This window comes from Spermophilus citellus (genome assembly GCF_964194105.1).
Source record: "Spermophilus citellus genome assembly, chromosome: 12".
Lineage (NCBI taxonomy): Eukaryota > Metazoa > Chordata > Mammalia > Rodentia > Sciuridae > Spermophilus > Spermophilus citellus.
In genome coordinates, this window is record NC_138198.1 from 128,890,011 (window position 1) to 129,011,906 (window position 121,896).

Genomic DNA, 121,896 nt, shown 5'->3' on the forward strand with positions numbered 1-121,896 from the left:
ACGTGCAAGAGGCAAGCCATGTGATTCCAGGTAAACACCACAGTACCTTCTAGGTCTCAAGTTGTTTTTTGTGTTGTTTTTATGTTGTTAATGATATGAAATTTTATTCAGAATTTTGAGATTATATCTCTTCCTTCTTTAGCATTTTTTCAGGATTAAACCCATTATTTTAAATAGTTTAAGCAAGTGAAGACTGTATTTCTGCAGATGTTTAAGTCCTCTTTGTGTGAAGTGGTTGCACTGCATACTGTCCCCAACCCTGCTTCAGCATTCTTCACACTGCTCAGCTTCCTACTGGTCGGTAGGAGGCTGTGCAGGAGAGTCTGCCTCCTCTCAGCTGAGCACGGGTGGCTCCTGGCACAGAGAGGGTCAGGTGCTCATCAGCAGCCCGCAGTGACCTCACTCAGAGGATACCCAGGCCCTGGGGTCTGCTCAGGAGGGCACTGTGCTCACCTCCTGCCCACACTCCTGACACAGGACATCTGTCTGGTGTATCTGAGCAACTCTGCCACTGGATAATAAGATGACAAGCCAATGGAACCTGGCTGAGGGTTTGGATGGATCCTGCATCAAGGAGGATGCATAAATGGCAGGAAAGCAAACAAAAAGGTACTCAGAGAAAGATTGTTACCCGAGAAAGAAAAGCACACCTGCGGGAATGGCCAATGCAAAAGGCTAGGAGTTGGAGAGGCTGTGGAGTGGCTGTCACCCATCACTGGTGGAAATGCACAACACTTTCATGTCTTCTTGGAACCAAACATGCCTTCCACATGACTAGCCACTCTCCTAGGAACTTACCTAAGAGAAACAGAGCACCCGTCCCCACAGGGACTCAGCACAGGTGTTCACAGCAGCTTCATCTGTAGTCAGGGCTGGTGCCTGGCTGCGGCCAGAGGGTCATTGCACTTAGGAAGGTCTGAGGGTGAGGGCATACTTGAGTGGGCACTCGGGTGCCTCGTGGGCTCACCCTCTTCTGGGACCTATCTACAATTGCCGAAGCCTGAATACAGCCTGTGTTCATCAGCATGTGGGTGGATACGCAAATCACGGGGTGCACACACCTCTTCTGCAGCAACACGGAATGAGATATCGATTCACACAACAACATGGATGAGTCTGAAAATAATTTTTCAGGGTGAAAGAAATCAGACAAACAAGATATATAGTGTATCCTCCCACTTGTATAAAATGCTAGATGAAATCTAATCTGTGCTGACTGAAAGATGAGTGGTCTCTTGGACTGCAGAGCAGGGTGCAGGAGGGAGGAGGACAGCAGGAGGAGAGAATATCTGTGGGTGGCAGGAGACGTGCAGACCTTGGCAGGCGACGGTCTCACATCTGTATATGCGTGCTGACACCTGAAATGCCCTGGGTATGTGCGGATGAATGTAGGTCAATGACAGCTCATGGAAGCTGCTAAAAATAAAATAAGATTGAAAACAATTTAAAGAAGAAACCCTTCATGGATTCTTTTTTTTTTTTTAAAGAGAGAGTGAAAGAGGAGAGAGAGAGAGAGAATTTTTTAATATTTATTATTTTTTAGTTCTTGGCGGACACAACATCTTTGTTGGTATGTGGTGCTGAGGATCGAACCCGGGCCGCACACATGCCAGGCGAGCGCGCTACCGCTTGAGCTACATCCCCAGCCCCTTTCATGGATTCTAACTGGAAAAATGAGACATGGTAGAGACCATTGAAAAAACCAAATGTTGGCTAGATATTAATAATATTAGGAGTTTATGGTATGTTTTAAAGTAATAGTGTTGTAAAAGTGAAACAAAACTCCAGTGTTAGGAAATTCATACTGAAGGAGCATTGAAAGGCGAGTGACTCACCCGAGACAGAAATTCAACCAAGAGATTTTATTGGGGGGTGGGCGGGAGAGAGTAGAAAAGGAGAGGGAGAGAGCAGAAAGGAGAGGCAGAGAGTAGAAAAGGAGAGGGAGAGAGCAGAAAGGAGAGGCAGAGAGCAGAAAAGGAGAGGGAGAGAGCAGAAAGGAGAGGGAGAGAGCAGAGAGAGGGAGCCTGCAAGCCTCAGCTCAAGAAAGGTTGCTCAGGTGACATGGCAGGTGCTGATTGGCAGAGTGACTGGGAACGGCAAGCGGACATGTCTCCTGGGGATTGGTCGAGAAAACTTTTGACTTTGGCGCCCTTGGGCTTGGTGCCCTTCTGAGAGGAAGGGGAGGGGTAAAGGATTACGTGAGGTGATGTTCTTCTCATGAGATGGAAACTTAACTTCAGCGGGGCGAAACCTGATGGGGGAATAAAACCAAAAGGCAAGGTGTCCCACACACCCAACAAAGATGATATGATGTCTGGGATTTATTTTAAATAGTTCAACAAAATAATCCATAGAACAATGAGTAGATAAAGCAACTATGGCAAAAATATCAAGAACTGTTGGATCTAGGGGTCCACTATATTGTTTTTCTAACTTTTTTTGTATGTTTGATAATTTTAGAAATAGAAATCTAAAAAATTGATCAAGTATATTTGAAAAGAATCAGATTAAAAAATAAAAATATTTGAATTATCAAATTTAATGGATATATTTAACTAGTGAAAGGGTAAAGTTTCTAAGCTGCAAAGCCTGAATTAAAATGTAAAAGACCGAGCATCTTAAAATTCCTCTGCTACACCCAGCTACACCCAGAACCTGAAATTCCTGAGATAGTTAAGACAACGCCCTACTGGCCATTTAGCCTAGGGCCCTGTGCAGTTTGTCACGTAAGCATACAGGGCCCGAACCAATCAGTTTGAATGTGTACCCCGCTTAGGAGTGACCAATCACCCCCGCCCGACCTGTTCCCGCCAATGAATGTGCTAATCATGTATGAGAGTTATTGTTCAATTTTCCCGCGCCTCATGCTGATTTGTTCTGATGTATTCAAAGCCCCCCCCCCCCCGCCCTCCCCAAAAAGTGTACTTAAGCACTGCTTATCCTCTGCTCTGGGCTCTGGGCTGCTCTCGCTTCTTGCACTCAAGGCTCACTAGCCTAGAGCCTCAGCGCACTGAATTGGATCCTCAATAAATCCCCTTCTGCATTTGCATAAGTCAGTCTCTTGGTGGTCTCTTTCTCCAACTTTTCGCCGGACCCTTACACTAGATACTACAGAAGACAAAATTAATGAACACTTCTATAGAAACTTACCATAATGTAGAGAGAGAAAGAGAGAAATAAGAGGAGTATGGAGACTAAGGCGAAGGCCTATCCTATATGGGCCAATTCCAGAAGAAAGAGGGAGGAAGGTGCCAAGAGAGATGTGCAGAAACTATTTCTAAGAGGGATTCCTGAGAACGAATTCTGAGAACCGCCAAGGAATCCCTGAGAACAGGAGGGATCTAAGCCCCAGTCAGGCACTCCAGCAATCTGCTGGTCACCAAGGGCGGGAGGGAGGAGGTCTCCAAGGGAACAGACCTGATTGCTGACAACCATTTGCAGCAGGAGCCAAGTACAAGTAGGATGTCATCAGGGGTTGAAAGAAAAAGTCTGTAAACTTGAATACTAACGCCAGAAAAATACTTTAAGCCAAGTGAAGACACATTCAGGTAAACAAAAAAATTACAGGTCTGCCACCAGATAGCCTCTCCAAGAGAACTCCTCAGAAATGTTTAGGGCGTGGCAGGAAATGATCCCAGGCAGAGTCAGATCAATAGGAGTGGAGAACAAGCACCCAGCAAACCAGGAGTCCAACAGAATTCAATGAGGCTATGTAAAGCACTCCCTTCGGCAGTTCAGAGCCACAGGATTAAAACAGGACAGCAAGAGCCCAGCAAGACCCAGGAAGGGTAAAAGAGATGAATTAACACCAGACTCTCCAGAGCATGAAGAAGCTTTTCCATGAAGCTTGTAAGGTGCCCTTCAAACTAGTGAAGGGGGAAAAGCAAAATGACAAAACAAAGTCCAATCAAAAGAAGACAAGAATGTAAGGGAGAATAAATTTCTAATGTGGGACAAACAGAAATCATGAAATAACGTAATAGCTGTGATATTTTCACACTGTGCTTTTAAAATCAGAAGACAAGTATAATAAAACTTTGCATTATGTCATAATGAAAAAAAGTTGATGGATATAACCCATATGCCCATAAAAATAAATAAATTATGATATAGTCAACAATGAAAATAAACAAACCATGGCCACATGCTTCAGCATCAATGAATCTCATACGCACAACACTGAGCAAAGAAGCACAATACAAAAGAAATCATATGAACTTTAATGAAAGTTCTAAGTCAGGAGCAATGATGCATTGATTTAAGAATATCTGAATCAACTCTAAGCCACAGAGGAAAGGCCAGGAGAGCAGCACTCCAGAGGAGCAGCATGTGGGGAGGACTCCTGGAGACATGGAAGGTGGTCTGCGGAGGAGCATTTATGTGGCATACAAGATGTGGCCAAACACAATAGCATCTCTCCTGGTGGTGGTGCCAGGAAGGGCATGTTTTGAGCTGTCTTGCATTCATTAGCAATTCAATTTTAAAACAAAAAATAGCAATTAAGAAATGAAAGACAAAGCTGCTGTGCATGGTAGTGCACACCTGTAATTCCAGAAACTCAGGAGGCTGAGGCAAGATCGTGAATTCAAAGTCAACCTCACAACTTAGTGAGACCCCTGTCTCAAAATAAAAGGGCTGGGGAGGTGGCTCAGTGGTTAAGTCCCCCTGGGTTCAATCCCCAGCATAAAAATAATAATAAAAAAAAAGACAGAAAAGGCAGCCCTCCAATGAACCTCACGCCCTCCACTAAAGAGGGTCTAGAAAATCACCGAGGTACAGGTGAGGGCAGGAGGAGGGGCCCAGGAGCCAGGTTTCTGGGAGACTGGTCAGGAAGGAGTTAGGTGGTGTCTGGTCAGGAGAGCACTCAGGAAGTATCCCAGGCAGGGGTGACATGGGGCCTGGCTGTTGTTCAGGATTCCGGAAGGATCTACCTGAAGAGAATTTGGAATAGTGGTCCATTTTATGCTTTGAATATAGTAGCCCTTGCCTGCCACTGCAACTTATTTTTAAAATGGACATGTTTCTGTATTTTCCTCTTTCCCCCTCCTCCCTCATCTCAGGGATTACCTTTTTGCCCATCCTAGGCAGAGTTACCTGTCCTTGAGCACACACCCACCACAGGAACAAAGCAATCCAGACCTTGGGGACAGCACCAGAAGCTCTCAAAAATGTAATCTCCCAAATTAACAAGTGAAATTGCAACTCCAACAGAGAGCATGTGGAATGTAGCCTTTGAGTCACCTCTTTAAAAGCCCCTTGTTCCTGCTGATGGGCAGAATCACAGCCTCTGGGACAGGAGTCCCCGTGTTTCTCCTTTGCTAGTAAAGCAACAAACCTTCTTTCCTTCCTTATTAGATTGGCACTGGGGACAAGGACCAGCTGTCAGAAACAGATTTATGGAAGGGTCTGCTCACCAGGCTTTGGGCAGGGAGGTGACAGCAGTCATGCATTAAATATGAGGTACTTCCTCGGTGGGCCCAGAAGGACAGGCAGAGAAGGAAAGCGGAAGTCAGAACTGGGGGCTTTCGGAGACAAGGGGCCTCTGGCTCCGTGTTGATGAAACGTTTCTGAGCTGGTTCTACTGTCTTCAACCAGTATCTGAGAAAAGTTATGAAGGTGCTCTAGGTAAAGAGGGCGGGCACTCTGCTCGCGAGCAAGTGGGTGCAGCCGTGGGGACCAGGCTAGAGGACACAGGGGAGACCTTGCTGATCACCGGGTGCGACCCCCATCAGGCACCCCCCTCCTGCGGGTCGTTCCCACAGTCTCTGGAGAGGTGGGCTCTCGGCCCCGTGGGGAGGCTCCGACTGGGGTCTTGGGTTGTGGGGGGCTCTCCCGCAAAGGGGGATGCAGGGGTGGGAGGAATCTCCCGTGGGAGGGGGCCAAGGCTGGGGGCCTTCCCCTCCTGGAGTGGGCTCGGACTGTGGAGCCTCGCTCTAGGTCTCTCCCTCCCGAGGTGGACTGGGCTGCAGGGCTCTCCCTGGGCTGGGGTGGGCTGGGCCAGGGATCCTCTCCCTGAGAGGGGGTTGGGGCGGGGGCGGGCTCTACCTCTGGGGGTGGTGGGCGCGGGCTGGGGTCCTGGAGCCGGTGCTGGAGCAGAATGACCGCAGCTTTGGAATCAGTTGAGGCCAAGCCGCCCTAAGAGTGCCAGGTAATTGCTAAACCTCTGTGTAGGGTTTTATTGGGGGATGTCTATGAATCACGGAGATTAAACTGTAGGCACTTAATCTCAGAGGTCTTAACACCTAGACTCAGGTTCCAATATAAATCAAACCTTTCCTCCTTTCAGGTTCATTATCAAGAGCTTGAGAAATTTTAAGAACTCACCAAATACCTCCAAGGTATCCAGACACTAATAAATGGCAGTACTCATAAGGATCGTGACATAATTGCCAATGTAAAATAAGTGGCGTCTAGGAGGCTATTTCAATGAGGAAAGTATTTTTCTTTAAGGGAAACATCAATGAAAATTATATTCATAGCAAAAATGAGCCTCCAGACGCTTTGCAGTGTTGGGCATCAATTCCAGGGCCTCCCACATGCAAGGGAAGCACTCTCCATTGAGCTGCACCCCAACCCCAAATGAGCCCCTTCTACAAGATTCATTTAGAAAACGGTAGGTATAATTATTTATCACTTTTACACATAATAACCCTGTAGAAAGTTACTTTCTTTTTACTGAAATAAAATGCCAATTAAAATTGTCATTTAAATTGTTGGATACAAACCCAGAGTGCTAATTTTAAAATATTTTTTAAAACTCTTAACTGTATTTTAAATAATTTAACCTTTTCTTTGAGATTTGAAAAATATTATAAATTGAGGGAACAAAGATTTTAAATGCTTATTTTATTATTTGCCTTTACTGTAACCAAGTGAATATTATTGAATATTACTGAATGTCCAATATGGCTCTTGAATCTCATATTCTAAAAATGACATAAATTACAGATGCAGATTGGCCAAAATTGTCACATACCAGAACACAGTGGGGCTTTCTGAAGTGTCCTCCACCCCTCGGCTGTTGATGTGAGTTGTACATAGGACATGAGGATGAACTGGATCCTTATAAATGCACCTATGTGCAGCTATGCAGTATCATCACCATCCCTCAGCCGTGTTTCACTTTCAACATGAATTTTTAAATGAAAATGGAGAAAACGTTGTTAGCAGCAGCTTAAGTACGGTCAGGGGCTTGGAAGTTAATGCAACATGAAACATAGATGTCAAAGGACAGAGGGTGACATGGAAAGTACTACCACAAAAATGGGGAAATGGGGAAAAGCGGATCCTCGGAGAGAAGTGGCCTGCTGGGTACTGAGGAGTAGGGACAGGGTGAGGATCCAGCCAAGAGGCCACCTGCAGGACACAGGAAACTTCTGGGCAGCAGTGAGCCGTTTCACAGGCACACACTGTGATATGCTGTCACTGCATGCAGCTAAATTCCCACAGGGCTCCCCCTAGACCCTGAATCTCTTGGTTTACACTTGGTGGATTTTTTTTTAGGGTAAAACAGCTCAGTGCTTATTAATTAAATATGGATGTTTTATGCGTTTCCACTTTAAGTTCAGTAAGAGCAGGAAAACAGACCCTTATGCATTTGCACTTTTGTGCATATCAACTGCCGTTGAAATAAACCTGGACACGGCAGGCATGAGCCCCTCATGTAGTATTGTCTACCACCCCTATACACACTGCTGGCCTAAGAGGACTCCTGAGCACTGCTGTCTACCACCAGTCATGGGACATGGTGCTCATCCATACTCAAGAGTCAAGATCAGCTGAAAAATGTGTTTACACTTTTTTAAAAATTACTGTGATTTGAATTACTTTTTAGCCACTCAAAACCTATCATAGTATGTATTACAAGAAGATACGGAGCTACAATGAGGAGGTAGCTTCCAAGAACTGCAAAGGAAAAGGACCTGCCCCCCCCCCCCCCCCAGAACAACTTATATTAGGGGATTCAGTCCAAGTCCTTGCTTCCTTCCAGAAGCCTCCAGGGAGCAAGGAGGCAGGGAAAGGGCAGAGGCAGTGGAAAAATGCAAGAAGCCTCAGTATTTCTTACCCCCCTGTGATCCACAGGCTAATTAGAGCTCTGAATGCTCCTGCAGGACCCCAAGGCAATCTCGAGGTACACTTATCTGTACACTCCAGGGTTTATAGGCTACTGACTTGATTTTAAAGTTTGGGCAAGACCTAAGAAACCTTCTAGAAGACTCCTTAAGGCACTAGAACCCTTAGGTCTAGCTGCTCTCAACTCTGATGCAAAGCTCTGTGCTCATGATAAAAGGCTGAACTTTTACTGCCCACACTCCTCGAGAGCTCATTGTGCCACATGACACTGCTGCTCGGACCTCTCCCATTTTTGGAATTGCAGGACACAGCACCAAGAAGTTGTTTAGTATGTTTCTTTGAAAGCAGAGCAGAAAGAGAGTGGGAGAGCTGTGTGGGATGGAGGGTAGTCTTCTTACCACTGGGTGCTCTTCTCAGGAGAGAAAGGCACCAGAGAGTAACACTCCAGCTCTCTTCTGCAGTGTGGCAGGCCCAGGGCTGTCTAGGCAGACTTTGCTCTTATCCATAAACAAAGCATCATTACCTTTTTATAACAAACATTGTGGTAAGGTAGGCCAGGAAGACGGAGAGCAGACTCCTGGCTGCCAAATGTGGTAGTTGACTTCAGTGAGTTGAAGGTCCTTCCTGCAGGCTTTCCCCAGCAGCCACACTGCTCAGCACAGCCACAGGCACAGTGACATGCAGCACTGTCGGGCATCTTCAGGAGCATGCCTCTGGCCCACAGGTGCCTGCTGGCTTCTCCCACCTGGCCTGCTGGTGGCTCACACCCAGGCTCAGTCCATCTCTGGTTAGCTGGCCAGCCAGTGCTACTTCACCCCCTGACTGACAGATGGCTGCTCCAGGTAAAACAAGGATCTCATCCAGATTGTGGGCCTGCTGTGGGACTCCAGGAAGAGGAGTGGGAAACAGACCCATGCCCCTTCCACCCAAGGCAGGTTCTCTAGCAAACCTGGTGGCACCTGCTTGCAGCACCATGGAAAGGGTTTGGAAAGCCAGGCCAAACCCATTTAAGCAGGGTTATTTGCTACCAGGCTTTTCAAGCCTTCGACATACTAATAGATTTCTTTCCCCAAACAATTTCAGGATTTTATTTTGCCTGAACCCATCTTGTTCTCTTAACCAATCACTCCACAGAGCTCCTCAGTCACCTCCCTCAACATGGGGACCTGCTCATCTGTGGGGGCCGGCTACTTTACGCACTGTGGGATGTTTAACAGCATCTCTGGTCTCCCTCCACTTGCCAGCAGTACCTCCCTCCAGGCTGTGACCACCTGAAGTGTCTCTGGATGTGTGTCCCCTGAGAGGCAAAGGCCTTCTGAGTTAAGAACCACTGATACATTCGAGAAAAGCTGATCATGCCTCCCCGCTGTCTTAGCTGGCCAGTTCCCCAGGTTTGATGCCTCAGATTTTTGAACCGTGCCTTCCTTCTCTTTTGGCTCCTTATGTAAACACACACTTTAAAATTTCAACTTAATTTTTGGACAGGTGCCGGTATCTATCATTGACTAACACAACAGGCTGACTACATAAACCTCAAGTTAGTTGCTGCAGGTGGCCTCAGGAAGGTGCCACAGCTAGCTTCCCTGGAGCAGCGAGCTACCTCTGCCGGCCTCGGTCAGCCTCCGCAGGACTTTCAGGGGTGTCAGCTCCCTCTGGGTAGGTCTTTGCTAGTTTATCTCTCACACCCACTCCTACCCTCACTGCAGTGTGGTGCCACATGTCCTTCCTTGCTCACCCCCCTGTTCACATGTACTTGCGTAAAATGACAGTAAGGAGAGGCTAGGTCCAGGGCCTCCACTCACTGCATCAAACACTGTAGTCAGGGCTGGGTTTTGTTTGATGAAAAACTAAAAGGAAAAAATGCAAGGAAAATCCCATCACTTCAGAGGAGCTGGGGTAGAGGGAGGAGGTGCCGCTGGCACGGATGCCTGCTGGGGAGTGCAGAAGTAAAAGTGGGCCATCTCGGCAGGAGGACCCAGATCAACGTGGCTGAGGCTTTCAAAGTTGTAGCCTTGGCTCCTCAGGCAAACCTATTCCTTAAGCATTCAATTTAACACCAGGTATATTGGTACATGTCTGTAATCTCAGCAACTCAGGAGGTGGAGGCAGGAGGATGGCAAGTTCAAGGTCAACCTCAGCAATTTATTGAGACCCTGTCTAAAAATAAAAAATAAACAAGGACTCAGGATATAGCTTGGAGTACAGCACCCTGGGTTCAGGCCCCTAAACCGCCTACCCCCAATTCAATGTGACTTTCAGACAGATCTTGCAGGCTAGAGTATGCAAACTCAGTTATCTATAGGATACAAAGCTCAGTGCTGGATCTCGGGCGTTTTCCATACTTTTTTTCTATGGAAAATTGTTAAAATGGATTCCTCTCACCTCTGGAGGAGAGAGAGGTTGTCATGAAAGTTCTAGCTACTGAAGCAGAGCTTGAGGTTGGGTACTGAAAACATGTTAGGTTGAAATAGTAAACAATCTAAGATCTTTCGGGAACTTAGGCCAGCAGGCACAGGGATCCCACGCTGGCCTGAAAGGAGCAGGGCTAGCAGAGCAGCTAGGCCCTGGTGGAAGCGGAGACGCTATGTTCAGAATGAGCAGGCTGGTAGGTTTCCATGGACATGCGCCCTCGGCTGTCCACTGGCTCCAGGTGGGTTTGGCTGTGGTCTCTCTCACGAGTGCCCTACCCTAGCTGCCATTCGTTCTGTGCATCACTGTGGAGAAAATCAGTGACCCCAGGGTCCTGTCTGCTGTGGAGAGCAGAGACTCCTTCCAGTGCCGGCCAGCCTCCTCCTGTAGTCAGCCTCCAGGTGACTGAGAAACGCCAGAGTCTGTGACCAGGAGGAGGTGGGCTTTGAGAGTAATTTACCATGGCAGGCAGACCCTGAGCAGTCTTGGGGGTGCTGAATTTTGAAAACCTAAAAACATTTTTTTTCCTTAAAGCCCAGCATATTCCATTAATTTGACATCCTCAAAAAGCTACAGGAACAGAATTTCACTGAGGCATTTGGCCTGGACCTAGGAAGGAGGATCAGCTTATCTCTGCAGCTCCCAGTGTGTTGGCAGGTGGGCTCCTACCAGTCTCTGCAGGCCTTTATTTTCAAAACCATTATGCTTTAATCAGCCTTCTGCCCTGCCCTGGCTTATCCACCCTCCAGGCCCTTAGGACTGCCCAGGAACTGGCCCTCAGCTCACTTGCTTTCCTCTGGACGGCAGCATTTGTTTGCCACGTCGACCTTTCCACAAAAACTCCAAGTTTCTAAGATCAGATGGTTTCCATTAAAATCACAGAATATTCCATGGAACGCGTTAAATTAACCTCAACCAGACAGCCCTGCTGAGCCCTCACCGAGCGCAGTTTCAGTGGAAGTTTGTTAATGACGATTGAGTTATAGTGGTGAGGTGCCTGCCTAGCATGCACGAGGCCTGGAGTTCAACCCCAGTACCACACAGGAATGATATAATGGCTGAGTTCTGAGTTAAGAGGGAGAGTCAGCCTTATTTTCCACCTTTTTTCACTGAGGGCTTCCCGTTAGAGCTGAGCACTGACCCCAAGGATAGTCACTAGTGATGACCATGATTTTGATTTTCTCTGACCAAGCTCCACTCAGGCGCCTCTGAGCACATTTTCTCTTGGCACTGGAGCTGGAACCCAGGGGTGATCTACACTGAGCTATATCTCCCATACTTTTTGAGACAGGGTCTTGCTAAGCTGCTGAGGCTGGCCTTGATCTTACGATTTTCTTGCCTTAACCTCCCAAGTCACTGGGACTACAAGCATGTACCACCACACTCGGCACTGCGCACTTTTTCAACCAAGGCTTAATTGCCTCAGTCTGGCTGGACACAAATAACCAAGTTGCCACAAAGCCTTGTGGATTCAAACAGCAACCTTTATTCCCGAACTCTCACCGGCACTCTACACACACTTCCCGGGAACACACTGCCTCCACCCGGCCCCGCATGCCAATTCTCTCATAACCCCGAGAGAACTCAACGGGAACTCCAAAGTAGTGGGCCTCCGAGGCAGCAGGATCCGCCCTAATCCCTGAGCAGGGTCACCTTTCAACCATTCCCTCTGGCAAAAATGCCAGGCGTCATTCTGACTAAACTGTGGCTCTTAACACTTAATGTTTGGACTTCATATTGTTTCTGCTAATTCAGTTTATCCAGAATCCAGCCCCCTGCCCCATATCTGATTATCCTTATATTGAGCAGGTTCCTCATCCTCCATGTCTACCCGCTCCCCACTTGAGGTCTGATCACCTAGCCTGCCCCCAACAATTATCATTAGGTTGGTTTAGCCAAAGTCCCACCAGTTTGACATTCCTGTTAGTCCATCCACTGATCCCACCTTGCTTCCTGACTAGAAACCCACTTTCCTTGTATTTGGTGTTGAGCCCAATTTCTCTATTTTGCTGCAAAATCCCAAGGAATTAGTCCCTACATCTTGAAAGTTCATGCCCTGCCCCCAATAAAACTTTCTGTCTTTTAACAAGTTTCATTAATTTTTTTTTTTTTAAAGAATGAGAGAGGAGAGAGAGAGAGAATTTTTAATATTTTTATTTTTTAGTTCTCGGCGGACACAACATCTTTGTTGGTATGTGGTGCTGAGGATTGAACCTGGGACGCACGCATGCCAGGCGAGTGCGCTACCGCTTGAGCCACATCCCCAGCCCCCATTAATTTTCTTTTATAGCAAAAATAAGTCTGAGAAAGGAAAAATGAAAATGATGGTTTTTGTAGCTATCCTGAATTTCACGAAGATTACCATATTAAGTCCTTTGGAGCCCAAATGTACTTTCATTTTTCTCATACTGACATTGACCCTGTAAGGCAAGTATTATTCTACTTTTTGGACAAACAGGCTTAGTGTGCTCAGATAACATACTCAAACTCAGAACCTTGTATGTGGCATTTTTTATCTTAATCCTGTTTCAATGAGTCTCCACTGTGTAGTGCAAGTTTTCACTGGTGTCCCAGAAAATTATATTTCCGTGAGATTAATTACTAACATTTAAGTTTCTAGAAAAAAAATCTCTAGTGATGTTAGAAACTCTTTCATCTAGATCATTATTCTGTATTTTAGAAAAGACTTTTAGTATTGACAGCAAACTCAGCCAACTGTATTTTAAGAAAATTCATTATTATTCCTTGGAGGCTAGTGATATTTTTAATATTCATTTTTTTTAGTTGTAGTTGGGCACAATATCTTTATTGTATTTACTTATTTTTATGTGGTGCTGAGGATCGAACCCAGGGCCTTGCATGTGCTAGGCGAGTGCTCTACAGCTGAGCCACAACCCCAGCCCCAGTGATTTTTAACTTGACAGTTTTTGTCACCTGATAAACATCAAAAGGAAGCCTCACTCTCATGTCTGTCCATCACCAGTCACCTTACCCCACACCAGAGGGCCTGGAGAGGCTGCTGGCTTCCTCCCAGAGCCCAGCAGTGACAGTAGCACCCAGGAGTTAGCTGCAAGCTCAGTGACATCACTGCTGTTTGTTGTGACCTTGATCTAGCCCTGCAGCCCTCACACCAGCCTCCAGCTCTCCAACTGTGCCACTAACCCATGAGGTCCATCCACTGCCAGGGTTGCATTTCAGAGGCCTTTAGCATGTGTGGAAAGGAACAGGACCAATCAAGGAAAGCAGACTATTTTTCACATGCTGTAGAAGGGAGTCAGCCTCCACTGACACTTCCATTTTGGCAGACGGAAAGGCAGGCAGAGCAGCAGCTAGGAGAAGCTTCCCAGTGGAGAAAGGCCCTCTCGCTCTTCCTGGCTGATGAGCCAGTTTCTTGCTTGCCACAGGAGTCAGCCCGTTTAGCCAGCTCTCCTCCACGGAGGTGCTTGCTTCTCTCGGTGGGGTCCATTGCCTCCGCCCAGGCTCTTCAGCCCCTTCTCCAGCTATACTTTCTTGTTCTCCCACCTGCTTCTCAAGCTGGACCTGAAATCAGGCTTTGGGCTTCTGTCTAGAGGACAAGTCAGGCACTTGAACAGGTGACAATGCTGTGACATGACAAGTGAAATGGAATACCAAGTGGTTACTGACTCTCCATGCTCCACACTGCAGGGAAGGACCATCCATACACTGTCTGGAAACTGTCAGACAAGAACACGGCCAGACATTTCTGGGGGCCCTTCCTGTGCAGGGCCAGACATTCCAGGACTTACCCAATTTCAAGACATCTGCTTCTTTTGGGCCAGCCCCTTTAAAATTAGAAGCCCCAGCCTCCCCTATTTCCTGATAATTGTTTTCTGCAACTGAGTTTCCTCACACTGAGGCTGGAAACGGAGGAACTGGCCCCAGAGCTTGGGCAGGCCCCAAGGAGGACTGAAAAACTGGAATTGTTAAATCTCTGGCAGCAGGGTCTAGCTGCATATGCACATTTGTTTCCCGGATTTTGTTCCTATACACTGCACCATTATCATAGGATGGGCAGAGGTAGAGTAGCTGCCTTCCTGGTTTTGGCCTAACTGGGATAAAATTCACTTCCCTTTTTGTGTTGCTTTCTCTTATTTCTGATGTGGGTGGGTGACCAAATCTAGTTCATGGGCGCTCCAGCAGGGCCTCTGGCCTGGGGTGCCAGTAAGGTATTATTCTTTCTGTCTCCGTTGATAGAAATCAAAAGGCATAAAATTGACGGCAGTGCCAATAATTTTCATCCATAGATCTGAAAATGAATTTTGTTAACAGGAGAGCAAATTGATGTCTGCCCTCTAGTAAAAAAGACTTCAAACATTGACTTTATTTTTATTATTTTTAAAAATTATAGTAAAACCAACATAACACAAAATTCACCATTCTGACATTTTGAAGTCATTCACACTGCTGGACAGCTATCACCACGCCCATCTCCGGAGCTCTTGTCTGGTATGAAGGACTGTAAGGGCACCGGGCGAAGGCCCGATGTGCCACTGGTATGGAGCACTGGAAGGGCAACAGTACAGAGTGATCTTATCCCAGGATGAGCAAGTTGGTAAAATAATCATGATGCCCCCATGTTTGGAAGCTAAGGAATGTACTTCTGAAGAGCCCATGAGTCAGAGAAAAAAATGGCAAAACAAAGTGACATTCTGGATATGGCTGGTTCTGTGGTATCAATGTGTCCCCAAAGGTCACACACTGGAGAAGAGTCTGGCCCTGGTGCTCTGGCTCTCCCTTGCCCTCAGTCTCTGGCCCCGAATGACGCAGCACAAAGGCTCCATGGATGCCAGTACTGGTCTGTCAGCTTTCCCAACCTCCAGGACCACGAGTAATGTGAGTTTCTGTTCACTGTAAGTCACCCAGTCTCAGGTATTCTGTTACAGTAGTAGAAAAAGGACAAAGACAGATGGTAATAAAAAGACTCAACACAAACCCTGTGGGGTGTGGACAAAGCTGTGATTCGGATATTATAGCTTTAAACGCATAGTTCAGAGAAGAAGGAAGGCCAGAAAATGAAGCTAAGCTTCATTCCCTGTAATTTCAAAAGAATAAACAAGTCTAAACAAAGGAGAGAGGAAGGAATGGAAGGAGGAAGAGAAGAGAGGAAGAGAAGAGAGGGACGGAGAAAAAAGAGCAAAAATTAAAGAAATAAAAAAATGTTTTCAACAAATACTAAAACGGGTTATTCCAAAAGACTGATAAAATTGAGCCTCCTCCAAGACCTTTCAAGAAGAGACAAAAAGGTTGCATTAATCTGGGTTCTCCCAAGAGACGAAATGAATGGGACATCTATACATATAGGTACATACACACACGAGAGGGGACTTACGGCTCATGCCATTATAGTGCAGACCCTGGGGTGCTCACTGACTGCCTGGCTTGGTCAAGTCTGAAGGCCTCCAGACCAGGGGAGCCAACGGTCCTGGGAACTGGGGAAGGGCTGCTGGTGCCAGGCCTGGAGTCCAAGGACCAGGAAGCCAGGATATCTGATGTGTGGGGCAAGAGACCTGCATGTCCACCTCACTGGGCAAAGTACTGATTTGCCTTCTGTTTCTTTCTCTCCTGGGCCTTGGATGACTGGATAGTGCCCACCTAAACTGAGGGTGGTCTCCCCATGAGTCCACAAAGACTCAGATGCTGACCTCCTCTGCAGCACCCTCACAACACACCCCAAAGCATGTTTTTCCAGGTTTCTGGTGTTTCTAATCCAGTCAAGTTGACACCTGAAATCAGCTCTCACAAATGCACACACAAGGTCAGGATGGAAGGGGACGTTTCTACTTATCCCACAGGTCAAATGCGCTGAGCAAGGGCAGTGTCCGGAGTGCCACACTACTGCCCTTGAACACTCAGATGAAATGACACATCTAGAAAAGTACTGACACTAACATGTTAAAAAAACCCAAAACTGTCCATTAAATATTGTGAAATTGAATCTGTAATTAAAAATGTGCCCATGAAAAACCTCCAGTATCACATGACTTCAGAAGTGACTCAAAAAATAAAGAAGTACAATTCCAATCTTTGAGAACTCTTAGAGTAAAAGGTAATGGTACATTTTTTAGTTTGTTTTATGATGCTAGCATCATCCAGACAGCAGAACAAAGACACCAAGAAAAAGGAAAGTGAAAGCCAGTTTCATTTGTGATTACAACTGTACAAACTTTCAACAAAATTCTAGTCATATATCAGGATACTACATTATAACTGAATTGGGTTTATTCCAGGCACACAAAGAACACATCTGGGAATTCCTGCAGGGGGCAGTACATGTGGCTTGTGCACACAGGCAGAAGCCCTGTGCGGCTGGAGGCCACACTGACTGAAGCTAAGCAGGTGCCTGGCTGCAAGTCTGATCAGGCAGAGAGAAGACACACTATTGAGACAGACAGGATTTGGGTGAAGTGACTGAGGGCTGCAGTAAAGAAGGGTAAGCAAGAATGATTCCCAGACATTATCTAACTCATCTAGAATCATAAGCAACTGCTTGGGTGGTAGGAGGAAAGGTGGCAGAGGCAGGAGGGCCTTTCAGGGTGACAAATGTATTCTCTTCACATGGTGATGGTTAACCCTGTGCAGGTTAGGACTTATGAACCATACACTTGGAGTTTATGCAGTTTATTGAATGCTAGTTGTACTGCAGTAAACCAGCCAGGCAAGGGATCTCTCCTGGGTCTTGGGAGGTGGGATGGCAGCGTGTTAGTGGTACTCACATCCCCTTTCATAGGAGAACTTGAAGAACAAGGATGTGGTGGGCTAAATACACCTGTTTTATTCTGGTTCTGTTTGATGCAACATGCAATTGGGAATACTAAGAATGCCGTTAGAAGTACATCCGATATTTAGGAAAGAGGTCTTGGGCCACAACACAGAGAAACCCTTCCAACATTCTTCTACCAAGGGTTGCCACAAAGAAACAATCCTACAAAGCTGCGAAAGGGGTGTGGCTGACGATGGTGCACATTCTTCCAAAGCAATTTCACCAAAGTAACTTCAGTTAGGACTGGATGCCAAAGGCAGAGACCTTGATTTAATCTGGGTTTCCTTGAGTGCTCTCATTGGCTCACATAACTGAAAAGTACACAGACAGGATTGGGATCCACCTGGTTCAGGGCTCCAGTGGCGACAGACCCATATCTGAGCTGTGCGTTCTCTGGTTGTCTTCATTTCCAGGCCACTAATGCCTGTGGCTCCAGAATGACATTCTCATGCTGCAGAGGCTTAAGAAGCAAAGTGAAGAGCTCTCCCGCCCACACACATCTTCCTTTTCCCTCTGTGACTCTTGAGTGTCCTCTGGTGGTAGGTTAGGATATGATAGTGGCAACCACAGTAGGTAATGGGCCTACAAGTGGAGAAGGGAAAAGGCTCAGAGGAAACACTCAGTTGCCACTGGCAACAGTTATATTTTAAAGAGAGAGAGAGGGGCAGAGACAGAGGGAGAGAGAATTTTAATATTTATTTTTTAGTTATTGGCGGACACAACATCTTTGTTTGTACATGGTGCTGAGGATCGAACCCGGGCCGCATGCATGCCAGGCGAGCGCGCTACCGCTTGAGCTACATCCCCAGCCCCTCAGGGGTCAGTTTTTTTCTGGACATTGGTACAGCCAAATAAACCATGTGGGAGGTTCTTGCAATACTGCCTTTTTTTTCTGGTACTGGGGAATTGAATCCAGGGTGCTAACCCACTGAGCCACATCTCCAGCCGTTTTTGTTTTGAGATAGGGCTTTGCTAAGTTGTGTGGGACCTTGTTAAGCTGCTGAGGCTGGCCCTGAACTTGCAATCCTCCTGCCTCAGGCTCACTCTTTGCTGGGGTTACAGGCGTGGCTACTGTGGCCAGCAACACTATCTTTAAATGAGATGGTACCTGTGTTCTCACTGGAGAGCTGCCTATTCTGTCATGCTGAGCCTCTGCTTTTCCTTCACTCTGCTCTGACAGATCCAGGGTTCAGAATCTGCTTGCCTCTTCATTCCTTGCTATTTCTAATTGCATCAAAGCAGGAATCTTAGCCTGGTGCAGTAGCACATGCCTATAATCCCCACGGCTGCATTATATGTGTTTGAATTTAAATCTCATTTTGTTCTGTAAATTTGAAGCAATTTACAAAAGTATATGCCTATCAGGGTGAATAAATAGCTGAGGAAACTATATTGAAAGGAAAAAACAGAAAAACCAAAGGCAGAGGAAGTAGCGGAATGCATCCAACAAATCCTCTAGTTACAAAAGGTGAATTTAAAATTGGATTTCAAGCTCCTTAGCTGAAGAAGAGAGGAGAGCATAATTAGTTGCAAGATTCTGTTACCCAGAAAATCAGACAATTCTGTGGTTTGGATAATGTGTTTTCTTCCTAATGAGTGTTAAAAGCAGTGTCTTCAAATTTCTGTCAAGTTACCATTGTGTGTAGTTACTGAAGTTACTTTGGTAAAATTGCTTTGCAAGAATTTGCATTTTCTTCAGCCATACCCCTTTTGCAGGTTTGTAGGATTATTTCTTCATGGCAACCCTTAGTTGCCACATATAATACAAATTAATTTATATGTCCAAGTTTTTTTTTTTTTTTAAGAGAGAGAAAGAATTTTAAATATTTATTTTTTAGTTTTTGGTGAACACAACATCTTTGCTTGAATGTGGTGCTGAGGGTTGAAACCGGGCCGCACACATGCCAGGCGAGCGCGCTACCGCTTGAGCCACATCCCCAGCCCGTATGTCCAAGTTTTTATGATTTGCCTCTAACCTTTATTCTCAGCTTTACATGCTACTTGAGCCTTAATATGCATATGGAAATAATACTCAGATTTTGCCCAAACTTAAGATTCCTCTTTTTTTTTGCAGGGAGGTGGGTACCAGGGATTGAACTCAAGGGCACTTATCACTGAGCCACATCCCCACCCCTATTTTGTATTTTATTTAGAGACAGGGTCTCACTAGTTGCTTAGCACCACACTTTTGCTGAGGCTGGCTTTGATTTCTGGATCCTCCTGCCTCAGCCTCCCAGCTGTGGGGATTACAGGCATGTGCCACTGCACCTGGCTAAGATTCCTGCTTTGATGCAATTAGAAATAGCAAGGAATGAAGAGGCAAGCAGATTCTGAACCCTGGATTTGTCTTTAGAAAATTACTTAACCTCTTTCAACTTCAATTTCTTCATCTGTAAAAGGGCATCTTGCAGAACTGCTATAAGGATTAGAGATGTTTTATATAAAAGCACACAGCACTACTCAAAAACAGATGTTGATAACACAATCATCATTTGCCATTCACTGGCTGGCAGATCTTGGAAATAACCTCTGGTTTCTTGCTGTTTTTTTTTTTTTTTTTTTTTTAAAGTATGAGAAGCTTATCTGTCTAATTGAGGTTTTTCAGGAATTGTATGACTATATGGAAACATATATGGACATACATAAAGCAGCTGACACACAGCTTCCCTTCTTGACTGGTCTTCACCTGAAAAGATCTTTCCTAACCAACTCTGTTAAAATGCAAACCTTTTTCTAAGATATAGTTAAAACAGCATCCTTTCTATTTTTCTAGTGGCAATTAGTCCTGCTTTCTCAAAATTCTCTACTGAACTTTTAAAAACCTCGTTACAACTTATTACTGGTTTTGTCTTTTTTGCCCTTCCAAGTTTCAAGTTTCTGGCCAGTGGATTGTTCTTACTTCTGACTCCCCTGTAACACCCTGGTGTGCTCAGAGTAGTCATTGTCTATTGCTTTGAACTAACTTTGCTGAGCCTCTGACATCATGTTAGACTGCTTCTGACTTCCTTGAACAAATGGTTATTCTCTGGTCATTTATCATTTACTTTTTTTTTGAGGGGGGGTACTGGGTATTGAACTCAGGGGCACTTCCCAGCCCCATTTTGTATTTTTCAAATTTAAAGACAGGGGCTCACTGAATTGCTTAGCACCTCACTTTTGCAGAGCCTGGCTTTGAACTTGCTATCCTCCTGTCTCAGCCTCCCAAGCCGCTGGGATTTCAGGTGTAGGCCACAGCACCCAGCTTATCTTTAACTCTTAACCTGGCCTAATACTTTGTTGCCCTGCAGGCACATCACTTAGTGGAATGACTGGGCCACACCAAAAAATACAGGATGAACACACCTGAAACTCTTTTAAGTTTTAACATATTAACATTTAATGTATCAAGGAAACATCACTGACTTCTGGCTATGTCCTCCGAGGTCCAAGGTCCACCATCTGGATGCATTTAAGTTCCAAGGCTTTTGCCCTTGCAAGGATGGTTTGGCAATGACGCTGTCTGAGGCATCCAGAAATGCTGCAGGAAGATGAGGTGCTCAGCAGAGATTTTCCTGGAATCAAACCAATGTATGTAAACCCAAATGAATACAGGATAAAGGCCTGGAACGTAAACCACCCTTGGTTCAACCTGTGGTGACTCCATAGGGCTCCAATACCTTAGGGACAAGCTGCCAAAGGGCTGGGATGATGCCACTGGCGGGCCACACTTCGGAGCCTGATCAGGCCACGGGCCCTGATGCTTGAGAATGGGCTGAGCTGGGGCCCCCAATACCCACCGACAGGATGGTTCACCCCACGGACCCAATGCCAAGGATGGATAGGCCTCCCCACGGTCCCGGTGTTTCCGGAGTCACAGGCCGCTGTGGTCCTCGTGGCCGCTGAGGGTCCGGCTCCAAGGTCCCCCGTGCCCGCAGAGGAGACAGGCCTCGCAAGTTCCCTTGCCCGCGGAGGGACCGGCCTCCTAGGTCTACGTGCCCGCTGGGGGGACAGGCCTTCCTGGTCCCCGTGCCCACCGAGGGCCACCCCGAGGGCCCCGGGCCCGTGGACCCACAGGCCACGCGCGGACACCAGCCGCCCGCGGCCCGGCAGGTGACGCCGCCGCCCGCCGGGCCGCGCATGCGCGCCGCGCCGCCCCCGCCCCCACCGCGCCCGCGCCCAACGCCCCCGCCGCGGCCCGCGGGCCATGGAACCCGCCGAGGCCGGCGCGGTGCGAGCGCTGCCGCCCGCGCGTCCGGGCGCCGTCGCCCCGTGAGCCCGGCGGGCCGGTCCGGTCCGGCCGCCGCCCCGCCGGTGCCGCGCGTGCGCGCCGCCGCCGAGCGAGACGCCAGAGAGGGGTGGCCGCCGCGACGATGCCGCGGGGCCGCCCCCCGAAGCCCCGGGACGGCACGGCGCGCGGCGACTCCGGTAAGGCCCGCGGCCCGAGTGCCCGGATGGGCGCGGGGCGCGCCGGGAGCGGCGGCGGCGGCGCGATGGCCGGCGGCGCAGCGCGGGCGGACGGATACGGGCGCCGCGGCCGGCGCCTCCGCGCTGGGCCTACTTTCCGGGCGCCGCGGCGGCGGGGGCGGCGGCCCGCGCGGCCGCTCCGCGCGCCCGCCCCCCGCCCGCCGGGCCCGCGCCCGACCCCGGCCCCCGCCCCGCCGCCCCGCCGCTCCGCCCCGCCGCCGCGTGGGAGGCGGCCGTCCTCGGCCCGGGCCGCGGGGAGGCGGGCGGCGGCCGCGGGAGGCAGGACGGGGGCCGCGCGGCGGAGCGCCCCGCGGGCCGCAGCCGAGCCCCTGGGCGCCGGGAGCGCAGGGCGTGCGCGCAGCGGGCGCCGGGACTGTCGCAGCCGCCCGAGCTCAGGGAGCGCCGGGCTGACCCGAGCCCGCAGCCCTGCGCTCTGGAGCGCTGATCCCGCACTTAGTAGGTGCCGGGCTGGCCCGGGCCCGCAGCCCTGCGCTCTGGAGCGCTGATCCCGCACTTAGTAGGTGCCGGGCTGGCCCGGGCCCGAGCTTCCAGAATTCTTGGCAGGCACATAGTAGGTGTCAGGAGTATTTCTGTGGCCTGGAACCTGAGCTCCGAGAGCTTAGTGCGCACAGTGGGTCTCAGGAACTGTTCCTCAGCTTATGCTTGTGATATAACTCGGATTCTGGAAAGTGATGCAAATGTACCCTCCTCTCTGCTCTGCCATGGGGGTTTAATTTTCTCCTCATGGCAGCTTGGTTAGAACAATTGGATTTTACTGGGCAGGGACTCCACTTGTGGCATGGTGTTTTTGAGGTGCAAGGCTAATGGGTCTGGAGGCAAGGAGCTCTGCTTGAGTGCTGTGATTGTGATTTATTTCTATACTTGGGAAATACCTGCCAGTACTTAGTCCCAACCACTGTGGTACTGAAGTGCCCCAGGACAGTTTGCACATTCAGAGAGGCTCTTGGTCTGTGGAAAAGACCTTGCATAGGCCAGAGGGAGGATGCATGCCTGGAATTTGTACAGGAGCGGTGGATTGCACCAGGACTTCCATTGAGCTTCATATAGCTGGTTGCTTAGGGTAGTGACTCAGTGTCAGGCTTTTCTTGAGTTAATACAGGCTCAGGAGAGAACTTGAATTAGGAGCAAAAGTGCAGGAACCCAGAATAAGGTCAGATCTGAAGATGCAAAGGAATAGTGTAAGCTGGGCATGGTGGCACATGCCTATACTTCCAGTGACTTGGGAGGCTGAGATAGGAGGATCACAAGTTCAAAGCCAGGCTCAGCAACTTAATGAGACCCTGTGTCCTCTGAAGCTTTTATGGAGAAAGGTGATTGTTTGTATCAGTTCGTGAGCTTAGAAACAAGACATGGCAAACCAGAAGTTATTATTGCTGCTGCACTTGACATAGTTAACAGGCATGTAATTTAGGGAGTTGTTGTGGACCTGGTATCCATGAATTTCATTGAAGTTCATATACATTGTCGCCTTTTTGGATTGTGGGGAGTGATGCTGGCAGATGTAACAGGTATGTGTTGGGTAGCTGGTCAGAATTTGTATCAATGATTGGTGGTTTCTCATTCCTTTTGCTGCTTTGCTTTGACATTATCTTGTTCATTTTTTTTTTTTTTTTGGTTAATATGACTTATGCCAAGAATAAAGTGCAAGCTGGGCATGATGGTGCATGCCTATAACCCCAGAGACTCAGGAGGATTGCAAGTTCAAGGCCAGTTTTAGCAACTTAGACCCTGTCTCAGAATAAAAAACAAAAAGGGCTCTGGGTATGGCTCAGTGGTAAAGTGCCCCAGGTTCGAAGCCCTCACCCCTCAAAGCAAGAATAATTTAAGGTGCAGTGTCTCTGTTACAGGAAGGGCTTGGTGGAGAGACAGTGTGAACTCCCATTGACAAGAGCCTGCACGTCCCATCTCGCCAGGTGGCAGCACTGTCCAGGTTGGGTTTCCAGGCTCCCAAGCTAAGAGCAGTTGTTTCTCCTGTTCCCCACAGTACTTCCCACCCCAGCCTGGTAGCCGCTTTCTCAGAACTGTATTTCCAGTCTGCTCCGTCCTTCCGTCTCTAAGGTGGGGCTTCTTACTAATCTCCGTTGGTTGTCTCCTCCTTGAATCCATCACATGGCAGCCCGGATGATCTCTTCAGGTATACCTTGACAGCCACACCCTGTTTAAAGCTCTTGAGTGGGCTCCTTGTCCCCTTGATATAAACTCTGCACCCCCAATTGACCATACCCCTGTGGGATCATTAAGAAAGCACCAGGCTCAGCAGCATGCCGCTGGGCTATTGTCCAGAGGCCTGCTACTCTCGGGTGGGATCTAGAATTCCTTGTTCTAGCTGGAAGGCGAGATGTAGACATTGGCAGGTTTTGATTGGTTATGATTTAACATGCTGGGGTTTTGTTAAACTTGGATAATGTGTGTAGTACCTGAATATACATCTACCTGCATTTAAAGTTTTCCTGAGAAATCAAAATTCACTAGTAGGAAAGCAGGTATTTCAAAGGAGGTCACTGTATCTCTTGGTGAGAGGGAAGAGAGCAGCACGAGGCAGGAAAAGAGAATTCACACAGGTTCCAATTTGGCAAACATCCATGAACTGAGGGTGTGGTGCACCCCAAACTTCATGAAGACAGGGCTCAAGACCCTTCTAAATTTGGGGGCTACTCTTTCATCCAGCTGTTCATTTGTATCTTTTATAATAAACTTCAGTATACAAAAAAAAAAAAAAAAAGAAGAAATGCTGACAGGATGGGTGTCCACTGCCCGTCTGGGTTGCGGCCTGTAGTTCAGATCACAAGCTCCCCAGTACTGGGAGGACTGGTGGGTGAGTTTTCCAGTTGATTATCTTTGCTCTGGCTCATCATGACAGTAAACACTGGCGTTTTGGAAGATAGGTGTTTGTGTACATGCTGGAGCTTCTGACGAGGGCCCTCTGGCACTGCTTTTTGTGAGTCTTTTAGGCTGAAAGATCTGTGTGGCCTGGGGTTGCACCTTGAGGTACTGCAACCAGCAGGTAAAATCAGATTCGTCTCTGTCTATATACCTGGCATGGTGGAAACTGGGGTCTTCGGCTGTCAGCTCAAGAGGAGAGGGGACTGTACTTGATCAGGAGGGAGCCTGGAATAGTAATTGAAAATCAGTCCTCCTTCTGCCACTAGTTGGTTGCAAGATTTTGACCAAGTGGTTCAGTCTTTCTGGGGACTTAGTTTCTGAGCTATACAAGAGCAGGGAACATATGACTCACCCTATTTTGGGGGATTATTATTCTGTGTTGCATTTCATTTCCACATGAGTACCCACTTAGGAGCAGAGATGTTCAAAGACAAAACAGGTAACAAAGTTCAGGTGGTGCTTAGGCTGCAAACCTCTCAGTGTTTTGGCCTCTGAGGTTCTCATGGCAGCGGGTTTCACTTGGCTCCTGGAGAGAGTTAGCAGGAGAGGAAAGCAGGAAATGCTGTTCTAAGGGAATCCTGAGACAGAGGGCAGACCCTACTGCCTAAAATTAGGAGCTCTTAGAGGTATTGGTCTCGGGAGCTTCAGACACCCAATTCATTAGCTCTTCCCATCTCTAGATATTTCTCAGGCGTTGGGCACGTGCTGCGTGCCAGGTCTGTGAAGGTTTGGAGAAACAGCGCTGAGGAGCAAGGACTAACAGTCAACTTTACCTGATGATGTCCTGCCCTGGGGGGTGGGAGGAGATGACGACAATGCGGGACACTGAGGCACGGCTCAGCTTGTACAGAACCCTGGGCTCAAATCCCAGCACTACAAAAGTCAAGCAAAAGACTTGGGAAGCTGACCAGTCTGGGAGGAGGAGCAGACATGGAAAAAGAGAAAGTAGAAAGGAATTAAGAAGAGAAAGAATGGTAGAGCTCACCTGAAGGGACAGCGATCTCCAGTAGCAATGGTGACCCGCGACTCCTGGGCTTTCTTGGGGATGGAGAACACTCGGGTGAGCGGGTGGCAGCACACCGCAGGGTCAGGCTGGTGTCCTGGAGGAAGGATGGACTGTGGGACAGGGTAGGAGCCAGTGTAGTGCGTAGTGTCAGCAGAGAGAGGAAGGGAGCCGTGCTTTAGAAAACATGTTCAAAACAAAGTCAGCGTCAGCCAGTCTGGGGATTAGCTTGGTTGCTTAGAATTTGGAGCTGTTATTTCTCATTTTAACATTAAGAACATGTAAGGATCTGTGGATGACCGAGGTCTTAACTGCACAGAGTTTTTCTTGAGTTAAATCCCTGCTGTGCTCTGAATGTAGCAGGTTTGGTTGGAACGTGGCATCATATCACAAAGAGGCCAGTGTGGTGCCTTTAGGTTGGGGACAAGAGGCAGGGATTCAGCCTGGTGGCCTGGCATGGGGAGAAGAAGGAGTTGAAGGTAGCTTGCTAGACCCAGGACCCTAGGATGCTGCAGGAGGTGGCTGTGGCATTATGTGATTGAGGGTGGTCCTTGAGCAGCAAGTGAGCGTCTTGGAGATGGACACTTTCTAAGTTATTGGTAGGCTCAGGACCTGCTGCTTCAGGGAGCATCGTCTCACGGTTCTTCCCGACTCCAGGATACACTGTTTAAGGTCGGTATTTTCATAGAGTTAAATTAACTTTAAAAGTAGACTTTAAATTACTTTTAAAAAGTCAAAGTTACTTAAATCTTTCTGATGACTGTGTAGTTTTTGTTTAGTCTTGATGGTGAATATAGAGCCCATATTAGCAGAAAGGCAAATAATGAAAGCCACCAATGGTCATGTTTTTGTTTGCCAAATGAGTGTGTGGAAACACTGTCCAGGAATTGACATACCAGTCCCCAGCAGCGAAATCTTCAGTGGTCCCTTCTGTCTCGTGGCAGGGGCAGGAGCACAGACTGAACAGTGCTGCTCTGGAGGGACTCTCAGGTCGAACAGTGGCTCAGTGATTGTGTGTGTGTAAGGGGAGTGGCAGAGGTGCACATCTAGTGGCACGTTAGGACCCTCTGCCCCGAGGCTCCTATGGTAGCTGCTGTTTGAGAATGCAGCCTGCATAAGGGACGCACAGTTGATGTGCACAGTGGAGTGTGACTCGGCCATCGCGGAAAGCAGCCCTGGCATTTGCAGTTTAGACGCATGGCACTGGAGGACTCTGCTGAAGTGAAGTGAGCAGGTGCAGAGGACCGGCACCCAAGTCGACCTGGGGTAGAGTAGTGACCACCAGGGACAGGGTGGGTGGGGGAGGTTGGAGGAGGGTGGTCCCCTACGGGTGACGCACACTGAGTGTGTGGGAGCACAGTGGATCCCATCCTAGTTGTGATTAGAAGATGCAGTGGTCTTTAGGAGGGTGGGCCACAGTGAAACTGCCATTCATTTCTGCTGTCTTAGCTTATTGGTCCCTGAAAGGATCCGACAGCCTCCGTGGCTGCAGAGAACCCGGAACAAGGTCTCTAGGCACAACTTGTGTGCATGCCTTTCAGCAGGACACTGGGGTCTCCTGCAGCCCCCAGACCCTCCTCTGGGTTAAGACCCCATATCACACTGTAAGAGACATTAATAGACCTCTTTGTGGACCACAGATTCTTTGGGGACAGAAATTGGAATGGCCTTAAAGACAGGATGGAGGAAAGATGTTGCTAGGCCTAGAACACTGCCCAGGAAGGGTGGACTGAGCAGAAGGGAGTCAGGGCCACACAGATAGCAGATCTCAGCCCAGAGGAGGCCTGGGCTGAAAAGCCACCAGCAGAAGGACTGGCCACACTACTGAGGTGTGTCCCAGGCAGGCGGGTCCAGCGGGCTCTGGGTTTTAGTTTATGTTCAGGGTGCAAACTAAAGCATGCTTGCTTTTCTTCTTCTCCAGTCGTACTTTAATTTTAATTAAATCATTATTTTGTCTTTAAGCCAAATTAATGTTATATCATTACCATTTGAAAGAAGAGACTTGCTGAAGACACCATTTATTATGTCTTGAACTTTGTTAAAAAAGGGAAATCTTACTTCTTAAGATACTTTTTTTTCTGGAAATGTCTTAGTTTTTAAGTGAAGCATTTTCAAATTTAATGGATTGTTCCATGTCTCTTAGGTTTCTTATCTGTCAGATGCAATTAAATCCCTGATCATCTTTGGTAATACATTAAGAAGTTTCATCACAGTTATGAAAATTATTTTATTCTATATCTGGAGATAGCTTTTTAATTTTGCATTTTAGAAATTTAGTTGAGGGTCCCTTTTACTGCTGTATCTAGCTTTTAGGTTAAAATGCTACTGAATTTTTAAAACAAATTTAAACACATTTGTACTTCCCGCTTCTTAGTATTCTTAACGTCACTACAGACTTCTCTGAGGGGAATAACATCCATTGATGCAGTCCCCCAAATCCTTTTATTTGGGCCTGTGGATTCATAAACAGTTTAGTACAGACAATTTCAGTTTGTTCTATCTGGACATAGTTTAGAATAAATAGAGTCAAGTTTATGTAAAATCCTTCCTCAGTAGACTTTTTAATTTTTCTTTTTTTTTTTTGTGGTACTTTCTGGGAATTGAAACTAGGACCTCCCACGTGCACGTGTTCTACCACTGAGTCACACTCCAGCCCTTTCTAAATTTCATGTTGAGACCCTTAAGTTCCTGAGGCTGGCCTCGAACTTGTGAAGAGCTTGCCTTTGTCCTTTCTCAGTTTTCCTAGCAGCTGGGATTACTGGGCATGTGACAATCTACCCAGCAGTGGACCTTTTTTTTTTTTTTTTTAATGTATGAAATTTTGATCTTTTGAATCATTAATATTTCTTTTCTTAAATTTGTTCTAATTAGTTATACATGACAGTACATGATGTAGAATCATACTGGTTGTGTAGTCATATATGTACAGAGGGTAATAATGTCTGATTCATTCTGCTGTCCTTCCTACCCCTGTACCCCCCCACCTTTCATTCTCCTCTACCTAAAGTAACTCTATTTTTCCGTAGCCACCCGCCATCATTGTAAATTAGCATCTGCATATCAGAGAAAACATTCGGCCTTTGGTTTTTTGGGATTGGCTTATTTCGCTTAGCATGATATTCTCCAGCTCCATCCATTTACCAGCAAACACCATCATTTCATTCTACTTTAAAGCTGAGTAATATTCCATTGTGTATACACACCACATTTTCTTTATCCATTCGTCTGCTGAAGGACCCCTAGGCTGGTTTTATAGTTTAGCTATTGTGAGTTGAGCTGCTGTAAACATTGATGTGGCTGGATCACTGTAGTGTGCTGATTTTAAGTCCTTTGGATATAAACCGAGGAGTGGGATAACTGGGTCGAATGGTGGCTCCATTCCCAGTTTTCTGAGGATTCTCCTACTGCTTTACATAGTGTTTTCACCTGGAACATTAATATTTCTAAAAGCTTGACTTTGCCCTTTACCCTAAAGATCTGCAGAAGAGTTAGTTGCTGTTGTCCCCCCACCTGCCCCTGCCCACCTCCGCTGCACACACCTCCTATCCTTGCTAACAGGCAGGTTTCTGCCCAGGGCAGGAGGCTTGGCATCAGGGGACTTCGAGGTTGTCCTCTCCCCTAGGAGTGTGCAGGGCTGTGAGAAAGGTGTCATGCTTGTGCTGTCCCATCTCTGAAGGAGCAGAGCCCCTCCTGAACCCAAGTTTTCTCAGATCCCAATTTTTGGAATCAAAAATTTTTTTTTTTAAAGAGAGAGTGAGAGAGGAGAGAGAGACAGAGAGAGAGAGAGAGAGAGAGAGAGAGAGAATGAGAGAATTTTTAATATTTATTTTTTAGTTCTCGGCGGACACAACATCTTTGTTGGTATGTGGTGCTGAGGATTGAACCCGGGCCGCACGCATGCCAGGCGAGCGTGCTACCGCTGGAGCCACATCCCCAGCCCCTTTGGAATCAAATTTGATGCAGAGTTGCATGGGACGTATTTAGTCCCTATGCAGTTCAGGTGCTTTATGTATTTATATCCTAATTTTAAGACTTGGAGTATATTTACTTGTCTTAGAGAAGAGTAGTGGGGATTTGTGGCATTCTTGACAAATCTTGTGATTACTCTTGGATATTCTTTGCTGTATTTATTCTTGCTGGAGGCTACCTTAAAGTTTATAGCTTTACCTGAGCGACTCCATAGGAGGCTTGGTGAGAGCAGGATTGGCTAAGCTGCCGCTTCCCTTAACTCCCTGGACACTGGCCCCCTGAGAGGACAGAGCCTTTTCTTTTTGACTTAACCTTGCTTTGCAGCAGTTTTTAGAGATAGGTCAAATGGGAGAATTAGCATCTAAAGGCTTTATGCTTCTGCTGGAGTTTGGCTTACTGAGTGACTGAAAAAACAGTGTGGGTTATTGATGCCTCTCAAGGTGATTTAGAGGTGACTGCTTTATGGTCCCTAGGGATTAAAAGGAAATTAAGTGGGTCTGCGAAGTTTAAGAAGCTTCATTATGGCCTTTGTCCGCTTTTTCGTGCTGTGACTGAAAGACCTGACAGGAACAATTTTAGAGGAGGAAAAGTTTATTTGGGGGCTTATGGTTTCAGAGGTCTCAATCATTAGACAGCAGGCTCCATTCCTCGGGGCCTGAGGTGAGGCTGAACATCATGCAGAAGAGTGTGGTGGAAGAAAACAGCTCACATGGTGACCAGAAAGGGGACACACAGAGACAGACAAAACAGACACACAGAGACACTCCACTCACCAGAAACAAAATATATACCCAAGGACACATCCCCACTGCCCGCCTCCTTCAGCCACACTCTACCCACCTTCAGCTACCACCTAGGTAATCCCTGTTAGGGGATCCACTCGATGATTGAGTCAAGGCTGTTATAACCTAATCATTTCTCCTCTAAACCTGTCTCACACATGAACTTTTGGAGACACCTCACATCCAAACCATAGCAACCTTCGAGACCAGCATGCATGGTTTCAAGCCACAGGAAACTAGTTGCAGGTTTCTAGAAATCTTATGATAATTCTCTTATCTTGTATGTCAGCTATCTCAGATTGCTCATTTCTAACTTTAAAACAAGTTCATTGTAAAAAATTTGTGCATTATTGATTTCCTCTCAAATCTTTTGTAAATCTCTGGTATAGGTTGGTTTTTAAATAATAATCAAATGATTTAATTTTGTTTATGTAATGAGAATAATACCTGGTATTTATTGTCTGTATGTACACAATTGTGTAGATGGGATTTTACCACTGAACGCGGAGAACATTGATGATGACTGTCCAACTCCAAACTTCCACAAATGTGAGATCTGTCTGCTGTCCTTCCCAAGAGAGGCTCAGTTCCAGCGCCACATGAGGGATCATGAGCGGAATGACAAGGTATGTGGGCCTGAAGCTGGAGGGCTGGTGAGAATCGACATGTAAAGGAAGACTTCTTAAAATCAGGTTCCTAAGTCATAGAACATTTTATATTGTCTAAACATTTTGGCATCTTTTTAAGAGATTGTCATAGTGAATGAGTGTATCGAAGTTATTTATAAGTGAACAATTTAATTTATTAAATATGACGTTTTTCTGTAGTTTCAATATCTAATGTGACTAAGTGCAGATTTGGTGTATTTTAAATGTTTTTCTGCAGCAGGAAGTTTTACCCTTAGGTGCTTTTGAAAGGCATTCTAGATGTTTGATTGATTGATTGATTGATTTTTGCAATATTGAGGATTGAAACTAGGGCCTTGAACATGAGGTAAGCACGAGCCATATCCCAGTGCTTCTTTAAAAATTTGAGACAGGGTCTTTCTAAGTTGCCCAGGCTGGCTGTGCAACTGTGGTCCCCTGCCTCAGACTGAGTGGCTGGGGTTACGGTGTTCATTGTCAGGCCTGGTGGGTTGATTGGTTGGTTGGTTGGTTTTGGTGGGTGGGGTTGAGTCAGGGCCTATGCATGGTAAGCATGCCCTCTGCCACTGAGCTACAACCCAACCCCTGTACCATCCCCTTGTGGGTGTGCCAAGGATTCTGTGTAGTCATGGAAGGATTTGCCTGACGGTTGGAAAGGTAGTGATGCTCACAGCTAAAAAGTGGTTGCTGATTCTTTTGTGGTAGGGCAGTGTAAGCTGGTGAACTGTGGGGACCAGGATCCTGGGTCGTCCTGGGCCACGGGAGGGCTGCCTCAGGCTCTTCTGGCCGAGCTTGGTGTGGCACAGAGGGAAGTCGGGCTCTGTGACCCCTGGGGGAATTCTGTCCCTGGGAAGCAGCTCTGGCAGTCTGGAAAGGCAAGTGTGGGCTTTCTGTGCTAGAGGTGGCTCTGTTGGCAGCGTGAGTGCTCAGAAAGGAAGGGGAGGGTGCTGCCTGCTGGGCTGGAGCTTCTCCTTATCCAGTGCTGAGACTGTGACTGGCACATCTCCAGGCACTTCACCCCCAGTGCTGTCTGTGTATGCCATTGTTCTGCCATCCTTGCTGTCCTGCCAGTGGCTTTGCTGTGTCCCTCTGGATCTATTGACACAGGTCCCTGTGCAGCTGAGAAGTGTTTGGAAAAGGTCTGGATTGGTGCTGGCTGCTGTTTAGAAACACTAATTGAACACGTATTTGTGGAAAGGTTGGGTTTCAGTGGCTTCTTTACTTTTTTCTCCAAATAGCCACATCGATGTGACCAGTGTCCGCAGACGTTCAACGTTGAGTTCAACCTGACTCTCCATAAGTGCACCCACAATGGGGACGACCCCACCTGCCCCGTGTGCAACAAGAAGTTCTCCCGGGTGGCCAGCCTCAAGGCACATCTCATGCTGCACGAAAAGGAAGAGGTACTGTCCTGTCCTGAGCTCAGGGCCAAGTGCTCCTGCTGGTCAGCAGGGTTTTACCTGTGGACTGGGGTGTGTGTGTGTGTGTGTGTGTGTGTGTGTGTGCGCGCGCGCGTGTTGGGGATTGAACCCTGGGCACTTTAACACTGAGCCACATCCTCAGCTCTTTTATAATGTTTTGTTTTGAGACAGGGTCTTGCTGAGTTGCTTAGGGCCTCACTAATTTGCTGAGACTGGTCTTGAACTTGCCATCCTCCTGCCTCAGCCTCCTGAGTTGCTGGGATTACAGGCTTGTAACACTGCACCTGGCTACATATGAACCAGGTTTTTTAAAAAAAAAATTATTTATTTTTTCTAATTTGTTATATATGACAGCAGAATGCATTTCAATTAATAAGTAAGCCAATCCCCAAAACCCAAATGCCATATGTTTTCTTTGATATGCTACATTTTCAATTCATAGTACACATATAGAGCACAATTTTTCATGTCTCTGGTTGTACACAAAGTAGAGTCATTCCATTCGTGTCTTCATACGTGTACTTGGGGTAATGATGTCCATCTCATTCCACCATCTTTCCTATCCCCTGCCCACTCCCTTCTGCTCCCTCTGCTTTGCCCTATCTAAAGTCCCTCCATTCCTCACACCCTGCCCCCCCCCATATGGATTGGCATCCACATATCAAAGAAAACATTTGGCATTTGGTTTTTTGGGATTGGTTTACTTCACTTAGCATGATATTCTCCTACTCCATCTATTTACCTGCAAGTGCCATTATTTTTATTCTCCTTTAATGCTGAGTAATATTCCATGGTGTATATATACCACGGTTTCTTTATCCATTCAACTACTGAAGAACACCTAGGTTGGTTCCACAGTTCAGCTATTGTGAATTGTGCTGTTATAAACATCAATGTTGGGTAAAAACTGAGGACGGGGATAGCTGGGTCAAATGGTGTTTCCATTCCAAGTTTTCCAAGGTATCTCCATACCACTTTCCATATTGATTGCATCAATTTGCAGTCCTACCAGCAATGTATGAGTGTGCCTTTCTCCAACACTTTTTGATGTTTGTATTCTTAATAGCTGCCATTCTAACTGGAGTGAGATGAAAACTTAAAGTAGTTTTGATTTGCATCTCTCTTGAACATTTTTTCATGTATTTGTTGATTGATTATATATCATGTCTGTTTAGTTCCTTCGCCCATTTATTGATTGGGTTATTTGTTTTTTTTTTTGGTGTTAAGATTTTTGAGTTCTTTATATATCCTAGAGATTAGTGCTCTATCTGATGTGTGCAGTAAAAATTTGCTCCCCAAAAGTAGGCTCTCTCTTCACCTCACTGATTATTTCTTTTGCTGAGAAGAAGCTTTTTAGTTTGATTCATACCATTTATTGATTCTTGCTATTAACTCTAAAGCTATGTCTTATTATGGAAGTCAGGGCCTAATCTGACATAATGATATAATGACTTTTTTTTTTTCCTATTAGGAGCAGGATCTCTGGTTTAATTCCTAGGTCCTTAATCCAGTTTGAGTTGAATTTTGTGCATGGTGAGAGATAGGGGCTTAATTTCATTTTGTTGCATATGAATTTTCAGTTTTCCCAGAACAACTTGTTGAAGAGGCTGTCCTTTCTCCAATATGTTTTTGGTGCCTTAGTATAATATGAGATAACTGTATTTGTGTGGGTTTATCTCTGTGTCATCTATTCTGTACTCTCGGTCAACATGTCTATTTTGGTGCCAATACCATGCTGTTTTTTGTTACTATTGCTCTGTAGTATAGTTTGAGGTCTGGTATAGTGATGCCACCTGCTTCACTCTTTTTGCTAAAGATTGCTTTAGCTATATGGGTCCCTTATTTTTCCAGATGTATTTCATGACTGCTTTTTCTATTTCTATGAGGAGTGTCATTGGGAATTTGATTGGAATTGCACTAAATCTGTGTAATGCTTTTGGTAGTATGGTCATTTTGACAATATTAATTCTGCCTGTCCAAGAACAAGAGACATCTTTCCATCTTCTAAGGTGTTCTTTAATTTCTTTCTTTAGTGTGTTGTAGTTTTCATTGTAGAGGTCTTTCATCTCTTTCATTAAGTTGAATCCAAGTATTTTATTTATTTTTTTTTTTTTTGAGGCTATTATAAATGGGGTAGTTTTCCTAGTTTCTCTTTCAAAGGATTTGTCACTGATGTTCGGAAATGCCTCTGATTTATAGATATTGATTTTATATCCTCTACTTTGCTGAATTCATTTATTAGTTCGAGAAGTTTTCTGGTGGAATTTTTTGGGTGTTCTAGGCATAGAATCATATTGTTGGCAAATAATGATAACTTGAGTTCTTCTTTTCCTATCCATATCCCTTTAGTTTCTTTTGTCTAATTTCTCTGGCTAGAGTTTCAAGAACTATGTTAAATAGAAGTGATGAAAGAGGGCATCCCTGTCTTGTTCCAGTTTTTAGAGGGAATGCCTTCAAATTTTCTCCATTTAGAATGATGTTGGCCTGGGGCTTAGTATAGACGGCTTTTACAATGTTGAGATATGTTCCTGTTAGCCCTAGTTTTTCTAGTGTTTTGAACATGTCAGAGTGCTGTATTTGTCAGATGCTTTTTCTGCATCTGTTGAGATGATCATTTGATTCTTATCTTTAAGTCTATTGATGTGGTGAATTACATTTATTGATTTCCGTATGCTGAGATGACTTTGCGTCCCTGGGATGAACCCCACTTGATCGTGTTGCATGATCTTTTTGATATGTTTTTGTATTTGATTTGCCAGAATTTTATTGAGAATTTTTGCATCTATGTTCATTAGAGACATCCATCTGAAGTTTTCTTTCTTTGATGTGTCTTTGCCTGGTTTTGGAATCAGGGAGACATTGGCCTTATAGATTGAGTTTGGAAGTGCTGCCTCTTTTTGTATTTTGTGAAATAATTTGAGGAGTGTTAGTATTAGTTATTCTTTAAGGGTCTTATAGAACTCGGCTGTGTATCCATCAGGTCCTGGGCTTTTCTTGGTTGGTAGGCTTCTGATGGCATCTTCTGTTTCATTGCTTGAAATTGATCTGTTAACTTGTGTATATCTTCCTGATTCAGTCTGGGCAAATCATATGACTCTAGAAATTTGTCTGCCTTCAATATTTTTATTTTATTGGAGTACAAGTTTTCACAATGATTTCTAATTGTTGTCAATTTCTGTAGGTCATGTAGTTCCTTTTTCATCATGGATGTTAGTAATTTGAGTTTTCTCTCCTCTTCGTTAGCATGGCTAAGAGTTTATCAATTTTATTTATTTATTTTTTCCAAGAACCAACTTTTTTTTCCAAAATTTTCAATTGTTTCTTTTGTTTCAATTTCATTGATTTCAGCTCTGATTTTAATTAGTTCCTGTCTTCTACTGCTTTTGGTGTGGATTTGTTCTTCTTTTTCTAGGGCTTTGAGATGTAGTGTGAGGTCATTTGTTTGTTGACTTTTTCTCCTTGTAAGGATGAACTCCATGCAATGAACTTTCCTCTTAGTACTGCCTTCCCATGAACTAGAACTAGTGTCCCATGAACTAGAACTAGTTTTATACAGATTTCCAAATTCTAATAGTTATTTTTAAGTAATCTCAGTTAATCCGCAGGTCACTGAGAGTGTCTGCTTTTCTGATTCGGTCATTACTGTAGGTGGAGCCATCAACTCTTTTTGTGTGTGTGTGATGCTGGAGGTGGAACTGGAACCCAGGGCCTCTTATGTCCTAGGCAAGTGCTTTACCCCTGAGCTGCATCCCAGCCATGTGCAGGTGATGAGGCAGAGCTTGGGTGGGCAGCTGCACTTCTCTTAGCCCAGTGTGGCTGCACAGGCCAAGAGCAGGACTTTCATGCTCTGTGTTCTTTGGAGGTGCTTTTCAAAATTTGCTGTGATTTCATCCAAAGCGGGGCTTGCAGTCCTTCCTGTCCACTCCATTTTCTGGGGTTCCTTTTGATGTTGTCTGGGGGCTGTGCCTGGAAGCTCTGGGAGTGGTACTCTGAGTGCTTCCTGGGGTCAGCACAGACCACAGAAGGGATCCAGTGCAGCAGTGAAAGCTACTCATAAAAGGGGCAGGTTTTGCGTGTGGTCTCCCTCAGAAAGTTGACTTAAAATAGCTTTTCTTACTATACCTGAACATATGTTCTTAGGAACATGGTTCACCTTTTAGCTGTAGGTGCTACACTCTTAGAACACCATAGGCTGATGTTTCCATAGAGCTCTATTGAAAGGGGTAGTCTGGAATCCAGAGTGGTCAGTAGTCTATCAAAATAAATCTCAAACTCGAGAAGTCAGCCAAAAGAGTGAGCGCAGCTCCAGTCACTTAGGAATGATTTCCTGAAAGGCACTTTATTGTTGAGGTTCAGTGTTTACTGAGTCATCACTTCCTGTAAGGGGCTGCAGGGGGTGTGGGGAGCCACAGGCTCCTGCGCATAGCACACTCAGACACACCTGCTCCTGGGGGCTGTGCACACACCTGTGCTGTCTGGGCAGCACTGCAGTGAACAGTGACATGGAGAGGGCCCAGGATGCCACGAGGGCAGCTTTCTGTGTTCTGATCTCGGGTCTTGGGCTGCAGGTACCATCTGAAGTCCAGAGGTGGGTGCTTCTGGAGAGCGAGAATGGCTGCTGGGAAAGCTGGGCAGGGAAGGGCAGTGTGGCCCAGGGGCTTGCAGGGCAGCCTAGAAAGGGGAGGCCCTGGGGCTCAGGTGGGTGAAGGTGGCTGCCCAGCCAGGGGCCTGGGCGGCAGGGAGCGGGACCTGTTGCAGATTGCATGCTCTGGCTCCTTACAGATGCCCATCTTGAGCAGGCTGAGGTTGATTTGGATGCTGTACATTTGCCCTGGTGACCTGCTGGCCACTCAGCATCATCACTGTTACCTCGACAGTCTGTTTCTAGGGAGATTGGTAGTATCTCTAGTGCGGACAATATCTCGAAGTGAGGGCTGTGGTCCCTGGGCTGTGCATGCGTTTTGGTTCTCCTGCCTGGGACTTCCTCAGGTTGGCCCAAGTGCAGAGCTGGAGGAAGGTCCTGGATCCTCTGGAATGCTGGGTGGAGAACAAAGGGACAGTGGTGGCCCATCTTGGCTCTGACCCAGGGAAGCTCAGCCCTGCTTTCCAGCCCAGTGAATCGGGCACACGCCAGCATTTTCACAATACAGAATGGACTTGTGGTGTGTTTGCACGTACATAAAAACATGACTGGCTCTGTTGCCCTCCTCACTCTCCCTGTGCTCGCCTTCCTCCCCAGCACTGTCTGCTCTGCTCTGCTCTGTGGAGTCATCAGATGCTTCTGAGGAACATCTGACAGTATCCATGGAGACAGTCCCTGAGATATGTAACCTGGTCCTTTGGTACAGCAGCTAGTGAAGAGGACGGATGTGAGCAGAGCGTGAGAGAGTAAGGCCGGAGGGTAGATGTGAGGGTCAAGTTCAGCTTTGTACTTTGAAAGAGAGACGTGGGGCATCTTTGTTACGAGGACGAGCATTTCCTTCTGCCCAGCATGCAGGGATGAAGAGGGCAGGCCTTTTCTGTAGAGATGCAGTAAGGGAAGATACAGATAATTGCTTCCTTTTTGGCAGGATCCTAGAGTAAATTTTCTTTATTATCAGCACATCACTAACAACCTAGTATTTAATTATTTTCTTCAATTATTATATAATAATGCTAATTTAAAGTCATTTAAGTTTAAATCATTGTTGGACTGCTCAAAGTATTTTATTCATCCTTGTCATTTCCTGAAGCATAATTCTAGGTAGGATCAGTTACAATGGCCTGATTGTAACAAGGTTTGCATACATTTACAAAATGATATCCACAGTAATTAGAAGAAATTTGAATGGAGAGAAGTGCAATTTCAAAAAAATTTTTTTTGTAGTTGTAGATGGATGAAATGCCATTATTTTATTTGTATATGGTGCTAAGGATTGAACCCAGCGCCTCACACATTGCTGGGCAAGCACTCTGCCTCTGAGCTACAGCCTCAGCCCGAGAAATGCAATTTTTTTTTTCCTTTTAATTTGGAAGTAACCACTTATGTTCATTGACAGATTAAACTCACTTTTTCATGTTTGGACAGTTTGTTTGGAGGGACTATAAATACTAGCATAAATCATTTAAGGAAATGATATATTATGGAACTGCATGTGGGTACATGACTGGAGCCTGTGCCAGGCTGAGGGCCACTGGCGTGGCTGCCGAGCACTGGCTTTGTACCACAGTGCATTTTCTGCGATGATCCCAGCAGAGTGGGTTTTGTCATGGTCTCCCAGGCTACTGCAGCCTGTCCCCAGCACCCTGCAGGGAAGGTGGACTTACCTGCAGCTTGTGTGGGCCAGTGCCAGCTAGCTGCAATGGAGCAGCAGTAGCAATAGCACCAGCAATCCCCCAGCAGGTGAGGTGCATTACTAAAGATTACCCAAATACAGTTAACTCAGTGTTTTTCTTTTTGGTATGAGGGGTTGAACTCAGGAACATTCTACCTCTATGCCCCATACCCAGCCCTTTTAAAAAATGTTTTGAGCAAGGTCTTGCTAAATTGCCCAGACTGGCCTTGAACTTGTGATCTCCTGCCTCAGACTCCCCAGAAGCTGGATTACAGTGCACACCACTGTGCCTGGTGGTCAGTTCAGATCCTTAGTCTTTTTTTTTTTGCGGTGGGTTTGTGCTGTCCTGTATTTTAGCCCGTTTCCTGGCACACACGCAGGGCAATTCAAGATCAACTGTGCCCGTACATCACACTGAACAGAGGATGTAGTGTCTCCATTTGAAACTCCTGAGTCTTTGTTCGGTTTAAGTGGTATGCTAAAGCACAGTCTTTCCTTGAATTCTCTCATGGCCCTGTTGCAGGTTGAAGTCATTCTGTTCCTTTGAGGTTTAGGGAACAGGTGGCTCAAATGCTAGCTGTTGAAGCCACATGGGTATAGAGTTCATTTGTCTTAAAAATTGCATTGTTTCCCCATCCTTTTCTAGTCTTTCTCTTCCAATAAAGATGATTTTTATCCATTCAAATCTGGAAAGTGTTATTTTTTGAGATGTGAAAATAATGTTTGCTAGGAGGGAAGAATGTGTATCTATTGACTGTTCAGGTGCCAGGTCTTTTAGGGAGCAGTGGCTTGGCAGTGTCTGTCCCGCTCACAGCTGCATTTCTTCTTCCAGAACCTCATCTGCTCGGAGTGTGGGGATGAGTTCACGCTGCAGAGCCAGCTGGCCATCCACCTGGAAGAGCACCGGCGGGAGCTGGCGAACACCCGTAGCCACACCTGCAAGTCCTGCAAGGAGGAGTTCGAGACCTCAGCAGAGCTGAAGGACCATGTGAAGACGCACTATAAAGTTAGGTATGGACTGTCCTTTGAGCTTGGTAGAATTCTGAACCTGGCCTTCTTTGCCATGATGGATGAGAAGTACTGTGCCCCAAGTGAGACCACATGACGGTGTGGCACCAGACCACTGCTCCGCACACCTGGTTCAGGTCCATGGTAGTGCAGGTCACTGGGAAGGTCAGTGGGAGGTGCCAGCCATGGTGTAAAAGCTGTAGAACAGGTCCGGCTCTGCATTTGTGGGCTGATCTGCTGCTTTTACGATGCATTCGCTACTATTAGCGTGTTACTCAGATGAGGCTTAGCATTGGTGTTTTTGATGTTTCTTCTAAAGGTTTTGGAGGTGACTGGGGATGTCCAGGTGGTAATTACACTTAGGTAGCCCTAGCTTCTAGGTCTTTGCAGATTGAGGGATGAACCAGGCAGCTGAGGCTGTGTCCTCAGGGAGCTGTCCTTTAGTAGGACCACGTGAAGGGGTCAGTCAAGGTGAGCACCTGATCAGAGTGAGGCAGCTCTTTGACCCGGGTCTCCTAAGGAGGGTGTTTGAAGGAACGGGCAGGACCACACAAAGGGCAGAATCCTAGCCCGAGCTTCCTGGGTTGAGAGCAGGAAGGCGGCTAGGGTGGTGCGTGCCCCTGCAGAGGGCAGGCATGGGGGTGTGAGGGAGGCCACTGTCCCAGGAGTCAGGGTTCTCAGCCCTGAGGGTGGCCCTTAGAAGACTTTACCCACAGGCCAAGGCTGACCAGGCCACTGGGAAAGGACAGTGCTGTCCGTGATGAGAAGGTGGCTGGAAGTTGAGAGGGGTGTTTCATAATAAAGCCAGTGACTTGGAGAGGGTCTTGAAGGATCCATTGTGACTTCTGAGTTTCAAATCTGTGCACTTAGGAGCCTCTGGGTCCTGATGTGGAAAGGGGCAGGTTGGAAAGAATCAGAGTACTTTGTTGGATGGGTCAGGCTGGAGCTTCTGGCTAGCCAGTCAGGAGGCTAGGCCAACAGAGCCACCGTCCAGGGCTGGAGTTCAGAGGGGTGGCCAGGTTGTGGGAGTTCCAGGTGGAAATCATCAGAGTCCATACACTAGGAAAGCAAACAGACTGCAGGAGGTGGCGTGCAGTTAGTGTCCCCGTGGAAATCATACCTGCCAGTGTCTCCATATTTGACCATGGCAGGCAGAGCCCGTGCCTGCCAACTGTAGCGTCCGGACCTGCAAAAACCAAGTTTCTCTTTTCAATAGAAAATAGAAAAAATGAAGTTCATGATACTGAATTCACAAAACTAGGGTGTGTGTGGGCACGACTGACCTCTAGAACCTGTTTGCATGACCTGCCCGCTGGCCGCCTGGCAAGTGTTTTCACTGTGAACCTGTAATGTAAAGGAGATAATCTAATGAGCACCTTCCTCTGTCACACTAGGGTGTCTGGAACCAGGTCTTATAACCGGAATGTTGACAGGAGTGGATTCACATATTCATGTCCACACTGTGGAAAGACATTTCAAAAGCCAAGTCAGCTAACGCGACATATAAGGATACACACAGGTATGAGAAACACTTGTTTTGGGATGATGTATTATGTGGCTTGGAGGAAAGAAAATGCCCCTCAGAGATGGCTCAGCTTGTAATCTAACCCTGGCTCATCCATAGCCTGCTGTGTAATTTTGGTGAAATTACCTAATTTTTCTCTGACTTAATTTTCTTATGTGAAAAATGTGGACATAACATCTGTCATGTAATTTTCCTAACTTATAAATGGAAAAACTACCTGAAGTGCTCATAGAAAGTACTTGGTATATTGTGGCTGCCATTAGTTGGGAGTTGATGTTATTACTGTTATCTTTGGTGTGATATTTATTAACTTATTTAATTCAGGAATATCTGTTATGTGTCAGGTGTGACACTGGACCAATGGGGCGTAGCTCATTGTGGGAGTGCTTAGCATGCACAAGGTCCTGGGTTCAGTCCCCTGGACTGTAGGGTAAAAATAAAATATGAAAGATATCCGAGGAATGCTGTTAAGTGTGAATTAACCAAGAGCGTGCCGAGCGCTGGGTCTTCTTACTATGATAACTCTGCCTTTGCCAACCAGGCCATAAAATATCAGAGTAATGAAAACGTTTCTCTATGTCCTGCTCATTTGCTAGCTTTGCTTGAGCATTCAAACCTGAGCATAGCATTCACAGCCAAACACTCCACTATTGGGTGAGACAGAGTCAGTGGGGAGACAGAGACAGTGGGTAAGACACAGTCAGTGGGTAAGACAGAGACAGTGGGTAACACAGAGACAGTGGGTAAGACAGAGACAGTGGGTAAGACACAGTCAGTGGGTAAGACAGAGACAGTGGGTAAGACAGAGACAGTGGGTAAGACACAGTCAGTGGGTAAGACAGAGACAGTGGGTAAGACAGAGACAGTGGGTAAGACAGAGACAGTGGGAAGACACAGTCAGTGGGAAGACAGTCAGTGGGTGAGACGGAGTCAGTGGGTGAGACAGAGTCAGTGGGTGAGACAGAGTCAGTGGGTGAGACGGAGTCAGTGGGGAGACACAGTCAGTGGGTGAGACACAGTCAGTGGGTGAGACACAGTCAGTGGGTGAGACGGAGTCAGTGGGTGAGACGGAGTCAGTGGGAAGACCAGGACAAGCCTGTGGATACTTAACGTGAGTGGGCAGAGTAGCCCTTTGCTGTCCTGCTTGGAGCGCCCTTCACAGTGCCAGGGCACTGCCCTTACACCTGCCTAGGGGCTGTTGTTCAGGTTACTTTTTCCCTCCCCAGGGTTTTAGCGAGCGCCTGTTGTGTCTTGGAACGGTTCAGATGTCAGAGCTTGTTTATGTCAGGACCAAGTGGGTATTTTCAGAGTAGCAGCTTGTGTTTATCCTGTAGTGGAAGGGAGAGAGAAAGTAAGTCTTTGGAATGGTAGGTAGTGCATTTGTATTTGTAGAAATTAAATTTTATTTTATCTCTCTTAAAGTTTTAATTAACAAAAAATAGTTTGGAAGTGTTATATACCTTCCACAGAGTGGAGCCGGGTAGAATCCTCATACCACCCTCAGATGCCTTCAACAGTTCAGTGTCTGCCCCTTTCAGATTGCCTTCGTAGATACATGTCATAAGTATCCTCACACCAGAGGTCCACGCACATGCCTGTCCACACCTTCACCACACATATGCTCTTCCTGTCCTCTGGGCTGCCTGGAGGACTGGGGGACAACATGTCCATCCTCTGGCAGACTCAGGTCGGCCCGCTTCATCAGCTCACCCAGGCTGGCCCTGGAAGGAGGTGGTGGTGATCACTGCACTTGTGGTCTCAGGAAAGGACAAGATGGTCTGGGCTTGGTATCTCCAGTGGTGTGCCTCAGGGTGCCTGCGATGTGATACCGTGGCCTCCTGGTAGACTGCTCCTCGGGCCTGGGTGTCCCGCCCAGGTCCCATCCTGTGAAGGTGGGGAGCCTCTCAGCAGTTAGATCTGGAACAGGAAGGATGTCTTCACCAAGTTTGCCTGTGACCACCAGGTTCACCCGTGGCCAGCACCCGGTTCCTAGTTGCTGCCCCTTGTCCCCATCATGTCCCCGGGTGGGGGTAGGCTGCCTCCTGTCCCAGCCTTATCTCTAAGGTTGTGCTGTCTCATTTAGTTACCTAATTAACCCTGAGACTTGCTCAGAGTAGCAGAGTCTTCTGGTGTTATTTCTTCTTTGTGTGTGTATGTGTGTGTGTGCGCGCGCGCGCGCTCATGCGCGGGATTTAACCCAAGGTGCTTAGCCACTGACCCTACATTCCCAGCCCTTTTTTATTTTTTGTTTAGAGACAGGATCTTGTTAAGTTGCTTATGGGCCTCAGTAATTCATGTGGTTGGCTTTGAATTTGCAGTCCTCTTGCCTCAGCCTCCTGAGCAGCTGGAATTACAGGCGTGTGCCACTGCACACAGGTCTCTGATGTTATTTCTGAATTAGCTCTTCTATACTTACTAGGGAATGAGTCCTTAGTGAGATCTGAAATTAAACTAGTTTGCAACTGGGTTTTAACCTACCCCATTTTTCCTTTTCATTCATTCTTCAGAGAATGTTTGTTGAGTGTTAATCTGTGTCAGGTACTGTTCTAGGAACTGAAGGTGGAGTCCTGTGCAAAACAGACAAAGCCTGGGCTTTCCTGGAGCATGTATTCTAGCAAAGGAAGATGGTTAAGAATAGGATGTGAAGAGCCATGTGCTGGGGAGGATGGGGAAGGGGGAGGGATTCGGCATTCCCTGGACAGCGTCGTCCCAAGAAGCTGGAAAGCCATCCCTGAGAAGGTGATTTTGTACCAGGGCCAAAGAACATGAGGAAGTGAGCCTGTGAGTCCTGGGATGGATGCTCCAGGTCAAATCTCAGGTCAATACTGGAGCTGCCTGTTACGCTGGGGTATCAGCCAGAGGCTCGAGGGATTGAGGAGTGAGCGGCAGGCATTGGGCCCCAGCCAGTTAGCCCTGGCTCAGTTCTAGAAAGGGCTCCTCCATCTGCTGAGCTGAGGGCAGCCCCTGCAGGCCACGGAGCAGCAGTGCATCCATGGGGCTGTGCAGGGGGCAGAAGCAGAAGTTGCTGGCAGGGAGTGTGGGCCCAAGAGGATCCTCAGGCAGGATGCCAGGCCCCAGGAGGATGGCCTTGGTCGGAGGGTTGCCCTGGAGCCTTTGGGCGATGGTCAGAGGTTCCGTTTGGGACGTGTTACACTTTGATATATTGAAAAGACAGTTGTGTGTCTGAGTGTAGAATTTCGGGAAGCAGTTTTGGCTGGAGAGAGAGGTTTGGGGACTCGATTTTAGGTAGCTTGTGTGTGTCTCTTTGCAGTCCTAAGATGCTCACACAGTGGTCCTTTTCCTCCCCATCTAGGTGAAAGGCCATTTAAATGCAGCGAGTGTGGAAAAGCTTTCAACCAGAAGGGGGCATTGCAGACCCACATGATCAAGCATACGGGCGAGAAGCCCCATGCCTGTGCCTTTTGCCCTGCTGCCTTTTCTCAGAAGGGGAATCTCCAGTCCCACGTGCAGAGAGTTCACTCAGAGGTGAGCATGCATCTGGAGGTTGCACAGCCTGTGGGAGACACCTTGCCTTAAGGGTGAACCATTGTTTAGAAATGCAGAGTGAGTTTGTGCTGAGCAACCTGTTTTAGAAGAAATGTGTATTGGAACTTTTTGGATAAATAGGTAAAAATGTATGTGGAACCTTAGATGGATAAGTATCTGAAAATAATCATAACATCTTTGTTAGTTAAGATCTATTAGCCAAACAATGTCTGTCATCCCTTTAGTGAACTCGAAATACAGATACAGTAAGCTAAGGATCTGAAAGACAAAATATAAAAGTTGAGAGGAAGAAAGCAGTGTTCCTATTGCTGACATCCCTTAACGTGAGCATGGCCTGTGGCCTGCAGAGGCTCTCCAGCCTGTGCTGCTGGCTCTGCCTTTCTGCATGTTCCATCCACTGTGACTACGTCCCCCTTGTCTTTGGGTCCCAGTGATTTTCAGATTCTCTGGCATTACTTTTGTTAAGTAGGATAACCTTTGCTCTTATTAATTGTCATGATCTGGTCTCTTATTACTGTAGAATATAAAGAAATATTTAAGCAACACAAATACTTTTGTTATGGGTGAATTTAGTCCACGAAACATCTTGAACAATGAAAACGACTGTATTTTAAAAAGTAAATATTTATCTTTTTAATTTTTCCTTGGAGTTAAACCATAAGCACCTCTTAAATGACTAGGAAGTTAATAAAAACATAATAAAACAAAGGTAGAAATTGTCTTTGATTATAGAATAGCAGAATAAAATCTAAAATGAAGAAAATGGAATTTTAAGTTTAAAAACCCTATATACTTCACGTAGTTTTATAATCACATTAAAATATAATTTTATAATCACAAAAAATAATAACAAATTATTTTTAAAACATAATTTATTGAATTCCAAAATCAATACATTATTTTTAAAAAACCTTTGTTATCCAAGGCCTAGAGGCAGTAGAAGGGCGTGTGACGACGGCCTGGGTTGGCCCGGGAAGCCTGGCCTGGGAGTTTTCTGGGGCCTGGAGTCCTCCTCTTGTGTTGCTGGGGATCGCTGTTGTTTGTGGCTTGGGGGATGCCTCCCTGGAGCTCGGGACAGTGCTGAAGGATGCCCTGTGCCCTTCATATAGAGAGCCCTGCAGTGGGCAGGGACTGGCCTGTGCCTCTTGAGGATGCCCTGAGCTCTGTGCTGGGGTGGGCTGTTCCAGAGTGGCCTCTGCAGAGTGTGACTATTATCCAGTCCTTAAATTTGGTTCTTAGTGAGGTGCCAGAAATGGAGTGGGGGTTCTTCCGCACGTTCAGCTGGGCCAGTGAGTTTTCAAGCAAGCCTTCCTCACTAATGGTAGCTCACGGGGGTTTTAGTAACAGTGAATATTTTGGATGCTTTCTCTATTCACAGCATTCTTATTTTTATTACTCTCTATGGTCTGTTTCTAGCTTTACTGTTGTTCTAAACATTAGTCCTTGATAATAAATATCAAAATTGGTGATGAAAATGTACACATTGTGGTCCTTCTTCTCAACCTGCATCTAAGGCCCTCAAAAACTCGTTTTTCAGTCATGTTTCTCTCTGACCTTCATTATTGAACATTATGTTCAGCTGTTTAAGAAACTGAAAACATGTTAGATGTTTTATTTTTTATTAAATTACAATAAATGAAAAGTATGTTTCTTAACTTGAGCCATTTCTCATGTACAAAGACTACAATTTCAGTTAATCTCAATATTAAAGAGTTGGGTCATTGATTCTATAGCTGTCTACTTCAAAAGAAAGAATAATGTTGAAGGCTTGTTTTTTATCATTTTGAATGGAATAATAAATTATGACTTGCTATAATTTAAATATACTTTTCAAAACAACTTTTTCTCTTATTCTGTAAGGTCAAGAGTGGTCCTACCTACAACTGCACAGCATGTAGCTGTGTATTTAAGAGCCTCGGCAGCTTGAATACGCACATCAGTAAGATGCACATGGGGGGCCCCCCGAATCCCACAAGCTCTGCGGAGACTGCGCACGTCATTACGGTAAGTTTAGGGACTTGGTAATCAGGGGATTATTTATTTATTTATTTTTTTAACTAAAATCTGTCATTTTAAGTATAACCTTTAACATTGAACATTGAAATTTGTATTAGTACCAGAAAGGGTCTGTGGAGGTTTTTCTCTGGAGATAAGGTGTTGCTTTTTTTTGTTAATCAGTGAAAGTCAATCTTTTTAAACTTCAGAATAATAGTAGATGATGCCATCTGAACTCATTAGAGTGAGATAAAATGTCAGTTATTCATGGAATTACAACTCCTACCATCAGTGTGATTGATAATTATTGAATATTATTTATCTTTGCATTATAGTTTAAGAGTTGATTAGCATGCATAGACAGAATGTCTCTCTTTCTAACGTCAGGGTTCTACTAGATGTTAGTGCTCTTGAGGACAGTGTGTGTGACTGTTTCTTCTGTTGAAGTTGGAAAGCTGTGTTTCTCCTGACCGTATTGCTGCATTCCAGGCCACGCTGTTTCAGACCTTGCCTCTGCAGCAGACGGACACCCAGGCCTCCGCAGCCTCAAGCCAGCAGAACTCTCAGGCCGTGACGGATGTCATCCAGCAGCTTCTGGAACTCTCAGAGCCAGGGCCTGTGGAGTCCCACCAGTCCCCACAGCCCGGGCAGCAGCTGAGCATCACAGTGGGCATCAACCAGGACATTCTACAGGTGAAGCACGTTTGCCTGCCTGACTGAGGTTTCCACCTGAGTGCTGTCAGAAACTAGGGTCACGGTGCCAGGTGGGCAGGCAGGCTTGCCTGAGTGAAGGCACCTGGCTGCACGTGGGCACTGGAGGAGGAGACAGAAGTTCATGCTGTTTTGAGGCCCATGGACAGTGTAGAATTCCAGATGATCCACTCATTAATACATTAAAAACATTGAAAACCCTGTTTTTTGCTCTGAAAGAGTAAAAGTGGTCCTCCTCCTCCTCCTCTTCTGTTAAGCCAGCTTCTTCCCTGTACCTGGTGGGGAGAAGTGGGCCAAGGTGATAGGGAACCTTAGGATACCACCTGAGTGTCCTCATGCCCTGAGGTAGAGCCCCAGGCCTGCTCAGAGACCACCTGGGTTGTCTGAGGTAAGCTTCTGAAAGTCGATCGATTGATGATGTTATTTCTCTTTAATTAAGAGATGTGACTGCTGGTGGGTAGGGGTGAGGTGTCAGAAATCAAAAGGGACATTACAGTCTGTGAGAGTTGGAGGCCTCTGGTAACTAAGTGCTCGAGTTGTAGGATGAGTTCTCAGAGTGCAGTTAGACTCTGGGTGAGCTGTGTGGTACTGTGGGATTGAGTGGCGGCAGGTGTGGCTGCCGCCGTCTAACCTTCTAGTTCTCTTCTGTCCCAGCAAGCCTTAGAAAACAGTGGGCTGTCTTCACTTCCAGTTGCAGCTCCGCCCAGCGACTGCAGCCACACCAAGACGTCCACAGGGCCAACCGGGAGCCCCGATGCTGCCAGCGTGTCCCCCGGGCAAGCAGACCCCACGGACACGGGGCCAGAGAAAGGGCCAGAAAGCCCTGAGAAGTTGGATAAAAAAGAGAAAAAAGCTATAAAGAAGAAGTCTCCGTTTCTGCCTGGTAATTCTGTAGGCTTTTCTTTGAGGAGCGCGGGGGAGCATGTGCTTGCATTAGGAGAGTTGTACCCTTCCCCTCTGGAGGTGGCATGCTCGAGGCGTTTCAGATCTAGCTGTGGTCAGTCAGTACTGAAAATGGGAGAGGATGGAACCCAGGCGACCTCTTCTCCTGCCTTTGGTTTCCGGAGCTTGAGCTCAGGGCTGCCTGTTCTCTGCCGCCATAAGCTCCTGAGACTCAGACCCATTGCTCCCTGTGGCTCTGGCCTGCTGCTCCCTTGTCCTGAGCTCCTGACAGGCGCGTCCTCCTCATTGCCCCAGTGCTGTCCCGGACCTCGGTCGCCTGTCTCTGGGCCACAGGCTCCCTTCTACTGTTCTGGCTGCCACCTTTAGTGATGTGGGTTGCTGCTGTCTGCAGACACTCCTTCATTTCCCAAACACCCCGCTTCTGAGGTTTTTTTGACACTAGAATATCTTGCTCTTCGCCTTCCTTTTGTACCCTGATGGTCTCTCCAGGCCAGCCTCAGTGCTACCTCTCCACACGCCACCTCTGGAAGCCCTACACAATGCCTGCCCATCTTGCCTCGCTAAACACTGGTGGTGGCAATGCTTGCCTTCTCCCCGGGGGTCTCTGTAGAGGTGCAGCTGCGTGCCCCTTGTAGATGACCAGCCCTCTCTGTCCTGGAGTCAGTCTTTCGTCTCTGAATTCCCTGATGCTCAGTGCGCTGTTGCACAAGAGCAGGCACTTGTGGGAGAGTCCTGAACTGTGCAGACCTCGTCAATGCCCTGAGCAGTGCATGCTTTCTTGCTGCCAAGTGTGGGGCAACTGGGTGGCATTTCTTTTCCAGAGCACATTTCCTCATTGGTGACATGACTTGGAAGCCTTTTCTTGCCCCGCATGCCCCTTGATCTGGCCTACTGCTCGCAAGTGAAAAAGGGTTTCTTGGATTCAGAGGGGAAAGGTGGGGAGAGAGTGTTTCTGTGCACGGTGATCAGCTGAAGTGTAGCCCTACAGGTCACGGGTGTCTGTGCCAGAGAGCTATGCAAACACACAGCCTGTGTGGTACCTCTCATGAGGTACTGCTGACTCTTGTTGTTGTGCCAAATTAAAGAGGTTCTGTGGGAGAGATGGGGCACACCTGTAATCCCAGTGACTGGTGAGGCTGAGACAGGAGAATTGCAAGTTTGAGGAGAGCCTGGACAACTCAGCAAGACCATATCTCAAAATAAAAAAGGGCTGGGGACATGACAATGTGGCTCAGTGGAAAGGTACCCCTGGGTTAAATACCAATTACCCCCAAAAAGATGCTCTTGCCTGGATGTAGGCCACGGCCACTGAGTGGGGAGTAGTCTTTCCTGAAGGCCGGACTTTCCTTCCTACAAATGCCAAATAGCAGTGGCGCCACAGGTGCCAAGGTGCGCCTCACCAAGAGGCCCCTCTCGCCCACAGTGCTGGAGGCGGTTTTCTCTCCTGCACCTGTCTAACCCCGTTTCCAAAATGCTTCAGTAAGTTAAGTGCACAGAGTTCTAACAAGTGGGAGCTCTTCTATTAATTTACACATGATTCAAAACACGTTAAAAAAAAAAAAAGCCAGTCCTTCTGGTTTTAAATCTGATAACTGAGGTGAGATGACTGATGGTTTCCAGTTTCTACGTGAAGGTGTTCTTGTTTAAAACTTCCCAGGGATCAGTTCACCTTCAATATAGGAGTTTTGTCTGGAAATGCCTTGCCACGACGGAATGTGATCACCCAGGAGGACACGTGCAAGACTGTTCTTGTCTCTGAAGTTGTAGTGTTTTCTTAACAGCTTGTAATTATTCTTGATTACATTCCCAGATTGAATGGACTCTACTACATAAAGTCACTGTTTTTATATTTATTGTTTTGTCAGAACAATTTTCTCATAGAATTTCCTTGCTATATTAAGAGGTCTGTATATTATTTGAAAATTTAACAAATTTTAACTATAGGTAGCTCATGGTGAATAGGTAGCTCATGGTGAATTTTCAGTGACATTTGGAGTTTACTACAGAACAGTATTGACCATCTAGAAATCGCAGTATTGACCATCTAGGAATCATGGTGAGAGGGGTCTAGTGGGAAGCTGGTGATTATTCTTGCAAGTGTAAGAATGGTGTGTTGCAGCCATTCTATGTGGAAACTCATCAGAACATGGGTACTCTGGTCTTTTTAGATCAGCATGGTTTTACTCCATGTTTTTTGATGTCTTGGGGTCGTTGCTATGAGCTTTGGTCATTGTAGAGTGCTGTCACAGGCTGTTGACCTTGTAGCACATGGCCCCAGCATGCTGCCACTTTCAGGATCACCTGCTTTTAAAAGTACAGTCATCCTTGGCAATCTGGGGGTTCTGATTCCTTAGTCCCACAGGTACCAAAATCTAAGGGCGCCCAAATCCCTTATGTAGGACAGCCTAGTGTTTGCATATCACCTGTGTACGTCCTATTGTGCACTTAGGCCATCTTTAGGTTATTTATAATACCAACACAATGTAAATGTGGTGTAAATAGTTGTATACTGTATTATTTAGGGGATAATGACAAGAAAAATGTCTGTATGTGTTCAGTGCGGGTATAATTTTTCCCCAGAACATTTTTGCTCTTAGTTTAAAAGCCAGTTGTATGCTTACTATCCCCGAGGCAGCCCTTCCCTGCTAAGGTTGAGTCTTGTTCTGGCTCAGTTCTGTTCCACTTACCTGTTAGCTTAGGTTACTGTTAACAGCACACTACCCATCATTCTCTTAAAATCCGTATGACAGAGCTTATCTTTCATCCTCTTCAGGATTAACTTGGTCTTTATCCATGAATGTATTTTTCCTCCTGTTGATACTGTTGGGTTCCTTAAAGTCTTGTAAATCTTTCCTTACATTTGGCCTAATCTCTTCCATTGCTGTGAGTCATCTTCAGGTTGCATTTCCTGTCTTTATGGAAAGGTGATTGACTTTCATATACTGATTGTGAATTCAGAAACCTCTTGACTTCTGTTGATCGCGGCGATCTTCTGCAGGTTGTCGGGCTTTCCATGTGGACACTGGTGTTCTGGAGCCCGGTGATTTCTCCTCTTGCTGGACCAGCTGGCCTCTTGTGGAGGCAGTGCTGACAGGTCTGCTCCCTTCTGTGGGGGCCAGGAGGCCTCCGCGCTGCAAGCTTGCACCTGGCTTTCCGTGATGGGCTTCTCAGGTGCCTTCCGCTTCCGGAGATTCTCACCTTTGTCAGTTTGCCAGGAGGTCAGTTTTTTCTTCAAGACTGTGAATATTATCAAATACTTTCTTTTTCTCTGTTGCTTTCTCGTGTTGTTTTCATCTGTAATGTGTGAAGTATGGTAGTTAATTTATGAATGTAAAACAAACCACATGTTCCATCTGGGCTGTGATCTTTTTGCCTTCTTTCTCTTTTTGTCCTTTTTTTTTAAGGAATTATTGGATTTGCTCAGCTGTTTTTATTTATTTATTTATTTATTTATTTTAAAGAAAGAGTGAGAGAGAGGGAGAGAGAGGGAGAGAGAGAGAGAATTTTAATGTTTATTTTTTTTTTAGTATTTGGCGGACACAACATCTTTGTATGTGGTGCTGAGGATCGAACCCGGGCCGCACGCATGCCAGGCGAGCGCGCTACCGCTTGAGCCACATCCCCAGCCCAGCTGTTTTTTTTTTTTTTATTTTCAATTTTGCTATATAAAACTTTATGTACATTTTTGTAAAAATTGTATATTACCAGTACTCATTTTAATTAAATTTATTTCACACTGGCATTGAGACAATTTAGATAAATCTGATTGTAATTAGGTGTGTGATGCGTGCCTATAATTACAGGCACTTGGGAGGCTGAGGCAGGGAATCATAGTTTGAGCCCAGCTTGATGAGGCCCTACCTCAAAATAAAAAAATAAAAAGGACTGGAGATGTAGTTCAGTGAGTAGAGTGTCCCTACGTTCAATCCTCAGTACCCCATCCCCCCCCCCAAGAAAAAAATTGATATTTTTAGTTTTGATAGTTGTATTTTATCTAAAATTGTCCATATACATAAAAGAAAGTGAATCTTTCATGAAAAATATGTACAGTATTTTTGACTGATATGTCGTTATGAAGGACAAGACTTAAAGTTTCAGATAAAGTAATTAAGAGGGCAGGATGTCTGTGCTGTAGTGGTGCTAGGGATTTAACCCACCCCTTGGACATGCTAGACAAGTGCTCTGTGACTGAGCTGCACCTCACCCTTCATGACCTTTTTATGTACAACCTTTGAGTCATTAGGCAAGAAACTATTTTTTGTTGTCACCTATCTGTATTTAGGGGAAGTTATGCACATTTTATTGGAGATTCTCAATAAATCATTGCAATAACCTTGAAATAGTGTTAAAAAATTCCTGATTATAAATTAGGCACTCCTCAGATTTTCTCTCAGATATTCCCTGAGAGAATACTTTTAGTGACTTTCCGAAACTTTAGCCTGTCACGGCTGAAACACTTGAGAAATTCTGAGTTATGTGTATAGTGGTTTGCATAAAAGGACAGTGTCCTTGCTGATGGTGCCGGATGACTTCTGGGCACCATGGAGGGCCTGTGTCCTTGCTGATGGGTTGGATGACTTCTGGGCACCATGGAGGGCCTGTGTCCTTGCTGATGGTGCCGGATGACTTCTGGGCACCATGGAGGGCCTGTGTCCTTGCTGATGGGTTGGATGACTTCTGGGCACCATGGAGGGCCTGTGTCCTTGCTGATGGTGCCGGATGACTTCTGGGCACCATGGAGGGCCTGTGTCCTTGCTGATGGGTTGGATGACTTCTGGGCACCATGGAGGGCCTGTGTCCTTGCTGATGGTGCCGGATGACTTCTGGGCACCATGGAGGGCCTGTGTCCTTGCTGATGGTGCCGGATGACTTCTGGGCACCATGGAGGGCCTGTGTCCTTGCTGATGGGTTGGATGACTTCTGGGCACCATGGAGGGCCTGTGTCCTTGCTGATGGGTTGGATGACTTCTGGGCACCATGGAGGGCCTGTGTCCTTGCTGATGGTGCCGGATGACTTCTGGGCACCATGGAGGGCCTGTGTCCTTGCTGATGGGTTGGATGACTTCAGGGCCCCATGGAAGGCTTTTGTCCTTGCTGATGGGTTGGATGACTTCTGGGCACCATGGAAGGCTTTTGTCCTTGCTGATGGGTTGGATGACTTCAGGGCCCCATGGAAGGCTTTTGTCCTTGCTGATGGTGCTGGATGACTTCTGGGCACCATGGAGTGACTGTGTCCTTGCTGATGGTGCTGGATGCACCCTGGACCATGATTGTGGAGGCTTGTTCTTAGTACTCCTGCATAGCCAGGTGAACCAGCACCATTGCACATCTGCCAGGTAAGAGGTTCACTTTAAAGGTATCAGGTGATGTGCTTGTGAACAGATCCCCTTGGCTCTCTGTACTTCCTGAGAATCCTGCTGATTTTGAGGGACAAACACTTCTATGCCCTTGGATCTGCATGTCCCACTGCTCCTTGTGTGATGGCAACCAGCCCTGGTTCTATACTCTCTATTCCTAATATGCTGTGACTTGCTCCTTCCTGCAGACACGTGAAGAAACGTTGAAGTTGCTCCTCTGGAGAATCTGCTTCTCATGGCAGCCACTGTAGCTCTCCTCGTGAGTCCGAGCACATGCTGACCGTGTGAAGCAGAGGGCTGAGCATCCGTGGCCATGGGGTGCTTGTGGTTCAGACATGGCCTGGTCTGGCCAATGAGAGGAGTGACCTCCTGAGGACCTCCTTCATCTTGGAGCATGTGTCTAAGCAGGTGCTTCTTCTAGGCAGATAAACCTGCAAAGAGGGAATACATGAACTCCAGTTTGCTTCTGTAGGACACATTGAGGCTGGCGAGAATATCTGGAGCAGTCCAGAGGAACCTGGGGTGAGCTGCTCCAGGGGGCTGGCTGGCCTGCTCGGCCTACCCAGGGGCCAGGTTGAGAGCATCTGCTGAATGCCTGCCTTTTTTCACCTTGTGCCTACAAGCTCTTCTACAGAATTTTAGGCTTTTCCATTGCTGGATTCAGCAGTACCCTTAGGAATGCTTGTTTCCTTTCTGATGGGCATTTACTATCAGTAACTAGCACCCAACTCTGTGAAAGTGGAGTTTTTATTCAACAAGGACTGGGAGCTGTTCTCAGTGGATATAGCTCCGGAAGTCAGTGTTCCATCAGAAGATCCAACAAGGAGCATGTGTTCACTGGGGCCAGCAAATATAGACAGCAGGTCCATGCACTGACGTGCCTGCACAGAAGTGTTGCTGCCCTGGGTGCTTCTGTCTGACAGTTTTGAGCAACTGCAGCACCCTGATAGGAGCTGACTCCTGATGCTGGCAGAGTCTGAGCCATGCTCGCTGTCAAGCCATGTCTGGGGAAGGGGCTCCAGGAGGCACTCCAGGGTGTCGGCTCTGCACCCTGACGGACGTCACGCTGTCAGGTGTGTCAGTGCTGTGTGCGGAACTGAGAACTCTGTGCACGGCTGGGAGCCGCCAGCCGACACCATTCCTCAAACCCGCCTGCATCGCCACTGCTTCCCAAGGGTGCTTCTTCTCAGAAGTCAGGCTCTTCACAGCGGCCGACCTGCCATCCTCTGCCAGTGTTTGCTGATCGGAGAACACTGTACGCTATTTCAGCTTATAAAGATAATGACGGCAAAGCCCAACGTCAGACAGAAACTGTGGTCATGAATTAACTGCACTGTTGTGACCACTTTTGTTTCTGAAGCATTCTTGGTGTCCCCTTCTGAAGAAATTTAGTCCCTCTATCACTCAGTGACTGTCCTTTTATTTACCAGCCTGGACTATCAGGCCTTACCTTGGGTGGGAGCCAGATGAAGAGTTGGCTGCTGAAGAGTGAGGAGGGGACTCTGGACTCCCTCTCCCCTCTGGCCTGCCCTGGGTGGGACTGACTGAGCAGAGCACACGTGGGGCTTCCTCTCCTGCATGTGAGACTTGCCTTCTTCCAGTCTTGCCTGCATTCAGGGGCTTCGTCTTGGGATTCCACCCAGTGTCCCTTATCCTGGCCATCTTGATGCTTAGGTCTTGGAACGTGTGTCATTGCTGGCTTTTGCTGTTTTTATCTGGTGAATGTGCCTAGGCCAGGTCCTTCAGAGTGCAGCTGAGGGCCACCTTGTTGATGCAGGAGCTCCGTGGCATTCTCCCCTCCAGGAAACTCACCTACAGTGTCTTTGCACACTGTCGTTCTTGAGCATGAGCACCTGTCTCAGCACCTGTAGGGCTGTGCCACCCTTGTGTGGTCACATTGCCTGCCTGCCTGCCTTGAGACTGTAGTCAGTTCAGGGGCAGGGGATGACTTGAGCCTGGCTTGGTCCTTGGCACGTGGGAATGCTTTTCTTGGAGTAAAGCTGGGAGGTCAGACCTATGTGAGAAAGCACACTCGGGCTCTGGGACCACGCGGGCCCTTTGTGAACACTGGCTCCATGGCCCTGACCTCCCGGGCCAGTCCTTTGGTCTTTGGGTTGCCAGCTTTCCCATCTACAAATGAGGCCAATGAGGGAGCAGGCAGGAGAGAATTGAAAGGAAATCCACATAATAGTGCTTGGCACATAGGAAGCGCTTAGTGAATGCGTGTCTTTCCTGCAGTGACGGGGGCATCAGGGTGATGGCTTTCAGCAGGATGTGTGCATGTGTGTCTCTGTTCTCAGGTTCTTTTTTCACCTGATGTCTTATTTTTCAAGATTCCTGAATGGTGTTTCATTTTATAGATGTTTTGCAGCTTATTTATTAAATAGAGACATTCCACTTATTTGCAGTCTTTTACTTTCACAGTGCTGCTCTGATATGTGTGTAGCTTTGTCATTTCACACATAAATTTATCTGTGGGGTATGTTTCTAGAAGTGTCAAAGGTTTCGTTTCAAAGGATAAATTCTATAAAGATTGTTTTAAGATTTTAATTCTGAAATAATTTTGATTTTAATAGAAAGGTTTCAAAACAAATCAAAGAATTCTCTTATACCTTTCACCCAGAAACCCCTGAATGTTCCCATCTTACTGCATTTGCCTTCTCTACTTAGGGATTTGAATTTTCCCAGTGGCCTGCAGATGTAACACTGTTTTAACTGGGAGCGTTTCCCTAACAGTGTATTGCCTAAAACCAAGGACAGCTTCATGGAGCCATAGCACATCACCACCAGCAGGAGATTGCTACTGTGCAGTCTTTACACCTCTTACAAATTTCATTTTTTAAATCAGTGTTGTGTTTGCTAACAAAAGAAAAATTAACTTTGCTTTGACAATGTTTCTAGTTTTGTGTCCACTCCCAGTAACAGTGTCTTGGAGTGCCTGTTTCCTCAGGGGCCTTTTCAAGACAGAGTTATAAGATTTTTGGGTCCCCTATGCTCATCTGGTTACCCGGGTTAAAAACTGGTACCTTATTGTCACGTAAATTATATTCTCTTACAAGGCTTAGGTTGAGAGCTTTTCATATTAAAGAACACTTGTATTTTTCCGTTAGACTACTTCTTGATTTTCATTTTGTGGCTGTGATACATTAAAGATGGTGATATTTTGTTATCTATATTTGTGACACACATTCTTTTCTAATGTGCTTTTCCACTTGAGGGAAATGTTTGCCTTTATATTGCCAAGTTTGTCAATTATTTATGACTTTTGGGCTTGTATAACATTTAGACTTCAGCACCAACCTTATGGAAACATAACTTCTTCTTTCACCTGATGCTTTTGAATCTTAGATTCAATGAAATTTCTCTTTGGCTGGCTATCCAGGAGTCCAAACACCATTTGTTGAACAGGTTTGTGTCTCGATGCCTAGCTGAATGGCCACCTTTACATACACCACTCCATATCTGCCCAGGTCTTTTCCCTCCTGTACTTCACTAGTTTGCTAGTCGTTTTATTCAATAAGTTCTGGTACCTGTGCTTAGGCTTTATTGTGCATTTTAGTAACTAGGAAGCCTAGTTCTCTCTGGATGCTCTTTTGTTTTGAAGTGTGTACTTGATAATTTTCCCATATTTATTTTTTCAGATTCACTTTTGCTAATGTTTCTAAAACTAGTCTTAGTACGTATGTATGAATGATAAATTAAACCAGGAAGAATCAATGAGTTTATAAAGTTTTATATTTATATGATTTATTCATCTTTTTCTCATATTTCAGTTGTATTTAAAATTTTCCTTGTGGCTATTGTTTGTAAATAGAAAGAGTGTTGATTTTATTTTTTTTTTAGTGTTGTATTATGTTTTATTCACCTCTTTCTGTTTTTAGACTTAAAAATGTTTTAGAGTAGATGATCTTACAAATTCCTTTTCTATTAAATATGATTACATGTTTTTTTCTTTACAAATATGGGAGCATGTTTGAGGAGGGGCGCTGTTGCCCTGTGCTGGGAAACTTGCCTTGTGGGGTGTGGTCTGGTTTTCCGGACTTCCCGCTTGTTGCAGTACAACTCTGGATTCAGCCTTTCATTTTTGCACATGCAGGTCACATTTAGAGCCAGCTCAGGGCTGCCAGTTTGGAATTTTTGTTTCAGTTTGTTCCCAGAAATAATTAGAACTTGGTGACAGTTTTATACTGTGTGTTCTTCATAATTAAATGTATATTTTAATTAAAATTTATAATTTAATTAAAATTTGTAGTTAGACACAATATCTTTATTTTATTTATTTATTTTTATGTGGTGCTGAGGATAGAACCTAGCGCCTCACAAGTGTTAGGTGAACGCTTACCTCTAAGCCACAACCCCGCCTCTGTATTTTCATTTTTGTTTGGAAAAAAATTTGACTTTCAGAGATGAGTTTCTAATTTTAGCTAACAGAAGATATAGTTATATTTCTGATTTTCTTTTACCTAATAATTTTTCCATATGAATTTTTCTTGCAAAGACTGTTATCAGAGAAAAATTCACTTTCTCCTTTTACAGATTCCTTTGTATATGTGGAAAATTCCTTGTATTTGCTGATAACAAAGAGAAAGAAGAGATTTTCCTTTTCCCTAACAAAACTATGCCTGTACAGACACACTAAAATAAATAAGTTGAAATTTTCTGGTGGATTTCATCATCATGACCAAAATCTTTTAGAATTTACTTAAATTGAATCTACATAACTACTGTAGATATTTATTTCATTTCAGATAAATATATGTAGTCAAACTTTTAAAAATAAAAAGTGAGTGTGCTGAATTTTATTTAAAATATACATGTGTGTTAGAAATAATTTTGCTTATTTCCATAAATTTTTATTTGTGATCTTCTTCTGTTAGGAGTTTTAACTTTGATTCGGAGTTGAATAATAACCTTTGTAGTTGAAGAAGGCAGGATCTTTCACATCTGATCATGGACCCTCTAGTGTCATGTACTATTTCTTGGTCAACTGTTCCTAAATTTTCTTTTGAAGCGGAACAGTCTATCATTTGCTGATTATTTGCATTCATATTACTTTTTTTGGGTGGGGGGTGCTGGGGATTGAACTCAGGGCCTTGTGCATGCAGGGCTAGCATTCTATCGACTGAGCTGTATCCCCAGCCCCTCATATTACTTTTTATTTGTGGTGTGAGAGGCTCAGTAAATAGTTTTGCAGACTTCATTCCCATCTGCCGGTTCCTGGAGTCGGTGGGTCCCTGGATCACACTGGCCCTGGCTGTGGGGCAGCTGGTGCGGGTCTGTGCACTGGTTTCGGAGATGCTGTGTTCAGCTGCAGCCTCTTCCTGTCTGTCCTGGAGGCCTTGCCTCCTGTACTCAGGGAAAGTCAGGGTGTCTTCTAGATGAAACATCACAGTTGGTAACTTAGCCATGGGGTCAAGGTACCCAGGTCTTAGTAACTTAGGTCACTTAGTGATGGGGCCAAGGTTAAGCTGTTCGCTGGGTGATCCAGGGGTGGGGTTCAGGGTCAAGCTGTGGTAACTGCTGACGCTGCGCTTCCTGGGGCGGGCACACAAGTGCGGTGGTGCATCCATCCTTCATGCGCCCGCGTGGTTTCTGGGCCGCTGGACTGCCCTCCTCTCCTTGTCGCTCCAGGCTCCGTTCGGGAGGAGAATGGCGTGCGGTGGCACGTGTGTCCCTACTGCACCAAGGAGTTCCGGAAGCCCAGCGACTTGGTGCGCCACATCCGCATCCACACCCACGAGAAGCCCTTCAAGTGCCCGCAGTGCTTCCGCGCCTTCGCCGTGAAGAGCACGCTGACGGCGCACATCAAGACGCACACGGGCATCAAGGCCTTCAAGTGCCAGTACTGCATGAAGAGCTTCTCCACCTCAGGGAGCCTCAAGGTGCACATCCGCCTGCACACAGGTGCGCGGGCGGGTTCGGAGAAGAGCTGGGCGTGACCGGCCCCCACGCACAGCGCACAGCGCACGGCACATGGGATTGAGTGGGGGCTGAGCTGGGGCGGGAGGGGACCTGCTGCCTGCTGCTGTGGGAACCTTCTGCAGTCACTGGTAGGACATGAAGGGGTCGCACTTGAGCTCCACATCTTTTAAAATAACAGCCTTATTGAGATGTAAATCACATACCATAACATTTATAAGTGCAGGGTTCAGAATGGTGCAGCTTCCCCTCCCCCAATTGGAACATTTTTGTCACCCCTCCCAACTCACCACTCACTGGCAGGCCCCTTCCTGAACCCTCAGGCTCCCTGCCGGGGTGGTGCTGTGTGCCAGAGGTTAAAGACGTTGGAATTAGTGTTATGTCCTTCTGTGGAATCTGTATTTTTATTTGCCAAAAAAATTATAAAAGGAAACAAATTCGCTCAGAAAAGGGGAGAAAGGAGAGGATGTTAGGATGGTATTACTTGGTTGTTACTTATCACCCAGGAGCTACAGCTAACTGCTTGTCAAGAGCTGCTGACAGCTCTTCAGGCACTGGGGTATAGGACCCAGGAGTGGGTATTGCAATCAGCCAGCAGTGGGCGGCTTGAAGGGATGAGCACTCTGACGCAGTGGCTTGGACACCCGTAGTGTACAACTTAAGCCTTTGTCCAGGAAATAAGTGTTCTTTTTCGTGTAAAATGCTCTTATTATGTTTCCCACATTTGTCATTATGCACTGTATATAAACAAGAGAAGATTATTTATAAAATCCATGAAATTATAAGCATGGAATAACAAATGAATATTCAAATCAATACTGGAATTACTAACATTTTATGTTGGAGTTTTTTACTGAAATCTGATTCCTTGAACTAATTTTAAACTGTGCTCTCATTTTTGTTAGGAGTTAGACCTTTTGCTTGTCCTCACTGTGACAAAAAGTTTCGCACCTCAGGCCATAGGAAGACCCACATTGCTTCCCACTTCAAACACACGGAGTTACGGAAGATGAGGCACCAGCGCAAGCCTGCCAAGGTCCGTGTGGGCAGGACCAGCGCTCCAGTCCCCGACATCCCTTTGCAGGAACCGATCCTCATAACTGACTTAGGTAAGAGGCACCCGAGGAGTCGTCATGTCTTGTCAAGTGCTCTTTCCTTTGGCAGCACCAGGCTCTGGTGTGCAAGTTTAGTGTGTCAGCCACGGGCTGAAGACACCTTTGTTGAGCACCGTTTTGTCTATGAACTAGTATTTTTCACAGTCAAGGTAAAAATCATAAACTATTGCTCAAATTATGTTTTGGTTCAAAGAGAAGCACTGTGTATGTGGAGGTACGCCAGTCTTCATTAAATGTTCTGCCTTGCTGACACCATCAAGGTGACAAGGGGTCTTTAATGTAAAACATGTGGCATGTTTTGTGTTCATTTGTGAAGTCCCACAAGGTGTGTGACATAGTGAAGCAGTTTGGGCTGCTTTAATCTTTGCATTGAAAAGAAAAACCTGCCTGCTTTTAAGTTCTCTTTAGGCTCAGTATATTATATAATCAAGCCAAATCATGATTTTGTTAACTCGCCAGAAAGAGAACACTGCTTACCAGTATGCTTGGGAAAATGATTTTTCTAAGTACTAGAGCAAAATGTAAGAAACTCGTTTCAGTGAGGTTTGGTCTGCTGTAACAAAAATAGCGTAAACCGACCCCTCCTAAGTAACAGACATGTACTGCTCCCACTTGAGGCAGCACCTCTGGTTGGTGTGGTATGCGTGTGCACGTGGAGGAAGGAGGGGCAGGCAGCTACCCAGGGCTTTCCATAGAGGACCCTGATCCATCCATGAGGGCTCCCCCGCAAGGCCCCATCCTTCTTAAGGATCCCCTCGTTGGACTGTCTCACTGGGGGCTAGATTTCAAAATAGGGATGTTTTGAGGGGACACAAACATTTAGACTGTACCACTAATTCTGTGTATGAATTCAGATTTTTATGCAGTCCCTGTATAATTTCCTAGGTAAGCTAGTCTAGTCTATAAGCAAAATTAGTATCAGACAAAATATAATTTAGAATAAAAAAATTTAAATAGTATGTATAGATATATTTTAGATTGATATGAATTATAGACCTTCAATAGCTGATCAGTAGTCATGAACTCTATATATTTAACAGCATGGCATTAACATGTATTTACTAAAGCCATCAGAAGGAAAAAGTGTTCAAGTTGTCAAAAAAGTGTTTAAGTTGTTAAGTTTAATGAGAGATTCGCAACTACTAAAAAGATCAATTTTAGATAACACAGTGAGAAGATTTGAATACACACATTAAAAAGGATATTTTAATACTTTGTACAATCTTTTCCCTTATATTACACATTCTCAAATATGCATGAAATAGAAGTCCACATTGTAGGGTTCAGGAAAATTTCACTCAAAAGTGGATGCTGATTACAATTCCATGAAAACATGAATTAAAGAAATAGCTATCTAAAATTTAATTTTAAGGAAAAGAGAGACTCAAGATTGAAATCATGTTTATAAATGGGAGCAGTATATAAACAGATCAGAGAGACCAAAAGTGTTCTCAGAAAAATTAAGGCTTTTGAATATTTTCTATTAAAAAATAAGGATGAAAATAAATAATAGTTAACTCATCAGCTAGAAAAATGGGGGGGGGGTGAGTTGGGGGAAGGGAACAAAAGAATATAAAAGAATTTAAAACAAATTTGATAGTTTTACAAACTTAAAAAAGTGAGCCAGGTGCAGTGGTGTACACCTATAATCCCAGTGGCTCCGGAGGCTAAAACAGGAGGATTGTGAGTTCAAGGCCAGCCTCAGCAACAGTGAGGTGCTAAGCAACTCAGTGAGACCCTGTCTCTAAATAAAATACAAAATAGGGCTGGGGATGTGGCTCAGTGGTTGAGTGTCCCTGAGTTCAATCCCCAGTACCAAAAAAAAAAAAAAAAAAAAAAAGAATAGTGAAATAGATAACTTGTCATTGATAAACTAAAGGGAAAGTGAAATATTGGGAATGAAAAATTGTATCTATAAACAGAGATACAATTGAGATGAAAATTGTTTGCAAACATGTATAATTAGTTGCTAAAACATTTGAAAATTTGGATGTAGTGGCTCTTTTCCTGGATAATGTACTGGCCATAATTGACCTTAGAAGATACAAGAAACCTGCACCATAGGCAGATGGGCAGGTGGTGGTGGCTGAGGTGCTGCAGCTCCCAGCTCTGAGACCAGGAGGGTGTGCTTTGCTCACCTCCCGGGAGGCACAAGTATCAGGGTGCAGTTGTTTGATGTTGTGGAGTATGAGCCAGACTCCCTGGGTGTCTGGAGGAGGGACTTTCATATCCTCTTCTAGCTGGGTGGCTTACAGAAGAACAACCTCCTTTGGGGTCAGTATAAGTTGAATCAAGTGCCTGTGAGTTTGTGAACCCTTAATTGAATTCTATTACAGTTTTTATTCTACATTTTTTCTGGGTTAAGTGGAACCTCTGCTGGGTGCCTTCCTAGTGCTGCTCCTTGACCCATTATGGCAGCTGAACTCTGCTGCCTGGGCAGTGAGGAACACAGGAAGCCTTCCCCAGAGGTGGTGTCATGCTGCAGGGTGCTTTTGGAGGTTTACAGCAAAGACCTGACAGGGGTGGAGTTGAGGAGAACATGTAGGGAGGATGTTAGCATCAAGTACTCAGGTCTTTGACTTGATGTAGTTATTTACAGCACAACCGGATGTCTTACACCAATACTGTCATTTTAAAAAGCATTGGAACGCGTTACAAGTACCGTGGCCAGTGGTTTAGCCTCTGACATTAAGGAAGAGGGTTGGATGCATGGTGTCACATGGCACCTGTGTTTTAAAATGTGTACCACTGCCAGGGAACATAAACTGTCTTCCACAGCCGCCTACACTCGCTCTTCCTCATTGCTGTGGATGGAAACTCCTGTCTAGGCGGGTTTGCGACTTTGTTTGGGTCGTGCCGCTTGCTCATGCCCATGGGGGATCTAGAGCCGAGTCTTCTGGCTTCTGGGTTCATCTGAGACAGAGTCCTTTCCACATCCTCTGCCAGTGTGCTGCTGCTTTCGAGGCCAGGGAGGCGTGCACTGAACCTAGAGAGCATGACTCACAGCTCTGCAGGATGGCATCTGCTGCCCCTTCTGTGGCATCTGCACGGTTGCTTCTCACCGTGCGTGAAGTCTGTTGTAAGGTCAGTTATGAGGCCAAGCTTCCTAATGAGATAAAGCTCTTCTGGGTCTGTTAAGATAGAAGGACTTCTATGATAGTTCAAGGATGTTTCTAGTCTAGTTAGTTTTGTTACATTCATTAAATAAAGTCTAATCTTGCCTTTCTTTGAGGTAAGTTGTTTTCTTCTCAAGATCAAATATATTGAAGGACTGCTGGTCCAGTAGAGATGACTAACATAGTCAGCATCTTAGCACTTACATGTTTTATTTATTCTTGATCTGTTTCTTTAAAGGATGAAACCTCATAATTAGCCTAATTATTAATTTTACTAACTTTGTTTATTCAAATTAGCAAAAGTAAATTTTTTGAAAAATGACTGTTATTTTACTTAATGTATCAAATTAGGAATTTCTGCCCCAGAAGGGCGCAGAATCACATTGGGATCTGTTTAAAAAATGCATGTACCTGGGCACCATCCCAAAGATGAAAATCGCATGCTTGGAAGGAAAAACTAAAGCAGTGGTGTACCCAAGGGTTGTTGGTTGTGGTGGTGTTCACGCTAGTGGAAGTATCCCTCCTACGTGCGTTCAGTGCATCTGGCACCTCCATATAGCGCAACCTGTGCAGAGGACAGAGGACAGTGTGGAGCGGCCTGGAGCAGTGTCAGGTGTCGGTATGGAGTGTGGCCAGGTGATTACAGAACGGAGTGGGTGGAGATTTGCGCAGAACTCCACGTGACTGCCTGCTTGCTGCTGCCCTGCACCATTGGTGGTCCTCTGAGTAAGCATTGGAACTGTAAAGTTTGCCAAGCCCAATAGTGACCAAAGACATCACCTTAGTTGCATTTTGTTTTTTCTGTTTGTAGTTTTTTGGAGAATAGCCACATTAGTTTTTTTGTTCACCTTCTTGAACCTACTGTGGTTTCCTGAACCCAATGACTATCAAATAAATGTTGACCATAAGACCATTAATAAATGAGCCTGGTTTGAATTTGTACTTAACTGAATTTTCCTAATATCTTAGATGCTGAGAACAAGAGTTAGTTCATTCAGTTATATTTGTGTGTCCTCCTATTTGACAGTATTATGTGAACTCACATACTTGACTTAGGGTTGAAAACTCATGGCCTAGTGGGGTGGAGAAAAGATGTGATACCAAGTGTGAGTGAGAGGTGCTGAAGTAGGAATAAGTACAAATAAAGTGACCAGAGGAGTGGGGTTTGCTGAGGGAGTGGTGAGAACATAAAGGTACAGAGGATTTGGTAAGTTGTGTGGTGGGTCCGCAGATGATTGGATGGTTGTGTGAGTGGGTGAAGGAAGAGATGGTGGGTGGATGACTGGATGGATGGATGGGTGATAGTGGAAATGGAGGTGAAGAAGCAGGTTTAAGACACACTGGGACAGTGTGATCTCCGGGACTGCAAATGGCAAAGGCACATGCAGTCAGACAGGGAAGGGAGTTCTCAGAGGTTCTAAAAGCTAGCCTCGTGGACGGGGAGAAAGGTGTTCCACGCATTCACTTGGGAAAGTGGGGGAGCACTAGGTTCTAGGGAAAAGAAGTGGAACGACCTGTACTTCTGGGAGAGTCAGGAAACTATCGTAAGAGATGTGTCATTATCACATAGAAACTAGTGTTCCTGCTGGAAGAGGCGGAGGAGGGAAAGGGAGAGTTGGAGCCAAGGGCAGAGAGTGGGCAGGAGGAAGGACTGGCAAGAACCGAGTTAGGTGACTATGAAGTGACCCAAAAGTTGACATCTAAGTTTGTCCTGAATGACGGATATGATCTACAGGCTTCCTTGAATCCTATTTATAAATGAGCAAACCAAGAGAACCCTTTCTCGAATTAAAAGCATGTAAATTTGGAAATAATTCTTAGTAATTTTGCTATTTGCAGATTTTGTAGAAAGAAATTTCTGAGACAGTGCTGATGTTTTTAGAACAGAAGATCGTGTTAGAAGCAGTGGTGTTTTGAATTCATGGGCAGCATACATATTGAATAAATAAATACATATCCTAAATTTAGGATATAGCTATGTAAATTCCATGTCAGCCAATGCCTTTACAGCACATAAATAAAGGTATTCACAGGAAACTGGCCACAGACTCCAGTGAAAGAATTGTGACAACAGACAGACTCCTCATGTTGGTACAAAGCATGTCCATGTTTTCCTCTTTCTCCTAGGTATTTGCATAGTTTCTAACACATCACAGTAGCACTTGGCTGCAGCACTGGCTCTATAGCACATTCATGTTTTCACCTTCAGGGTAACAGGTGCCTTTTGACATTTAATTTTATTAGTGCCGACACTGAATGATTTCTGCTTTTTTTTTGGTTTGCAGGTCTTATCCAGCCCATTCCAAGAAACCAGTTTTTCCAAAGTTATTTTAATAATAATTTTGTAAATGAAGCAGATCGACCATACAAATGTTTTTATTGTCATCGAGCATATAAAAAGTCCTGCCATCTTAAACAACACATCAGGTAAGTTGTAGGTCTAGAGAGGGAGTTCACTGTAATCTGGGGATTTGGTGGTCTGGTGATCTCTAGAAGTAATTGGAATAGTATTGTTAGGTTTTAGTATTTAAAATGTCATATTTCACCCCCAAATGTTGCTAATTGATATTTTTATTCTTTAGTGTCTCAACTAAAATATTTTACTCAGAAATTACCACTGAATTTTATTTGTATTCCCATTATATTTTAGTATTTGCAGCTTTCAGGAAATATCCAAGAAGCATTTGTTTTATTTGATGAGATTGCAGTTAAGGTTTTCCAGCGCATTCAGTGGAGCTTTATTCTTGGTGCTAGCTGGAGCAGATAGACTTGGTCCTGCGAGGGATGGTGCTGGAGGAAGGCTGGAGCCCATGGAGACGGGCCCGCCGTCTCCGAGTGACAGCTGTATGCCTTGGGCTCCTCTGCCGCTTGGCCTGCAGCATGGTGAAGGGAATGCCGTCTTTCTTTTAGGTCACACACAGGTGAAAAGCCTTTCAAGTGCTCTCAGTGTGGAAGAGGCTTCGTGTCTGCAGGAGTGCTCAAGGCGCACGTGAGGACGCACACGGGCCTCAAGTCCTTCAAGTGTCTCATCTGTAATGGAGCCTTCACCACTGGGGGCAGCTTGCGCAGACACATGGGCATTCATAACGACCTCCGGCCCTATATGTGTCCCTATTGCCAAAAAACCTTTAAGACCTCGCTGAACTGCAAGAAGCACATGAAAACCCATAGGTAGGTATACTTCTGATTGTAATCCCCTGGTGGTGGGGTGTCTTTAATTTTGAATCCCGTACTGTTTGTTATTTCTCACCTTGAGTATGTGGGCTAAAGAAACTGAACTGTCAGTAACTGGGGACCTACTGAGTGCCACACGCACAGCGCCAGTGTTTTGAGGCAGTCTGTGTTGGGCTAAACCCCTAGTGGTTGGCTCCCTCTCAGAGATGACCTCTGGTACTTAGATGAGATCTTGGATCCTGCCTGTTACAGTCAGGAGGTGAAGTTCTGATCAGCGCTGTGCTTTCCAGGAGTGTGATTGGTGAATCTTGGAGGTGATTGTTCTGCATTTGCACTTGAACATGTATTTGGGGCAGCCTGTGGAACCTTCATTGAGTAGCCAGCTGCTCATCTCCGAGGAGTCATTTCTGGCTAGAGCTGGGCTTTCACACACCGGTTCCTGAGGAGTGTGGTGGTGTGTAGTCATGTCGAGCCATGAGGTGGCCGCCTCTGGCTGATGTGAAATTAAGTCCTCGGCACCCAGAGAGTGCTACGCTCTTTTGCCCGGGAACATTTACTTTAGGAGTCCCAGTAGTCTAGCCCAGATGCGTCTGCCTGGTGTCCCTGTGACCCAGACCCTGCTGTTAGAGTGCCTGGACTGTGCTGGTTTGGTGGTGTTCAGTGTCTTACGGGTCTGAGAGCCCGAGCTTGCTTGTCAGCTTGGCTTCCTCGAGGCAGCACCGTCGGTCTTAGCCTGCAAGCTCACCTCTGCTGGGGACTCTTGGGGAGCTCCGTATCGGTGGTGCCATGTAGTGGCCCTCACAGCAGCATGCACTGTCGTACTGCGCTGTGGGTCACGAGGACATTCTGTGATGTGCGTGTGTTGAGAACCGGATGTCTTGTTGGTGTGGACACTCGGGATGCCTGGCTCTGCTCGTGCAACAGGAAGATGGGTCCCATGTGGCTAGCGGGCTGTGCCATTAGAGAGGACAGGAGCTGAGTCCTTGTGTGCCCCAGCGGTGTGTTGAGTGCCATTTTCCCCCATCAGGAAGCCTGGCTTTGCCATGTTCCTCCTGGGATAGGGCTGGGAACATGGGGCCTGAGCCCTCGTTGGTGCGGTTATAGGGCCAGCTGTGTGACATGGAGCCTCGTGTAGACAGTGTTTGTCATGGTGACACTGAGGGCTGCCTACAGTGGGTCTTTGCAGCATTTGACTTTGTGGTGACAGTGTGCTGGCCGGTTGGCCTGCCGTGGTGCTTTCCCCTTTAGATCATGTGCTTTTGGATCTTCCCATAAGGAGGGTCCCTTTGACATATTGCAGAAAGTTCCCAGAGTACTACATGTTATATGAAAGATGGATGCACGTAGTTACAGTCGTCAGGTTGTCGGGAAGAACCCAGGCAGACGAGCATTAAGCGCCTCTCCCACCCACCATGTGAGACCCACGCCCTGGGAACCATGGTGGAGTCTGACGTCTCTGCGTCACTGCCCAGAACTGTGGTGGCAGAGTCCGGGTAGCATGCTTTCTTTTCTTTCTTTTTTATTTGTTCTTTTTTAGTTACATATGACAGTAGAGTATATTTTGACATATTACACATGCGTGGAGTTGAACTTCTGATCAGGATCCCATTCCTGCAGTAGTATATGATGTGGAGGTCACTGCTCCTGTATTCGTATGTGGACATAGAAAAGAGGTGTCCAGTTCCTTCTACTGTCTTTCCCATTTCCATCCCCGATACCTTCCCTTTATCTCCCTTTGTCTAACCCAGTGAACTTCTATTCTTCCTACCACCCACCCTTATTGTGGGTTACTATACACATGCTAGAGAGAAATTCAGCCTTTGGTTTTCTGGGATTGGCTTATTTCACTTAGCACGATGGTTTCCACTTCTGTGTTCACCGGCAAATGCCATAATCTCATTCTTCTTCGTGGCTGAGTAATACACCACTTTATCCATTCATCTTTTGAAGGGCATCTAGGTTGGTTCCCGAGCTTGGCTGTTGTGAGTTGAGCTGCTGTAAACTTCATGTGGCTGGATCACTGTAGTGTGCTGATTTTAAGTCCTTTGGGTATAAACCGAGGAGTGGGATAGCTGGGTCAAATGGTGGCTCCAATCCTAGTATTTTGAGGAATCTCCATACTGCTTTCCAGAGTAATGGCACTGATCTGCAGACCCACCAACAGTGTCCCAGTGTGCCTTTCCCTCCAAGTCCTCTCCAGCATTTACTGTTGCTTGTGTTCTTGATGATCGCCGTCTGCCTGGAGCAAGGTGGAATCTCAGTGTGGTTTTAATTTGCGTCTCTCTAATTGGTGATGTGCTTTCTGACTCCTGACCTAGATGATTGAGAATCGACTCCAGAAATGACTGGAGGCAGGGAGGAGCATCTGAGGAGACAGCCTGTGGTGGTGCTCGGTGGTCTGACTGCAGACGTAAGGAAGGGCGGAGCGGTAGCCCCTTGGTCAGGTGGCAGGTGTGCTGTGAGTTGGTCAGTCAGTCATTGTGGACCTTTCTCTTTGAAGAAGTACCATGATGAATACATACTGGATGTGTGTTGTGCGTGCCGATGTTGCTGTGAGCAGCATTAGCACCAGGCCATCTGGGAACATGACTCGTGACGGGTCCTGGACCACGGGCTGAAGTGCCCTTGCTTGTAATTCTCAGGTTGGTCTAGGGAGGCGCTGGCCAGGATGGTGGTGTTCTGAGAAGTCGAGCCCCCGGCAGAAGTGAGTCGGCAGTCCCAGTGTTAAGCATGATGCCTCTTTGAGTCTCTGGTGTGTCCTGGCCCCTCTCTAGGAGCCTCTGTGTCCTGTGGTCTTCGATGGCTCTAGAAGTAGTGCGACCCCCTTCAGAATGACCAGCAGCATGTGAATGTCAGCTGGGTCACTGTCATGATTCCAAAAGGAAGCCATTTAAGAATAAAGTGTTTTTTAATAAATCACGACTTTTGGGGTCAGATCCTCAGGCAAGTATGGCCAGGTGTCTGACTTTATGAATCTTCGTTGCTTTTTCTGAAGATATGAACTTGCCCAGCAGCTGCAGCAGCACCAGCAGGCCACCTCAGTGGACGACAGCACTGTGGACCAGCCGAGCCTGCAGGTGTCGGCTCCCATGCCAGTGGAGATGGAGGGTGCCGAGCTGCAGCAATCGGCCGAGCCTGTCTCCACTGACCCCGAGGCCATGCTGGACCTGGGGTCGCAGCACGTGGTGGGCACAGAAGAAGCAGCACTAGGGCAGCAGCTGACAGATCAGCCTTTGGAAGCGGATGAAGGTGAATTTTGGGAGTTTCAGCCCCCGCAGGGTTTTGCCGTGCTATTGAGTATTTTACATTTCTCCCTGTGCTCTCCAGTCACTCTTTGCCCTTCAACTTTACTAGGTTTTTAAGGGCAAGGGTTTTTGTTGGTTTTAAACACAAAGTAAACTCACTTCTTGGTAAGTGATTTTGAAAGCATTTGAAATCTTAGGGCTACAGCAAAGTCTACTGACCAGTTCTAGTGCAGTTCCTTTCAGTTTTTTCAAGTGAATGCACAGACACTCTGTTGAGTGTGCACCTGTAATCACACTCCACGGTCTTCCTGTGTGTGCTTTATGACCTACCTGTGTCCCTCCTATGTCCCGCACCTCCTTCCTCCTAGTGCGTGTCTGCACATCAGTTGATTTCTGTGACAGTTTCCAGGCATAGAATCATGCAGGCTGATGCAGCTCAGAGAAGGGTCCATTGCTGGTCTGCAGAGTGCCTGATTCCTGATATAAAGCAATACATGGCTTCCTTTGTCAATATAGTCTAGTGCAAAAAAAGTCACCTTGGCTGTGGCAGTGTGCACAGTGCTGTGACGGTTTGCTCTCTCACACAGCTCTTGCCTCCCACAGGCCTGTCAGCCTTCAGTTTGCCGACCTCAGGGATGTCTCCGTGTTCCTGTAGTCTCTGGGCAGGATTACACACTGTTTGCCCACTGTGATGCCTGGAGTCATGGGTACCCAGCAGGGTTGCAAGTGGTTCTGGGGGCAATTGCTTTATAGAAGTATCACAGAGCAATGTCCACAGCCTCCCTATTGCTTTTTCAAAATAAAGAGGCTAACTTTTGAAAACGCAGTGAAGTACACCTTTGAACAAATGTATGTGTCCAAAAGTGAGTGGCCTCGGCGTATAAACTGCCCTTTTCTTTGTGTTCTTATACTTAGATGGGTTTACAGCCGCCCAGGACCCTCTCCCAGGGCACATGGACCAGTTTGAAGAGCCGACTCCCACACAGCAGTCCTTTGAGCCATCAGGGCTATCTCAAGGTCAGTGGGGAGGGTGAACTGGAGAAACCAGCTGACCTACATGGGGTTCACTTTCACGAACCACATTTCTATGTTTCTCTGAAGTCCCTTCTAGAATTTATGATTTCAAACCAAATAACTTTAGCATATATTATGTAATATTTTAAAATTGATAATATACCATGTTGTGGTGTGGTCAGATCTGCAAAATGACTTTCACAACCATTCCACGAATGTTCTAGCCAGAGAAGGCGATGAGTGGGAGTCAGGACGTGGTTGTAGGTGAAGTTGGTGACTGGTTCCCAAAGCCTGCACCAAAGTGATTTGGGGGGATACAGACCATCGTAGAGCCGCTGGCACAAGTGGATTCTGATTCTCAGAAAGTAGAAATGTACCTTTAGACGTTTTTTTGTTTATAACTCAATTTAAAAATTTTTTGTGTAAAAAGTGTCCTATTTTCTGTAGAGTTCTCTTTCTAATGCATTTCAGGCTTCACAGTGACCGACACGTACAATCAACAGGCTCAGTTTCCACCTGTGCAACAACTACAAGATTCCAGTACTCTCGAGTCCCAAGCCCTGTCCACGAGTTTCCACCAGCAGAACCTGCTGCAGGTTCCAAGCTCTGACACAATGAACGTAGTGAGTGTTTGCAGAGGATGGTGCCAGTCGTTACCTAGTGGATGCTGGTCTGTCTTCTCTGTGGTCAGAGTTTGCCTACTGACAAGGGCATGCCCACTTCTGGTACTTCTAAGACTAGTGCATCACCTGGGGAACCTCAGTGTGTAGTGCAAGCTTTCTCCTTAAAACGTCTCCACTGGCTTAATGAGTTCAGCACCATGAGGTGGCTTTACCTTTTTAGCTAAAAGTGAGGAAGTCAGTAAGAGTGCAATAAAATTTGAAGGATATGGCTTTTGCACAAAACCTAAGTATTTTTGTTTGTGGAATCTTAAAAGAAATAAGTTAGATGGATAAGTAATATGAATGCTAACATATTGAAATCAAGTATTACGTAATTAAAATTTTTAATATCTTATTCAAATTGGAGATGTTTAAATTTGATTTTTCTGTTATTGGAAATTTTTTAATAGTGATGAAAATAATTGACCAATCAATCGTTGTCTTCTTTCCTAAAATCTCCTAGTAGCTTTGCCCAGTGGTAGGCCTGAAGATGGCAGAGTGCTTTCTCATGGGCAGACACCGTGTGGCTGGCGCAGGTGCTCACCCTGGTGGAGAGCATGCTGCTCAGGAGCTTCTTCTCAACCAGTGCCCTCTTAGGAAGCTGCCCACACGGGCCTGGGCGGTAGCAGAGGGCATTGTCCCATGTGGTCATGGACGTCAGGCAAAAATCAGAAACAGCCCTTACTTCCAGCACCACTGGTGGGCTCCACTGTTTACACGCTGCCCTTGCTGTCCAGGTGTCCAAGGCCTAGCTCACCCTCTAGGATCCGGAGTGGCCAGCGAGCCTTGGCCAAGCTGAGCTGTGACCCTGTGTTGGAGGAGGGGTTACCGTGACTATTCCCTGTGTGTGTGACTATTTCTGGGGTGGATGGTGGGTCCTTTTTCTTCCCTTGTGGCCTTTGTGACAGTAGAAACAATCTTTTCAGAAAGTGGGATTTTCATTCGCTGCCAGTGTGTCAGTCATCCCTCCATCACTGTGACAAAATAGCTGAAAGAAATCGCCCGAAAGGCTCCTGGTTTCAGGGGTTCAGTCCCTGGTGGGTGGCCTGTCATTCAGGCCTTTGCTGAGGCACAGCATGGGGTGGAGCGTGGTGGGGCCATGCCACTCACCTCCTGGTGGCCAGCAGGCCGAGGGCTGGGGAGGGGCTGGATCCAGTGTCCCTGCCAGGGCGCACTCCCAGTGGCCTCATTCTGCCACCAGGCCCACTTCCCAGTGGCAGCACAGGCTGGAGACCATGCCTTTAGCACGTGGCCTTTGGAGGGACATCTGCAGTCTAGACTGCAGCAGCCAATGAGAGTCCAGCTGACTCGAGTGTCTCTCCTCAGATAAGTCAGTCTGGGCATCAAGGAGACCGTGCCTTACCACGGGCCAGAGAAAGCCAGCACTGCTGCTCAGGGCTGTCCGTGTCTTGTGGCCGCTGCAGCCCAGCTTCTGCAGGGGGCTGTGCATCCTGTCCACGCTGCTGGCCGCTGCGTCCCTTTCATGTTCACAGATTGCTAAGCAATCTCCTCCTGCCTCTGTTCACTTCAGACTGCTCGCTTGATTCAGGAGTCGTCCCAAGAGGAGTTGCACCTGCCGACACAACGCCCCCAGTTCCTGGAGGAGGGCGAGGACCAGAGCCGGCGCTCTTACAGGTAGAGCCACCCAGCGGGCTTCTAAATGCAGTGTTGGTCACCTGCGGGCTTGGCTCCCTTGGACCCTGTGAAACAGGGTTGGTTGTCACCCCGCTTCCTCTGGGATCTGGGACAGCAGAGGTGACCTTGACACCACACTGCTAGTGAGGGCCAGGGCAGTCTTTCTTCAGCATGTGCACACTTAGAACCCTTTGCCACAGCTTCCTGTCACCATTGTAATCCTTGTTACACGGTAGCACGTTTGTGCTTAAGACTGTGCATTCTAGGAACAGCTGTGCCAGGCACGGGGTTGATCTGTCTCCAGGTCGTTGGCCCTGTGGAACACCATGTGCCCACTGTACCATGGAGGGTCCTGGCAAAGGTCCGACAGGGAATAAAACAGCTATCTTACAAAATCAAAGATGAATAAAACTGAAAAAACTGAAATGAGCATCGTCTATAGAGATAGCCTTGGTTTTATGATATTTTAATAATTTTCTTAAAGTACTTTTTTAAACTCTTAATCCTTATTTTCAGAGTCATTTAACAACAACAACAACAACAACAACAAAAAGAGGACATTTAATAACAACAGCAACAAAAAAACACCAGGTCATTTAATAAAAAGCCCCTCTTTTCACCTGAGCACCTGCCAGGCCGAGACTCTTGTCCCTTGGAGAGGGGCAGGTTTGGGTCTTTGTTGCTGGGATTGACTGTTGGGAAGAATGGCATGCAGGTGGTCCTCTCCACCAGGCTGGCATGGGGGTGTTCAGGCGAGAAGTCCACATTTGAGAGTTATCAGTACAGAGACTAGTACTTCATGCCCCAAACAGAAGGGGTTCAGGCTTGTGCCCTGGCCACTCACAAGGAGGTGAGAGGGAGAGGAGCAGCTAGGGGTGGGTGGGCTGCCCGAGGGTGAGTGGCGGGAACTTGGGTAGTGCCGAGGTGCAGAGTCTTTCTCTAAGATGCTGCAGAACCTAGAACACGTAGCTGTCCTTTCCTGTAGTGGGACCAGTGTAGGCAGCAGCACGCCTCCCTGGGGATGGGGTCCCAGGCAGACTTGCTCCAGGTGGGCTGGGCCCCACTCTGCACCTGGTTTCACGGGGAGACTCCTCAGAGTCATGTCATGGTGAGTTGACAGGCAGCTGCTGGATGGTAGATCTAGGCAGTTGGTTAGACACGTTAGAGAAACAGTAATTTTAATCTCTTTAGTAACTACTGAGAGGGAAATAATACTGCATAGTTAGACTCAGAATAACTCTGGTACAATCCGTTTCCTTAAAGTTTAACCAAAAACGTATGTGGATTGGCATTTCTGGAAATCTCGTCTTGGGAGTAGGAAGCACCAACTTTGTGAAAGCAGCAGCTCACAGTGACTGTGCTACTGTTGGGTTTGGGAGAGTTTCTGATGAATCGGGTATTTTGTCTGTCGGGGAGTCATTGGAGGAGTTGTTAATTTGGAAAGAATAAAGCACGTTAAGACCCCGATACCCCTGCAGAACCTGATGTGGCAGGTTGTCCCACCACTGGTGCTGTCTGTCGTGTTGTCCAGGTGGGCAGTAAGCCTGACCTCAGTGCCCTGCGGCTCCCTCTGCAGCGGGGCCTGGTGACCGTGCTCTGAACTCTCTGTTTGGTTGCAGATGTGACTACTGCAACAAGGGCTTCAAGAAGTCCAGCCACTTGAAGCAGCACGTGCGGTCGCACACGGGAGAGAAGCCCTACAAGTGCAAGCTCTGCGGGCGCGGCTTCGTCTCCGCCGGGGTCCTCAAGTCCCATGAGAAGACACACACAGGTCACTGTCTGCTTGGCACGCAGGGACGAGGCTACCTCGTCTTTGGCACGACAGCTCTGCTGAGAGGGGACCCTCGTGCCGCCATCACACCAGCTCCTGGTTGCTGTTGTGGGGTTCGGTTTGTCCAGAACCCTGCAGCCCCCCGTTTCAGTTTAGAACTTCTTTGTCTCTGACCCTGGAGGTCCACGCTTTCTCCCCTTGACCTGCCTTTGTCTTCACGGACTGGTCTGTGTGAGCATTCCGTGTAAGTGGCTCGTGCCACCTGTGGTCTCTCATGACTGGCTTCTTTCACTTGGCCAGCACGTCCAGGGTCATCCATATTGTGGCACGTTTCAGTACCGCTGTCCTTTGTATGGCCAGCGTATCCCTTTCTGTGGCCACTTTTCATGCATATGTACCACCTGTCGTCAGGGGACATCTGGATCGTTTCCATTTTTTGACTGAAGAATCGTGCTCTTGACCTCAGTGACCTCTGTTTCTATGTGGCCACGTGTCTCTACCTGGGAAAGGAATCTCTAGGATGTAGGATGGTGCTTTTTAAGCTTTTGAGCATATTCAGCTCTTTCCCAAAGTGGCTGCACGTTTTGCATGTCCACCAGCAAGCGCGTGTGGGCCTGGCCTGCTCCACGTGGACACCAGGCTCACTGCCAGTGCCTTTTACTGTGACCATGCGGGGCAGGTGCAGCGCCGGCTCCTTGTGGTTTTGATGTGCATCTTCCGTGGCTCATGTGCTAATTGAGAAATGTCTATGCTAATCCTATGTCTACTTCAAAGATTGCTTGTCTTAATAGTTACTGAGTTGTAAGAGGTTTTTTTAATATATTTTGGTCACTGGACCTTTATCAGATATATGGTTTACGATTATATCTCTTGAGTGCATTACATTTACCGTTGAGCACATCCAGCATACTTAGTCAACTTCAGTAGTGTACACGTTTAATATAGGCATGGATTCTGTAGAGGGCTTTGTTTGAGAATGAAGGTGTGTCCTTAGACATATCCCCGCAAGCAAAGAGGAGAATTCTCAGGAGTGCCTCCATAATGTAGAGGCTGGGGTGTGGCATCAAGGCTGCTGGGAACACTGGTGTAGCAGAGGCCCAGGAGCCGCCAAGGGCCAGGGCTGGGGTGGCCACGCTCCTTTCTGGATCCTTCCTTGAGTTGCTGGAAAGGAGGGAGGGACTGGGGTCGGCCTTCCCAAAGGTGAAGCCACAGATGCCCAGTAGACTCTTCCTAGGGCCTGAGGCATTTGCTGTGGCAGTGAGGTGAAGACGGACTCCAGGAAAGGTCACTTGGGTCAAACTGTACACACCATGTCAGCTTCGGTGAAAATGCTGACGATGCAGAACACTAGGTGTTTTTGTGTGCTGGGGATTGAACCCAGTGGTGCAGTACCACAGAGCCACATCCACAGCCCTTTTTGTTTCTTTATTTTGAGACAGGGTCTCGCTAAGTTGCCGAGGCTGGCCTCGAACTTGCGATCCTCCTGCCTCAGCCTCCTGAGTAGCTGGGATCATACTGCGCCCGGTGACTTGGTTTGTTTTGAGAAACGTCTTCTCAGAGGCTGTTAATGTCAGTAGAGAATATGGTAAGATGTGGTCAGTTTCCATGTTCCTAACACAGTCCAGTTCCTAAAGCTCGGAAACCACAGCACACACACAGTCTGAGTTGTAGCTTACTGAACATGTCTACGCTTTGCGTGCGTATGGCCTGAGGCGATCGGATTCTCCCCAACGGCTGCTGTCTCCTCTGTCGTCACAGGGGTGAAGGCGTTCAGCTGCAGCGTCTGTAACGCCTCGTTCACCACCAATGGCAGCCTCACGCGGCACATGGCCACACACATGAGCATGCGGCCGTACAAGTGTCCCTTCTGTGACGAGGGCTTCCGCACCGCGGTTCACTGTAAGAAGCACATGAAGAGGCACCAGACGGTCCCCTCTGCTGCATCGGCAGCTGCAGAGACTGAGGGAGGAGGTATTTTCCATTTGTTGCTTCAGGGTTTATTAGCCGAATGCTGATTTAGTAACAAAGTCACATACGAATCTCCTGGAATGTTTAAACCTGTATATAGATTAAGCTTGGGAGCACCCTCAACTTTTAAAAAATAACTGTTTTCTGAGTATGAAACCCTCCATGCCTTTGGAAGGAGTTGAGAAAGGCCCTGGGCCGCCACGGGAGGCTCTGGCACGCGTGAGCTCAGGCACACGTTGACGCGTCTACTCCAGCCGTGTGACGTCTGTGCGTGCTGTTGGAGTCCACCTGGGCTTCTTTCCCAAAGCCTGCCGCGCAGGCGCGATTAGGTGGCCCAGGCAGTGCCAGGCGAGGTGGCTGCGTGGGGCAGCCAGCCTCCACCTCCCCCAAAGTCCTCGTCAGCTGTCACGGCCTCTTCTCTGGTTGGCCCAGGACCTGTGCAGTGAGGGCGGCTGTGCCATGAGACTTCGCCCTCCCTCCCCCAGGGCCGCCCTCCCGAGGCCCTGGCCTCCCAGCTCCCGCCTTCCAAGCTTGCCAGGGTCTGACCTCAGCAGGTCCCACTAGCGCACGCTGGCAGCACGGAGAACGGCTCCCTGGTGCTGCCTCGTGGGTGCCTGCAGGCTCCACTGAGGTTCCCCCTCGCTGTGCATCCCATAGGCCTGCTGCATCCTGTGGCCATGAGCGCTGCGCTTACTGCGCTGCTCTGTGCTTGCTGAGGGCGTGTTGTGCTGATGAGGGCGCCAGGTCATTTGGTCAGTGTCTGGGGACCAGGTCTGCTAAGGACGTGGACCCCCGCCCCAGGGTACTGGTCCTTCCATCTGCTTGTAGCCAGCTAGCTGCTCACGAGGTCTCAGACCCTGACGGCCCCTGCATGTTCCCTTGAAGTGAGAGCAGCGTGGTTTTCTTCAGAATCCACCTTGCTTGCCTTCAAGAGGAAAAATCTGTGACCTCCATGCAGTGCAGCGGCCGCTCTGGGTTCCAGCTTCTGACCTCTGAACCTGGTGGAGTGGTCATGTGCTCGGGTTCAGTGCTTAGTAGAGCCTCTATTTCCCTAGGTTAAATTCTGCCATGAGGTTTAGTAAGGTGTAAAAAGCAACAGAGGTTTGCTTCAGATGAATAAAGAACACAGGACATGCAGGCATTCCATGTGGCTTGGAGGGTGCTCACTGGTCAGCCCGTGGGTAAAAGCCCTTGATCCTGTTGTGGACACTCAGCATGCTGACGAGTTGGTGCCTTGGGATTGGCGTGGGTTCTGGAAGGCTTTGTGCCACTGCCTAAGTGCTGACGAACACCAGGACAGACCTGTTGCTGTCTCCTCCCATCTTGTGTGTGAGAAGCCACCTGTTGTCTTCCCGCACAGCTGGACTCCTGGGACAAGGCCTGACCCTTGGTTTCCTTTGGCAGTTGCGCTGTCAGCCTGTGCCGTCGATGCTCTTTTGCTTACCATGCTGAATCTCCTCGCACTTCTCTCCTTCCGTGGCTGGTGCTGTGTCGACATGTTCTTTTGATCCCTTAAAGTCCTCAGTCGTCCTCACTTGCATTGCCAGCCTCACAGGACCGTGTCATCCTGAGCTCAGCTGCCGGCCTTCTCCTCCCCGAGCCCCTGCTGCCAGCTCTGAGGACCACCAGTTGGTCTTCACTGGCTCTCTGGGGTTGGCACTGGCCTGCTGTTCATGTTTCCGTTGAGTTCTGAGTGTCAGTCATGCATGCCGCTGTGGTCTCCCCTCCTGTCACACGTTTTCCTGTTACGTTTCGTCACGGCTTATTCTTACTTTACACTTCACTCAGGCTGCCCAGACATACACGTATGGCTGTATGTATTCCGTTTCACCTTGTTCTTTGCAGTGAGTTTCTAAACTGGGGCTCTGCTGCTTTATCAGCTAGGTCTCCTGTTTGGGGGATTCTGGTTTCCCTGCTGATGGCAGTTTGCTCTTGGCCTGTCCCTAAGTGACTGCATTTGTGAGCACTGCAGGCTCGTGCGGTTCCAAGCCGCCGGCTGGCCTTGTGTTGGGGTCAGTCCCAGCATCCTTGGGGTCAGCAGGCCCTCCCCAAGGCATATCCTTCACATGCCATTTTCTTCCATGGTCTTGCCTGACTTTTCAGCAGGATCGTGGTGGGAAGGGCAGCCCTTACGTCCTTCAGCACAGCTCAGGTGGACTGTCCTGAACGTTACAGGCACAGCCAGTTGTCATTGACTTGTTCTGTGGAAACCTGGGCTTTGGTGAGGTTTTGATCCGTCTTCCTGTGTTTGGGTAGACATGTGCCTGGAGGAAGAGGAGGAAAATTCTGACAGAAGCGCATCCAGAAAGTCCCGTCCTGAGGTCATCACCTTCACCGAGGAGGAGACGGCCCAGCTGGCCAAGATTCGGCCCCAGGAGAGTGCCACTGTGTCTGAGAAGGTCCTGGTGCAGTCGGCCGCAGAGAAAGACCGCATCAGCGAGATGAAGGACAAGCAGGCGGAGCTGGAGGCTGAGCCTAAGCATGCCAACTGTTGCAGCTACTGCCCTAAAAGCTTCAAGAAGCCCAGCGACCTGGTGAGGTGAGGCACCTTCAGCCTTGTGGGCGGCTCTCAGAGACTTGAAAATACCCTCTGGGATTCCTGTGGCACTCCTCACTGCAGTGAGGGAGGTTGGCCTCTGCACCGTTGCCCTGTGTGCGGGAGTTACAGTAGTGTTCCCTGCTGGAGTGGCGGGTTCCAGCCATGTTAACTCAGTAGTGACCTCATTCAGGATAGTAGCGGGAGGCCTGTTTCTCCATGGTTTGCTTGTGCATATTTCTGTGTGACTGTGGTCATAGCAGGAAATAAAAATAGTTTTATATCGAGGAAGACAGAGTGCCAGGCTTTGAGGGTGTGCAGACGAGCAGCAGAAGCCCTCCTGCCTGGGGTTGCTGGTCTGTGTGAGGAGCACACCTCCAGCTAGAGACCAAGGAGTACTCAGGCCAGCAGCCAGAGATGGGCAGTGGATGCAAGAGATAGAGCATGGCGGGTGGTAAGGAGGCCAGAAAAGGCGGAGTGAAGTTAGGAGGAGCTAAGGACTGTGCACCTGGGGAGGTCTAAGTCTAGACACTCTCCCCAGGTTCTGGAAGTTTCTGTTTGAAGCAGGGCTGCTTAGTTGTACCTCCTAGAGGAAAAACTAGACAGATAGGCATAGAGCAGCTTGGTAAGTCCAGGTGCTGAGTGTGCAGACTGCTCCAGAACATAGATGGGGCATTTTCCACGTGCTCTGGACCCTCAGTGTGCTCTGCAGGGCTGTGGGAGCAAGGTGGGGAGGGGGCGTGGGTGTGGGTGGCACTGGGGACATGTGTACCCTGAGAGAAGGGGACGTGTGTTCAGCCAGAGTGACGACAACTGTGCAGGTGGAGAAAGCCCAGAGCTGGCTCGTGTGGGCAGAAGGGCCTTGTGTGGTGAGCTCCTCGGGCCTTGAGCTGCAGCTCAGGATGGGCATCCAGGTGGTGTGCTCTGAGGTTGGGGGACACGGCAGGAGAAAGTCAAGCCATGGAGGGAGTAGCCAGGAGAGTCTAGGTTTTAGGACTGGGACTGCAGCCTGGGCAGCAGTGTGGGGGGCCGGGAAGCTAAGGAACTGGCTGGCAGGGACAGTTGTGTCACCGTGGGAGTGGGCTGTGGGATCATGGATGAGACGGTTGACCTGGCACCTGTGTGTGGGTGTTGTTGAGATGGTGTCCAAGTCTGCACTCCACTCAGAAGTCCCCAGGCCTGTAGGGAGGAGGTAGATGGAAACTGGGCCCTCCCTGGGACTGCGGGTCCATCATAAAGACCAACAGGACAGGAGCCAGTTCTGACAATAAGAGTGCATGGTGGACGGGGGCCCGTCCTTCCCTCAGCAAACCTCCAGGCTCAGCCTCCCCTCCTGCGTCGGAGTCGGGGTCACCATGAGGCAAACCAGGCAGGAGGAGGGCTGTGCTGTTCCCCAGAGATGGCCGCTGTCCTGTCTCCTGTGCTTTCAGAAATGTGCCTGCACTTTGCCTTCAGTTCTGTGGTCTGCTCCCCGCTGGCCGCCTTCCGTGTCCCCACGGGTCTGAGGTGTCTTTCTGTCAGCCCCGATCTGCCCTCCTTCCCTGTAGTGTTGACCTCGTGTTCCGCCGCACAGCATCCTGGGCCCTGGCACCCCGTGCTGAAGGCCACGTGCTCCTGCAGGCCTTAGGACCTGTGTCCCCTGAGCACCTGCTCACTGCTGGTGTGGTGAGAGTGTGTCCCCCGGGCCCCAGGCTACACTGCCTCCAGCAGGAGGGCAGGCTTTGGCTCTGGGTGTGGCCGCCACTTAGCCTGGGTCTTGGGCTTGCTTTATTCTTTTTTGGAACCAAGGATTGAACGCAGGGGCACTGACCACTGAGCATCATCCCCAGCCCTATTTTGTATTTTGTTTAGAGAGAGGGTCTCACTGAGTTGCTTAGTGCCTCGCCATCGCTGAGGCTGGCTTTAGACTCATGAGGCCTTAGCCTCCTGGGTCACAGGTGTGTGCTTCCGCGCCCGGCTGCTTGGTCATTTCTTGTGTGAAATTCACCTTGTCCACTTCTCTATGCTGATGTGGGCTGTCTTCTTGCTGATTGACAAGAGTTCTTTGTTGTTTCTAAGAAATCAGCCTTGTTTCCATTTGTCTTGCAAATATTTTTATTGTTATTTACATTTTAATGGTATTTTTCATGTGTAGAGTGAACCTCAAAATTTTTATTTGGCAGGGCTGGGGTGGTGGCTCAGTGGTAGAGCACTTGCCTAGCATGGGTGAGGCACTGGGTTCAATTCTCAGCATCACATATAAATGAATGAATAAAATAAAGGTCCTTAAAAATCTAAAAAAAAGAAAATATTTTAAAAAATCTGTTTGGTCAAACTTAATCAGAACATAGGAATATATGGTTTTTATTTATGTGGTTATAAATTTCAACTATGCGGCTATTTTGTAAGTGTATGTATATTTAAAAACAAAACCCCTGAACTACAAGTGTCTTTGTCAGGCATGTTCGAATCCACACTGGAGAAAAGCCATACAAGTGTGAGGAGTGTGGCAAGAGCTTCACTGTGAAGTCCACTCTCGATTGCCACGTGAAGACCCACACAGGTAGGTCAGCCTGGGCAAGGCCTTTGTGCTCGGGTTTTATTCCCATGTTTTTCCCACACTTTGATACTTTCAGCATCGTCGAAAGCTTAGAAATCAGGAACCAGGAGAAAGTAGACATAAAAGATGATTTTTTTTCTAATCCTGACATAAATGATCTAAAAAAGAGGATTAGATCTCAGAATTGAAGTCACAGGTTGTCTGGATTCTTCATGTGACCTAAATGGCTGTTGAAAAGATGACCTCTGGGTCTCGTTTGGCTATCGGAGTCGCCTGCAGCTTGTTGAGGCTTTTTTAAAACTGGGACTGTCAAGTCCTACCGAAGTGTCCAGGTCGGCATACGTTCTATGTGAGGAGGGGACAGTTAGTGTCCAGCTTGCCTGGCCTTTTTCTTACTTTTGTCTGGATTGAGGCCTGAAAGTCGGTGGTCCCCTTGCATCCCTAGCTGTGCCTGCCTGACTTCTGCACTGTGGGCCCTCCTCCTGCCCAGGGTGGGCTCCTGCTCCTCTGAGCTGCAGGTTCCTGCGTGTGCAGCAGGCACGGGGTGGCACCTCCCTCCCAGACAGTTGAAGAGCGTTGGCTGCGTGGGAAGTGCTGGGTGGACCTTGGAGGTGCCTGCCCTTACTGTGACGCTCAGGGTTGTGACTGCCACACCCTAATGTGCTCTTCATGTTGGTTGTGAGCAGAATTGAACAGTGTGCGGCGTCCTGTGGTTTTTTTCTGATGGCGTCACATTTAGAGCTAAGTAGACACGTGAACTCGTGTGCAGTTTTCCTTTTGTGTCCTGGGGGTCTTGTGGTTTTCTTTTGTGTCACTCTGTGAACTTGGTGGGGTGAGGAGAAATTGGCGCTGCCTGCCTTGGCACCCCAGGGCTGGTGCACTGTCTTCAGCATGCTGGGTGCTGGGAGGGGCTCAGGGTCCTCAGCACCTGCTTGGTGGACTTCCTGCAGCTCACGTGGACCGGAAGTAGAGAGGCGTCTCTGAAAATGCTTCCGGTGCACCTTTCTCCATGTGAAAGACCCCAAACAGTGTAAAATCTCATCTTCCCATGGTCCTTGCCTGCACATCCCTGGTGAAGCCCGGGGCCTGGGCAGCAGAGGGAAAGAGGGGGCAGGAAGCTTTTCTTTCCAGGCTCTTCCAGGGCAGAGCCTCTGCTGTGACACTTTGCCCTTGTGGCCTTTGTTACATGGGTGATGGTAAGAAGGGTAAGGAAGGAAAGAAGTGGGGCCATGATACCAGCCACATGGCCCTGTGGACGTTTCCCCATGTGTGGCATTACCCTATGCCAGCCACATTTGTTGTCCCTGTTTATGCTAAGATGCTAAAGCACCCTTTGTAAATGAAAGAGAAGCACATACAACAGCCTTGAGCTTCCAGTGGAGGCCGTGGCTCAAGGACTAATCCTGGGGGAGCGGGTGAGGAGCCTCGCAGTTCACACGGTGACAGCATGCACCAAGGCTCTACACCTGTCGGCCAGGTCTGCAGGGTCTGGGGAAGGTTCCCTGTGGAGCGCTCGGGTGGGCTGCCTTGCTGCTCAGCAGGGTCCGGGAGCCCCGCTGACACTCGGCTGGCTCTCTGTAGGCCAGAAGCTCTTCAGCTGCCACGTGTGCAGCAACGCCTTCTCCACCAAGGGGAGCCTGAAGGTGCACATGCGCCTGCACACGGGAGCCAAGCCCTTCAAGTGCCCACACTGTGAGCTCCGCTTCCGCACCTCGGGGCGCAGGAAGACGCACATGCAGTTCCACTACAAACCAGACCCAAAGAAAGTCAGAAAGCCTGTGGCACGCAGCTCACCAGAAGGCCTGCAGCCGGCGAGCCTGCTCAGCCCCTCCTCCACGGACCCCAGCGTGTTCATCATGAACAACTCTGTGCTGACAGGACAGTTTGATCAGAACCTGCAGAATCTGCAAGGACTGGTGGGCCAAGCTATTCTTCCTGCCGCCGTGTCAGGTAAGAGTCGAGCTGGGGAGCGGCCCAGTCCTGGCACACTGGGCGTCCCCTCGTGCCCGGGTAGGAGGACTGCCGTTTCTGTAGCAGGATGCCCTTCCTGGAGCCCCTCCCTCCGAGGCCAGAGGGATAGAGAGTTCACCTCCCTCCCCTGCTGTTAGGTCGCTTCCCAGCGCCTCAGCCCTTTGGTTGCTTTCATTTTTAATGGGCTGAGCCTTGCTTCTCGCTGCTTGGCACCCTTTTAGATTCAGTGTGAGGGTTGGCTCAGGAGCACTCGTTGACATAGTTTCTGGTACAGTGGCGTAACCATGTTGCTGGGCCACAGTCCGTGGAAGGCGTCCAGGTCTGACCCACTGGGCTGTGAGTTCTTCCTGCCGCAGACATGCTGACGCCTGGCAGCAATCCACGCTGGCCTGGCACTTCTTGGGCACTGCTGTTCCGACCTGGTCTTACCTGAGGACTCTCTTTGAGCCAGTTTGGTATGTTCAAAATGGATAGTACTATTATTTATCTCACAGGATTTGTTCTTTGGTGATTAAATTAGGTCGTGTATGGTGTGGTGAAAATACAGACAGGATTACTGTAGTGTGTCGTGACATTTATAAAACCTGCCTATTTAGAAATCCCTATGTAAACATCAGCTCCTTCAGATTTGAAGATCATTTATGGTGTTTGACTGTCCCTTCATTCTTTTCTTGGGCAGCTGGTGGTGACCTGACCGTGTCTTTGACAGACGGGAGCCTGGCCACCCTGGAAGGCATCCAGTTACAGCTGGCTGCCAACTTGGTTGGGCCAAATGTTCAGATTTCTGGAATCGATGCCTCTAGCATCAACAACATCACGTTGCAGGTGCGGTGACTGTGTGGTTCCTGTGCTTTCATGTTGTCTACATCACGGGACGGCACGAAATTTCCCTGATGGGCGTCTGTTACTTTTCAGATCGATCCCAGTGTTTTGCAGCAAACACTGCAGCAGGGCAACCTGCTCACCCAGCCACTCTCAGGAGAGCCCGGCACCGCCCCTCAGAACAGCTCCCTGCAGACCCCTGACAGCACCGTCCCAGCCAGCGTCGTCATTCAGCCCATCTCAGGCCTGTCCTTGCAGCCCACAGTGACATCTGCCAATCTGACCATCAGCCCACTGTCTGAGCAGGATTCCGTGCTGACCACCAGCAGCAGTGGTGAGAGTCGTGCTTGTGTCATGGTCATTTCCTTCCCTGGGCAAACCCACCACGTGAGCCAGACATCCTGGGGATGGAGGGAACCTGTCTGTGTCCTCAGCCCTGCTTGCTCTGTGCGTCCATGAGGCACTCGTTCTGGCTGACACTTGGCTCATGCCGCATCAGGTTCCCTTGCAAGGCTGTGGCACATGTGCACGTATGTTGTATCTCTGTGGTACTGTGGATCAGACCCAGGGCCTTGCAGGTGCTGGGGCACGGCTTATCTTAGAGGAACTAACTAGAGGTGACGGATAGGTCATTTTGAATCTTTGTCTTGTTGAAATAACAGTTTAATTAAATTATTTTTAATATATATGAGGATAAATGTGCAGTTTTAGATCTCAGCTGTGCTTTGCTTTTGTACTGATGAGCAGGGACCCAGGACCTCACTCAAGTGATGACTTCTCAAGGCCTTGTGTCCACATCCACGGGCCCGCACGAGATCACCCTGACCATCAACAACTCCAGTCTCAGCCAGGTCTTGGCCCAGGCAGCGGGTCCCACTGCCACGTCCTCCTCAGGGTCCCCACAGGAGATCACGCTGACTATCTCTGGTTAGTAAGTGGGTTTCCTCCTCCTCGCCCTGCAGCTCAGGTCCACGCTGTTGTGGTTCCTCTCCCAGGACAGCTTGCCGTAGCACCAGGGTTAGGTGTGAAGAACACGAGCCTGGGAGCTCCTGCCAGAAATCAGGATGTGGTTTCTCCTGTCACTTCCTGCACGCGGAGTCGACTGTGTGATGCACTGATTGGTCTTGAGAGAGCCTGTGATTTTGCAGTGTTGTGTTCAGTGAAGAGCAGAACAGATAGCTTTGTGATTCTTCTCATGCTCTGTAAACTGAAGGCAGTCATGGGGTGAATTGTGTCAACAAGGACATCTTGGAGACCCGTTGTGTTCACCTGCTCTTTGTCTTCAGAAGGCTACTCAGATTATATAGAAAGAATTAAAATATGGTAGAACATTGTAAAGCAGGTAAACAGGCCAAAAATGTCGCTGGGCAGTGTAGCTCACATAGGTGTACAAGTTAGTCATAGCCCAGATCAGTTGGTGAGCAAGCACCCATCTCCGAGTGCGCGCCTGCCTGGGTCCTGGCATGGCCGCAGTCCTCACAGTGTGCTCTGGCCTATGCTAGCGTCACGTGTGTCTGGCACGCTTCATCCCGGGGATTTTCAGCCCTGAGCCCTTCTTCATGTGAACTAGGAGTCACTTTTAACGTGAAGATTTTTATAGCCCCGTCCACGTGCCAGGTGTTATTCTAGTAACTTGTTGAATATTGATGCGTTTGTATTAGTTCACTTAATCCTCGTAACTACCACATGAAGTTGTCCTTGGAAATAACAGAGCCATTTTACTGATAATAAAAATTCCTTCTGTGGAGATCTGGTGTGAGGGCGGGAAACACCCTGTTTCCCCTTAAGCAAGTAAAGGGGAGCACAGCAGACCAAGTTCCCGCCAACTCGGCCATGAGGCCACCCGGGGTGTTTCACTTTTATTTCAGTGAGATCTTTGCAGAAATTAGCAATGGGATTAAAAGAAAGGCTATGTTGTGAGGACAGAAACCTTTGTTTTCCACTATGGTGTCTTTATTCCTTTGTTTGTTTTAATTTTGTGGCACCAGGGATTGACCTCAGGGGCACTCAACCACTGGGCCACATCCCCAGCCCTGTTGTGTATTTTATTTAGAGACAGGATCTCACTGAGTTGTTTAGTGCCTTGCTTTTGCTGAGGATGGCTTTGAACTCGTGCTCCTCCTGCCTCAGCCTCCTGAGCTGTGGGATGACAGGGTGTGCGCCACCACGCCCAGCCTTATTCCTTTTTTTTTTAATGTGAGAATTTTAGATGCTCTTAACATTGACTTTTCCTGATGTATAGCTGACTTTTAATATTGGAACCGTAGATAGTTATTTAAAGAAAGCTGTTTTGTTGATGAGATTGACTTTGAGGACCCCAGTATGGGTGGCATTGAGCGAGGCCCCATCAGAAACACTTGATGCATGATTCTCACTTTCAGTTCAAAAGATGTCTTCTTGGCCGCTGTCTTCCACGGCACTTCTTAATATAGGCAAGAACAGTCCTTTGCTTCCCCAGCCCAGCCCAGTTGTTAATAAAAGTGGCTCACCTTCCCCTGGAGCCTGCTCTGCAGTCAGAGAGCAGATCCCAGCCTCTGTGGTCCTCCTGCTCTGAGCGCTCCAGGCTGTTTAGCACAGGGAGGGCTCCACAGTGTGGGTCTTAAGGACTTCGTGTTTGCAGAAGGCAGCTATAGGCGAGAGCTGGCTTTGCTGTTGGCTGTGGCTCCAGGGCAGGCTCCTGGCCGATGCGACCTCGCCTCACAGGTGTTGGCAGAGGGTTTTGTTGTTTTTCTCCATAATTGGGGTGTAGCTTTTTGAGCTTTGGTTGCCATCTTGGGATGCTCATGGCACCCATTGAAGGATGAGTGGGAAGTTGAGGACGGAGCCTGGGTGCCACCTGTGCCCGCGTGCCACTTGTGCCTGTGCCTGCGTGCTTGCGCTCACCAGTAGCACTGTACCAGCCTCTGCGTGCTCTCATAGGTCGGGCAATCCCTCTGAGACCATCCTGCTTGCCAGGAGGAGCATGGCATCTGCTGTGTCCAAGAAAGGCCTGACATTACCGGTTCTGTCCCAGACGGCTTCGTTCTCCTAGCACTGACTGTAAGGGAAAGCATCTAAAAGTTCTGTTACCTTTTGCTGGAGAAACTTAAGGAAGAGTCAGCTAATGTTGAAGGACTGCATGGGGTTCCTCTGACTCCGTGTTTCAGAGCAGGAGGCACTGAGGTGAGGAGCCTGAGCGGAGCAGCCGTGGGAGTCGGTTTCTCTTGCTGCGCTGTGGACCAGCTGCACTCAGTGGGTCCTGTCTGGTGGCTTTCTTCAGTGGTCCCTCTTCCCGGAAGTCCTCACCTGAGTTTTCTCTCTACAGTGGCCGCAGGGACTGGGCTGTGGGTCTCATTTTCACTTTTCTTTTACTCACGTTTTTTAGTACTATAGTAAGCAGCAGAGCATCCTCACCTTAGATATATAGAAACTAAGAAGAACCTTCTCAAAAAATTGAGTTAAAGGCTCTGCCTTTCCTTTGTGAACTTCGGGACCAGCACCCTTCCCGCCTGCTTTGCACTGACCTCTTTCTCTTGCCCACCTCGCAGAGCTTAATCCTACGAGTGGGAGCCTGCCTTCCACAACACCCATGTCACCATCGGCCATCTCCACGCAGAACCTGGTCATGTCTTCGTCAGGCGTGGGGGGCGATGCCAGCGTCACGCTGACCCTGGCCGACACTCAGGGCGTGCTGTCAGGAGGCCTGGACACGGTTACACTGAATATCACCTCTCAGGTGAGCATCATGGGGGAGGTGGGTCCTTCTCAGAGGGTGACTGTGGAGCTTCATGAACTTGCTCTTTCCCAAATGTATAATGTTTCTGAATGTTTTCTTTCAAAATTAAAATTTGGCCAAATAAAGTAATTATGTTAGACCCAAAATGGGGGGAAAATTCAGGCAACACAGGAAAGCATAAAAAATAAATTTAAAAAAGTCTTTGATCAATACCTAAGTGGAATTATCGTGAACATTTTCATTTACTTGTCCTTCTAAATCTTCGTAGTCCCACATACAGATACATATTTTAAAAATTTTTACAGAAATAGGGTCTATAATGTACTGTGTGGTGTAAACTCGTATCGTAGATGTCTTCTCTTATAGTTTCAATACTGCAAAACCTGATAAGAGGCCTTGCAGCATTCACTTTTGCAGGCAAGCCTTGCTGAGGGGTATTGTGCTGTTGGCAGGGGGACGGGGAGTGGTAGGACCTTGGTGCCCTTATCACTGAGGTTCCTGGCGCATGGCTGGATCCAAGGCCTATGCGTTTTCACAGGATGCTGGAAAACTGCCTGGCAGTACCTAAATCGTTACAGTTATTTACTGTCGTAAAAATATGACCTGAAACTCAATAGGTGGTCATAGAATTAGAAGTTTGTGATGGTGATGGAGAGACCGGTGATAGGAGTCAGTCTAGACTTGAGCATTGGGGGTTTATGTCGGTCCTGGAATCTCATGTGCTCCTTGGGTTTGGTGTTTTTGTTCTTTTGTTTTAATGTGGTGCTGGGGTCACTCCACCACGAACCATAACCCAGCCCTCCTCAGGTTTAGCGAGGAGATGGAAGAAGAGCACCAAGAGGGGTCAGAAGTGAGGAATCTGTTTTGCGCAGTTGGAGGAAACTAGGGTCCCAGGGACTAAGGGGAAGCAACAACTAAACGTGTAATTATTATAAGTGTTTGTAGGTTTTGAGAGTCTCAGATACTTATTATATATTAATGTTTTTGTTTCTTTTTATAGTTCATGAAAGAAAATGGTTTTAAAAGCAAAAGCACTCTTAAGTAATTTACTTAAATAATATTCTTATGTACTTTTGTCCATCAGGCAAAGTTGAATCTGTAATAGCAAAACATTTGGAAAAAAATTTTTATAAATCCATGGTTAACCCTGATTTAAAATATAGTTTTGTCATAGTTGAAAGATAGCGATGTGCAACATCCTTCAGTGTAGAGCAACCTTGTGGAGAAGCCCTAGAACGCTCCCGAGGCAAACGTGGGAAGGGAGACTCTGGGCCACGGGCTTCAGAGGAGCAGAAAGGTGCGCCAGACGTCTGCTCAGAGAGCGGAGGTACTCAGTGCATACTCTGAAGAGGTCACTTATTTCTGAAGAGAAGTGTGTTATACATGAATTCTTCTCAGTTTATATAACTCTGTTATTCCAGGCAGTTGTTGGGTGCAAAACATCTGAAGCTCAATTGTTCAGGCATGTAATTATGATTTTTTGAGTCCTAATTAAGTATCAGACTTTGGCCTTGGAATGAGTTGGAAGTGGGGCAGTCCCATGAAAGACCTATGTGTGGAAAGGGGCCTTTCTCTCAGTGTAGTGCTGGCCTTGGCCGCCCCTGCTGCCGGGAGCTCCCAGAACTTCCACCTCTCTCCACTTTCTTCTCCTCCACCTCACTCCTGGGGCCCTCTCGGGTGCTAACCCCTGTGATGTCTCTATGGAGGCGGTATTTATTTAGGACCGTTGAGGGCAGTAAAGTTATATGCGCTGCTGAGAAGAATGTTTCTGATGAAGTTTTAGTACCTATAATTAGTGAACTAGATTGGCTCTCAGGGGCCTGGTGGTGATCTGGGAAATTTGCTGTCACGTCACGCGTTGATCACTAGTGTCAACTCTTGGTCATTTCTCAGCTGGGTTCACTACTGGCATTCCTGGGTCTCGCCAGCCCCTAGTGGGTTCGGTGGCCTCCTCTGGCTCAGGTGCAGCAGCCAGGCTGTCCAGCACCGAGCCTCCCTGCAACTATTGTGGGCGAAGGTATTGGGCTTGCATGCGCCTGTGGGAAGTTCCTGTGCACGTGGGGAGCGCAGAGTCCTGTCGTTTCTCCCTAAGTAGAGACTAAGTATAGCAAAGAAATAAGTAGAGTGTAAGTAACAGTATCCACCAACAGGACTTTTGGGTGATACCATCTAAGTGGGTTCACGTGAGACATGTGGGCTCTCAAGTGTAGAATTTACCGGACTCTAGATTTTTTATTTGGGGCATTTGTGTTAAAAATAGTTAGTATTTGCAGTTAAAACACAAATAAGCAGCCAGTAAATGACATTGTGTTTCTTTGTAAAAGCTTCTGTTTTTAGGGGATCGTGGGCTCTCCCGCATTGTAGTAACTAGGAAGGAGGGTCTCTGTGCCCTTTCCTCCTCCTCCCCGCGTGGTGGTATCTTGGAAAGACAGCAAAATGCAGGCACGTGCTGCAGCCTGGTGTCATCACCACGGAGTGCGGCAGACGGTCCACTCCGGACCCCTCATGCTGCCCTTTTATAGCTACTCACCCTTCTTTATCCCTGAACTACTGCTAATGTGTGTTTTATGTCTACGATTCTGTCATTCCAATCCAAAAGGAATTGTGACTTTTCCCCTCTGAATGCTGGGGGCCTCAGCTTCAGGCTGGGAGTATTTCAGTTTATGACCCAACAGTGATTCCAGTGTATACCAGAACTTCTGCCGAGCAGGTTTTCATTTTTTATCTTGCCTTTGATTAAAGAACCTGAATTAACAAGTCCAGTTTGACACCATTTTTCAAATACGATAGGCAGGTGGTAGCTGCAGTGAGCCACAAATACCAAGGGAAGTGCCATTGCTGTGGGCCACGTGAGAGCAGCACCGCTCAGCGCATGCCCCTGCAGGGCGGTGAACACAAGACGTAGTCCATGTCCACGTACCAGCCAGACTGACTGTGGAGATAGCCCAGACGCCTCCATTGGCTTTGTAAAAAGACACCTGTGGGAAAGGACCCCCGATCCATTTAGGAAGCCTTCTCTTTCTGGAATCACTGAAGAGCCTTTGCAGGAGTCGGTCTGTTCTGGTACCTGCTGTAGGCAGTGTCTTTCCTGTGAGAAGAGAACCTAGTCCTCCACAGATGGAGTATTTAAACGCCAGCTGAGGCCGGCTCTCTTCCCTTTGCACTTTCCCCACTTGCTGTTACCGCAGCTGAGAGGCTCAGCTACTAAACACAGGGAGCAAGGACTTACCTGAGTGGCAGGAGCCAGAGACCTCCCTGGGTGCTTTACCACTTCACCCTGTTAAAATTCATAGATGTATAGAGGGAGTTTATTTATTTATTTATTTTTGGAGTAGGAATTGACCCAGAGGCAATTAACCATTGAGCTACATCAAAGCCTTTTTTTTTTTTTTTAATGACAACAGGGTGTCCTGAGTTACTTAGATCCCCACTAAGATGCTGAAGCTTGCTATGAACTTGTGATACTCCTGCCTCAGTGACCAAGCTGCTAGCAATATGGGCATGCACCCATGGCGTCTAGACTGAGATTGATGTCAGCCATTCAGGCTCCCTGGGTTACTGTGTCAGTTAGTCATGGGCAGTGTGTGAGGCCATTGAAGCGGCCCTGGGTTACTGTGTCAGTCAGACATGTGCAGTGTGTGAGGACATTCAGGCTCCCTGGGTTACTGTGTCAGTCAGACATGTGCAGTGTGTGAGGACATTCAGGCACCCTGGGTTACTGTGTCAGTCAGACATGTGCAGTGTGTGAGGACATTCAGGCTGCCCTGGGTTACTGTGTCAGTCAGACATGTGCAGTGTGTGAGGACATTCAGGCTGCCCTGGGTTACTGTGTCAGTCAGACATGTGCAGTGTGTGAGGACATTCAGGCTGCCCTGGGTTACTGTGTCAGTCAGACATGTGCAGTGTGTGAGGCCATTGAAGCGGCCCTGGGTTACTGTGTCAGTCAGACATGTGCAGTGTGTGAGGACATTCAGGCTCCCTGGGTTACTGTGTCAGTCAGACATGTGCAGTGTGTGAGGACATTCAGGCTGCCCTGGGTTACTGTGTCCGTCAGACATGTGCAGTGTGTGAGGCCATTCAGGCTCCCTGGGTTACTGTGTCAGTCAGACATGTGCAGTGTGAGGACATTCAGGCTCCCTGGGTTACTGTGTCAGTCATGTGCAGTGTGTGAGGCCCTTCAGGCTGCCCTGGGTTACTGTGTCAGTCACACATGTGCAGTGTGTGAGGACATTCAGGCTCCCTGGGTTACTGTGTCAGTCAGACATGTGCAGTGTGTGAGGACATTCAGGCTCCCTGGGTTAGTGTGTCAGTCAGTCATGTTCAGTGTGTGAGGACATTCAGGCTGCCCTCGGTTACTGTGTCAGTCAGACATGTGCAGTGTGTGAGGCCATTCAGGCTCCCTGGGTTACTGTGTCAGTCATGTGCAGTGTGTGAGGCCCTTCAGGCTGCCCTGGGTTACTGTGTCAGTCAGACATGTGCAGTGTGTGAGGACATTCAGGCTCCCTGGGTTACTGTGTTAGTCAGTCATGTGCAGTGTGTGAGGACATTCAGGCTCCCTGGGTTACTGTGACAGTAACACATGTGCAGTATGTGAGGCCATTGAGGCGGCCCTGGGTTACTGTGTCAGTCAGACATGTGCAGTGTGTGAGGACATTCAGGCACCCTGGGTTACTGTGTCAGTCAGACATGTGCAGTGTGTGAGGACATTCAGGCTCCCTGGGTTACTGTGTCAGTCACACATGTGCAGTATGTGAGGCCATTCAGGCTTCCCTGGGTTTCTGTGTCAGTCAGACATATGCAGTGTGTGAGGACATTTGGGCTTCCCTGGGTTACTGTGTCAGTCAGACATGTGCAGTATGTGAGGCCATTCAGGCTCCCTGGGTTAGTGTGTCACTCAGTCATGTGCAGTGTGTGAGGACATTCAGGCTCCCTGGGTTACTGTGTTAGTCAGTCATGTGCAGTGTGTGAGGACATTCAGGCTCCCTGGGTTACTGTGACAGTAACACATGTGCAGTATGTGAGGCCATTGAGGCGGCCCTGGGTTACTGTGTCAGTCAGACATGTGCAGTGTGTGAGGACATTCAGGCACCCTGGGTTACTGTGTCAGTCAGACATGTGCAGTGTGTGAGGACATTCAGGCTCCCTGGGTTACTGTGTCAGTCACACATGTGCAGTATGTGAGGCCATTCAGGCTTCCCTGGGTTTCTGTGTCAGTCAGACATATGCAGTGTGTGAGGACATTTGGGCTTCCCTGGGTTACTGTGTCAGTCAGACATGTGCAGTATGTGAGGCCATTCAGGCTCCCTGGGTTAGTGTGTCACTCAGTCATGTGCAGTGTGTGAGGACATTCAGGCTTCCCTGGGTTACTGTGTCAGTCAGGCATGTGCAGTATGTGAGGCCCTTCATTCTGCCCTGGGTTACTGTGTCAGTCAGACATGTGCAGTGTGTGAGGCCATTCAGGCACCCTGGGTTACTGTGTCAGTCACACATGTGCAGTGTGTGAGGACATTCAGGCTTCCTGGGTTAGTGTGTCAGTCAGTCATGTGCAGTGTGTGAGGACATTCAGGCTCCCTGGGTTACTGTGTCAGTCAGACATGTGCAGTGTGTGAGGACATTCAGGCTCCCTGGGTTACTGTGTCAGTCAGGCATGTGCAGTATGTGAGGCCCTTCATTCTGCCCTGGGTTACTGTCAGTCAGACATGTGCAGTGTGTGAGGCCTTGCAGGCTCCCTGGGTTACTGTGTCAGTCAGGCATGTGTAGTATGTGAGGCCCTTCATTCTGCCCTGGGTTACTGTCAGTCAGACATGTGCAGTGTGTGAGGCCATTCAGGCACCCTGGGTTACTGTGTCAGTCACACATGTGCAGTGTGTGAGGACATTCAGGCTTCCTGGGTTAGTGTGTCAGTCAGTCATGTGCAGTGTGTGAGGACATTCAGGCTCCCTGGGTTACTGTGTCAGTCAGACATGTGCAGTGTGTGAGGACATTCAGGCTCCCTGGGTTACTGTGTCAGTCAGACATGTGCAGTGTGTGAGGCCCTTCAGGCTCCCTGGGTTACTGTGTCAGTCAGACATGTGCAGTGTGTGAGGACATTCAGGCTCCCTGGGTTACTGTGTCAGTCAGGCATGTGCAGTATGTGAGGCCCTTCATTCTGCCCTGGGTTACTGTCAGTCAAACATGTGCAGTGTGTGAGGCCATTCAGTCTCCCTGGGTTACTGTGTCAGTCATGTGCAGTGTGTGAGGACATTCAGGCTCCCTGGGTTACTGTGTCAGTCAGACATGTGCAGTGTGTGAGGCCTTGCAGGCTCCCTGGTTTACTGTGTCAGTCAAACATGTGCAGTGTGTGAGGCCATTCAGGGTGCCCTGGGTTAGTGTGTCAGTTAGACATGTGCAGTGTTTGAGGCCCTTCAGGCTCCCTGGGTTACTGTGTCAGTCAGACATGTGCAGTATGTGAGGCCATTGATGCGGCCCTGGGTTACTGTGTCCGTCAGACATGTGCAGTGTGTGAGGACATTCAGGCTGGCTGGGTTACTTTGTCATTCAGTCATGTGCGGTGTGTGAGGCCATTCAGGCTCCCTGGGTTAGTGTGTCAGTCAGTCATGTGCAGTGTGTGAGGCCATTCAGGCTCCCTGGGTTAGTGTGTCAGTCAGTCATGTGCAGTGTGTGAGGACATTCAGGCTGCCCTGGGTTAGTGTGTCAGTCAGTCATGTGCAGTGTGTGAGGCCATTGAAGCGGCCCTGGGTTAGTGTGTCAGTCAGTCATGTGCAGTGTGTGAGGCCATTCAGGCTCCCTGGGTTAGTGTGTCAGTCAGTCATGTGCAGTATGTGAGGCCATTCAGGCTCCCTGGGTTAGTGTGTCAGTCAGTCATGTGCAGTATGTGAGGCCATTGAAGCGGCCCTGGGTTACTGTGTCAGTCAGTCATGTGCAGTGTGTGAGGCCATTCAGGCTCCCTGGGTTAGTGTGTCAGTCAGTCATGTGCAGTGTGTGAGGACATTCAGGCTGCCCTGGGTTACTGTGTCAGTCAGACATGTGCAGTGTGTGAGGACATTCAGGCTGCCCTGGGTTACTGTGTTAGTCAGGCATGTGCAGTGTGTGAGGACATTTAGGCTGCCTGGGTTAGTGTGTCAGTCAGTCATGTTCAGTGTGTGAGTCCATTCAGGCTGCCCTGGGTTATTGTGTTAGTCAGGCATGTGCAGTGTGTGAGGCCATTGAGGCTGCCTTGGGTTACTGTGTCAGTCAGACATGTGCAGTGTGTCAGGACATTCAGGCTGCCCTCGGTTACTGTGTCAGTCAGACATGTGCAGTGTGTGAGGCCATTCAGGCTCCCTGGGTTAGTGTGTTAGTCAGACATGTGCAGTGTGTGAGGACATTCAGGCTGCCCTGGGTTACTGTGTTAGTCAGTCATGTGCAGTGTGTGAGGCCATTCAGGCTCCCTGGGTTAGTGTGTCAGTCAGTCATGTGCAGTGTGTGAGTCCATTCAGGCTGCCCTGGGTTACTGTGTTAGTCAGGCATGTGCAGTGTGTGAGGCCATTCAGGCTGCCCTGGGTTACTGTGTTAGTCAGGCATGTGCGGTGTGTGAGGCCATTCAGGCTCCCTGGGTTACTGTGTTAGTCAGTCATGTGCAGTGTGTGAGGCCATTCAGGCTGCCTTGGGTTACTGTGTCAGTCAGACATGTGCAGTGTGTCAGGACATTCAGGCTGCCCTCGGTTACTGTGTCAGTCAGACATGTGCAGTGTGTCAGGACATTCAGGCTGCCCTCGGTTACTGTGTCAGTCAGACATGTGCAGTGTGTCAGGACATTCAGGCTGCCCTCGGTTACTGTGTCAGTCAGACATGTGCAGTGTGTGAGGCCATTCAGGCTCCCTGGGTTACTGTGTCAGTCATGTGCAGTGTGTGAGGCCCTTCAGGCTCCCTGGGTTACTGTGTTAGTCAGTCATGTGCAGTGTGTGAGGCCCTTCAGGCTCCCTGGGTTACTGTGTCAGTCAGACATGTGCAGTGTGTGAGGACATTCAGGCTCCCTGGGTTACTGTGTCAGTCAGGCATGTGCAGTATGTGAGGCCCTTCATTCTGCCCTGGGTTACTGTCAGTCAAACATGTGCAGTGTGTGAGGCCATTCAGTCTCCCTGGGTTACTGTGTCAGTCATGTGCAGTGTGTGAGGACATTCAGGCTCCCTGGGTTACTGTGTCAGTCAGACATGTGCAGTGTGTGAGGCCTTGCAGGCTCCCTGGTTTACTGTGTCAGTCAAACATGTGCAGTGTGTGAGGCCATTCAGGGTGCCCTGGGTTAGTGTGTCAGTTAGACATGTGCAGTGTTTGAGGCCCTTCAGGCTCCCTGGGTTACTGTGTCAGTCAGACATGTGCAGTATGTGAGGCCATTGATGCGGCCCTGGGTTACTGTGTCCGTCAGACATGTGCAGTGTGTGAGGACATTCAGGCTGGCTGGGTTACTTTGTCATTCAGTCATGTGCGGTGTGTGAGGCCATTCAGGCTCCCTGGGTTAGTGTGTCAGTCAGTCATGTGCAGTGTGTGAGGCCATTCAGGCTCCCTGGGTTAGTGTGTCAGTCAGTCATGTGCAGTGTGTGAGGACATTCAGGCTGCCCTGGGTTAGTGTGTCAGTCAGTCATGTGCAGTGTGTGAGGCCATTGAAGCGGCCCTGGGTTAGTGTGTCAGTCAGTCATGTGCAGTGTGTGAGGCCATTCAGGCTCCCTGGGTTAGTGTGTCAGTCAGTCATGTGCAGTATGTGAGGCCATTCAGGCTCCCTGGGTTAGTGTGTCAGTCAGTCATGTGCAGTATGTGAGGCCATTGAAGCGGCCCTGGGTTACTGTGTCAGTCAGTCATGTGCAGTGTGTGAGGCCATTCAGGCTCCCTGGGTTAGTGTGTCAGTCAGTCATGTGCAGTGTGTGAGGACATTCAGGCTGCCCTGGGTTACTGTGTCAGTCAGACATGTGCAGTGTGTGAGGACATTCAGGCTGCCCTGGGTTACTGTGTTAGTCAGGCATGTGCAGTGTGTGAGGACATTTAGGCTGCCTGGGTTAGTGTGTCAGTCAGTCATGTTCAGTGTGTGAGTCCATTCAGGCTGCCCTGGGTTATTGTGTTAGTCAGGCATGTGCAGTGTGTGAGGCCATTGAGGCTGCCTTGGGTTACTGTGTCAGTCAGACATGTGCAGTGTGTCAGGACATTCAGGCTGCCCTCGGTTACTGTGTCAGTCAGACATGTGCAGTGTGTGAGGCCATTCAGGCTCCCTGGGTTAGTGTGTTAGTCAGACATGTGCAGTGTGTGAGGACATTCAGGCTGCCCTGGGTTACTGTGTTAGTCAGTCATGTGCAGTGTGTGAGGCCATTCAGGCTCCCTGGGTTAGTGTGTCAGTCAGTCATGTGCAGTGTGTGAGTCCATTCAGGCTGCCCTGGGTTACTGTGTTAGTCAGGCATGTGCAGTGTGTGAGGCCATTCAGGCTGCCCTGGGTTACTGTGTTAGTCAGGCATGTGCGGTGTGTGAGGCCATTCAGGCTCCCTGGGTTACTGTGTTAGTCAGTCATGTGCAGTGTGTGAGGCCATTCAGGCTGCCTTGGGTTACTGTGTCAGTCAGACATGTGCAGTGTGTCAGGACATTCAGGCTGCCCTCGGTTACTGTGTCAGTCAGACATGTGCAGTGTGTCAGGACATTCAGGCTGCCCTCGGTTACTGTGTCAGTCAGACATGTGCAGTGTGTCAGGACATTCAGGCTGCCCTCGGTTACTGTGTCAGTCAGACATGTGCAGTGTGTGAGGCCATTCAGGCTCCCTGGGTTACTGTGTCAGTCATGTGCAGTGTGTGAGGCCCTTCAGGCTCCCTGGGTTACTGTGTTAGTCAGTCATGTGCAGTGTGTGAGGACATTCAGGCTGCCCTGGGTTACTGTGTTAGTCAGGCATGTGCAGTGTGTGAGGCCCTTCAGGCTCCCTGGGTTACTGTGTTAGTCAGTCATGTGCAGTGTGTGAGGCCATTCAGGCTCCCTGGGTTACTGTGTCAGTCAGACATGTGCAGTGTGTGAGGACATTCAGGCTGCCCTCGGTTACTGTGTCAGTCATGTGCAGTGTGTGAGGCCATTCAGGCTCCCTGGGTTACTGTGTCAGTCAGACATGTGCAGTGTGTGAGGACATTCAGGCTGCCCTCGGTTACTGTGTCAGTCAGACATGTGCAGTGTGTGAGGCCATTCAGGCTGCCCTCGGTTACTGTGTCAGTCATGTGCAGTGTGTGAGGCCCTTCAGGCTCCCTGGGTTACTGTGTCAGTCATGTGCAGTGTGTGAGGCCCTTCAGGCTCCCTGGGTTACTGTGCCAGTCAGACATGTGCAGTGTGTGAGGACATTCAGGCTGCCCTCGGTTACTGTGTCAGTCAGACATGTGCAGTGTGTCAGGCCATTCAGGCTCCCTCGGTTACTGTGTCAGTCATGTGCAGTGTGTGAGGCCATTCAGGCTCCCTGGGTTACTGTGTCAGTCATGTGCAGTGTGTGAGGCCCTTCAGGCTCCCTGGGTTACTGTGCCAGTCAGACATGTGCAGTGTGTGAGGACATTCAGGCTGCCCTGGGTTAGTGTGTCAGTCAGTCATGTGCAGTGTGTGAGGACATTCAGGCTGTCCTCGGTTACTGTGTCAGTCAGACATGTGCAGTGTGTGAGGACATTCAGGCTGCCCTCGGTTACTGTGTCAGTCAGACATGTGCAGTGTGTGAGGCCATTCAGGCTCCCTGGGTTACTGTGTCAGTCATGTGCAGTGTGTGAGGCCCTTCAGGCTCCCTGGGTTACTGTGCCAGTCAGACATGTGCAGTGTGAGGACATTCAGGCTACACTGGGTTACTGTGTCAGTCAGGCATTTATTACTTGGGGCCATTTTAGCTGCCTGGCCGTTTTTGTGTTCTTTCCCACAACTATCTCTACTCTCATAGCTCAAGGTGCTGGTTTCACCGAGACTCAGCCATGTTGTGTATGATAGCCAAATTGAATCTTTTTCTTAAAACAAATGAACATCCATTTTTTTGCAGGTTGTTAGTCAACACTTAAATTGCAGTATTACTGGCATTCCACTGGGTCTACGCACTTATATAAGTGGCAGCTGTTGCCTAGCTGAATTTCACCGTGTAACCAGGAAAAAGAACACCCTGTGTCACCTGAGGTGACATGTGGGCCTGGGTCATCAAGCACTGGGAGAGGGGAATTCTAGGATTCTCAGGAGGAGGAAACATGATGTCTCCCCTTGATCATTGCACATTCTGTTCTCATAGCCCTGTGTCACACTGTACCCCGTCAACTCGTAGTTACGAAGACCTGGTTTAGAAGAAGAAATCTGCCCAGGTTGCAAAGATATAGGTGCCGGGATGCTCACTGCTCATCTGTGTGTTGTAGATCCTCTCGGCAACCAGTTGGGATGCCCCTCGACAGGGAGCAGCACACGTGGGCATCGTCACTGGTCCCAGCAGCCTGATGCACTGTCCCTCACGCCCTGCTCTCCCTGCCAGTCTGCCCAGCCCTCTCCTATCCCTCTCCCCTGGTAGCCATCTGGCTCCTCCGTTTCTACCTGTTGGTCACTTGTGGAATCCTAGGGCAGGCAGGCTTGTGTGACGCTGTTCTTCAGTTAGCATGGTTTCCAGGTACTTCCATGTTGCTCCATGTCTTTTTACTGCCCAGTGACGTTCCGTTCTGTGGAGAGACCCCTGTGTTACGCTCCGTCACTTCAACAAAACACCTGAGAAAGCCACTCACAGGAGGCAGATTTCTTTTGGCTTTCAGGTCGCCGTGCTGGTGATGGACATTGTGGGAAGGGCAAAGCACAGCTGCTCACCACATCCCAGCTGGGAAACAGAGTGAGACGCAGGGGCAGCAGTGTCCACCACCTCTCAGGAGCCCATCTGCTGAAGAATCCATCCCTCAGTGGAGAGAGAGGAGATCCCTGTGATCCAGCTGCTCCCTAAGCTCTATCTTGGAACGTTGCTGCATTGGGGACCAAGCCCTTATGCAGTCCATGAGCCTCTGGGGAACATTGTGACCCAAAACTGTCACCATCACATATATGCCTTTACGTGTCTGTGCGTTCCTCAGTTGGTGGCGTCTGCACTGTGTTCCCTCTTTGGCTGTCCCAGTGCTGCCCTGACCTCTGTCCACAGGAGTCCAGTGGACTGGGTTTCTTTCTTTGCGATGGCTGTGTTGTCTGGTGAGTCTTCTTTCCACAGTGGCTGCACCGTGAAAGGTCTTTTGAATTTCTGCTTACTTGGTAATGATCTGAATGAGTAATAAAATAATAGCAATTCTTCTAAAGTTAACACAATTCTTTGCCAGGGTCAGCAGTTCCCGGCGCTACTCACGGATCCATCTCTCTCGGGCCAAGGTGGAGCGGGCTCACCGCAAGTCATACTGGTGAGCCACACCCCACAGTCTTCATCAGGCACATGTGAAGAGATTGCCTACCAGGTATGCATGTCCTTTTATCCACATGCACGGACCTCGGGGTGGCCCATGTGGTTGGGCTGACCTTGAGGGGGCATGCGTCCGTGAGTCCCGGGTCTGTGTGCGAGTCGCCTGGTGGAGGCCAGTTCTATCCTTGGGGCTGTTTGTAAGACTGGTTTGGCACCTCCAGCCTGGATGTGTCCTGGGGGACAAGTGGCCCTCTGCAGCCCGCCCCTGCAGCCTGCCCACTGAGGAGCTCAGGCAGCACGGGCTTGCCTTAGGGCTTGCAGGGGCTGTTTCTGCTCCTTCACTCCACTTTCCTGAGAACTGGCGCTGGTGAGTCTAGGGCTTCATCCAGCAGGAGCCTCTGCTTTCGCACCTGGGCACCGGTCCCCTGCTCCCGCCTGAAGGCCCGTCGCCCTGGGTCCACATTGCTGCTTGTGGACATTTGCTGCCCATACTGGGGCTGGCCCTTCCTGGTGCTTGGCCTGTGTGACCGGTGTCCTCACCTCAAGCCTGTGCAGTGCCCAGCCCCCTGCCACGTTGCACCCGCAGGATCAGGGGTAAGACGCAGGAAGGCTTTGGGTGGCGTCGGTGCCCTGGTGGATCTGGAGCTTCCTTGCTCCGCACCGTGACCGAGTGCAGGAGTGAGGCTCTGGGCATTTGTGCCAGGCTGCTGGCCCTGAGCTCCGCTGGTCCAGGGGGAGTGTTAGGTAGGGAGTGAGGTTGGTGGAGACCTAGGGTCAGCAGATGGGTGCTGTGCCTTGGGTGCGCGTGGTGGCCTTCAGCTCCACTCACCTGGCTCCTGCTGGCCTCTCCTCTTGAGGGCCAAGCACCTGGCGCCTCTGCCTTAGGCCTCCACTCCCAACACAGGCACATCCCACACATACGCCACACATACACACACCACACACACACCAGACATGACACACACATACACACACCACACACACACCAGACATCACACACACATACACACACCACACACACACCAGACATGACACACACATACACACACCACACCCACACACACCACACACACACCAGACATCACACACACATACACACACCACACACACACCAGACATCACACACACACACCACACCCACACACCACACACATACCAGACATCACACACACCCACACACACCACACACACAGCAGACATCACACACATACACACACCACACCCACACACCACACACATACCAGACATCACACACACATACACACGCCACACACACACCAGACATCACACACACATACACACACCACACACACACCAGACATCACACACACATACACACACCACACACACACCAGACATCACACACATACACACACCACACCCACACACACCACACACATACCAGACATGACACACACATACACACACCACACACACACCAGACATCACACACACATACACACACCAGACATCACACAAACCCCCACACACCACACACACACACCACTCATACCAGACATCACACACACACACCACACACATACCAGACATCACACACATACACACACCACACCCACACACCACACACATACCAGACATCACACACACATACACACGCCACACACACACCAGACATCACACACACATACACACACCACACACACACCAGACATGACACACACATACACACACCACACACACACCAGACATCACACACACCCCCACACACCACACACACACACCACTCATACCAGACATCACACACACACACCACACACATACCAGACATCACACACATACACACACCACACCCACACACCACACACATACCAGACATCACACACACATACACACGCCACACACACAGCAGACATCACACACAAATACACACACCACACACACACCAGACATCACACACACACACCACACCCACACACCACACACATACCAGACATCACACACACCCACACCAGACATCACACACACATACACACACCACACCCACGCACACCACACACATACCAGACATCACACACATACCAGACATCACACACACCCACACACACCACACACACACACTACTCATACCAGACATCACACACACACACCACACACATACCAGACATCACATACACACCACACCCACACACACCACACACATACCAGACATCACACACACACACCACACACATACCAGACATCACATACACACCACACCCACACACACCACACACATACCAGACATCACACACACACACACCACACACACACATATACCAGATATCACACACCACACCCACACACACCACACACATACCAGACACCACACACACACACCACACACATACCAGACATCACATACACATACACACACCACACACATACCAGACATCACACGTACACACACCACACCCACACACACCACACACATACCAGACATCACACACACACACCACACACACACATATACCAGATATCACACACCACACCCACACACACCACACACATACCAGACACCACACACACACACCACACACATACCAGACATCACATACACATACACACACCACACACATACCAGACATCACATGTACACACACCACACCCACACACACCACACACATACCAGACACCACACACACACACCACACACATACCAGACATCACACATACACACACCACACCCACACATACCACACACACATATACACACCACACACATACCAGATATCACACACACATACACACACCACAAACACACACACCACACACACACCAGACATCACACATACACACACCACACCCACACATACCACACACATACCAGACATCACACACACCACACCCACACACACCACACACACACCAGACATCACACACACATACACACACCACACCCACACACACCACACCACACACACACACACCACACACATATCAGACATCATACATAAACACACCACACCCACACACATCACACACATACCAGACATCACACACACCACACCGACACACACCACACACACACCAGACATCACACACACATACACACACCACACCCACACACACCACACCACACACACACACACCACACACATATCAGACATCATACATAAACACACCACACCCACACACATCACACACATACCAGACATCACACACATATACACACATCACACCCACACATACCACCACATACCAGACATCACACATATACACACACATATATATATACACATATATACACACACACCACGTGCCCGCACACATACCTCACACACACACCACGTGCCCACACACATTCCCCCCCCACACACATACTACACACATACTAGACATCACACACACATACCAGACACACCCCACACATCCCACACACATACTAGACACACACACACACACACACCCACATATACCAGACATACTAGGTACCACACACATACTAGACACCACACACATACTAGACACCACACACATACTAGACACACACACACACACACACACCCACACATACCAGACATACTAGGTACCACACACATACTAGACACCACACACCCACACACACCAGACATACTAGATACCACACACATACTAGACACCAGACATACTAGACAACTACACACATACTAGATACCACACACACCACATACATACCAGACACACCCCACACACACCACACACATACTAGACACCACACACACACACACACCCACACACCGGACATACTAGATACTACACACGTACTAGACACCACACACACACACACACACACACCACACACCACATACGTGCCAGACACATACATCAGACATACATCACACACACACACCACATATACATACCAGACACCCCCCAACACACACACCACACGTACTATATACCACACACACACACTCCCCACACACACACCATACTAGATACCACACACATACTAGACACCACACACACACACACCCCACACACACACCAGACATACTAGACACCACACACATACTAGACACCACACACACACACCAGACATACTAGATACCACACACACACACCACATACATACCAGACACACCCAACACACACACCCCACACACACACACCACACATACTAGACACCACACACACACACACACCATACATCACACACACACCACATACACATACCAGACACCCCCCACACACACACCACACACATACTAGATACCACACACACATATACCACACACACATACCCCACACACACACCACGTGCCCACACACATACCCCACACACACACCACGTGCCCACACACATTCCACCCACACACACCACGTGCCGCCACACATTCCCCCCACACGCACCACGTGCCCCCACACATACCCCCCCACGCACCACGTGCCCCCACACATTCCCCCCACACGCACCACGTGCCCCCACACATACCCCCCCACGCACCACGTGCCCCCACACATACCCCCCCACGCACCACGTGCCCCCACACACACCCCCCCCACGCACCAGGTGCCCACACACACTCCCCCCCCACGCACCACGTGCCCCCACACATACCCCCCCACGCACCACGTGCCCACACACATACCCCCCCACGCACCACGTGCCCCCACACATACCCCCCCACGCACCACGTGCCCACAAACATTCCCCCCACACGCACCACGTGCCCACACACATACCCCCCACGCACCACGTGCCACCACACATTCCCCCCAAACACACCACGTGCCCACACACATTCCCCCCACACACACCACGTGCCCACACACATACCCCTCACACGCACCACGTGCCCACACACACACCCCCCCCACGCACCACGTGCCCACACACACTCCCCACACGCACCACGTGCCCACACACATTCCCCCCACACGCACCACGTGCCCACACACATACCCCCCCACGCACCACGTGCCCACACACATTCCCCCCACACGCACCACGTGCCCACACACATTACCCCCACACGCACCACGTGCCCACACACATTCCCCCCACACGCACCACGTGCCCACACACATTCCCCCCCACACGCACCACGTGCCCACACACATTCCCCCCACACGCACCACGTGCCCACACACATTCCCCCCACACGCACCACGTGCCCACACACATTCCCCCCACACGCACCACGTGCCCACACACATTCCCCCCCCACGCACCACGTGCCCACACACATTCCCCCCCCACGCACCACGTGCCCACACACATTCCCCCCACACGCACCACGTGCCCACACACATTCCCCCCACACGCACCACGTGCCCACACACATACCCCCCACACGCACCACGTGCCCACACACATTCCCCCCACACGCACCACGTGCCCGCACACATTCCCCCCACACGCACCACGTGCCCGCACACATTCCCCCCACGCACCACGTGCCCGCACACATTCCCCCCCACACACGCACCACGTGCCCACACACATTCCCCCACACGCACCACGTGCCCGCACACATTCCCCCCACACGCACCACGTGCCCACACACATTCCCCCCACACGCACCACGTGCCCACACACATACCCCCCACACGCACCACGTGCCCACACACATACCCCCCCACGCACCACGTGCCCCCACACATACCCCCCACACGCACCACGTGCCCGCACACATACCCCCACACGCACCACGTGCCCGCACACATTCCCCCCACACGCACCACGTGCCCGCACACATTCCCCCCACACGCACCACGTGCCCCCACACATACTCCCCACACACACACCACGTGCCCCCACACATTCCCCCCACACGCACCACGTGGCCACACACTTCCCCCCCACGCACCACGTGCCCACACACATTCCCCCCACACGCACCACGTGGCCACACACTTCCCCCCACACGCACCACGTGCCCGCACACATACCCCCCCACGCACCACGTGCCCGCACACATTCCCCCCACACGCACCACGTGCCCACACACATTCCCCCCACATGCACCACGTGCCCCCACACATACCCCCCACACACACACCACGTGCCCCCACACATTCCCCCCACACGCACCACGTGGCCACACACTTCCCCCCCACGCACCACGTGCCCACACACATTCCCCCCACACGCACCACGTGCCCACACACATACCCCCCACACGCACCACGTGCCCACACACATACCCCCCACACGCACCACGTGCCCACACACATACCCCCCACACGCACCACGTGCCCACACACATTCCCCCCACACGCACCACGTGCCCACACACATTCCCCCCACACGCACCACGTGCCCACACACATTCCCCCCACACGCACCACGTGCCCACACACATCCCCCCACAAGCACCACGTGGCCACACACATCCCCCCCCACGCACCACGTGCCCACACACATTCCCCCCACACGCACCACGTGCCCACACACATTCCCCCCACACGCACCACGTGCCCACACACATTCCCCCCACACGCACCACGTGCCCACACACATTCCCCCCACACGCACCACGTGCCCCTACACATTCCCCCCACACGCACCACGTGCCCACACACATTCCCCCCACACGCACCACGTGCCCACACACATTCCCCCCACACGCACCACGTGCCCACACACATTCCCCACACACGCACCACGTGCCCCCACACATTCCCCCCACACGCACCACGTGCCCCCACACATTCCCCCCACACGCACCACGTGCCCCCACACATTACCCCCACACGCACCACGTGCCCCCACACATTACCCCCACACGCACCACGTGCCCACACACATACCCCCACACGCACCACGTGCCCACACACATACCCCCCACACGCACCACGTGCCCACACACATACCCCCCACACGCACCACGTGCCCACACACACTCCCCACACGCACCACGTGCCCACACACATTCCCCCCACACGCACCACGTGCCCACACACATTCCCCCCACACGCACCACGTGCCCACACACATTCCCCCCACACGCACCACGTGCCCGCACACATACCCCCCACACGCACCACGTGCCCCCACACATACCCCCCACACGCACCACGTGCCCCCACACATACCCCCCCACGCACCACGTGCCCGCACACATACCCCCCCACGCACCACGTGCCCGCACACATTCCCCCCACACGCACCACGTGCCCGCACACATTCCCCCCACACGCACCACGTGCCCGCACACATTCCCCCCACACGCACCACGTGCCCGCACACCTACCCCCCCACGCACCACGTGCCCGCACACATTCCCTCACACGCACCACGTGCCCCCACACATACCCCCCCACACGCACCACGTGCCCGCACACATTCCCCCCCCACGCACCACGTGCCCCCACACATTCCCCCCACACGCACCACGTGCCCGCACACATTCCCCCCACACGCACCACGTGCCCGCACACATTCCCCCCACACCACCACGTGCCCGCACACATTCCCCCCCACACGCACCACGTGCCCGCACACATTCCCCCCACACGCAGCACGTGCCCGCACACATTCCCCCCACACGCACCACGTGCCCGCACACATTCCCCCCACACGCACCACGTGCCCGCACACATTCCCCCCCACAGGCACCACGTGCCCGCACACATTCCCCCCACACGCACCACGTGCCCACACACATTCCCCCTCACACGCACCACGTGCCCGCACACATTCCCCCCACACGCACCACGTGCCCGCACACATTCCCCCCACACGCACCACGTGCCCACACACATTCCCCCCACAGATTGGAAGTGCACGAGGCCTGGCTCCAGTGGCATGTGTCTCTGTGACGTGGAGATCTCGTCACACTTGCTGTGTCCCGTATGTCCTTCCCCTCCTGGCAAGGGGGTTTCAGCAGATGTCTCCCAAGCCCACTGCGCTGTCGGGCACCCTGCTCTCCCTGTGAAGTCGTTCAAGCTCTGCGGAGGTGCCTCCGAGGCCATCGGGCACCTGTGGCCCAAGGTGCAGTGAGGACCTGGGGTGCTTGTGCCCTGGTGGCCTGCTGCCTCTTGGTGTGGGGCAGGGCTGGTGTGGAAGCTGTTTTACAGTCTCTGTTTTCCCCAGTCCTGGGGCTTTACCCTGGGGCTTCCAGCCTTTTCTAGTTTTTATTCTGAGACAAGGTCTTTCTCAATGACACACCTGGCCTTGAACTGAGGTCCTCCTGCCTCAGCCTCCGGATGAGCTGGGGCCACAGGCGTGCGCCACTGCGCTGGCGGTTTCTCCTGGAGTGGGTCAGGTGCTGGCGTCTCCCTCTACACGCCAGGCACTCCGCCCGCTCTGGGTTCTGTGCAGTGCTCAGCGCTGGGTGCCGATTCTGCCAACCACGTGGCGGGTTTTTGTCTGCAGTTATAGAGTAGCAGCTTGGAGATCATTTTTCACAGGGGTCTTTAGCTTCTGTGCAGCCTTTTTGTTGGTTTCTTCACAGACAGGTAGACCAGGCCTGGCTTGCCATGCATTTGCGGTGTCTCTGTTTGGCTCCCTGCTCCCTCCGTCTGTTTTTTAATAGCACAAATTAACCACCTCAGAGCACCTTTGAGCCCTTTGCTGCTGTGGAGCGTGTTTCTTTAATGAGGGTCCGTTTCCCTGTGTCCCATGTCTGTGAACCAGTGTGGGTGAACCAGGACGGTGCGCTGACAGCCCTTCGTCCCTGCCAGCTCCGTGTCTGTCGGGGTGTGGCAGTGGGCCTCCTCTGCACTCACTGGTCTTCACCCAGGGAGGTGCCCGGGACCCCTGTTTGGGGGAAATGTCTTATTTCACCACAGGCTGGAAGCCTTCCTGAGGGCTGTCAGGCTGTCTGCTGAAGCAGTCGTGCTGCGAAGCCGTGAGGCTGGCCTGTGGCCAGGCCACGGCTCTCCCTGCAGGCAGCATGTCTGCCTGCCCGTGCCTGTGCCCAGGTGGGGTCCCGGGATCCCTGCATCGCTCAGCCGGTCTTCACCTGCGCTGCGTCAGGCGCCTTACTGCTCATCGCTAGGCTGAGGAAGGGGCTTGTGTGGTGGCTGCCTGGCCCAGGTGGCCAGAGAGGACGGCGGGGCTGATCTGCCCTTGGCTGGGGATTCGAGTGTGCCAGGCAGCCGTGCGGAGGCAGGCGGGAGCTGGCTGCGGTGCACGGCCGCTGTGTGGTGTGGGTTGCTGGGTTGCCTTGCTTGTGTGTCTGGCAGTCACAGGCCCCGACTCCCGCAGGTGGCCGACATCTCTGCCCTGGCCCCAGGCAGCCAGCCCGAGAAGGACAGCCTGGCGCACCAGTGCCTGGAGTGTGCCCGCACCTTCTCCTCGGCCGCTGTGCTGGCGCACCACAGCAAGGAGGCACACGGCCGGGAGCGTGTCCATGGCTGCCGCATCTGCAGGAAGGCCTTCAAGCGTGCCACGCACCTCAAGGTACATCCCTGGGACCGCAGCCGCGGGCAGCACACACGGTTCCTACTGGCGGAAATAAGTGCGCTTCTCCCATTTTTCTCCAATGAGAAGGACAGTGATGTGAGTGTGCGAGCCCGGGTACTTAGTCCAAATAGGTGTTGTGCACAAAGAGCTGACTGTGTTCGTGTGCAGTTCCAATCCGTCTCCGCCAGGCTGAGGAGGCGCTGGAATGCCCTCTCCCCTGTCGGGCTCAGGGCTGAGAAGAGCTGCCAGCGTGTGGCAGGAGTCGGGGCAGCCGGTGACTGCGCTGGGCAGGGCGTGCCACTGGGCTGAGCAAGTGTGCGCCTGCTCACCAGAGGTGCCCCTCAGCACAGGTGAAGAGCTGCGTGGCCACAGGGCCGGGTGGTGGGGTGAAGGGTGACGTCCAAGGGAGGCCTTCGCAGGTGGGAGGCAAGAGGAGGGCTCTGGGGAGGGGCTTCTCACAAACCCCCTGGCGTTCCTCTCCGAGGGGCTGGGCAGGGTTCAGGTTAGGTTGGCTCTGCTGTACTTGGCGTCCACGTCCTTGGTCACACCTCCCACGACGTGAATCCTTGCTGCAACCTTCCAGAACCCTGTCATCTCTGCCTAATCACAAGTAAAACATTAAGCGAATCCCAGTTGAGGGACATCCTGACCCCTCAGCTGGAGGTCCTCAGACACAAGGAGAGTCTTGAGAGCCTATGACCGCCATGAGGAGCCTGAGCAGACATGGGACAGAAAGTGGGCTTTAGGGAAAGCTCGTGACCGTGAGTCGATGGCGTGTCCACACTGGGGTTCCTGTGACCCATACCCCAGTACTGATACAAAATGGCATGGGGTGGGTTGTGGGGCACTGCCCAGTTTTTCTATAAACCTAAAGTTGTCCTAAAAATCTCCTGTTAGTAAACTCGGCAGCGGGCTCAGGGACGGGACCACAGCAGTGGTGCCTGGAGGGGGTGTGGCATGAGCGCAGAGGAGGTGGCCTGGTCTCGGGCTCCAGGGGCCTGTTTGCACTTGGTGCTGTGGTTGTGCTGCTGGGAAAGGGAGAAGGCAGAGGTCCAGCTGCAGCGCGGGCTCCTTGCCGCCCGCGTCTTCCTGAGGGTGGAATTGTGGAGGCAGGCACAGGCAGAACGGGGCCTGGTGTCGTCAGCCGTCGCTGGCCTCTCAAGGGACTGGCTGCCTGTGACCTTCGCTGTGGCTCGATGGCTGCATGGATACTGCAGGTGGATTCCACCTGCAGCACGTCTCTGCCCAGTGGCCAGCAGCATGTGATTTTCCAGGTCCCCTGTCCTCGTGCACTGCCCAGCGTCCTGGAAAGCCAGGCCTCGCTGTGCTGGGTGGAGACGGGGCAGGGCGTGCAGTCAGTCTTGACTCTGCCTGAGGGGTCTTTCCTGGGGACTCCTCATTGTTCTGGAGAAATGGGGCTCTGGCAGATGATTGCTGCTTCTCTGACAGTGGCTTTGAAGCCTTGCTCTGACCGGGTTTCCCTGGCTAACTCACCTGGCAGCTGAGTGTCCTCACTCCTAAGATCCTTCTAGACTCAGACTAACCCTCCCTTTTTAAAGAAGGGTTTCTTGAGAGCTAGAGCAATGTGGTGGCTGATGGCATCTGCTTGAGTGCCTCTGGGGACAGGCCTGCCCCAGAGTTGGGCGTGGATGCAGTCCCTGCTCACCCACTGCTGGCTGTCAGCCCCCTGGGTGTCCAAGAGCCGTCCTACCAGAGCAAGCTGACCCCCTCCTCATGCTGCAGCATGCTGTCCCCACCCCTGGGGGCAGGTCTCCACCTTCTGACGTAGGTGACAGCAGCTCAGCGTCATCTGTCAGAATCATGGCCAACGTTTGTTAACATAAATGGGCTGGAGATGAGAAGCCACGGACTTCCAGAAAGACTCCAGGTAGAACCCCTTCTTGGGAAAGAAGAGAGTACTGACTGGAAGAAACAGGGCGGGCGCGAACTTGACAGCTGGCGCCACTTCTCCAGGGGTCCACTTCACAGGGCTGTTGTGATCTCTCCTTTTAGATAGATGGATAGGTCCTAACAGGCCCTGTGAGGAAGTGATGGGAATGAGGTGCTTTACTCAGTAGGAAGGTGCAGGAAGCAGGTGTCCCGTCTGATCTCTACCCACCCTGCCCCTGACCAGTCCAGCACTTGTGACCCCACAGGGAAAGCTGGACCTCTGCCCGGCAGAAGGAGGAAGCCCATGCTGATGTCCTGCAGGCCCCCTCAAGCTGGGTCCTCTGCCACCACTAGGCCCCAGCAGCCCCTGCGCTCACCTCCTGGCCCTGGATGCAGGCCTGGCTCCCACCTCCCACTGTCAGCAGAGGCAGTGTGCCTCCTCTGTGTACCCTGAGCTTCTGCCTTCCGTCAGGCTCCGCCAGCAAGGGAGTGCTGAGATGGACAGACAGACGTCCTTGTGAGGAGAGGCAGTGCTGTCCAAGACATGGAGGGAGGGGGCCAGCAGACGTCTCTCCATGGTCCCCTGACAGGCCACTCCAGGAGTCTGGTTCTGCTCTGCCCTAAGTTGACACAGGAAACACCAGGTGCCTGGGGACAAAGAAAATGGCCCCAGAAGCAGTGGCTGTGTCCTCAAAGGCTGAGTCCCACGGATCATGTGTAGATAGGACAGAAGCCCAGACTGAGCAGGGAAGGGCAAGCCCAGCTGCTTGCAGGTGAGGGTGGTGCAGGCGTGTGGAGCTGCAGGCGTGTGGAGTGCTGCGGATGTGCCTGCCTTGTGGCCAGGCCCAGCTGGAGTCCTGGCTCGGTCCGGCTCTGAAGCTGGGACCCCAGCTTCTCTGGAGCCTGGTTCTCATCCCCTGTTGCCATCATACCCACCTCCTAGTGGTTCTGGGCATGGGCTAGCATGGCGTGGGAGGCAGTACGCAGGGAACCCGCGCAGCAAACTCTCCTCCTCACATACGATTCTTCCTTGAATTCTGCCTTAGGGCAAGAGGCAGAATAACCACACTCCTGTGACAGGCTGGAGAAGGGGGCAGCAGGCGTCCTTGGGAGCCTGCAGCCCGGCAGCTGCCAGATCTCTCAGAAAACACCAGCGCACACACGCAGTCACCGACAAATGGGCAGATGTGCAATGTTCAAGGCCCAAAATGACATGGTGGCTTCAGACACCCAGAGTTCCCTGTGAAGGGATAGTTGTGTCCTGGAAGAACTTGCCCAGAGGTGCAGGTGTTTGGGTGGGAATCTCCTGGGTCTGTAGGCGGGGGCCACAGGCCTTTGGGGAGCCAGCCATGGGCCATGACTTCCAGATGGACTTGTGTGTCAAAAAGAGACGAGGGGAGGCTTCTGAGGGCTCTCACTAGACTCACTGTTGATGTCCCGAGTCTCCCGGGGAAGCCCCAGGCCTGTCACCGTCTGGCTGCCGACCACCTCCGTCCTAGGCAGACCTGGCCACTCACTTGTGCCTTTGTGGTGATTCGCCCTGCTTCGCTGTCCTGAGCCCCTGAAGTTCTGCTGTGGTCTGATGTGCCCTTCATGTGTCCCTCCAGGAGCACATGCTGACGCACCAGGCCGGCCCCTCCTTGAGCTCTCAGAAGCCCAGAGTGTTCAAGTGTGACACTTGCGACAAGGCGTTTGCCAAGCCAAGCCAGCTGGAGCGACACAGCCGCATCCACACAGGTGAGGTGCAGGGGTGGCCTGCTCTGTTGCTCCTGAGTGGACAGCCAGTGTGAAAGTGGACTTGGTGTGCAGCGCCAGAGCAGTGCTCCGCGATCCTCAGGAAGCAGTGTCTGCACGCTCCCCTCTCCCCCGACTTGGGGTGGATGGGCCAGCATTCCTGGTTCTTCAAGGGGGGTCTCGCTACTGGCTTTGTCACCACAGGAGTGGGGGCCATCGGGAGTGAGCTCTGGCCGCCACCTTCCCTGCCTCTGCTGAGAATTGCAGAGGGCTCCTGCCAGCCCTCCCGCCACACCCCATCTCCCTGCGGTCTGCCTGTCCCACCTCCCTCTGCTCCAGTTTTTCCCAGGGAGAAACAGCGCAGAGACAAGCCCTCCGCTGCGCTGCCCCCCGGCCCGAATGACCCCTCTGCTCACCCGTCCTGCCCCCATGGCCAGGGTATCATTCTGCCCCTTCTGTCCCCAGCACCCTGCATCTGCCACCACCAGGGCAGGGTTCCCTCTGGCTGTGTCCACTGAGGGCCGTTCTCTGCTCCCTGTCAGAGGACAGCCAGGCTGGGACCTGCAAGGCAGACCTGAGCCACTCATCCCCTCCTCCACCTTCCGGTGTCCAGCGTCCTCTGTACGGCCACGCCTCCTACTGCGCAGCTGCCCGCCTTCCCTGCTCAACCTCAGGTGTTCTCCCTGCCTGCTGCCTGCTGCCCCTGACGTGTCTTCAGGGGCATCTCGCATATCTCTTCCCCCAGGGTCCCCGTAGCTACCTGAGCTCAAGGCCGGCATGGGACACTCAGGTGCCACCCTAGTCCATGGCTCCCTGGATGGGTCCTGGCATGCAGGCTTCGGGCACATGGGGCCACATTTCTTGTTGTAGGCTGTGGCCTGGATGGTAAGCTCAGAGCCCCACACCCACCAGGCGTGCAGCACAGAGCTGCTGAGTGGGAAGCCGACGTCTGTGCTGTGGCTTGGAACAACCAGTAGACCGTTGTGGTCCTTTAGAATGAGGTGGATGCCCGCGAGGGCATGGCAAAACCACGCAGCACCCCTTAGTGTGGCATCAGGGTGAACAATGGAGTTACAGTCCCTTCCAGTCTGCAGTGAAGGTTTGTTAGGGTTCCAGCAAGTGGGCCTAGTGGGCTGTGTGACAAGGTGGTGACCGTGGCCTTCTGCGTCCCCAGGAGCCGCAGCTCAGTCAGTCAGAGTGCTGAGTCCACATCAGCCAGGTCTCCGTCCATCTTAAGGTCTCGTGCTTTGTTAACTATTTCTGTTACATTTCTAAAAACATAGTGACTGAATTGTACGTGTCCCTGATTTCAATGTGAATCTTTCCATTTCTTCAATTATTTACTACTGATCAACCTGTGGACCGTTAAGAATTTAAATGTTCTTGGTATTTTGAAAGTACTGTTTCTCTCTCTGTCTCCACATGCCCCATTTTCTCTGCAGTCCAGGGGGAGGGGCAGCAGCCCTGAGGCCTCTCAGTGGTGGGGGCGTGAGGCTGCTGTCTAGACTTAGACCCCGTCTCTACACTCAGCACCCGGGCCTGTTGGTGGTGTTCCTCGTGCTCTCACCTACGTCCTCCCCAGAGGTGACTGAGTCTGGGAGGCGGAGACGACATGCAGCCCTGAGCCACGAAGGGCGCATACGCTGAGGCGTGCTCCTCCAGCAGCCTCTTGCTCTCCTCCAGGCCCATCTGACCCTCAGTGCTCTGGCAGTGTTTCCTAAGTGTTTTAAATCACACTGAATCGTCTGCGATTTTAGGAGATGGAAGGCGTGGGAGTGGGTGAGCTGCTCTGCCATAAGCAAGTCAGTGGTGCTGGTCAGCCATGTTGGTCCTCGTAGCGCTCAGGGCCAGTGGTGCTGAGGCCAGAGCACAAGGCCTGGGAGGGTCACTGCTCGGGCCTCGCTGGCCAAAATCAGGACTTCACCTGTGCCTGGGTGCTCTAGAGAGGCTCACTCCTGGGGTCATTCCAGCTGGGCAGAACCTCGCTCTTTGTGGCTGTGGCTGTGCCCACAGGGAAACTGCTCTAACAGGCTGCATGGTTAGATAGGACGCCCTGCCGGTCTCCCTTCTCATCAGACTGCAGCAGGGATGGGGCCTTACCTAAGTCGTCCCTCCTTGCAGCCCACGTACTTGGAGGAGCGAAGTCACTAGAGTCAGGGTGAGGGTGAGGGCAGAGGCCATCTCTGCTCCGCCACAGGCTGCTGGGGCACAGCCTCATCTGCCATGGCCCCCAGGAAGGAAGAACAGAGGCCGCGCAGTGTGAGTCAGCATGTATGAGCACACGGCGATGCTTGAGGGCAGCAGCAGGGCCACCACACAGAGTGGGTGGGGAGGAACCCTGTGGGCAGAGGGGAGAGGCCATGCCCCAGGGAGGAGGATTGTGGGGGCCCACGGCAGGACAGCGCGCCCGGCCTTCCTCCAGGTGGCTCCTGACAGGCAGCGGTGTGGCCACTCCTCCTTCTATCCTGTATTAACGTCAAGCCATTCCGTGGAATACGAAAAATATTGCATACGTTTTTCTTTATATTAAATGGATTTGATTCTCTGTCCTCGGTGTCTCTCTGCTGCACAAAATGCATCGGAGGTGTTTTGTGTAAACTACATGTGTTCTGCTTTGATTTCTGGATGCTTCTGTGGCTTTTAATAGCTTTTGGTCAGCCATTAAACACAAAGTAGATTTGCCAGAATCCTGCTAATTAGCAATCTGAGTGACAGTAATAGGAAGAACATTGCTGTGGTCTTTTTAAAAATCGTGCGTCTTCTTGAGAAGGGGTTCTTTCACACTGTGGCATTGACGGTGGCTTTCCTGTGCAGGGGAGCGGCCCTTCCACTGCACTCTCTGTGAGAAGGCCTTCAATCAGAAGAGCGCCCTGCAGGTGCACATGAAGAAGCACACCGGGGAGCGGCCCTACAAGTGCGAATACTGCGTCATGGGCTTCACGCAGAAGAGCAACATGAAGCTGCACATGAAGCGGGCCCACAGCTTCGCAGGTGAGCCCTCCTCAGAAGCAGGCCTTCGGCTGTGTGTTCTGCGTGTGCTGTTCCCCGCAGTGTGCACAGTGGCTGTGTGTAGACCTGAGCTATGGGGGAACATAGCCAGAAGAGGTTGGAGAGGCCAGAAGTGGTGAGGTCCAGTGGGGGGGGCAGGCCTGGAGGCCTGGACGTTGGTTACTCCAGTGCCTGGTGTGGTCCCATGCCAAGTGAGGAGGCTTGGATCAGTGACGGGTGGCCCCTGCTGATACCTCAGTCGTTCTAGCTCCCAGGAGCAGACTGGAGCAGGCTGCACACTGACGCACCCTGGGGAGGAGCGCCACTCACAGCGCACACGGAATCGGAGGAGATGAAATGTCCCGTTTATTTAGACAAGGACGTAGAAGTGCCTCAGGAGCCAGGTGCCACCCAGAACCTGCACACATGCAGCACTCCTGGTTGGCTTGCTTCTTACTGGACAGAGCTAGCCATAGTGAGCAGTCAGGGCCTGGCACCCCGAGCAGCGGCTCCATGTCTGTCTGCAGTGTGACTGGAGGCCTTGCCCTGCACTCAGCAGGTCAAGGGCTGTTTCAGGGGTCAGGGTCAGGGTCAGCCTGGTGGGGGCACACAGGGTCTGCAGAGGTCAGGGTCAGCCTGTCTGCTTTCTATCTACTCGGTGCAGACCACATGTGGGCCTCTGTTTCTCCACGCTGATCCACGAGGTTCATTCGTAGCCGAGCAGCTGTTGGGGTGTGATCTGAGGCTGCTCCCCCTGGTCTCCGTTTCCCACACAGAGCCTAGCATCAATGTCTCTTTAAGGACGAAACGATGACAGAGAGCCTCAGTTGGGCTCACGGTAGAGGTAGCTGTGCAGAGGAGTGTGGGATGTTAAATCTGTGAGGAGCCCTGGGTGTGACCAGGGGGTTTTGCGTCTGTGTGTTTCGAGTGTGGCAAGGTTATGAAAGAGAGTGTGCTCTGTGAGTGACAGCAGACAGGCCTTCCTGTGTCTGGTGGGGCTGCATCTAGATGTGTCTGGGGTGTCTAATAGAAAGCAGCTCATATTATGGGGAGATGTTCTTTTTAACATCTGCACCGCAGAGCTCCTGCTTTCCTTCCTGTTAGAAAAGGCATCCGTGTTGTTGACATTAATTGTTAGTCACTCCTCACAGATCCCGTGTGGACGTGTGGATACTGAGTGACCGTGTTCGTGTGCATGCCATGCTGTCTTATCAACAGACTGGTTCACTGGATGGAGAGCCAGGCAGGGTGGTGGTGTCCGTCTTGGCTCCTGTGAGGCTCTGAAGGTGGACCTGGGTGCTGCTGAAGGTCTGAAGCTATTTTCTCTTTGCTGCCTTGCAGGAACCTTGCAGGGCACAGCTGCTCCCCCGCAGCAGGACGGGGAGGAGCTGAGGACCCTGCACCTGGAGGAGGTGGTGCAGGATGCTGCGGGCGAGTGGCAGACCCTTACCAACGTGTTCTGACGCAGCGAGGGCAACTGAGCTGGCTCTGCAGCTACGTTTATGAAGAACAGAGCGCTTGGAATTTCTATTTTAAAGCTTCAAGTGTTAAAAATGTACCACAATAGTTTTTTAGCTATAAAATTATTTAAAGAATCATTGTCTTTCAGAGACTTAGAGGAAAAAAACTGGGAAAAATGTAAACACGTTGTTCTCATTTGTCTACGAATCACTGAACTCAGGTACTACAATAGTCAGCTTCACCTTCTCCATGGCCAGTGTATCTAGTTAAAAAGAAATTAACTGGATCTTACTATCATTGTAGTGTGATTTCTTTGTATTAGCAAAGACAGAAGTTAACCTGGAAAAAGTATGTAAGATTTTCCCTCATGCTTTCTGTTATAAGAAGCATCGCTTACAAAACAAACCTAAGATAGGTGCATGAAGTTGAGAAAAATGTTGTGACACATGGGAGGTTCTTCACTTTTTACTCTGTGCATTTTGGAAGTGAGTAGTAGTCGTCTCTTTTTACCCTTCCCTAAGTGAATACAGCTGACACCCTGAGAGATGGCTGGACCAACTCTCCCTCACAGGCATCTGGTCACCAGCTGGAAGAGCCAGGGTCTGGGGCAGCAGGGAGAGGACACCTGGCCCCAGGAGGATCCGCCGTCCCACAGGTGGTGGGAGACATGCTGTGTGCATCTGCTGAGGCTCAGGGTGAGCCACTGCAGAAGTACAAGTCACACCGTGGTAGGGAGTGGCAGGATGGTCTCCTGGGAGCAGGTCTCCGCCCTGCCTTCTCCACGGGAGGCTTGTTTTAGGTTAAGGGTGAGAACCCCCAGACCCCATGATTCCTCTTCATGCATAAAGAGATGTGTCTTTTATTTCAGGGAATTCTTTATTGTCCTCAATGGTGCCCGCTAGACACGTCCCCACCAAGCCTCATCCGGCTGGGGCGGAACGCGGACGCTGCGTCCGGCAGCATTCCAAAGGCCGAGGTTCGCCACGCCGTGCTGGTTCCCTGTGGGTTATTTATATGTTCTATATATAAATGCGATGTACATAGTATGGGCCTCTGTGTGGCTGAGCAGTATATTTTGTAAATAGAAGCACTAGTCCCCGCCCGAGTGCGCACCTGAGGCTCCTCCCACGAGCACTTCAGACCCCTGGTCGTTGTTAATAAATGGATACCTTTCCCACCGTAACACAAAGCTGGGTTTTATTTTCTTCTGAAAGATAATTGCCTTTGTTTTTCTCTCCGCCTCCCTGGCTCCAGAGGAGAGTCCTGTTGTTGTAAATATCGTGTGGATTTTATATATCAAGAGGAGTCGCTCAGACTCCGAAAGAAAGAGACGTCCCACTGTTCTTCTGAAGGGCATCTGTGACTTTGCTGTTCACCTCTGTATCTGTATAGACGTCACACTGCGCTGACATGAAGACTTTTGTTATTTTGTGAAAATATTTAAGTCAGAAAACTGTTGAATAATATTACCTTTTCCCAAAAAACTGCTTTGTGTATTGTATATTTTTTTAAGAAGAGAAAAGCCTTATTTGACCTCTTGTGAAGCTGGACTTGTGACCCCGTGGCCCCCGGAGGCCAGCCCGCTCACTGGCGTGGCAGCATTTTCAGAAAAACTGTAACTGTGCAAGAGTTTTAAAGGCTCTGCTTTTAATGCACTTTTTCTTTTATAATTTTGTATTAAAATATTTTAGATATGTTGATTAATTTTAGTGAACAAATATCCCCAAAGTTGAAATTATTGGAATTTAAAGTTTTTGTTCTTGCTGGTTTATTTATTTTGCTTTTAACATTAAATGTCATCTCAGGACATCTCCAAAAGGGGGTGTTTAGTTCCTAACTATATAGAGAGCAGAGTGTGTGACTGTGTGGTTCATTGCTGTTTTAGTAAGGCCTTACCACATGAATCTGAAGCCTACTTTTATTTTGGTTAAAGAAAAAGAAAAAAAATTATCAGTAGTCCATTCTGTGTCTTTTCTCAGTTTATTAGCAGGCAAACACAAGACGTGTATGTATTATTTGGGTTTACTTTCTAATCATAAAAGCTGCTCCTTTGCAAAACATTCCTTGAAAATACAAGGTTTTAAAATGATATGATTTCACTTGAATGTTTGTGGTGTACAGGTTGATCTTTGTATTTTACTGGCTGATTAAGAAGTTGTTTTAGGAAAGAGATTTCTAGCCTCATGCGTAACCAGGGTTTTGAGGATAGAGAGCTGTATTTTTAGAACTGTCTCACCAGGGCATATCTGCTTTGGAATAGCTATAAATACAAAATGACATTAAGAAATGTGATTAATTTTTTTGCTTTAGAAATATTTAAGATAAAATTGTTTGGCACATGAATTAATTTCAAGTTCAGATATGTTTACCAGAGAAGAACTTAGTGATATTTCTTTTACCTCTGAGGCCCAGACCATGGGAGGTAACCCTCGCAGCGTCTACCTGAAGAGCTTCGGACCGAGAATCAGGGTACGGCGTGGAGTAGGTCCTGCACAGCACCACCAGGTCACCTGCACCACAGCCACGCAGGCTGCTTTTGAGAGTTTGCAACTGCCTTTAACCCGCTCATGGTAAAGGAACTGCTAAGCACTTACACAGGCTGAAAGAAAGGATTCCGTTTCCAAAGATGTGAGCATGAGCACGCTGAGGCTTGTGCAGCCGAGACGGCGGGAGCGATCTGGCGGACAGAGCACGGGGAGGGCGGTAGGTGACCACAGAAACCACTTTCACCTGCTCAGCAAGTGCCACTCAGCCCCGTCCGCTCCTGGAGGTGACGGCCACGGCTCAGCACCACCGTCCCTGTGCTGTGGGACGAGCCCCGCGCTGCTGAGGCAGCGCTTGCTGGGGAGGCATCTGCAGTCTGTTCCTTTGTGTCCTCCCTCGCCACGATCAAGGAAACTGGAGTCTTAAAATCATAGCTGCATTTTGTACCTTCCTTTGAACTTGGGTGCTTTTGTGTGTGAGAGGTTCAGGCCGCAGAGCAGGGGCAGATTCTGAAAGTAGATCTCGGTTCTTCCTGTGGAATTCTCTTGTTGAGAAGGATGTTCGTAGCTCATGGAGATCCACATTTCGGCATTAACGACCACCACAGATTTATGTAAATAACAATTATGAGAAGTATGTAAGATGTGTAAACTGCTTGCTGGTCCTGATTTGGAGGGT

General features: G+C 49.4%; 1 protein-coding gene across 8 annotated transcripts; it reads left to right on the forward strand.

Moving 5' to 3' along the window:
- Positions 1-21,541: 21,541 nt before the first annotated feature.
- On the forward strand, positions 21,542-121,586 carry ZNF236 (zinc finger protein 236). Of its 8 annotated transcripts, none has more exons than XR_014018186.1 (32): positions 21,542-21,667; positions 30,848-30,990; positions 32,247-32,411; positions 39,576-39,754; positions 41,146-41,270; positions 44,590-44,762; positions 46,644-46,787; positions 47,268-47,471; positions 48,144-48,372; positions 59,381-59,653; positions 60,574-60,777; positions 66,185-66,326; positions 66,810-67,070; positions 70,069-70,322; positions 71,234-71,335; positions 71,804-71,955; positions 73,526-73,629; positions 75,249-75,400; positions 77,159-77,371; positions 79,625-79,907; positions 82,343-82,446; positions 84,025-84,393; positions 85,094-85,239; positions 85,330-85,570; positions 85,984-86,163; positions 88,764-88,951; positions 101,251-101,382; positions 110,464-110,658; positions 114,159-114,288; positions 117,100-117,276; positions 118,615-119,735; positions 121,141-121,586. XR_014018186.1 is itself a non-coding variant. In XM_081262600.1 (31 exons), exons 1-31 carry the CDS (start codon positions 21,613-21,615, stop codon positions 118,734-118,736), a joined length of 5,541 nt encoding a protein of 1,846 aa, XP_081118726.1. In that variant the 5' UTR covers positions 21,542-21,612; the 3' UTR covers positions 118,737-121,586. The 8 variants fall into 8 exon arrangements, 5 of the variants coding, with proteins under 5 accessions (XP_081118726.1, XP_081118729.1, XP_081118730.1 ...); XR_014018187.1 differs by having other exon boundaries at positions 118,615-118,954; positions 119,603-121,586; XR_014018188.1 differs by having other exon boundaries at positions 118,615-118,828; positions 119,603-121,586.
- Positions 121,587-121,896: the final 310 nt, after the last annotated feature.

What these genes read in the sequence shown, in the direction of transcription:
- ZNF236 (XM_081262604.1), top strand. Translation starts at nt 23,163, where the DNA reads ATGAATTTCATTGAAGTTCATATACATTGTCGCCTTTTTGGATTGTGG. An exon ending in TGCAGAGAGTTCACTCAGAG is followed by an intron (nt 44,763 to 46,643) that starts GTGAGCATGCAT and finishes TTATTCTGTAAG; the next exon opens with GTCAAGAGTGGTCCTACCTA. An exon ending in GCTGACCACCAGCAGCAGTG is followed by an intron (nt 85,571 to 85,983) that starts GTGAGAGTCGTG and finishes ACTGATGAGCAG; the next exon opens with GGACCCAGGACCTCACTCAA.